The sequence below is a fragment of the Amphiprion ocellaris genome, chromosome 10, assembly GCF_022539595.1.
Source record: "Amphiprion ocellaris isolate individual 3 ecotype Okinawa chromosome 10, ASM2253959v1, whole genome shotgun sequence".
Classification (NCBI taxonomy): Eukaryota; Metazoa; Chordata; class Actinopteri; family Pomacentridae; genus Amphiprion; species Amphiprion ocellaris.
The window spans coordinates 24,820,333-24,955,439 of NC_072775.1; the positions used below are offsets into that span (position 1 = coordinate 24,820,333).

General features: G+C 38.8%; 2 protein-coding genes across 7 annotated transcripts in view; both read right to left on the reverse strand.

The window, feature by feature from the left end:
- LOC111574173 (noelin-3-like) overlaps window positions 1-1,540 on the reverse strand; it is a 12,961-nt gene extending 11,421 nt beyond the window's left edge. The window contains exon 1 of the mRNA XM_023278606.3: window positions 1,023-1,540. Coding sequence (XP_023134374.1) covers window positions 1,023-1,277 — 255 coding nt within the window. The 5' untranslated portion in view covers window positions 1,278-1,540. The remainder of the gene's footprint in view (window positions 1-1,022) is intronic.
- Window positions 1,541-12,735: 11,195 nt separating this feature from the next.
- Window positions 12,736-107,546, reverse strand: LOC111574170 (collagen alpha-1(XI) chain-like). 6 transcript variants are annotated; one of them, XM_023278603.3, is made up of 68 exons: window positions 107,193-107,546; window positions 100,575-100,739; window positions 96,685-96,898; window positions 94,983-95,145; window positions 85,258-85,386; window positions 78,621-78,710; window positions 77,997-78,095; window positions 75,386-75,691; window positions 73,276-73,341; window positions 72,270-72,311; window positions 71,786-71,848; window positions 67,860-67,934; window positions 67,497-67,580; window positions 66,065-66,121; window positions 64,841-64,894; window positions 64,664-64,717; window positions 64,209-64,262; window positions 64,020-64,073; window positions 62,615-62,668; window positions 62,468-62,512; window positions 61,645-61,698; window positions 61,507-61,551; window positions 60,414-60,467; window positions 59,343-59,387; window positions 58,781-58,834; window positions 58,635-58,679; window positions 57,776-57,829; window positions 57,637-57,681; window positions 56,647-56,700; window positions 56,440-56,547; window positions 55,217-55,270; window positions 52,276-52,329; window positions 51,231-51,275; window positions 50,983-51,036; window positions 50,523-50,567; window positions 50,101-50,154; window positions 49,911-49,964; window positions 49,084-49,137; window positions 48,542-48,649; window positions 47,292-47,381; window positions 44,645-44,698; window positions 40,892-40,999; window positions 40,687-40,794; window positions 39,591-39,644; window positions 38,762-38,815; window positions 34,495-34,602; window positions 31,603-31,656; window positions 30,026-30,079; window positions 29,839-29,892; window positions 29,540-29,593; window positions 28,228-28,335; window positions 27,989-28,042; window positions 27,689-27,742; window positions 27,178-27,231; window positions 23,625-23,678; window positions 20,910-21,017; window positions 20,705-20,758; window positions 20,368-20,421; window positions 19,663-19,770; window positions 19,353-19,406; window positions 19,225-19,260; window positions 19,066-19,119; window positions 18,366-18,627; window positions 17,326-17,438; window positions 16,995-17,063; window positions 16,468-16,701; window positions 14,259-14,443; window positions 12,736-14,166 (listed from the first exon to the last, which is right to left on the reverse strand). In XM_023278603.3, exons 1-67 carry the CDS (start codon window positions 107,305-107,307, stop codon window positions 14,297-14,299), a joined length of 5,472 nt encoding a protein of 1,823 aa, XP_023134371.2. In that variant the 5' UTR covers window positions 107,308-107,546; the 3' UTR covers window positions 12,736-14,166; window positions 14,259-14,296. The 6 variants fall into 6 exon arrangements, with proteins under 6 accessions (XP_023134371.2, XP_035807981.2, XP_054870078.1 ...); XM_035952088.2 differs by having other exon boundaries at window positions 12,736-14,169; XM_055014103.1 differs by having other exon boundaries at window positions 12,736-14,443.
- Between the last annotated feature and the right edge of the window lie 27,561 nt (window positions 107,547-135,107).

Here is a 135,107-nt window from a genome sequence, read left to right on the forward strand (position 1 = left end):
TTCCTCATATTAAAATGATTCTGTCGCTCAGCCAAGCCAGATGCACTCTCCAATTAGTCTTTTTTTTTTGTGAGGAACTCTGTACAAATAGTTTTTCTCTCATTAAATAATCCAGACAGCTGGTTCCTCTTTTGTTCTGAGCATTCATTTGGACTTTTTTATGAATCTGAAGACAGTTTTAAGTATTTTCTCAGCCTGCAAACATTTCCTGTTATTTATTTTTTCTGAACATTAATTCTGCACACCACTTTCAGTCATGGCAAGGTGATACTATATGAGGACATTGCTTTGCAATCAAGACACTGGCACAGGAACCGTGCTCTGCATGGGTGGAATGAACCTAATCGTCCGTTGTTCTTGTCCAAATGGCTTGCTGATCTGCAAGCTGCTCCTCTTAATTTGTGATCATGCTCCCATTCCCACCTCAGAACCCCAAAGGTACATGTCTTCCATGTATACCATTAAATTTCAAAAACATGGAAAAAATTATCAAGAAAAGGAAGACCACATGGATAAATTAATGAATAAATTAACTTTAAGTCAGATTTTTACATAACATTTGCTAGTATTAAAATGTTTAGTGCTGTTTCTTTTGTTTGGAGTTATTGCTTTTCATACAAAGACTGAACTCTGCCTAAAAAGTGAGCTACATGCCTGGCATTGCTCCAGGATCAATATCAATGCTATATGGTTGATGTAAGCAATAAACAAAGTGCAGTGAGGGTGCCTCTTCCTCCCACCATTACTTAAATTCTGTACGTGGATTTCAAGTTATTTTTTGCACACATTTTTGAATATTAATGTCTACCAGTGCTGGAGTATGTACAGGCAACGGCAACAACAGCAAAGAATCAGCCAAACATGCAACAATGGCAGGCAATGAGTCATTTCTGTGTGATGGAGCATTCACCAGGCGTTAAGAAACAAATGAAAGGCATCCCCAGTCAGCAACATGACATGACAGACCAAGTTTATTCTGTTCTTTCTGACAGAAATGTGAAGCAGCTTTCTGGGAAACTCACCACTGAAGGGCAGTATCCGAACAGCAGCAGGAACAGCAGTGGGTTCAGCACCACGGACAGAGACCACATCCTGCCTCCTCCACGACCAACAAATAAAATCAAATAAATAAAAAAAAATCTAGCAAGTTTTGGTCCTTGGGATCGCGGCACCTCGTCCACTACGCGCTGGTAAAAACCGTGTCTTCCTGAGGAGGAGAAGGAGGAGGAGGAAGAGGAGGAGGGGGGCACATCCAGCCACTCGTCCCCGTTAAGCATGCCATATGGTCAGCGGGGAGAAACCGGCGCTGGCAAGGAGGAAAAAGTTTGTGTGCATGCATGCGGCGAAAATCCGAGCTGCGTTTTTAGACAACACGGACCCTTGTTCGCGGATGTGACATCATCCAGCTGCCTCTCTTGAGTCTGGATGAATGGAGCTGGTGTGAGGAGGAACCAGGCAGCAGCGCCGCGACAAAAGTTGCAGCTGGCAGTATTCACGGGGAAATAACGAGGAGGAGGCGCGGGCTCCCGCTGCCGCTGCCGCTGCTGTGAGCGCGCAGAGCGAAAGAGCGCGAGAGGACACGGTGAGAGCAGCACGAGCAGCAGAACCCGGTTACTGCCGTCACGAAGTAAAACCGTTAAGAAGCGGGAGGTACGTGGATGTTCGTGGCTTTCGCTCAAAATCGTCGACAGAACATTTCCCCCCCTCTATTGGTGTGTATTAAAGTCCATTTAGGTTAACTAAAAGTTTGGAGATAAAAAATTTAAAGTACTGTGAAAAAAATCATGTACAAAATAAAATAAATATTCATAAATCGTAATATTCACTTATTAACATATTTTAGCTCTTTATCACTGATCATACAAGAGGTGATGAAGTACACAAACCTGGAGGGATGGAGAGCAGCAACAGCTAGAGGAAAAGTGTGAAAAAATGTCTACAAAATGGATGTAAACGTGCTTCTATTGCTGTTCTGTGTAATATTCATCTTTGTCAATTATCAAAATACTCAAAATCTGTTATAAAGTGAAAAATAAACATATTTCAAACATGAACTCATTCTTGTGTGGACAAAGATATAATACAAACAATAATACTAGTGATTATTCTTAACCAAAATGACAAAAATTGCATAAAACACATTTATTCTTATACATGTAATTTATGATCCACTTATGGAAGAGTGTAGAGTCCAATCACTCGTGCATCTATGGGTTAAACCAAGAGACGAATGCTCAGATGGAATATAAATGAATATTAAATATTGAGTGAAAGCTACTCTAGGGTTTAGAGTAATCAGTTGCCTTCAATAACCAAATCAGTTAAAATATTGTAGCGATCACAGCTGGTAGCTAGGACTGAACTGTTGCTGTTGCTGCAATGCACCATGGGAGTTCGGGATGTTGGGGTTATAAATGTTGCCGTGATTCATATTAGTGTAACAGTGTTATTAGTGTTTGCGCTTTATTGTGTTTTTGTGGTTTAGTTGGTCGAGACAGTTTAGTTCAGTGTTATGTTGTCAGTACTGTGAGTTAGAAATGCAGTGTATTAGATGTCTTCCAGTTACTGTGCATTGAGCACATCCAAACTAAAGGGCTCACTTCAGATAGTGTTTATAGATTACAGATGATATTATTGAAGTGCCAGTTTTCAACACAGGGTTGCTTCATATATTTATTAATGAGACAGACCTTGAGGCTGACTTCAGACAGTGGTGAAATGTTGTTGTATACTGTTACGTCCTCTGCCACTTATGTGGTTGGAACTGGACTTGCACAGCCTGTGTGTGTCGTGGGGGCTTTGGAGACTGTATTTATTGCAGCTGGAAGAAGACTGGGCTCCAGGTCTCACCTGGCAGTCATCAGGAGTGATTGGCCTGGAGCTCCAGACGTACTCTGAGCTCTGGTTCTCCACACCTCCCTGACCCATCTAATTGGTCCACCACCACAAATCCCCCTCCCACGAGACCCCAGCCATCACCACACCTGTGTATGAATCTGCAACCAAACTCTCTGTCAGGGCAGCTCCCGCTGCTAACCTTGCTCACACTATTAGTGCTGCTAACATTCAGGAGCAGCAGGACTGTGATTACATGCTTCCAAAAACATTCCGACTAAAGTGATGAAGTGTCTCTGCAATGAGTATAAATCCATTTTAGACGGAGCAGTCAATACAGACAGATCTCCTGGACTGATAAAGTTTGTGGACATGTGTTCCAGCTGAGCAGCTGTTTCCAAAAACTAGAGTAACATCAACTACGGGGAACAAGACGCTCCAACATGTAGATCAGCTTTGAAGATTATACTGACATTCAGAGATTGATAACGTTACACATTATTTACTGTGGAAGACTGAAGCTCATTTGACATGTAATTTTTAAGTGTCAGTTGGTTTTATTACTTTGCCAAGGAACGCGGTGGAGGTTATGTGATGATCAGCGTTGGTCTGTCTGTCTGTCTGTTAGCAACATTACTCAAAAATGGATTGAAATTTTCATGGAAGGTCACAAATGAGACAAGGACCAAGTGATTAGATTTTGGCAGTTATGCGGATTATAGTCTGGATCCACGGATCTGTTAAAGAGTTCTGTATCATTGCCAGATAGCAACACGGTTTAACTGTACATAACTATGACTACAAGTGAGCACTACGTGAGCTGCCTGCTGACAATCACATGATTGTGATCCTACTACAAATCGACCGCTGCGGACCACAAATTTTTTAAAGATTTCATCTGTCAGAAATTATACAATGCCTGAGCAGCCTTGGCGGAGTACTGAGCTGTCTGAGTGCTTTTCTTGTTCGAATATGGAAAAAGGTTCACTGTATTTCTTTAATTTTGACGATTAATTAATTATTTTTTGTTAACATGAGTGAATATCGATTAAGGAAATTGTTTAGTAATTGCATTTCTAATAGGGCTCAGCGATTTAGGTAGGTTAAGGTTAATTAACTACTGGACTAAGGTTCATAAATTTTGACTCATGATTAAAGGTTAAAACATTGAATCTCTGACCACATTCTTTTTCAGTCAAGGAAATATAATTAGAATTTTCTGGCCATTCAAAAACCTTGCTGAAACCAAGCAGCGACGTCTGCAATCCAGAGTAAGGGTATTGTGTCTGGAAAGAGAGGAATTATTATGAGTAAATTTTTTAATTTGTTGACCACCACAAACAAAATCCCATACTCCCCTGCTGCATGCTAAGATGCCAAAATGTGTTGTTTTTTTTTTTGTAATGTGAGAGAACTGACCCTTTAAACAGGGAAACGTTCTTGATTACCCAGATCTCATTATCAGAGAGAAATTTAAAATCTGTCAACTTACTGAAATAAATGACACAAAGCTTTTTGTGCTGCAGTGCTGTTATAATGTTCCTTTCTGGCCAGAGCCATTTGTCACATACTCTCATATGACACATTGTTTTCAAATAACTGAGGTGAGCTACTAAATAATGTGTGGAGTGCTCATTGTGCATACAGATAGAGTGTGTGGAGTTCAGGACTAACACACACAGCTGTTTTACTTCAGCTCAGATGAATAAGAGACCAGTGGTTGTAGTCTGAATATGTCATAAAGTTTCAGACATATGTTGTGTTGAAGCAACACTGGAAGTGTGTTTTGTATTTCCTTACCAGTTTTTCCACAGCTGCTAAGAATGGTTTTCAGTATACAGCCATTCAGGAAAACATTCAGGAATGCATGTACAGTAGGAGAAAAACATTAATATCCTAAGTTTATGTTTCAAGACATTCTCTCAGCTAAGGATTAAGAGTCTTAGAAACATTCCTCAATAAAAATGTGCTATAAAGTGTTAGTAATAGAAATACATATCTCTTTTCCCAACAAAATTCTTGAGAGAGAGTTTAGGATCGTGGGATTTCAGAGTCTGACTGTGGGCTCTACTCAAACAAACTGTGACAACTGCTCCTCCTCAACACCTTCCCTTTGGAAGCGCTGCTTGCATGATGCTTTGGTTGATGTAAAGAAGAAGTATAATTTTGTCACAGGCTCATTTAGCTGTGGGCTGCAACTTAATCCTTTTTTTAAGCCTATATCTGTTCACATGAATGCAAATGGCACCATCAAACGTGGGCAGAATTATGTACTCAACAACAAGTGATGCTGACACCGAAGAAAACTTGCAAATGTGATGATTCTAAGGCAACTTCAGGATTCTGAAGTAGTGTCTTCAAATCTAAGTAGTGTCTTTTCCCCCAGTGCCCACATATCCTCTTCCAAATGGACGTATAGGTATTTCTACACTCTGGACACTGAATACAGGAAAAAGCTCTTTACAGTAAGTCACACTTAATTTTAAAACATGTCTATCATTCCTGTGTATAGGATTTGATGAGTTAAGACTCTGAAAATGGGGTGTGAACTTTGACACAAATTACAGATATGAACTCATAAAGGCTTTTCATTTCCTTGATTGTCTCCAAAAGCTGTGTGTCACATTCTGTGCTGCAGGTCCAACTGCTGACCCTGTTGCCACTTAGTAGGAACGATGATAACCCTCTATGGGAATACACCTTCCTCCTCATATAGTGTCTTTTCCTTTTGTATCACTTCATGCTTCCCCTACAATGCTTCCACAATCTGAGTTGCCGCACCTCACAATTTGAAAACCTCTAGATAGATAGTAATGCTTATCTTTTGTACAAAATGTGCTGTGAACATTCTTTCCTGTATTTCATTTCATGATTGCCACTCAAGCCTTCCCTGAAAGGTTATTCACAGGCTGCAACGAGAGCATGTCCATGACAGCAAGACTCACCTTCACCCTTGTAGGAGGCTAATTCATGTTTTCCCTTTTCAAGGGAAAATGTAAGAGACAAAGCTCTATCAGCATAGGTGGGTTGGGGCATATGTTACTGGTTTGAGAAATGGGCGGGGTGGGAGTGTCTTTTTTCCTGGGTACTCCAAGCAATGCCGATGTAAAAACGGTTAGTATTTACTATAGATCTGAGGAGAATATGTACCTTCTGGCCCTTTTCAGGTCACCAGTCAGCAGCAGGTTGGGATGAGTTGATTGGTTCGGCAATGAAGCGCAGCACTGTTGGAGTGTTTCCCAATGAAACAGTTAGAACAGGGAATACTTGAGTGTCTTTGACAGGAGGAGACAGAAGTTTCTTGGTACACTTGAACAAAGATTTTTTTTGTCAGCATGAGCTGCATTCCTGATGCGTTTCACTCCAGAATTAACAGAGGCTGCTGCTTGCTGTTTGGCTCAATCCTGTTCACAATGCTTTTGACATTTGATATCTTTTGCGGTTCAAATACACTTTTGAAATTGCTACAAAGATTATATTTACAAAAGCAGCACAACCAATTTGCTGAAAAATGCTAATGCTGTGAACAGTCAGATGTATTGTCTGTATTTTGGACTTTTGAGAAAATATCAACAGAGAGAACAAGCAATTATCTTGCTACAAAAGAGACACCCGTCAAAACACGCCGATTCTAGTGTTCTTCTCCAAATAGCTGAAAATTACAGTGTTGCCTATTTTAGCAAGTCGTCTTTATCTTCCGTTTTCCAGTAAAGTCTACACTTGTTATTTTTACTGTTTTGATTGAGTTATAAACTTTTACAGCCAGCATTTTTCCAGTACAACAGACGTTTTCTACTCTTGGTCAATACGCAGTTTTGCTAGAGCAGCTGGAAGGTAAATGCTTTGGTTAACAGCAGCAGCAGTTGCAGCTTGATGCCAGTTTGCTGCCCAGATTTCGCCCCCATCTGTCCGGGGGTCTAAGCCAGCACCACACAGTAAGACTGGCAGTGTGGAAATGAACTAAGAGGGGTCCAACGCAAAGGATATTGTATGCTGGGGGCCATGTTATATTAAATAGTGCTGCTGCAACTGCGCTAATTCACTGCGCTGACTACGTCTTGTAGTTCAGTCAGCAGAACTGCACATGGGCCATGTGTTGCCTACACAAGAGGATAATCTCATTCCTCTGTTTTGTGTCTCCTTGTTTCCTCCGTCCTCCATCGCATCTCCTCTGTCTTACTGCCCATAACCAGGAAATGAGTCTCAGTGCATCAGTTTGAAGGATATCTCAATTCCTAAAATTCATCTGAAGGAGAAACAAGGAGTACAGATGTATCCTCAGTGTATTCTTTGTTTGTGAAGTCTTTACAGCAGCCATGACACAGCTGGACTGTACAAACCATATCATGAGCAGAAATGATAAATGTGTTTTACCCTTTATTTGTATAGTATGCTTTGTTGTGGCTCACTGCATGTGTGTATTAAACTAAAACAATAAAAATGCACTACATCTGTACATTGTTGTCACATTATACAACACCGTGTAGCCTATGAATTAACTGTAAATATGTACTTTAAATTGTCATGTACAATCTGCTCATCTGACAGAGATTATTAAATACAGTGGTACGCTTAAACAAAGCAATCAACAGATGATGCAGCTGCACCACATGTTGCTTTAAAACAACTGAAAAGCAAATATGTCTTATGTTGTTTAATTCCTGCTGCCTCAGCTCCTCTCTATTTTTGTCTCTGCTCTCTGTCCTCCACTTACAGGGGGAGGGACAAACATGCAAGGAGAGGAGGTGAGGAAAGCAATTGAGGATATTGAGAACTGAGAAGGGGTAAAATCTGTAATCCCTGTAACATTTACAACAGTAGTTTCATATTGTTTCACTGTTTTGAGCCTCTGTGTCTCCTCTGTCCTATGTATTCCTGCCTGATACCTGGAGAAAGGATTTCTCACTTCCAAAAATGTATCTCAAGGAGAGAAGGGTGCTGGAGTTGCTATGAGCGAGTATGTTTTGGTGTATGCTTTGTTTGGGAAGTTTTTTTTGGCAGCATTACAGTGTAACAGGGACGTGATGCAGCTGAATATATAAATTGGAGCAGACCTGACAAATGTGTGTAGCCTGTATAATATATACCACTTAATCATAATACATGTCACTATCCATTTGTTTAGTCATGTTGTTTGTTACACCTCTTTTATACCTAATGACACATACACTACCATTCAAAAGTTTGGGGTCACTTAGAAATGTTCCCATTTTGGAAAGAAAAGCAATGATGTTCAATGAAGATAACATTAAATTAATCAGAAATCCAGTCTAGACATCGCTAATGTGGTAAATGACTATTCTTGCTGGAAACAGCTGACTCCTTTGTAGATATTATGAATATCTACAAAGGGATACAGAGGCCCATTTCCAGCAGCCATCACTCCTGCATTCTAATGGTACATTGTGTTAGCTAATCATGTTGAAAGGCTAATTGATGATCAGAAAACCTTCCTGCAATTATGTTAGCACCTGAATGAAAGTGTGAGTTTTCATTGAAAACATGAAATTGCCTGGGTGACCCCAAACTTTTGAAGAGTAGTGTATGTCAATCCATCCATTATCTACACACTGCTTAATCCTCATTAGGGTCAGAGTCTATCCCAGCTGACTTAGGGTGAAGGCAGGGTGCAGCCTGGACAGGTCATCAGTCTGTCTCAGGGATACATATACAGACAAACAATCACACTCACATTCACACATACACACAATTTAGAATCACCAATTAATCTTAGCATGTTTTTGGACTGTGGGAGGAAGCCGGAGTATCCAGAGAAAATCCACGCATATACAGGGAGAACATGCAAACTCCATGCAGAAAGATCTCGTGAAGACCAGGACTGTGCAGCCCTTGGCACATATGTGTGTGTGCTAAATTAAAAGTATGAACATGTACTACATTCATACATTGTTGTCACAATAGGCCACATTTTGAATTGAATTATCAGTAAATATATACACTTGGTTGTCATGAACACTGCTATGCTCATCTAACAGAGATCATAAAATTCAGCCATAGGCTGTAACTATACAGTTTAGGGCTGTAACAAAACAATGGACATCTGTGCCCCACATACAATTTAACTGCTGCCGCTTTGAAATGTCATCTCTGAAGCAAGGATGTCTCGTTTTGTTGAATGCCTGCTGCCTTGACATGCGTCTCGTCTCCTTGTGACTCTACTTTACCTCCTTCACCTACATGTTTAGTGGTTCAATATTTTTAGAAACAGAAGCATCCAAGGTGTAGGGCAAAGACAAAATACTTACACTAGAATGTTTAATGTATGGTAAGGAGAAACCTGACAGTAGAATGTGAAGATAACATTGCAGTGTACTCTGAAGATAGTATAGAAAGTCTCAGAAGTAAAACACCATGTATGCTAATGAAGGTGTTGTGGTGGCTCATGCTGCCTTCTGTTTGTTTGTTCTGTGTGTGGGTTCTGTAATTTAAAATCGTCCTACTAAAAATCAGAGATTCTGAATTGTGAGTTAATTTAAATGTGCGTCTCACTATGCTCAGACAGAATGGAAACTTTCTTGTCCTCTGGCTTAATGCATGCTGTGATAGGCTCCAGCTGTTCATGACCCTGGAAAGGATTAAATGGGTAGAGAGAATGTGTAAGAACACTGAATAGACAATTTAAAACTTCCTGAGTGTAGACCAGAAAAAATCTCCTGCCCTGTTCTCTTTGAAAATGCCTGTCATCAGATGTGGATGTAGCCCACGGCAGCCTTGGATTTCTGACAGGATTTTTCAGGCATGTTGACCAAAGTGAGCATCCCAACAGATTGGCTGTGATTAGCTGGGTATAGGCAGATTTGTGAGTTGGATAAGTTTAGAGTGAGCAGCCCTTTACCCCAGCAACAGCCTAGAGTGCTCTGATTGGCTTGAAGCTTTATTACCAAGAAACACTGTGGAGTTATGCAATGATCAGCGTTGGTTTGTTTCCTGCTTCCATTCAAGCCGTAGCACAACTCAGAAGTTGTCAGCTCTCACATAATGCCTAAAACAAAATAATTATGTAGAGCCACGAAGACAGCCATCTTGATACTGCTGGAAATTGGCATGAGTGACAGACAGGTAGCGAAAAAACTGAAGATCTCCAACACAGCTGTTCATTACACCAAGAAAAAAACAAGCCAAAAATGGTACTACCACATTGCTAGCTGATTGCAGCAGGAAATGTCTTTCTACCCCGCGTGATGACCGTGCACTCATCCGTTCCTATGTCAGGAATTGTCGTCAGACCTCCGGGGGCCTTAAAAATGAGTGGGCACTGTGGAGAAACTTGTTCAGCAAGGACAGTTCAAAACCGACTGCTTGAAGCTGGTCTGAAGTCACACGGGATGAAAGAAGCCCTTCACCAACAAAAGGCAGAGGAAAGCCTAGTTACTCTTTGCTGGGGATCACAAGAATTGGACTGTTGATGATTGGGCTGAGGTTCTCTTCAGTGATGAATCCAACTTTCAGTTGATGCCCACTCCAGCCAATTTACTGGTTAGGCGGAAGCCTGGAGAAGCCTACAAACCAGACTGTCTTCCCCTATGATAAAACATGGGGTGGATCAGTGATGATCTGGGGTTGTTTCAGTGTGGGTGGAACAGGGCAAATGCAATTGTGTGAAGGGCGAATGAACCAGGTCATGTACAGGGCTACTCTTGGAAACAGTCTTCTTCCATCAGCTGGAAAACTCTTTCCTGCCTTGAATGACTGGATTTTCCAACAAGACAATGCCTCTTGCCACACAGCAAGGTCAGTTAAAGCCTGGATGGAGAACCACAACATTTGAACCATGCCTTGGCCTGCTCAATCACCAGATCTAAATCCAATTGAAAACCTGTGGAAAATCATCAAACGCAAAATGGAGAACCACAAGCCCGAAAACAAAGCAAATTTGTTTGAATTTGTGCAACAGCAGAACAATGTCAGAAGCTGGTGGTGGAGACCATGTCAGGACACATGGCTGCAGTCATCAATAACAATGGTTATGCAATCAAGTATGAACTCCTGTGTGTATCATGTGACTAAAATAGACAGAAAAGAAAACATGGAATGCCTAAAAGCACTGTATTATGGCAGGACAATACCATAGCTATTGTTGTAAGAACTTAAGTGATTTTGGTTATTATCAAGGAAATCATGGAAAATGGCTAGATATCGGCTCTTAAATTAAACTCTTATGAGCAATTTTTGTTATCATTATATTTGTCCAAACAAATATACCTTTAATTGTACCAGGCATTAAAATTAACAAGAAATTGAAGAAAACAATGGTGGTCTAATAATTTTTTTCATGCCTCTACTTCTTCTGACCAAAACAACATTACCTCATTTAGTTTTGAGAAATACACACAGGGTTCAATCAACAGATGGAATGAATCATACAGCACAGCGCAAACTGTTTTGGAAGAGGCAGTCAAACTTAACAGACTTTACAGAAGTCTGACAGATTTTTTTTGTATGTTGTAGGCTACAAAGAAGTCTTAGGCATGTGAGATGATGAAGCTGTGAGGGAGAGGTTTAAATTTGTATTTAGCTGACAAATGAAAACAGACAATATTCCAAATATACATTGTAAATGTATGGTTAACTTGAGAAATTCTATCCTTCTAAGAGATTGTTTTTTAAAAGCCCGTGGAAAAGGGTTACATAATATTGCATAAAATATCATGAACATATATCTTTATGACAAAATATTTACAGTCTGCTGTAAGGATCTATCTGGCCAACCTGACATGAGCTGAGGGAATTTCAACACAAATGCAGGTAACGATATGTTGCTGGGTTTGACACGGTAATAACACTTGATTACAGCATACAAAGCTAGCCGTGACATTTTTAGCTAGTTTTCATGACATAGACATCAAGAGGAGTTTCAGTGACAGTGCCAAGAGAGCAGTGGTCCAAAACACTGAGAAACACTTTAAATGCAGATGCACTATCATGGCATGGTTGTTGCAAATGTGTCGCCGCAAAAAAAAAAAAGAAAAAGAAATAAAAGCTAAAGATAAAATCGCTGATTGATTTGTCAAACAAGGACGCATGTAGTGTTTGCTTCTTTAACATGATGTGCCTCCATAACCTAAACCTTTATCCCATTTAAAAATGCACCCTTTACTTAATGTATCATATTTTTATGTTTTTGTTTTTTGCACGATGGTAAGTCCTGTTTGTTTTTGTCACATTTACTTTGTAAAATGCATCTGGTGGCTTACATGCTTTGTTATCAAAAATGACAAACTCCCTGGGATAGAAAACATAATTACTGCCAATTTACATTTGCTGTAGACACTTGAGCAGCACAGTAGCTTTGAGCTACTATTATCTCAAAATACTGTGCTATAAATTGCACTTCATGTGATCTTTGCAAGCCTTTCCTTTCACAGTAGAGAATGGGAATCACAATATATCGCACAAAATATAAGAAACAAGCTCTTTCTACTGCAGGTCTTCTCTCTGATCTGAACTCTGTGAAATGACACAACATGTTTAATATACAATCTGATTGATGCAGTCGCAAAAAAGTGGACATTTTGGCAGTGGCTGTGCTTTGAATTGGACTGAATGTTGACAAGTCATACTCACAGGTAGCACAGGGTTTTTTTTTTTTGACTGCAGGCACTTAAAACCTGTAACAGAATATTAATGTATGATAATGACCTCAGGGGAAAGTTTTTTAGAGGCAAATACTGGAAAGATTCTTTGTTTAATATTTGGTCCGACTGTATTTTCAACAGGAAAGTCAGGGGTACAATTAGGAAGCATTATTAACACTTTATGAAGCGTTCAGGGTTGGTAAAATCTCAGGTTGCCTTCTCTATGTGACAATACTTAAGTTCTATTGATTGCTTTTGCTATAAATACAGACTAATCTGCAAGTGAATGCAAACGATCGCAATGTGCATTTGGCAAAGCACCAAACATTTATTTCATTTGCACACATTGTAAACATGCTGTAATTACACAGGTTTGAAAGCGGGTCTGAAGTTATTGCGATCATAGCTTTAAGCTGAAGAGGTGGGGATGCAAACAGATCTTGATCAAAGTCAAATCTGAGTCAGAGGAATAAAGCTGGAAAAGATCTCAGTGCTTTGGGCTCAGCAGAATCAATCACATGAACCCAAACACTCGGAAACACTAATCTTCCTAATCTTAAATTATTGTGGTAAAGGAAGGTGATATGGATAAGGCAGCGCAGAATCACAAAGAGAGGACTACTTATTTCTGCACTTAAACAGCCAACAATACAGACATTCAACCCCACGTTTTTCAGAATCCAGTTTTAATATTTTTAAATGAACAATTCAAGGCACATGAAAACATGTTGTTCATTGTTACAAAGAAAATATCAACAGGGCTTTTCTGTGTATTCAAAAAGAACAATTGGAAAAACTTAACCACACAAAAATTATTTTTCTTTCTAAACGAGAAACCACAAATAATGTTCAAACTTGATTGTCTTCCAAAGATATAAACATGGTTGAAGAGTTAAATATGTCCATCATTTTTAATAGAAACTGAGGTATAATATCTGACTGAAAGTGTGTCTGGAAGAATAAGCCCTTTCTCAGAATATTTATATTACTATCTCATTTTACTATGGCTTAATTTCCTAATGGGCATAACAACTTGGTTTGTCATGAAAAAAATACAAATGCTTTTTGAGTTAGAGTTGTGTTGTAGTTTTTCTGTTGTTTTTTTTATCCCCTGAAAGATCAAATTGTGGATGTTATATTATTTACAAAAGGATTCTTTCATACTTACAAATTGGAGCTTCTGTCAAATGCATGTCATGAATGTTTTGAAAAGACAAAATATTTCAGATCAAATTTGTTCTTAAAAGACATTAAATATATTTATAGGACTTATTCTAATATAGTTTACCAAATATTTATTTCAACTTTAAGAGCTGGGGCACATGCAATTTTTTAGAGTGGATTCGGAAAGAAACCATATTGTACAAAATAATAATAATAATAATTACAGTTTTATCAAAAAGCACTTTTTGTAGCACCTTGAGTGTTTTGTGATTCTGCACAAAAGCACCTGTGTGGTTGTATTCAGAGCAGCACCTGGAGCATCCAGAGAGGGAGGCATGGTGGGAAGAAAAGGACAAGGGAGGATGGGGCTTAGGGTGAGCGGATCCTCTCTCTGTTGCTGAAAGTGCGCCACTGTCCGCCACGGCATCAAATGTCCTTTTCCTGATGTCACTCCCATTATTTAGTCAAAGTCATGTGATTCAGGCCCTACAAGGGCGAGGAGTAGTTTCCCCTGGTCAACGCTTTCATGACAGGGCCTGGGGGCATTCTTCTTCTCCGGGCTTGAGTGGATCTTCTTGGCAACAAAAGAAAACACAGGTTTTTGCTTCGCGGGGAGAGAAGGTAAATGTTGACAAATCTCAGCATGTGGGTGTTAATATATACCCTTTGACCCTGTCCTTCAGCGGGGAGTAGGGGCGTGTCTAGCCGAGGAAGCACACGGGGCCGACCTCGAACCCAAACCTCTGGTTGGAGTCCCCAAAGTCATTCAGCATGACGTCAATGATGGGCAACTGGTCAATGCGGGGAGTATTGATTTCCATCACTGTCTTTGAATAGCCCTGCTTCAGCTGCAAACAGAAAGAGCACATGAAAACAGACAGACAGGTTGTTCATAAGGCTGGCCAAGTACAGTTCCAGTAATGCTTTACAGGAGATAGTGAATAAAAATTACACCAATCAGACATTTGTTTTTTCATATTAGTAGCCAAAAATACCAGGAGAATAACATCCAGCACTTTCAGCAAGAGAAGGATGAATGGGCAGACACACAGGCAGTTGTATTCAATATCTTGCCTGTCTTCAGGGCTTTATTGTTGGCACACATTAAGGCTGAACCAATTAGTAGATTAGTAGACTGACAGAAAAATAGTAAGTTATGATATGATAACCACTCAAAGTCATTTCAGGCAGGACACTTTGTCAGATTTTAACCATTTATTTCAGACTAACATGCATTTGTTTTTGGTGATGACTGCTCTGGAACAATCTGCGCAAGAATGACACAGACAGTCTGTGAGATTAGAAAACCACCAGCAGAGCCTGATATTGACAGTGTTTTAAAAGACTACAGTCTGAATAGGAAGCAAATCTATACATGCACAGATCTTTCTAATAACAAGGAGGAGACTGGGAAGGAGGAGAAGGTTGATAATTGGTGAAGGCTGAAGCAGCAGCAATGTGGCAGCACAGAGCGGGAGGAATGGACGAACGGTGCCTCAGTTATAATGCGTTCTAATGGAGAGGAGTGAACTGACTACAAGAATGACTGGACAGAACAGAACCTTGTGTCTGGCCTGACTGTGTGCCAATATGAACTAGCGCAAAGCTGCATTTATCAACCAACATCTTGAAGATCTTGCCTCAAGACCACAGAATGTGGAATTTTCATTTGTCATGTTTTGTTTACATTTTTAAAAAATGATTTATGACATTTTACTGGTGAACCAATTCTTAAAAATACCAGTCAATAATGAAAATAATCTGTAGCTGCAGCACTAGATATCATATTTGAATATTTAGCATATTCAAACTAATCTGTGTCGCTACATGTTTATATTCAAGTGTAAGGAAAACAATCAGCCAAAGTGAGACATTCTGTAGGCTCCATCATAATAATATTCAATTACCTTAATACAGGAATTTAAATCTGATGAGGAAATGTAAAATTCTGATATCTATTTCTGCACTCCTTATCTTCAAACTTAGCCTTGTTGTGATTTAGGCAAATATTAACTGGGCATGAATGCATTAATACATTAAAAAGAAGTTGAACTACACAAACTGGTTCTGGTTAAAAAAAAAAAAAAAAAAAAAGTGGATGTGTTTTTTTTTCAAAATTTCACTTTACCACACTGCCAACCAAACAACCAGCTGTCTAGCTGCCAGCTAACCCTGGTTAAACTAACTGAGAAAACTTCTATTAGACCAGACCAATTTTAATGGCTGACTTATCAAACCAATGACCTAACCTGACATTGACAAGTTGTTTAAAAGTGATGTTAAGTGGGAAAACTTTAACATATGTTTTACAAAAACAACAGGATACATATCTGATTACAGAATTTACATCCTGACACAAAGTCACATCTAGACAAGAGCATTAGGATATTTACATGAGCATTAGCATTACATTTATTTGGGAAAATATATAACAGCTTGTAGTATTGCATGGACTCCATGTATGCATAACTATTTGCTTTTGATGATGTGACAAATATTTTCCAGCAACCAATTTACACATCACCAAATTCATGAAAGCATAGAACAGTCCTTCAGTTCTGAAGATGCAGCCAGATTTTGCAGATTACTATTCTGGCATGTGCTACCTGAGAACTTAGCAAGGACCTCTGAAAGAAATATATGACTTATAAATAGCTGATGCTGCAGCCTAGTCATGGTCTGTAAACTTTAAAATGCTTCCATACTAACAATTGACCTGACACTTGATTGTACTGATGCTATTCTGTCTGGTATAACCATTATTTGATGACATTTCTCTACAACAGTCTGCATATTTGTGAGGATTAATGGGATTTTATGGGATTCAGAGAAAGTTTAATTGCAAACTGAAAGTTAGAAAATGAGTGTTTACCGAACAGCCGTCCATCAGCGGCTTGACGAAGGGATTATTGTCGTAAGACATTTCCTCATCGTTGGAGCCCAGGAAGCGCAGTGCCTTGTCATAGTTGTCAGCCTTGGCGTCATACCAGGCCACAGACTGATGGCAAATGTAGGTGAAGTTCTGTCGTGCCGAAGAGCTCAGCAGCTTCAGGAAGGTCATCTGCACTGTATTGATGGTGTTTTCTGCCACATCAACATAGTTCAACTGGGGACAGATAAAGAAAAATAGAAAATGAACGGGGGAGCAGATGGAGTGGTTGGGGAAAGAGAAGAGGAGGAAAGAAAAGAAATTGAGAAAAGGGAGGATGTAAAGGGTATGGGAGAGAGATACATGACAGAGGAAAGCAGGGTAGGAAAAAGAGAGATTGGTGGGAATGAGTTACTGTAAATGAGACAAAGTGATAAGGGAGCAAAATTGAAAAACTTATCTAAAAAGGATGTGAGCGTCTACTGGGAGGTAATAGAAAAGAAAATAAGCAGCTGTGTGGGTTGACTCACGATTTTGCCACGTTTGAACTCACTGAACCATGAACCTGGAGACTCCTTGGGCCAGTTGGATATTCTAACCTATAAAAAATAACAAGAAATAATTAAATCATTGACAGGTACAAATATGCCATTAATGCAAATGCTTTAGAGATGTTTGTTAAATAGCTGCAGATGCTCTTACATGTGCATTTTAACCTCAGTGATAAACCTAATAAGAAGAATTTACCAATCAAAACAGATCATTTGTGATTTTGTCAAAATGGTGCAATATGTTGGCTTAAAATGACCTTAATGGTCTAATACTGTATATAACCAGGTGATAATACTGCTGATTACTTACTCCTGTGGATTTTTTATCTGGGTAGATACATGTTTCTCCACCTGCTGTGAAGTTACAGAACACTTTGATAGAGTCTCCAATGCAGCCCTGGTTTGGATCAATCCAGTATTCACCTAAGAGAGAAACAGAGCCATAAGACACAGCTAAGGCAGTGGGATGAAGAACTGCTTTGACTCCTGGAAGGTTTCTGATACTGCTGTGTCTCACTTGTTCATGCCATCCTGAGAAAAACACTACTATCGCCAGCTATTTCCAAACACACTTATTTACAATCTATTTACAAGGTATTCTACTGTTGATGGATTCTGCCTAAATGTTAATACTGCATTTTTGGAAAAAAGAAACATGCAACTTATTTTTGGCTAATATAATGGGATTATTGATCAATTTAGAAAGCAGAAAAAAAAATGTTATCATTATGCCTCAGTGACTCTGTTGCTACAATAAAGACTAAATCATGGGTTCAGTGAGCTATAAAAGCTAAACAATGATGAGGCAACTGACCATTCCCCTAAATGGCATCAAAAAACCCACAAAAACAGTGTGAACAAGAAAAGCACTCAGAGAGCGCAAACTCCGCCAAGGCTGCTCAGTCGTTGATTTCCAACGGATGAAATCTTCAAAAAAATTGTGGTCCACAGTGGTGGATTTGTAGTTGGATCGCAATCATTTGATCGTCAGCAGGCAGCTGACATAGCATTCACTTGTTGTCATAGTTACAGTATGTCAGCTGCCTGCTGACGATCACGTGATTGCGATGCAACTACAAATTGACCGCTGCGGACTTATCAGGACTTGTCCGTTGGAAATGATACAAGCAATAATTGATTAACTTGTGGGGGTGTTTCTGAGTCCCATCAATTCCTGCCACCCACTACATATTTAGGTCACGCGATTCAGTATCTGTACATAACGTACACATGGACTTATTATTAATAAACATATCTTTTATATAATTATAATATAAAATAGTAATAAAATATTGAACCAGAAACTAGTGGTCCATTTCCTTTTTACACGAGTGTCTGTCTCAATCGTACCATCTGGGTAGTCAGGCTGGCTGAGGTGCAGGTCATTGCAGGTCCTGGCAGGGTTGTCCTGGGTGCCCATTGGGAACTTCATGCGCTCAATGTCCTGTTTGAGGTTGTTGAGAGATCCAAAAACATCCTCCATTCCTTCCATGCCCATGCCATCAATGCCGTAGTCGGCCATGGCCTCATCTCCCTGCATCTCAGCCTGCCGTCTGGTCTTTCTGGCAGACTGCTGGATGGGCAGTGGCTGGATAACGTCACCAGGTGGACCCTGTAGCACAACAGTTAAGGGTCAGGCAGATTATTTGTATTATTTCCACACCTTTGACTATGTAGATTTGTCTGTCAAAGGGTAGAATTACAGGGTCAGTCATTAGTTTGCAACCAGATTTTATTGTTGTTATTAATTCTTTTGGCAATTGTTTAATTAATCAATAAATTCATTAACAGTTCTTCAAAAATTGTCAAAATTCCAAGGTAAGAATTTCATATTGACTGTTTTGTCTGACCAACTGGTCGAAACCAAAAGACAGTGAATTGACTATGATAAAAACAAACAAACAAAAAAGATCAAACTTGAGTGAATATTTTATCACAACAGTTGCTACTTACTCAGTTACTGTTATTGCAAATTTGGAGCATTCATAGAGTGTTATGTGTGGAACTATAATGGTGAGCTCTATTTAAATGTCATGGCAGATAAACTTACAGGTGGTCCTGGTGGTCCAATCAGTCCAGGATCTCCCTTCTGACCAGCTGAACCCTGACAGAAAACAATACCATTTTTAAAAGGGAGTCTATTCTTATCAAACACAGAATGCTCAGTGAATGAGATCAAAACATCTAAAATTAAGAAAAAAAAACTTACAGCTGATCCCTTAGATCCCTTCTGTCCTTGAGCGCCCTGAGGATAAATAATGTAATATTAAAAGATGAACAACAGCTGTGTACGAGAAGGTGAAAAGACATGTTTGTTTTACAAAGAGTGCAACTTACAGAAATTCCAGGAGGTCCAGGTGGGCCGAGAGGACCTTGTGAACCACCAGCACCCTTATAACACACAACAGATGAAATAATCTGCACGGAGTACTGTAGTCTAAAATAAGATGTATTTTATCTTCATATCTGCCCAAAATGTGTTGCAGTTAGAATTGGGAAGTACAAATGAAATAGTAAAGTATTTTTTCATCATTGATTATTTGTCCTAATATGGCAAATGCATGTATATAAAACGCACAAAACAATTAACAAGGCTCCACACATGTAAAAGACAATATTTTCTCTGATGATTATGCATAATACTTACAGCATCACCCTTGCCACCTGCAGCACCCTGTGGACCAGGCAGACCTCTGTCTCCTTTCTCTCCAGGTTCACCAGGAGGTCCAATCAGACCAATTAGACCTGGATGACCCTGGAGCAGGCGGCAAGGAAAAAGTGAGGGCCGAAAGCACCAAAATAAATTCATAGAACAGTTATCTATTTGACAAACAGTAATTTTTATATCTATAAAAGTTTAATTCTATTCATCTATCTATTTATCACCTGCGGGAAATGAGCACCATGTTTCAAAATGAAACAAATATTCACTGGCAAATTTATGCACAGTGTCTGCCGACGTCACTTAAGCACGGTCTTATTTCTGCCTATAAATAATTAATTGTTTATTGTGGTCGTTATATTTAACAATGGTGGTCTGTCTCGGCACCTGCCGCTTGGCAGAATTATGACCATCTGCTTCTGACTACTGCATGCTGGCATTAAACCAATAACCATTACGACGATGACATTATGGGACTTACACATATTCATTCACTGTATTAAATCATTGTGTGAAAAACTCCTCACAGAGCAAACCCTTTCTTGATCTCGCTAGGAGAGAGTGAACAAAGAGATAGAGGGAACGGACCTAGATGTTTGCTTACTTCCTAAGCTTCAGATAAGGTATATAAGCAGATATGAGAAATACACAATAAAGCAATTTGAGATTAGCATCATAATAATGTCTTGCCTTCTCTCCCTTGGATCCAGAGTCACCTTTCATACCAGGAAGTCCAGGGGGTCCCTATGGTGAGAAAATCAACTTGTCAAGCAGAACTAACAGTGAAATTATTCACAATATTTTACAGTGACAGTGACATTGTACCTTAAACCTCTGTCTCTTAAATGGCCAATTCATGTCATTTTATGGTTAAAAAGCATGCATCATCACACTTTTATAACAAGATTTGGGCCAACAATACAATATTTACATTGAGATTAACAGAGTTTTGGATGTATAAAATCCGTGCTGTGAGTTTATGCTGCAGATTTGCATTTAAACCTGAAGGTGGAGGAAAATGCCTTACTATAGGTCCAGGAGGTCCATCTTGACCAGAAGCACCAGGGAGCCCTTGCTCACCCTGAAATAAGATAAAACAAATACAGTATTTGATTAAGAATATTTTATAATCGTGTAGTTACTAAATAAACAATGTGTTAATCATTTAAACTTCTGAGACACTATCACTGACATGTGGCATAAAAAATTAAAGATTTTGATTTTCTATTCACCACAGCGCCAGGGATTCCACGCAGACCCTCAGCTCCAGATTTTCCAGGGGGACCCTGAGGTCCCACTGGTCCAGTTTTCCCAACAGGCCCTTCTGCTCCAGCTTCTCCCTGTAAAAGAAAGGAACATTAGCAAAGGAAATCACAATTACTCCTTTTACATGGTCCATGTGAGGTATTTAAAGGTACCATGTGAAGTTCTGTTTATATTCTATCTCACATCAAGATGCCATGTGTGTCACTGAGGATGTATGTTGATTTTTGAATATCTAGATGAGTGACAAAGATGAAACCTGAATCCTTAAGCCCTACAGTGAGGGGATCGGCTGGCTTTGTTATGCTGTTGAAATTGCTGTTATGCCGTAGAGGGCATTTTGCTGGCATATTTGGGGCCACTTGTGCAAATGAATAGAAAGTTGTTATGAGTGATCGCTTTCATCTTATGGTGAAACATTCCCCTCTAGAATGACAATGCCTCCATCCATAGGGTGTGACAGGTCACAGGATGGTTTGATGAGTATGAAAATCATGTGCTAGAGACTTCACAGTCACCAGTTGAATATCTATAGGAGATTTTAGAAGTGCTCTTCATAACTCTTAGAAAATGGTAAAATGGTGTTAAGAGTTCCAGAGACTTGAAGAATCAGTGCAAGATGCTCTGAAGCCGTTCTGTTGACAGGTGGTGCCCCATCACCTACTAAGGCATTTCAAGTAGTTTGTTCTTTAATTTGTCCCCCATCTGCATGTTCACCCATGCACGGTAGCTGCAAACAAAATGAGGAGGTGGTCTTAAAAGCATAACTCCTAGTGCTTTAAACCGTCAAAACTCCACAGGATACAGGATTTTGTCGTATGGTTCCTGCACTATATGTCAGTCCATCCATTGTCTATACACCGCTTAATCCTCATTAGGGTAGCGGGGGTTTGGAGTCTACAGAACAATCGCACTCACATTCACACCTACGGACAATTTAGAATCACCAATTAACCTCAGCATGTTTTTGGATTGTGGGGGGAAGCCGGAGAACCTGGAAAAAACCCACGCATGCACAGGGAGAACATGCAAACTCCATGCAGAATGATGGCCGGGACGCCAACTGGGGGTCTTCTAACTGTGAAGCCATGGTGCTAACCAAGGCACTGTGCAGCCCTGCACTATATGTGTTCTGATTAAAGTCCAATATGTCTTTGCTCTTCCGACAATACTTTCATTTAACTTGATAATTAAACTAAATTTGTATCCAAATGTCACTTTGTTACCCGTCAATGTTTTCTATGGCAAAAGCTGAGAGTGGAAGGATTCGAGGATTTGCATTATCTAAACAGATCAAATGTTACCAGGTCTCATCTATTGTCTCTGAGCAGGAACAGCAAGTTTTTGTCTACTGAAGTTTCAGAGATGTCATTTTGACTAGGATGATAGGAGGAGGGGATTAAATTGTTCTGACAACCAATTAGGCCTGGATTTGACACTCCAGGATCACCATGCAGGCTTTGTCTTGTCTCCTTCAAATTAACTCTAATCCTTTACCTCAATGTGGATGGAATGCGCACTTTGTATATGTGCCTGTCTGACAGTGTGTGGAAGAGAAATGAGAGATGGCAAACAACAAAAGAAATAGTGAGGCGTAGTCTGAGATTTCTCAAGTCTTCTGTGTGTGCATTCCTTTGAACTATCTGATTTGGAGACAAACAATTTCTTTAAGGCTTACAAACACCGTTTCCCACTTTGATGCTCTTTGATTGTGCAAACACTAGCATGTTATGGATTTTAACAAAGCAATCAAATCTGTTAAAGGCCTCAAGAAACTTCATAGCTTCTACTGAGATTTAATTTGTCTACTTTTTTTAGCACACAGGACACAAGAGCAAGACGTTGATTTGGCCTTCAGATTGCCGAATGGATATCTACGTACCTTTTCAGACATTATATTCATTTTTGTTTGAATGCTTTTTTTGGAATGCCAATATTTCATTTAAAAATATTTCACTTGAAGTTAGTGGAAACAATTTGATAACACAACAATGACATCATTGTAAATCTCTTTGGTTTACCTTATGCTCACTTTCAAATGTGCTGACTGAACAGCTAAAAAAGTTAGCTGAAAGTTACTGTACAGCTCAATAAAGCCATGGGGAATAATTCTCTGGATATTCATCAGTATGAGAAACTCTGTTCACACTGCACACCATCATTACTCCGCCAAGTAGCGCAGTGGAGTTATGTGACGATCAGCGTTGGTTTCTCTGTCTGTCTGTCTGTTAGCAACGTTTTTCAAAAAGGGATCAACAGATTTGGATGAAATTTCCAAGGAAGGTCAGAAATGACACCAGGACCAAGTGATTAGATCTTGACAGTGATGCAGCTTATAGTCTAAATGCATGGATTTGTTAAATATTTCTGTATCATTGCGAGATAGCGGCACGGCATCACTGTAACTATGACAACAAGTGAAGACTATGTCAGCTGTCTGCTGACAATCACATGATTGAGATCCTATTACACATTGACTGCTGTGAACCACGAATTAAAGATTTCATGCGTCGGAAATCATACAACGACTTAACATTTTCTTGCTTGATATGTAGTTATAAAGATATGGACTATAGCTGCTTTAAAGCCTTTCTCTGTTTCCATGTAATCATACAAACTAAGCAAGAACCTCAATCATTTCAAAAGTTGCTAGTGATTGATAAAATCCAGTGATTTCCACTTACCTTGGATCCCTTTTCACCTTGTCTGCCCTCCTGACCTGCAGGTCCAGCAGGTCCCTAAAAAGAACAAACACTATTAGAATTTTGAATGTCAACTCTTAAAATATTCTTACCACTTATTAATTAACTGTGACAACGATAAACTCCATCATGTCAAAATTTGGCAGAAACATATTCAAGAAACACAGAACAGGTAATGAAATTATCCAGCATTTGCTGACAGGCAGCGGTTTCATGTACATACTAATTATTCAGCTGAAGTATGCTCTGGCCTTAAAAGAAAGAGGGTTATGCAGGGTCAGAAGACATCAATGGAAGCAAATTGTCCTACATTTCAAACATACTGAGATAAAAAATAAAAGCCTATCAGCATATTCACCAAACAATTTCTGCTCATAACCTTGTGGGCTGACATTTGCCATTAAAAACATAATCAAATAGACTAAACAAAAGCCACTAGTCTGCAATGTAGGTTATGAGCCCTGGCAACTGTGTATATGCAATAATGAATGTGTATGTGTGCAGGGCTGTGTGCATGCACGCATGCGTGCTAATGTAGTCAAGCAGCCACATGCATCAATGAACACCAAACCTGAGTCCATTTCAAGGAGATATTGGGAAAGAGACTAACCCAGAATTACTTTGGTGAAGGATGAAAAATCATATCGCAAAGTCCATTAATATGGACATGGAACTGGGGTCTAATTTGTTCTGTAGCCTCTGTCACCTGCATACTAACCCTTGGAAAACCAAATCTGGGATAAAAGCTGCATACCATGCCGACATTTAAAAATGGATGATCAACCATCTGAACCTCTATTTTAGTTCAAGCCACAGAACTGCATTGAAAACACGGAGACTAATGCCTTTTCTGGCAGTGATGCACACTACAAGTTGATATTTTTGGATCTGTCTCAGATAATGCTACAGTATCTATACAAACACAGAAATGCTATCAGCCAAACATATTTAAAGTATCAAAAGTAAAAGATGGGAAGAAAATAGTCCCTGTGTCTGATATTTTACTATATATGACAATAGATCACTGATTCATAAGCTATAATCTACTGTTTTAATTGTTCAGTTTAATTGTTCAGGTCAGTTCAGGTGTATCTATTTCATATACAGTAAAGCAGTTCAGATCAGTGTTTCCCAACCTAGGGTGTGGGCCACTACAAAGTGCCGCAGTCTAAATTGGAGGGGTGGTAAGGAAATAAAATCAATTCTACTTGATTTTTTTTTCTTTCTCACTTTCCTCTTAACTTTGCTTTTCCCTGAAATCTTGAATAACTTTATAGCTTTGACCCTCAAACATTTATATAAATTAACCCGTTTAATCCCAAATTTTTCCCTGCAAAATAAGTGCATGTATTTCACTTCTTAGACCTCCCTAACACATAATATGAATACATTTTTTCATTTCATGTTGGTTTTGTTAGTGCAAATGTAGGTTTTACACTCGGCAACAATTGTTGCCGGTGGGAAACCGCATAGTCTAAATTTACACAAAATCTCTCAGTTTGACCTATTTACACATTTTTTTTTAAAGTAAGAATAACACTAATAAGTGTAATATATTATAACTAGGCATGGTTATAAGTGTGTTCACAACTTTATAAAATACATAAAGATACCATGGCAATGCATACTGAAGAGAACTAAAATTGACAACATTGCAATTACTGCATTTCACAGTATCATAAAACAGTTAAATAATTGTAGAGCTAAGAGTGTTTGATCTTACAAAATAAGAACTGACCATAGTTTACAAAATAAAATAAATTAACATTGTGGCAGTAGCTTAGATTGACTATTTACTGACCACTAACATCATGGCCAGAGGATGAGTGTACATAATGCTTTCATGCAATTGATAGCTGCTTTGTGTATGGAATCATCTTGTGAGCACCTTTAGAGTTAGAGGATACATCAGCAGGAACAAATCAACAGGGTCTGCTTTAGTTTGTTTCATGCAGTCTGCTGCAGTTCCTCTATAGGTCACAAAACCTGGTTTATTGGATGGACTATGTATTAACTATGTATGTATGTATTGGACTATGTATTATGCTAGCGGCAACAAATGTTGCCATGCTTACGTTTACTCTTCTTATGATCAAAAGATGCATGCAGGCATAAAATCATTATATATCAGTAGTAGACCCTTTTAAAAATGTATGTACAAAATATCTCAGTTATATCTGTTAATTAAGATATTTAAATAAATTCTTCTTGTACAAGTTTGAGGCAGACATCTCCTTCTATTATCTATCATCTATCTATCAGGAAGTAAAGAGGTCTAGTCATGTGACCATTCACACTAGTTACATGACACTGATGCAATTTACAGGAGACAACCTATTCTTTGATTTTAAAACTTGCATTAGCTGTCCAAAGCCAAAACAACACTTTGAGAGAGTAAAATTAAAAGAAAAATGAGCGGCAACGATTGTTGCCAGTGGGATTAAACAGGTTAAGTCATCTATGAAGTTTAGAGAAAAGGTCTTTTCTTTTGTATTTACTGTCAACAACCTATACATACATTATGTAAGGGGTAAAAAGTCCTAAAGGTTTGGAAACACTGGTTTACTTTTTAGTATTCAAAGTGTTATATTTCAAAAGTATGTAATGTTGAACAATAAGTGGGCCGATAAAATAAAAAAGAGTGTAATATTTCTTTCTCAGATGTAGTGAAGTAAAAGGATAAAGTAGCATAACAGACATACTGAAGTAATGAATAAAAAAAAAAAATAAAATATGTTCTTAAATACTTTAGTAAATGTACTTAGGCTATTTTGCTCAGATGTTTATCTATAATCCCAAGCACAAACTCAGTATTTGGCATCTCTACATTATGAGGAAATGTAAGAGTTGTATATATGCTACACTGTCTGCATTAATATACAGAGACAGCAGCAGAGCTGGTTGATACTGAAGCTCTGGAGGATAAGTTACACTTTCCTGAGCAACATCTCTGCTGAAGTAATAAAAGATGAAACCGAAGTGACATCAAATATGAAAGTCTCCTCTCTCTCTTCCCATTCTGTAGAAGCCTTTAATATGATACATTAATGGCATGCTTTATGGTTAATTGTAAAATATTATGACTGTAATTGGAAGGCATCATAAAATACTATGCTAGTGAAATGAAATAATCTGAGTTTAAGTCTGTTGTGACAGAAAGAGCAGAGTGCCAGAAATTTAAGTGAAAACTTTTCCCGACATTAGCAGCCACCACAGTCTGACAACTTTCATATTACTGCCAGTAAAACTGACAATATGTCAATATTCTCTTAGAGGATGATACCTATCTGCAATTAGTGATTACTCTAGACATCGGTTTAACTAACTGAAATAATGTCCTGTTAAACACATGGAGATCAATTCAACACCTAAGCATACGATCATAAATAAATCACAAATCATAAATATGCATCACACTACATTGGGTAATAAAGTAGCTTAGAGCATGTAAGAGCGCTGTGAATCTAAAAATAAGGAATGCCTGGAGAGCCTAACAGAAGCATCATCTCATGCATCATTCTGGAAATGTACTCACCCTTTTGCCAGGAGGTCCTGGTACTCCAGCTTCACCAGATGGACCTGGAGGGCCCTAAAGCAGAGCAGACAGAACATTTAACTCCACTTCATAAAAATTGAGAGTGTTGTTACATATCTCTATATTTCTAAAAAGTGATATCTATTTTTTACAGGTTACAACCTGTGGTCCTTTCAGACCCCTGTCACCAAATTATCTCTATATATACTTCACTGTCAGCATTCTACATTTTGGCAAGACTAAATTTAAAAGTTGTTTGAAAATGGCATTGCTGGAAATCTAATCTCTCTTTGTTTCTCTCCTTCTGCTACTTTTTCTAGATTGAAAATTATTGGAAAAATGCCAGAACTAAAGGACTGCTTAAACAAAATGCTGCTGATTCTAAATATTCAGCATTCTCTAGTTGTTATACACATTTATGCACAAATCCTGCTCTATTCCTTAGCAGCAGAATTTGACCAGCTGGCTTTTGGTTTGTATATCTGCTAAGGTAAGATCATGTTAGACTTACAGGTTGTCCAGCTTCTCCATCATCTCCTTTGTCACCAGGTAAACCATCAAGACCCTAAACAAAATACACGTGAGTCAAATGCAACATTAATAAACTGTTATCATATTGTGACATAGCATAGAAAACATTATAGCACATTAAAAGTTTCTCTCTGACACAAAAAAAATATGTAAATTAAATGCGTGTAAGATAATTTGGACTCTTCTGTTATTATTATATAACTATTTACTTACACTCACAAATATAATTACTGATGCATATTTATTAAATGGCAAAAAAGGGAAGAAATTCAGCACTTACACCAGCACCAGGCTCACCAGGAGGACCAGGGTCTCCTGGGAAACCGACAGGACCCTACAGACAGATGGAGGGTTAGAGGGACTGAGAAGACTGAGCTGGACTCATACATTTGACATTGTGTCAACAACACTTTTGACAGGAGACGGGTTGACAGAAAAATGTGAAACAGTTATGCTATCGATGACAGCTCTAATAATGCTTCAGTCATGGCGGTGTGTGTTGCGGTCCAGCTGACATACAGGGTTACCCTTGGGGCCATCATCTCCAGGTGGTCCACGGCCTCCAGAGGGTCCAGCAGCTCCTGGGGGGCCCGTTTCTCCCTTCTCACCAGTCTCTCCTCTAGGGCCCTGAGGGAAAATACATACCAGTCTTGTCACCGTCCAGAGCACATTAAGGGACACTGACACCACTTTGACAATAGGACACTAAATGTGGAACAAGACAAAAGTGTTAACAAATCCGTCACTCCAACAGGCATCAAACTGACATGAAATTTAAGATCATCTATTGCAAAGTTTCCCATGAAAATCAGATTTTCAGCTGATGAATGGTAAGTTCTGTATTCTTTTTTTCAGTCTAGTAAAAGCACAAATAGTGTCTTAAGGCAATGGCTAGGACTGAGGGCAGCAGCTAAACCAGAATTACAAGCCCAGAATCATTAACTGGCCCAGTAGAGTTGAGAGCTTCTCTAGTCAATGTCAGCTTGGCACCTTTGAAATTGACCTCAATGTGACGTGGAGCTCTATGGTCTATCTGTCACTGTAAACAGATACAGACAGCAGATGGATGCGTCAATACAACCTGATGGACTGAAACTCAGTGAGGGTGAGCAGCTCACACCCAGAACTAAGGAGAGGCATCCTTGGTCTTACGCAAGCGATGGCTACTGATAGCCTGTACTGATGGCACTCCTCTAATTGCAGATATGAAATCTATTAAGACTTCTACAGGCAAACACCCAATGCTACATTATGAAATAGATTTTATGTGTATAATGTGGATTGATGCAGGTGATGAATATGTAACTTAACCACCAAACAAATGCTGTATTAAAAAAACAACAAAAATCTGCATGCTGTTGTGATGCTTTTGTCACATAAACTAACTCCTGAGATATTCTGAGTTTTGCTGTAATACCAGCTTGGTAGAGGATGTTAGATTAATGACACCACCAACAGTGGAGGAGTCCAAATGTGACTGAGCTAATTATCTGCTGCAAAGTCTTCCGCTTGCTAGCATTTCTGTGCATCTACCTAAAGTTATCTGAGGTAAAATGCTCAGAGGTAGAATAACTCCCACAGCAGAAGTGTCAAAAAATAAATGAAAGTTAATTAGCTACAGTCAAGAATATTCCCAGACAGACTGCTTAAACAGCTACAATTATATACGGGAAGAATTCGATGTTAAGGCTGTCATTGTGGGTCATTCTCCTTGCCATGCATTTAAAGTATTGTTGACACATAGATAAATGATCAATTCGCTTGTTTTTGAAAATAAAAACATGCTATCTGAAGTGAGACAAGGAGGACCTTAGTATGATATTGTACTTACCCCAATACCAGGCTCTCCAGGTGGTCCAGGGTTGCCAGCCTCACCAGTTTCTCCCTGTGATGCCACAGTGAAAATATGCATTCATGTGTCAAATGTCTATTATTGCAATGACATAAACAAACAAAATCAGCTGACACTTCAGTGTTTTTGGTTTGTGTCTACACGGCATGGCAGTGTCACTGAAAGGTGGATAAAAAATTCAAATAATAGATACCAAAGGAAATGAAAGAAATGTATTTCCAGTAAAGGAAAAATACCTTAAAGTGTGTCAACGGTCACCAGACATATATGGTTCCTACCTTCTCACCAACACCTCCCATTGCTCCAATACCTCCAGGAGGACCTTGAGCGCCCTGTGGATAAATCAGAGACACTTATAAAAATATGTAAGAAACTGTATTAAAGAGATGTATTCTTGACAAACACTTTTATTTAATACTAAGTACAGCAAGAGCCTAACAGAGAAGAAGGCAAATAAAAACTCACGTTGGCTCCACTGGGACCCTGGGGACCTCTGGGACCAGGAGGACCAGGTGGACCCTGTCCGAAAGAGTAGAAACTATGTTTAGGATAGTGCAGTGTTACGTGATTTTTTGCAAATTTGTGCTCTGCTAACAATGAAAAATAAGTAAATACAAAATAATCACTGGGTGCAAAAATATATCTTTTACTTTTAGATAACACAATGTTCCATAGTTAGCTTGCCCTGAAAGCTATTCTCCTTCACTGCTTCTTTTGCACTTCTGCTTAAACCACATTTTTGTCTCAGAGCTTGTGATCTGAGCAGTGACAATAAAGATGGATCTAATCTAAATCTAATCTGCAGTAACCACCACAGTTGGTTGTAATGTGAACAGCGGACATGTCAGAACCACTACTTTCATTAACCATAAATTCAATAGTGTCTTTCTTTTGGAATAATGTCATCAAAACACAATAGACACATGCAGGTTTGATCTTGTTCAGAAACATTTCTCTGAGGACTCCTGGAAACTGGACACTGAAGCGATGTGTTACTAGCTGCTTCTTGGCAGTGACTCTAGCAGCGTGCCTGCACATTGCAACCAGCTGAATACTCTTTGCCTCCACTTGCCCTTCATGTGTCTAAAATGTGAAAAGGCCCTCTCTACAGCTAGCATTTGAAATAAACAAAACATCAGTCCATACATTATTTATGCTAATAATAATAATAATAATAATCCTCAGTCTCTGGAGTCTCTCCCAGGTGACTTAGGGCGATGGCAGGGGACACTCTGGACAGATCACCAGTCTATCACAGGGCTACATATAGAGACAAACTATCACACTCACATTCACACCTACGGACAATTTAGAGTTACCAATTAACCTCAGCATGTTTTTGGACTCTGGGAGGAAGTCGGAGAACCTGGAGAAAACCCATGTATGCACAGGGAGAACATGCAAACTCCATGGCGGATCCGATCATTCTAAGGTAACGGAAACACAATTTTTACTTTCAGGTGATTATACATTAATGAAAACATACTTGCTGCCTTTCTGACAATAAATCCCTCCTAATCCAACACAGTGGATCTTTCAGACCTCAGCCAAGCGTGCGACATTCAGATATGGCTGAGTTCATTGCAATGTCCTAAACCAAAATATAACAATGTGAACACTGTCAGGCACAGATAGAATAAATAAATAAATACAAGCTGCACTGTCTGTTTGTTGTGATTGAGCACTATGTGAACTTAAGTCAGCAAATCAAAAACGTCCATGCCATATCTAGACATACAGTACTTTCTTATTCTGACTACTCAACTCATGCTTGTACTACATTGAGAGTGAAAAATAATAAGTAGACAAAACCAACACACTGCCCAGACACAAAACATACACATTTTTCACCACATGGAGTGTTTATGTCAATGCATCTTCCACAAACAAGAAGATCTGCCATGTTGATGGAGGAGTTACCAAAGTCAGCCACCAGCCAAAACCTCAGAACAATCAGCACAATTTCCCTCTTCATAGGGTTGTACGTGAAAACAATGTGAATCTCTGTAACACAGAAAAGTCACAGAAAGAGCTGCACTTACCATTGGTCCAACGTCTCCATTCTCTCCCTTCTCACCAGGAGGGCCAGGCAAACCCTGTGAAGAAGACAAATGTTCTTCAGAGCACAGAAAAAAAGGTTATGTGAGGCAGCACCTGAGACAAAACTGCACATTAGAAAATCCACTGACGGGAGCATAAATACATTTTTGCTGCTCATTAACGGGTACTTTCAGGGGATGTGTATTGAATAGTTAGCTTTAGGATGCAATGTGATGGAGAATACATTAATACAAGCAGAACTCCTAGGTGTAAACACACAATTAGTCAAGAGGAAAACTATTGTAATTAAAGGGTATGGGAGGCTTGGGTATAATCAGCCTGTGTAAATTGCAGGCTGGAAACTCCATCAATCTATGTCCACGGGAGAGTGAAAACAATGGGGACAGCACAGGTTGACTGAAACCGTCTGAATACACATTGGGAAGGTTTATCTGTGACAAAAAAATGAATCGGCTCTCACATGCCATTGTAACTCATTGTCTGACTGCATAATTGCAGTTACTATGTGTTGTGTTAGTTTAACTCCAATGATGGAGCAAGCATAATCAATAGGTGGGTGGAAAGCAGCGGTAATGATGAGTTACTGTAAAACTAAACTGACATGGATATCAATCACTGCAATACAACGCGTACTTTCAGTCCACTTTTCATGATTTACTGTATCTTTGCAATGACGGAGAAGGCTAATTTATAACTGATTCTGACTGGGACTTTAGTCACAGTAATAAAGCATGAGGCTTGTAAGAATGGGGAAATAAATTGAGCGTCAACTCATTTCCTGTATATTGTTAAGAAGAGATGGACTGTTGATCAGTATTGGACTTGTTATGCTTGCTTGTAAATATATGTTGTAATTAATGGAAAATTAAGGAAATATAGGTGCATTAGGAGTTAAATTAATAAATGCTGTATACAAACATAAATACACACAGAACTACTGTTTAGCACACAGCAGAGGAAATCAATAAATGTTTTGCTACATTTCCTTCTAATTTCCACACTGGCCTTGAACAATAGGAACATTTTGTTGCAATCAAATCTGATATTTATTCTCCTGTATGTCCCCATTTTAACCTCTTAATCTGAAGAATTCATCCACTCGACAATAAATGCAATATTTCACACCAAACACTGCCCCAAACGATGGAAGGCTCTCACACTGAAGCCATTCATTCCCCATAGTCAAAAATCATTAATGCTACAGATAATTGCATTGAAGTGCTGAGCTCGCAGCGGCTGCTGCCATCTATTGAAGGGCAGCTTAGCCAACATAATTTAAAGAGTGGAGATGGAGTGCATTATGCCCAATTAAAAGCCAATTGCACCTAATAACGTTATCTGGCCCTATTGACCAGCAGGATTTCGCTCGAATTTCATCCTCAGTGAGTCCTTGGATAATTGACTTTGAGATATTCTTAAGTGTGGCATTTCTTCATTCTTTGCCACCAAAGCAAGTTTCGTCAACTTCTGCTCATCAGCTTAAATGAGCCGATGTGCTGTCCTTTTGCCCATTTCATTCTGTTGCAGTTTTAGAGGAAAGCAGAGCTTATCAGAGCAAAGTAGAGTAAAGCAACACTAATATAGTGCTTCCTCTTCATCTGAGTAGCACACAGGGGTTTCAACAGTTAACATATGGTAAAAGCACACTGAAAATATACATATTTAATATCTCTAAGTAGAGCTACACATCTTTTGCTGAACAACAGCAACTGTGGAAACCAGCGACAACAGTCAGATGCTAAAATATAATGCAGCACAGGAAAAGCAATCGATATGACCCCATACCAGCCAGTAAATGCAATAGGCCCAAAGATGTTGGTAACCTTATCAAACAGTAGGTGCCAAAATTTTATCATCTTACCTGAGTGGACTAAATTGAAGAAGGGTACACATAGTTGGTTATTGTTTCAACTCTTCTTTTGCAATTTGAAGAATGTGTTATTACTAAATACCAAAAATGAGTGCTATACTTTGTGTGTGATTCCAAGAAAAATCATTAAACTGTTGCCATTAAAAATAAAACAAATACCCATACATCAGTGTGTGTATTGAAGTAGAAATACAACTGCAGGCCAAGTATTGATAAATCAATTAAATAGTACTCTCCTCCATAACCTTTGACATTCAAAGCTTGTGTTTTTGTTTATAGGGAGTCCTGGTGACTAACAACAGTATAGTTAAGGTCATGGGTTTCACACTCAGCAAAGCAACTATATCCATCCTATTAACAAAGTCTCGACTTCCTACCTGCTTCAGAGTTACTTCCCCTTTTCTCTAAACTCTCTAGGAAATGCATGTGTATTGTAATATGTCTATTATGAGACATATTTACAAAAAATGAATGGACTTATACTATGCATTGATTAAAAGACCCGATCAAAAGCAGGCTACCACAGCAGCTGGTCTCTTATTTGGAGCTGCAGGGGAGTGGTTTACTGCATGATAATGATGCAGTGTGAGTGGAAAAACCAACAGCAGTCCCCCCTTCTACCATTAACGCCACGGCAAAATGCCAAATGCAAAATGTTTGCAATGGTGATAGATTTTTAGCATTGTCAATGCTAAGGAAAGTCCTTGAGGGGGAAATAAGCATTATTTGCCCAGGAGCAATACAAAGTGCCATTAAGAGTCGAGGCTGCATTAATAAATTATGCTTTGTTTTGATGTAATGTAAATGATGTAAGGAAAGATGAAATGTTGTCGGTTTAAGGGGTGTGGAGGAAGTCATTTTGCTCTTGATGATTTTGACAGAAGAAAACTAATGTCTATATTTATGAGGCGATGTTCAACGTGACCTGGTTGTGGTGTGCTTAGAGAATGAGATACAGAGAATCAATATGTGTTTCAAAGATGCATAGGTGCTGTAGACTTACCTGCAGTCCAATAGGTCCTGGTAGACCTGGGAATCCTCTGGGACCTTCATCTCCTTTCTGGCCAAACATACCCTGCTGTCCTCTAGGACCAGCCTCACCATCACTGCCCTGTGGGAGTTTAAAGTTCACAAAATCCAAACACCTTTATTCTGATCCCCATTAGTTAGAGCTTCAGCAAGAGCAACTCCATAGACTTTTTTTTTCTTTAATGGGATTTTTCCTGGCTCTTCTTTTTTACTGTTAATCCTTTTCAAGGTTATAGAGTATATCTAAGCTCACGTGGTAGAAGGTGGGTGTCAATGCACACATTCCAATACAGATCAGGATGGACAGTTAGAATATTTGAATGCCTATTCTGAAGGTCATTTTTATAACAGTTTCATCTATCCATCAGAATTCCACACCCACATATTCCAGCTCAGATTTGTGATGCTGGAGGGTTTCTAAACAAGCACCCTGGACAGATCAACAGTATACGTCAGGGTCTACTTGTAAGTAGACAATCAGCAGACATTTGCCACTCAAAGGCCATTAAAGTCAATCTAAATTTGCAAGCCTATTTTATCACTTGAAGGAAAAGGGACTGCGGAACTTTAAAGAAAAATGGACAAGCGTGAGGCAACTGTTCTAGCCACTGACAAACTGTGCTGCTGGGCTACCTGGGGAAACAGCAACCATCCTACCACAGCTTGTCATAAGGAAACACTGGATACAGTACAGTAGAGCCACAGGGTTATGGTAAACGGTGTATGTGGAAGATGCTGACTTTATCTGTGAAGGCAGAGGTGCACGGGGCAACAGAGGATAGAAAGGGGAGACTGTGGGGAACGAGTGAAGTGCTGACAGATGAGGAGTTTTCAGTTCAAACGCATGTCAGCACTTGAAAGTGCTTGAGGAACTCTCGCTGAGCCCTGGGACATGTAGGCCGCCTTAGGCACTGGTACTGAATGCAGAGCAGTTTAGAAGGAAATGTTAGGTGATTACAGGTAGCGTGAGTGCAGCTTTGAGACAAAGACTCAGAGACAAGGTGGACTAAAGTTTGGAGAGACTTTAACCAACAACAGAAACTAAGTCTGAATAGTCTTGAACTCAATTGGTGGGTAATTTGTTATTCAATGTAACACTGCATGCAAAACTTGCATCGCTATTGTTGCTCATCTTGATGCATGAAACAGTGCAATGGAGCCCTTGGCTTGAAGGATCTGGATGGATGTGCACTAACATGGAAGAAAGCCTATGAAAGCTATGGTCGCCAAAATGCCAAGCCCTAATTGCGCGGTTTCATGATTAGCTAAATAGTTTGACACTGCTTAATGTTATATATTCAAGGGATCAGAAATGGACCAGAAATTTATATGATAGCCTTTATTAACATTACAATTATAAACTTCTACTGTGAACGTAATTGTTCACTGTGGAAAAGTTGAAATTGTTGCTGTGCTTTGTTAAAAAATATACTTTCATTGTCTATTTCCTGTTTGAGGTTGTATAGACAATCTAGTTTTGATGGCATGTGAGCACTGTAAATCAGTAAATATGTAAAATTGAGTAAGCACAATCAGTCATAAGGAAACCATTTATGTACAAAGCTAATATGTTTTTGTATTTTATTTTATCTTTATTTTATTTCTGAACTAAAGATCTAAGAGAGAAGCAACTTGAGAAGTTGATTTGAAAAATGCTTTGTTTGGGGCTTTAATCACTGTAAGTAAGTGTGTATAATTTCATGGACTTACACTTGCTAACTATGAACATGTGTTTTTAACCACTCCATAGTAACCTTTGTATGGATCTATTTAAAATTTGAATTAAAATTTGTGTAACTGCAAAAATCCCACACATGCTCACTGAGATGTAATTTCAGTGGAGGTTCCTGCAGAACCTCCACTGGCTCCCCATTTCACACCGCATCCAGTACAAACTGCTTCTCCTCACCTTCAAGTCCATCCATAATCTTGCCCCCTCTTACCTTACCGATCTGCTCCTCCCCTACACCCCCCCCAGGAATCTCCGTTCCTCCCACACAAACCTCCTCTCCATCCCGCACAGGACCAGCCGGCGACATTGGGGGGACAGAGCCTTCGCCATCGCCGCCCCCACACTCTGGAACTCCCTCCCCCATGCCCTCCGTGACTGCACCAACCTCACCACATTTAAATCCCTTTTAAAGACTCACCTTTTTAGATCTGCTTTCCTTAAGTGATTCTGTATTTTATCTTGAACTTGTTTTACTATCTATTGATTTTAATTAACAATTTTGTTTTATCTTATTGTATTTTATGTACAGCGTCTTTGAGTTTTTGGAAAAGCGCTTTATAAATAAAATTTATTATTATTATTATTATTATTATTATAACTCATCTTACTGAGCATATATTTAGACTGTCCATTCAATAAATTAAAGTGGCAATCGTGGGCTTTTTGTTTGTCTCACACTTTGTAATAACTAATTTTAAATAATAAAAATGTGTTTTCTCCTGAAAAGTGACATTTCAAAGACTATTTTATGAAACATTCATGTCTTGTTATTAGATAGTGCTACATAAAAACGCATTTGATTTGCAGGTAAGGGCGTTTATCACATCCTGATGAAGATCAGTACTTCTCTGCCATTCACTGTTCCATTACAAATGCTTGACCCTAGTTGCCTCTTGAAGACAACAAGCTGAAAAAGAAATTGGATCTTTCATTTTCCCTAGAAAAAGCAGTATTTTCCACAGTTTGGGGGGGGGGATAGATACTAAAATCGAAAGCGCTAATAACAGTAAGAGAAAAAAGATTTAATGTTGAAACTACACAGCACGAGTCAGGACTCAGTCATGAAGATATGAATACACATGAGCCGACTGACTCACCAAGACAAACAACTGTTAAATAATTTGTTATTCAGCTCGGGTGCACTACATGCTCACAGAAATCTGTCTCACCAGGTCTATTCTAGCCCCCACAGAGCACTGCAAATGCAGAATCTTTGCTAGAATGGTTGGTAAGGCCTGATAATTTACAGCAATGAGCTGTTAGTTGCCCTCAGGCCATGAGCTATTGTAGAAACAGGACTTTCCCTGTTGTATTAATGAGATGGACGAGTGGAGGATGTTCTGCTGCATACAAGGCAGTATTTTCAGCTTGTCCTGGTGCCATATGAGGTAATAAATGGAAATGACTAGCGATAAGGCATACCGCTGTGGGTTGTGAGACTATTTTGTAAATGGAAGGTCTCAAGTCTAATTCCATGAGTGAATTCCAAAGCAAAACTAATTCCAAATTTCTAATTGCGGGGTAATTAAGTGCAGAGTGCGAAAAATGTTCTTCTGAAGGACATGTTGCTAACAAATTTGATGATAAAGTCTTTGTGGGGTACCCTGAAAGTAAAAGTTACGATTAAAATGAAATTTGTTTAAAATTGCTACGATAAAAAGATGCAGATTTTAAAATGAACAGGAGCTGCTGCCAAAGGTTTTTGGAATGCACAGCTAACAGTAAAAGGCAATACTGCTTGCATACTGTGTCACTGACCAGGCAGGAACAGTACTTAATTTCTGTCCATCTGGGGAAGAAAACATTTTTTATTTAAATCTGGCTACCTTGTTGGAACAGGGGTCTCCAACCAAGCACTATTATGAGCCAACTGTCCAGTTTTCCAATCTATCTAAACACTTGAACAGCACAATTAACTTATCGTCAGGCAGGAATGGTTAGGTAAAATAAAAACCTACATACAGAACATGTTGCTGTTTTTGGACAATAGCTGAAAACAAACAGAAAATAGGGTAAAGCCCTGCAGAAACAGACTTGATTCTGTCACATTGCTATTAGGCTGCAGGACTGTAGATGACTAGTTCAAAATCTCTGCCAGCAGGCATTTGGGATAATTCCAATTCTTGATTAGAATGATTAGCTTTGCTGCCTTCATGAGGCCTTGAATTAAAATAAATACTTCAAACTTGATTTCTCATTTCATTGTTCTTACCCAAAAGCCACTATGATAATCAGGGGCTGACAGGAGAACAGTATGTGCATTTTGAAGGCATCAGAAATGTTGGACAAAAAGATTTTTTAAAAATTCAGTATCTACCAAATCAAGGTTGGAAAATAATATCTGCACTGAATGTTTGTGTGGAAGGGTTATCAAGTGGGCGTTTGCAGCTCTCTCTTCATTTCATGTTTTATTCCTGAATATGACATCCTTGATGGTAAAAAGTAACTCTGACTGCATAATAATATTTGACAGGGTTGACATCAAACACCAAGACAAAGTGATACTCACGGCTGGACCAGGAGCTCCAACAACGCCCTGTAGACCGCTTGGGCCTGGTGGACCCTACAAACAGAAGTGACAGTAACGTTTTATGGTCTGACTATTAGCATAAACATGGCATCCTTACAAATAGTCTCCTTGAAGGCATGCCATTTCTATTAGAAAGAAAAACTGAATTCAATTTTATGTAGTTATTTTTTAAGTGATGTTTGTGATGACTAAAACCTTCGAATGAAAAATATTTCAGATGTGGAAGGAGCACTGGTGTCGTTATTGGAACCGAAGTAATCATTTAGGTAAGCATTTAAGAACCTCAGTTTGTATTTTGTATGCTACAGATTATTGATTCATTTCATTCGAAACATCAGCAGCTGAGATTAGTGTTCTTTGCTCAATTAGCATAGATCATACACTACCGTTCAAAAGTTTGGGGTCACCCAGGCACTTTCACGTTTTCCATGAAAACTCACATTTTTTTTCATGTGCTAACATAATTGCAGTAGGGTTTTCTAATCATCAATTAGCCTTTCAACATGACTAGCTAACACAATGTAGCATTAGAACACAGGAGTGATGGTTGCTGGAAATGTTCCTCTGTACCCCTATGGAGATATTCCATTAAAAATTTGCCGTTTCCAGCTGGAATAGTCATTTACCATATTAACAATGTCTAGACTGTATTTCTGATTAATTTAATGTTATCTTCATTGAAAAAAACTACTTTTGTCTTTCAAAAATAAGGACATTTCTAAGTGCACCAAAACTTTAGAACAGACTCATTGCTTTACATGAAACTGTTTGATAAAACTGAATAGAAAGAGAAGAATAACAGACTTACAAGTTCACCCTTGTCTCCTTTACTTCCCTTCTGTCCAGGCCCGCCGACTTCGCCCTGCAGTGCAATACAAACACAGCAGAGTTCACATCTCTCCTCCCTATCTTAAAAAAGATCTTGCCTCCCGCCGTAAGTCAAAGTCCAATATCTTAAAGTGTCACCTTTACCATGATTAGGCAGTAAATATTTCTCCAGAGATTCTAATTTGATTGGCCCACAAAGACCTTGGGCGAGTGTTTGCAATTAATTGATTGGCTCCCTGTCTAACCCCATTGGCACAATGATTGACAAAATGGTGTGGTGGAAGACGTGACCAGGATCGGAGAGGTGTGATGGTTACAAATGTAAAAATGCAGATCTGTGGTTCAGTGTATCAGCTGTGGATGTGAGATTTGCTGGCCTGTGGGTAAACAGGCTGTGTAAACAATTGGCTATTTTTGTACAAGTATGTGTTTCTCTATTTGCATTTAGAAATATTTTAATGCTTTGAGAGCATGCTTATTTTGTTTACTGAATGCAAAAGAATAAATGGTCCCTGACAGAACAGTCTATTCTATCAGGGATATGATTTTCTGCAATAACGAGCTTGAGGATAAGCAGAGTAACTGAAAAAAAACATATCTGTTCAGGTGTGGTATGGGGGGCATTTTCTATATATGTACTGTATATTAGGATATGCGTGTTTGTATGACATTGGAATATGTGTTTATTGTGACAACAGTGCAACAGTCTGAAAATAGTCATGGTGTGTCTTAAGTAATCATGATGAGAGAAGTTTTTTTTTTAAATGCCAAAGAAACAAAGTCAGAAGATACAAAGTACATCTGACATTCCATACATTTCTAAAGACATTTTTAGATATGGCAGGTGCTGTACTCTTGATGTTATCAGAATCATATGTTTGTGTTAAAGAAGACCTTGTACTAGTTCTGATCTCATTAGGAAGGAAGCTGATACAGATATTGAAGCAGAACTCTGAAGACATCTCAATCTGCTATTACTTTTTACCAAAGGTTTTATGTGCTTTTATGTTGAACCATATCTCAGTCTGACGTGGATATTTACATAAAGGATTACTAGTATTACAACTATACTCCACCTTGTCACCGTCCTCGCCAGGGGGACCCTGTGGACCAGCTGGACCAGGAAGACCGACAGGACCTTGAATGCCATCACGGCCAGCAGGACCCATAGGACCTTTCTCTCCCTATAAAGAATATTGTTTATACTCATTAGAAAGTACTGCAAAAACTTGGAACTTTAAAAAGCATTTCACTGTGTGAATGTTCAACAGAAAAACTCACAGGAGCTCCTTTTTCTCCAGCAGGACCGGGTGGTCCTTGTGGACCATTACGTCCTGTCAGACCAATGGGACCTCCAGGGCCAGCAGCACCTCTCTCTCCAGGAGAACCCTGTCACCAAACACCCATCAGTCACTAGTTCATTATGTGGAAGATAAATAGAAAAGTCACTTTCCTCCAGGAGAGGTAAAAACAGCAGAAAGCCACCGAGAGTGTGATTTGTCTAATTTGAAGCATGAAAAGACTGATTTCATTCGAAGAGCTGTCTAAAAAGACATTTTTAACAAATACCACTTCCACTGAGTATGGCCACAACAATGTGAAGAGTGCTAATTATAGCTGAATGAACAGGCTTCTTTATAGACATAAAAAGTTGGCTGTAAAATGTTACCTTCTGCACAAGGACACAAAACTTTAGAGAATTTGTGTTACTTTGTAAGCACACATTTGTAGATATAGAATATACACAAAAGTTTGGACACATCTTCTCATTCAATGCTTTTTATTTATTTGTATTATTTTCTACACTGTAGATTAATAATGAAGATTAACAATTTTTGGTTTACAACATAATTACTCCACCAAGGAACGCGGCGGAATTATGTGATGACCGGTGTACGTTTGTCTGTCTGTGTGCAACATTACTCAAAAACAGAATGGAAGATTTGGATGGAATTTTCAGGGAAGCTCAGAAATGACACAAGAACCAAGTGATTAGATTTTGACAGTGATGCGGCTTATAGTCTGGATCCACGATTTGCTAAAGATTTCTGTATCATTGCCAGATAGTGGCATCATTGTAACTAAGACTACAAGTGAACACTATGTCAGCTGCCTGCTGACGATCACGTGATTGTGATCCTACTACATATCGACCATTGTGGACTTACTGGGACTTATCCATCAGAAATGCTACAAGCAACAATTGATTAAATTGTGGGGGCGTTTCTGAGTTCCATCAATTCCCGCTGCCCGCAACATACTTAGGTCACGCGATTTGGTATCTGTACATAATGTACACTTGCAAAACGAACACCTGTGCTCAGCGCAAGGTTATTTTGTTTGTGGGTACCTCTATATTAACGCTTTGATGGCAGCATGGGTCAGGAGATACCCATTTTCTATTGTATTTGGGTCAGTTTTTACCCATTTTGCGCATCAAAGGGTTAAATGGCCACATTCTATGTTGCTGTGATTTCTGCCTTTTTTCAAGATTTCAGCTGCTGGAAATGATACAATGACTGAGCAGCCTTGGAGGCGTATTGCGATCTTTGAGTGCTTTTCTTGTTCCATATGTATTCTTTTATACTTTTGATGTCTTCAGTATTAATGTACAATATAGAAAATGATTACATAAAAACCTTTGGATGAGAAGGTGTGTCCAAATTTTTGACTAGTTAGTGTAACCTTTTTATTTAATTAGTTTTCTTTGTTTTTTTAAGCAACAATAGTATAGCAAGCTATGATTAACAACAATAATCAAATCCAAGCCTACTGCAGTTGACCTTGCTGACAGCCTCAAACTCTCACCACTATGAGAACTCTGAGCTGCTTTCTTCTGACATATAGAAGGTCTCTCCATTCTTTCTCACATCAGCGTGTCTCATTGCCCTGTTCTTCACTATTCACAGGTGTGTGCTCATCACTCCGTAGGTGGTCCAAATCACGTAAACTGTGACTGCATCTTTGATCAGTTGGTCATTATGGCCTCTTCCTACACGGGCAAAGTCTTATGCTGCTTTCATACAAAATGAAATGCGAAAATGTGTACAGACCAAAGCTTCACAGGCACACACACTGATTCAGCTGCTGATGTGAGATGCCACCTGGCACTCATATGCCTGGCCCATTTTATGACAGACATTGCTGGTGACACACACACACAGCTCCAAACTGTCATCCACAGCCTGCCAACTGACCCACCAGGAGACACACACACACACACACACACACACACACACACACACACACACACACACACACACACACACACACACACACACACACACACACACACACACACACACACACACACACACACACACACACACACACACACACACACACACACACACACACACACACACACACACACACACACACACACACACACACACACACACACACACACACACACACACACACACACACACGGTTTCTTTGATTGAAATAAGTTCTCTCTGTTTCGCTTCCTCTCATTTTACCCACGTTTTTCTTTTTACCCCACATGTGCGATTTTCTGGCCAGAAATCAAAAGTGCAACACAAAAACATGCACATACACAAAATCTGCGATTTGTCACATTCATCCTTCTTGTCATTCTTTTATGCTTTTCTTTCTTTGTCTCTTTCAAACACACATAACACTCTAAAAAGACTATGAAAAAGCAACACACACACACACACACACACATACACACACACAGCACTCTCAGACTTTCCTAAAGCACAACAGCAGCTCAATCTCTGGCAGAAAATCGATGGAAGAAAATATCAGATCTCTTGTGTGCGTGGGCATTGCACACCGGCCTCTTTTTTGAGGAGTTTTTCAAACACTACCAAAACAGTTTATCACATGTTTTCAGCCAATGGCTCACTTTCAAGCCCATTTAAGAAAACTATCTCATTTCGGAGTGGAAATGGTTTCACTCATTCAGAGGATGCCCCATCTTCTCACTTTCATCATCTTTTCATCCATGCTCTGCATATCCGCTGACATCTAATCTGGTGTTGCTCTGTCGCTGGTGAGCTGGGGCAATTATCGGGAGCCTGCGTTTAACGCTTGAACAAAATGTCAGACAGTTCAAAGCTGCCTGTCAGTCAGCTTTCTGTACAGAATCACTGCCGGAGCTCCTGAGGCTTTTCATTGCATATATAGCTAACTGAGGGGCTCAGAGACAAAGAGAGAAAAAAAGCGGATTGCACTGCCACTCCTGCTTCTTTTCAGGGTCGCAAACTATGTAGGAGCAAGTCTGATACGATGCAGTATATATGGCAGCAATCGTATGTAAGCGAATATCCTTTATTGTGATTTAAGGATAAGAAGACTTAATCCCAGAGAAAAAACAAATGTATTGCATGTGTTACCATTTGAGTGAAAAGGTTCTCTAAAAGTATTGGTCATACTCAAATTAAACAGGGTAAATAAAAGTTTCCTTCATCTGTGACACGAGAGTTGCTATGGTAGCTACAAAATGGGAGGAAAACATAATCAAGATACAGGGATGGAACTTGTTCAATTTGACTATTCAGGAGTGATTGGGACATTCTTGAAAGCAATGTCAGTCATTTCATCCATTATCTCTACACCACTTTATCCTCTGTGGGGTCATGGGGGGGCTGGAGCCTATCCCAGCTGATTTAGGGTGAAGGACCTTCGAGCTGTGATGTGACGATGCCACCCCTCAAAGCAATGTTGTTAGGAAAAAACGCGACAACTACAGCAGGATATTGCTTTTATGAAACTGTTGTAGATTCGTTTGTAAGCCTGTGTGGCCCCTGCTCGACAATGTAATAATGAAATAAAACCACCACCAAAATGACTGTTGATTTACAGTTAGAAAAATTAACACTCGCTTGATGATATTTATGTATGTTCTGCAGATACATCCAGCAGCACATTACATGTGCAGCTGAATGACCGGAGAATGAAGCTGTGCACAGCATGTGCAACTCCATTCTCCAAAAGCACACGTCACTTTTCACTGCAATCTCTGTGGTAAGAGAGATGAGGTAACCATAGTAACAGGCTACTTACAATGGGGCCAGGGGGACCCTGAGGCCCTTCTCCTCCCTTTAAGCCAGCTGGACCCTGAAAGAAGAAGACAGGAGAGGGTTAGATCTCACTCACTGTGGGCCACCACTCAAAACTATTCAAAGAGCAGTAATCACAGCTGTCAAGTGGGACTTTAAATGTTATTGTATGTGTGCATGCATGTGTGTATGGATCTATGTGCATATGTGGGTATGAGCAGGACTATATAGAGGACTTGGACCCAAACAGATACGCAGGAACCAGCAACTTGGGCAAAACAGACCAAACATACAGTCTCACTACCCTCTAATTGAATCTACACATGCAGCCAGTTTTGGTTGTTTGCCTAGTCTGTGGGATTTCTGCAACCTCAGTAACATGGAAATGAAAGGAAATTAGTTTGTGGTGCTAAAAATACTAAAAAAATAAGTCAAACATAATTTCTATTGAAGAAATAGTCCCGATGAAAAGTGCTCACTGTGAGGTTCCTGGATAATACTAAGCAAAAAGACACTGAGAATATAATTCTATTTGTCTTCTTCAGCTACCAGACATCTCAGTGGAAGACTCTGAAACACGGGCAGATAAAATAAAACCTTTCTTGATTGGTGGAAATCAAGAGGTGCCCAAGGAAATACTGTAGGTAATTATTAAATGGAAAGAAATTTAGTTGTATCAACTATTTCAAGAGCAAGCCATGAAAGGCACCAAAGCATTACTTTTCAGCCTGGTGTTAAGTTGTTCTTTAAACAACTAGGCAATCCCAGTTACATTCTGTTTATGATCTCAGTGAGCAGGGTTTCAGAGACGAGACTTGTCTGAATTCACGAATTTCAGAAATACAATGTCACTGCATAGAAATACTCATTAATGAAATAGAAAGCTTTTAAAACATATATTTAGGCTGCAGTTCAGTTCTCCACCAGAAAAAAAAAAGTCTGTTACTTCATAAATGATGATATAGTCTAATTTGTAGGCATATCCATCCATCCATCCATCCATTATCTATGGACTCACTAGGGTCACGGGGGGGGGGGGGGGGGGGGGGGGGGGGGCTGGAGTCTATCCCAGCTGACTCAGGTGAAGGCAGGGGACACCCTAGACAGGTCACCAGTCTGTCACAGGGCTACATACAAAGACAAACAATCACTTCGCGAAAGTGCTAACCACTACACCACTGTGCAGCCCAATTTGTAGGCATATTTATATTATTAATGCAATATGAGTCATTACACAAGCTTCAAAGGAAATGAAAAAAAGGAAAGAGACGACAAAGTCCTGAAGCCCTCGGTGGGCAGCAAGTTTAGGTTTAGTCCATCTATCTCTGGGCCCCTTGTCATCTCTTTAAGATCTCGGCCCTTGAATAGCGATGCTTGTGCTGAATCATAGCAGCAGGAAGCTGAGACTGCATATGGAAAACACAGTTCACCAGAGGCAGTAAAGACTTTCATTATAATAACTAATTTACAGGCTCCTACAGAGCCAGGGGGTGCAGAGGCTGCCAAGCAAGCGCTCCACCTCCCTGGCATTCACATTTCACCATGGTGCATTAGAAGACTGGATAAATCTTTCTTTGCTGGACACACAAAAAGTTATTTATTGGCCCCTGTATCACCACTATGCCTTACTTCAAACTTGAGCAATGGAATGAAATGTGTGTGTATGTGTGATGTGTGTGGTGTGTGTGTCTATGTGCGCATCTTTCTTTGCTTATCGAAAAGAGAAAAATAAACTGTATGCGTGCTTACTGGCGCAACTCGTGCATGTGTTTACTTGCACCCTCTCAGCAAACAGAGTAAGGTGTAGGTTTTGCTCATGTAACAGGTATATACACTCATGAGTGTCTGTGTGTTACTATATGAGGTCAGTTTGAGAGAGAGTGGGTGGATGTCTGTGTTTGCTCACGGTGTATGTGTGCTGCCTTTATAAAAGGAAAGCCATCCTTCTGTACACATGGGACAAACATAACGGTTGTAATAAGTCTAGGCAGTGCTGTCATGTGCTCTCTTAATGGTCAGCCTTGAAATGAGCTTCAGCCACAGTCCCTCAGGCTGATCCTTAGTCAGCCTATAACACCGAACTGCCCTCACCTTGAACTTTTTCTGATTCACACCTACTCCTTTTGAGAATTAATTTGGGTCACTCAGCAGGGTAAGGCACAGGTGATGTTGCAACTAAGTTGTGGGTTTGAATCAAAATCCAAAGGCTCTGACTGATTCTTTGATTGAAAACAAAACTAGAATTCCTTCAAGGAAAAGATCTTGTACTAGTGTACCTCCAAGAAATACATGCTTATAAAATGCAGACTATAACTCATGAGGGAGACATTTTATGAGTTAAATGTTTTGCCAAAGCCACATTAGCAATAACCAACAGCTTTAAAATTGCTGATATTGATGATGATAAAATATGTCAATATTGTGTTTGGCTTAGTCGTCTCTATTAATTCTATGTAAGCCAGTTCTGTACTTTTTAGTCTGGTCCACAGCCAAGCCTGACATTTGGTTTCACAGCAGGTTGTTAGCCTGGTAATTGGGTTTTGGAGCTAAATTCAGCTGGGTGCATGCTCAGGATGTGGGATGACACGCTTCTATGTGGACATGTGAATGTGTTTGCATGAGTGTGTAAATCTGTGGATAAACAGTGTTACCATGGCCCCTGGAAGACCTCTAGCCCCTTGGAAGCCCCTCAGGCCTGCAGGTCCTGACTTGCCACCAGGACCCTGAGGACCTGGATCACCCTACAGAAGGAGACACAACAATTCACAAAACTGACATTATCGTCAGGTCATTATTAAACACAGGATTGCTTTCGGTGAAAAACAATGAGGAGAGCTGAATCTGTGAGAATGGTAGAGAAAAACAATTATAGTGAATGATCTGTTTGTAACAGCTAAAATTATAACTGACTGTTGGAATGGCAAGTGATTAAGAGGTAAAGAGAAAAGAAAGAACAGAGTTTCCAATTTTTTACAAAACTATTTAGAATAACAGAATAAAATAGGGTAACAAACACCAAACAAAAGCAACAGTGTTTGTTTTTTATTGCTGTTGTACCAATGTATTTCAATTTTCCTAAACACTATGGGACCAATATACACATCTGCCATACTAGGAAATCGTGTTCACTTCTGCAAAAAAGTAATCTTTTCAAACCAGCCATTTTTAACAATAAAAGTGTTTTGTTACAACAGAAATAGAAAAATAAAGTCTTAAAGAGCTCCTAGAACCATTTTAAAAAGTACAAGTATGTACTTTGATGTAGGCTGTTTAAAGGACAATGTAAAAAATTACATTTCAATAAATATCCATATCTGTTTAATCGATCAATATAATACACAGTAGTTGCTGGCAACAACTGTATATGTCTTGCTTGTTTTCAACCTGTTAATAATATTACAAACCAAACCTGCTCCAGATCACTTGGCTGATATTTTCAGTTGATATGACCTGTCACATATATTTTGTATTAGCATATATATTGTCTGAGATGCATGACTATGGAATCCTTCTTTCTTCTTTAAAAGTACATAATGCAGAATAACATCCCTGCAAAACTCCCATGTGGTTTGTCTAGCAGAGTATACATTGGCCTCAATCTTTAAAACACTCTCAGCACTGTCAGCAGTACATGTAGCAGAGCACATATCACAGCTGCATAGATGGTGCAAAGTCAAGCGAACAACATGGTAAGTTAGCCTACTAATTATTAGTTTGAGAAATGCACTACTGGAAAGTTAAGAGTTAATGACCTCATCTATTTCCCTTGGCAATATCACTCCAATGTGGTTCTCTAACATAGGAGAAATGAGAGATGAGCCAAAATAAACCGTGTTATAATAAATGTAAATACTCATGACTGGTGACATTTGAAAAGCATCTAAAATGCATGCTCATTCACCTTTCCACCCTCTTTTCCAGCAGCTCCAGGTAGACCTTGCTCACCAGGTGGACCAGGGGAGCCTGGGTGTCCTCGTTCTCCACTTGGCCCTGTCTCTCCAGTTGGTCCCTATCAAGGACAAGGATATATATATAGATACATATATGGACTTTCCACGTTGACCTGTCTTTATATTGACTATGTCTGACGAACGGCAACATTATATCTTTATGTTTTACATTGAAGCTGCATATGCACCTCACATGTGATAGTGAGTCATACTTTTTCACCCACTTAGGACTACATGAGTGGCAATCATCTAAAGTATTTTGTACAAATAAAAGATCTCACTAAAGACAAATAGGATTCTAAAGATTTTCAGGAGAATGTAATGCATCTTGATTATAGTTTGTGCATACATGTATTGTCTTTTAGGATCAGCTGTTGTTACAGGTTCTTAGTTAAGTTTCAGTGTTTCATTATTACCAACAATAAACACAGAACTTGTGCACTAATGAGGAGGTGGAACCTAAACATAATCATGTAGTTTACTGTATGCGTACCTGTGGTCCAACCACTCCTCCAGGGCCTGGAGGTCCTGTCTTTCCTTGGAAGCCCTGCAGAGGAAAACATGGACATTAATGATTGTACACAGGTAGAGTGTCACAGACGTGTTATGTCCTCTTGCTCCTGTGCAGTATGTAAATGGTCTGTATTAAATGGCCACGTTCTATGTTGCAGTAATTTCTGATCATCAATAACTAATAAACAAATGCTGCATTTCTAAAACAAAAAAATGCTGCATTTCTGACAATGCCATATGGGGGAATGAACTGCCTTGGCGGAGTGCTTTTCTTGTTTAGCTTTTGTAGCAACAAGTGCTCCACAAAATTATAAAGCTAACAAGATAGATGTTTGAACAGGTGCTTATCAAAGCGTAACAAACAATAACATGACTAATATGAGTTTCTGGGCCATAGGTCAGGGTAAAAACAAAGAGGGACAGTATTTTAGCTTTCTTTTTTGGCCCCCATACTAAAAAAGATGAGCCCCTAGACTGTCAGAAGAGCCCAGTGACTTCCTCAGTTGAAAACAGATTTGCATTTTAAATACACTGTATTCCATCTCTGATGCTCTATTATTGCCCTTTTTAAGGCTACACTATCTTACTTATTTAGTCTTTGTAGCAAACAGGCAATTACAAAAAAAATTATGGCAGACAAGTCCTTATAAAAAATACACAAAGGATGGAATGCACAACTGAGCTTAGTGAAATTCACTTGTACTTTACCATTGCTCAATTAAACCACAATACCTATTTGAGTGGCCGAAAGATGCCTAGGGTATAATGGCAGGGCATTAGCATTAATGTGCAAAACGACCCACTCACCGTCTCTCCCCTCTGTCCAGGATGACCGGGCAACCCATCTTTCCCTGCTGGGCCCTGTAGGTGAAAAGGTGTACAGTTCATCAAAATCTAGACATCAAGTGTGTATTAATATTTGAAAAGCTTATGTGAGAAGTGTCAACATAGTTGTGGATGGTGCCAGCTCACAGACAGTTTGACAGCAGCTACTTACATTAGGGCCTTTGGGGCCGGGAAAACCGACTGGTCCCTGTGGTCCTTGAGGTCCCTTAGATGAAAAGAAAGCAAATGTAGTTACCACAAAGAAGAGTGGAAAAGAAACTCCACATGGCATATGTAACTGGAATTTAATTGGATTTTAGTTGGCAAATCCACCCAACTAAATGTCTCACTACCTTAATGTCACTGTCAATACCCTTTTTATTAACAATGTGTAGGAGTTAAAGAAACAAAAGACAAATTATACTTTTGTGATTGTTCATTTGAAATTAATTAGCTGATGAAATTGGCAGCTGCAGCACTGCAGTTTTACATGTCACAAATAACTGCAATTCACAATGCACCTGAGATACGGCTGCTGTCACTAGCTCTGTGCACAAAACATGGGGGACTGATAAAACGAAATCAAATACTAACTCGCTCTCCTGGCGGGCCGGGAGGTCCATCATTGCCTGAGGTGCCCTGAGGACAAAGAAAAGGCACAGAGAAACATTGTGAACTTTGTCAAAACTGTCAGAGTGTGGAAGGTGAAAAAAAATGCATGCAAGCCCTGATGCTGAATTTACATAGCAAGTATGTGCACATTTATCCACATGATCTAGCACACAAGAATTACCCTTAATGTGATTTATATATATTATTACACTTGCAAATGACACACACACAGACTTAGCTATGTGTAATATGTTGTGCAATATGTCAGCACGACCTGCCATTATCTTTTTTTTCACATGACAGGTAAATATTACATTCAGAGTACTGATTTTGTTTATGTTCTTTTCACTTCTTTGCAGATTCTGTATATAATCATAAAACTATAGATACATGAGTTATGAACAGCCCCACCATTATAATTTCAAATGGCCTTGGCATTTACCTTTGCACCGGGCTTTCCTGTTGGTCCTCTAGCACCACGCCCACCACGTGGACCCTATATTTATTGTATATGAAACAATACAGAAATCATAGAGTAAAGAAAACAGCATGTTAACTAATCTCAATATCTTTTTCAAAAGACAAAAAAAGCACAAAACGCATACACAACCACACAAAGGATGACATTTTCATTCACAGTCATTTATGTGGAGGGCTCAGGCTGAGTTGGCAGACAGATAAATTGCCTACCGTCGGGCCACGTTGCCCTCTAGGACCAGATTTGCCAGCAATTCCCTGGGAAACAAAAAACAAAAGCTTTGATTTAAGACAAAATCATACTTTGTACCATCAGCCAGTACTTTGCAAAATCTCTTTACAGAAGTTTAAGCAAAGCTATTCTCTTAATACCAAATAGATTTGAACATCTGAGCATTTTTGCACAAAAATAAATAATCAAATTGTTGCAGTAAGTGGTTACCCACAGGCGCTTGACAGCTTCAACTACCTGTCAGCTCTAGAATGCTGGGGCCAAGCGTGTCTGCTTCTCAATGTCTGTCTGACAGTGCAGACGAGCTTGTCTTGTCAGTAATAACCCCCATCATTCTTCAATCCTCCCTCTCTTCCTTTATTGTGTAACCCTTTACAACTGCACTACCGTTCACACAGCTGAATACAGTTGTCAGTCGTCCCTCAAAGGCTGAATCTTTATGGTGATCTTTAGTGGAAGGTCCACATGACAAAACAAGACACATAAAGAATTGGTGTTCAGAGTCTGATGCTGAAAATCTTCACCTACCTTAACCTCATCCAGGGCAATTAAGATGAAATGAAATGACAGACCTTATCAGTAGAACTCATTGATGATTATGTGACAACAAAATCAAATCACTAAAACTTTCTTATAAACTTTGTAAAAAGCCCTCACCCAGCAGTGCCAATGCCAATGGTTTTGGAGGGCCATAATGCAGTGTAGTTCAACTACAAACGGGGTTTTAAAACAGTGATATCCTCATTGTACAACCATTGGCATTTTTTGGGATTCATGAACAAACTTTAGCGCTTATTCAGTTGTGTACAAGCAAGGTCTGGTACATGGAATAAAGCTAATTGTGTACTTTGCAGTAGTTTATAAGTACAATGGTTATCCAAACTTGCTGTGCCACAAGTTCCACTGACTATGCTGTGTTTCAATATTTACACTCGCTATACTTTCCTCCCTGCACTCAGTTGGACAGCCCCCAGTGACTAAGTTTGTATGTCTTTCACAGGAGAGAAGATAATAAATTTTGTTCACCCTTGCTCCTTTCTCGCCATTTGCTCCAGGAAATCCAACGAAGCCATTGGAGCCCTGCAAAGCAAGTAGAGAATAATGTGAGAGACAAGGAACAACAGAAAGGAGAAATACATGGACAGTATGAAGAAGGACTAAAATTGTCTCTGACCAGTAACAATGTCACTGACTCTAAGGAGAAGTAGCAGAGTTCCTTTTGCACTTTAGTGACCAAGGCTAATAAAAAGAGAAACTGTGAAATCCTTTCACACAAAAGACTGAAATGCTAGCAAGCAAATGTCATCAGGCTACAGTTTATATTTTGTGGGTCCCTATAGAGACATGAGCACCTTCTTTTAAGGCTTCTCTGAAATCGCCTCATCACTTAGAGACTTTCTGACACATAGACAGACAAAGGTGTTGTTAGGTTGTTAGCACAGTGAGAAAGCAAAATAGGAAGATAAAAAAGGCAGTGGGAGCAAATAAAGACAAAGGAAGGGGAAACAGAGGATCCCCTTTGATACCCATCAGCAATTTAGTTATTGGGCTTTTGCCGGCTGTGCTTTCTGATAGTGGAGATGGTGCCAGTCAAACAAATACTAGGAGGGAAATCACTGTTGGATGAATAACAGGAGCACCAAGCAGCTTACCAATACAGCTTCACTTTATGCAGAATTAAATTGCAATTTAAATTAAATATTTTATTGTCCCCACTGCACATCAAGGTCATGTGCACATCTTTGTGTTTTGAGTGTCAAATAATTTCAAATGCAACGCACATCTTTAGTGCTCATTACTGTTCACATGCATATGTATATGAGGCATAATACTGTGCAGTATAGGCAAGGGCACCACAACAAGGTGGCGTGGACAGAATTGCAAGAAGCAAACAACCCAACATTGTGGAGACAGCAGGAAAGGCAGATCTATGCCACTTAATTTGCTTTTCACAGAGGTGCAGTTATGGCAAACTGAAAGGAGAGCTGGTACTGGACAAGCCTGACTTGTGCCACAGAGATAAGACAGTCCACTGAAGCTATTGCAAACGGCTCCAGAATTAACGGTGTGGGAAAGCTGTTAACAGAGAGTGATGGGGTGCAGCAGCCAAAAACACAGCCAGTGGAGGGATTCATGCACAGGCTGATTGAGGGGCATAAAGGCTGCTAACGGGCCAACACTTTGACCCTGAATCTACTTGTAAGGACATTGTGACATTTTATAACACTGACTTAGTAAAATCTAACAAAAAATGATCTCTAATGTTATGAGCCCTGTTAGGAAACAACAGAAGCCAAAAAAGGTATCTTTAAAATGAGTAGGTTTATAAAAGCATCCAAGTTACCACTGCTTTAAGTTAGAGTGGGCGTAACAAATTTTGAATTGTGGATATCTCTTTCCTTTTTCTTGAGAAGGAAACTCTTCAAATGCACACTAAAGCAAGGGGCATAATTTATGCCATGCCAAAGTAAGGATGCCCTTATTATCTCTCCGAACAGAGTTTTTTGAAGCACATAGTGTCTAAAAAGAGGATCCTATACTCTATTGGGGACCTCTGTAGGCAGCCTTTGCTTATAATTATTTATGGACTTAAACAAACCAGTGTCCTTTGTGTTTTTGCTATAATTGTTATTACTTATCAAATCGATTCTGATAGTAAAACGGCTCTATTCGAAAGTAACAAATTATTGGACACATTGACCCCATTTTTTATTGTATTTCTTCTGTATCTCCTCCACTTAGTCTATTCGTCACAGTCTCTAATTAGCTTTGGGGCCATGCTTAGCTCAGATTTTGCTGACATTTGCAGTGACAGCAGGAGATTTGCCTATCTGGATGTTGTGAGAGTAGGTGTTTCTGACCCATCATATCAGTGCCAAGGTGTCAGTGCTGACAGCCACAGAGAGGAACCAGCTACAGCAGCACATCCTGATAGTGGTCAGCACCACGGTGCAAGGGATGCCAGAATGTTAGATAACATTTATAGCTTAAAGAGAGAGGACAGCTGATGACTACAGCAGGTGACCATGCCAGTTGCGCGTTGTGGAGGGTGTACAGTTGGGAGTCTGCTTGAGTTTGTGTTTGTGTAATGGTTAGTCAGCAGACCAGCATATTTTAAAAGACATGTGGCTTGATATTGGTGGATGTAGAATAGCCAAACCTAGATGAAGAGTTACAAAGTTACTGAGGAAATCAACACAGATAAAGATATATATTCACATACACTACCAGTCAAACGTTTGGACACACTTTCTCATTCAAATGAATGAGAACTTTTGTCTGGTAGGGTATGTAAACAGCCAATACTTAGGTAGATTATGTTCAAAGACAGACAGGAGAACAACCACAAATGCAGATACATCCATCCATCCATCTGTTATCTATACCCCGCTTAATCCTCATTATGGTCGTGGGTGAGCTGGAGTCTATCCCAGCTGACTTAGGGTGAAAGCAGGGGACACCCTGGACAGATCACCAGTCTATCACAGGGCTACACATAGAGACAACAAGCACACACACATTCACACCTACGGACAATTTAGAATCACCAATTAGCCTCAGCATGTTTTCGGATTGTGGGAGGAAGCCGGAGAAAACCCACGCATGCATCGGGAGAACATGCAAACTCCACACGGAAAGATCCCAGGCCCAGGCCTGGACACGAACTGAGGATCTTCTAGCTGCAAGGTGACAGTGCTAACCACTGAGCCACTGTGCAGCCCCAAATGCAGATACAGAATGGAAATATAACAGTTTGACACTGAAAAGAGTGGAGTGAGTAAACAGTTCGAAATTCCTTCAACCAGCCACATTACTGCATTGTCAACAATCTCCAGTCGGAAAACTGACCCTGACCAAGACATTCAACATGGCCCAAATCATTACCCTCCCACTGGATTCGGGGTTTGTATAATACAACTTTCACTGGATTGATCAAGATATCATGTTATTTACTCTCATCACCCACCTTGGGGCCTTGTCTTCCAGGATACCCAGGCAATCCAGGGACTCCAAGTTTTCCCTAAAATGTAGTAAAAAACCTGTTAAATTTTCATTGTGCCACCAGACACTGTTAGAAACTGCAGTAAAATTCACAGAAGCATTGCAAAAAGCAATAAACTTATAATCATAAAGTTTTTCCTCTGGTGTGGGGAAAATTTAATACCATATTTATGAATATGACATCATCTGTACATCGACTTTTCTGCTTTTCACCTACGTGTGAGTTTCCTTTAGTCCATTTTTTCAGATGGTGTAGGGTCAATAGGAATTACATAAGATCTGATGTAACTCTTTCCAGTGCTTTTCCAATTAAGTCAAGTCATATATTTTTATGTACTGATTTGTGTAAGAAGCCAACAGTTTTGACATTGGTGCTAACAATATGAATTTTTACTGTGCTGGTAAACAAATGCTGAGCAAGTCAGGTTGAAGATGTCACCAAAATGTGATATGTGTTGTCAATACGCAGTAGCAAAAGGTGCATTGAAAAAGGAATCAATTTAGTCTGTTTCAGCATGATTTAACATTAGCCCATCTGCATACCTAGTGAAATTTTTATTAAAATGAATGAAGTTACTTGTATCCAAATTTCTCTTGCCCATGATTATTACTTTGCTTTCAATGGTGTCACTTAGCTGCAAAATAGGTTGCACAGGGCCTTCAGCTGTGGGAAAACAATACATCAGTCACAACTATAATGCAGGAAAAACTATCATCTATCTTCGAAGACATCACTTTCATTTATTCTTGAAAAAGAATTGTGAAAATTTTTAAAACCAGTTTATTAGAGGATTAATATTACAGCACTAAGAAGTAAGATCGAACCTCTACGGAGAAAGTTAGCAACACAGGTCACTTAAACTGGAAATAGTCTGCTGTAGAATTAAGGGGAGGTGGCAAAAATCTAACCTCCAAGAGGATCAGGACAGCTGCAAAAGTATAGCAAACTTCTGTAGTCTTTTCAGTTCTTTAGAAACTGTTCTTAGAACATTACTACTTTAAAAATAACATATACAGTGATTGCATACCTATGTTTTAACCTTGAATTGCTCGACAAAACATTTTAATTGCATTCGTATAAAATTATCACATGCAATTAAGCGCTCAAACTTTAGCCCAAATAAAGGCATTTCTTAACATAAAAATCCAATGCTTTACATTTCAGACCTTGCAGAAATGATAATTTACCTTCTCTCCAGCTGATCCCATGGGACCAGCTTCTCCGTTGGGTCCTGACTTGCCTTTGGGACCTTCAGGGCCATCTTCCCCTCTGGGTCCTTGTAAACCGCCCTCACCCTGAATGTAGAGAGAACAAATGTAATGAATGTTTGTAAACCCACCTATCACTCTCTGCAACTGCAAGCATCCATTTTCTCTTTAGAGATGATGATTTACCTTGTCACCCTTGAGGCCCATGTCACCTTTAAAGCCAGGAAATCCATCTTCTCCCTGGAGATTTAAGACAAAAATGCATAATTGTTTACAGTTGAGGGTATGAATGAGACACGATGGATAAACTCTAGTAAAATATTCCACATCTTAATTGTCTAAATATCAAAACGGAGCACCTGAGTGACTATAAAAGTGCAAAACCCTTGTGATGGTTTACCATGGAAGTCTTGGAGTACTACTGAAAGATTAGGACTTCTTTAGCCCCAATAGTCCTAAAGAATAATACTGACATCTAGTGGTTATTCTAATGAAGCATTCGCATAAGAGTTGAAATGTTGTTTCCCTGTCTTTTTTTTTCCCTGTGTTATTCTGCTGACACCTGGTGGTTCAAACCAAGAATGCAGTTTTTTTTCTTCCAGTCATTGTTTCATGAAAGCTGCATTTTCTACATATTGTGAAATGATGCCAAAGTTCTGACATATTGTGAGGCATAAAACCTCGAAACCGGATAATAAATAACATAACACAGTAAAATAGCATAATCTTCTGCCTTTTGTGTAACTTTGAAATGGTAAAATACTTGCTTAACTGCATTTTACATAAGACAGAAGTATCAAATGAAAGAGGTCTTTAACAAAACACTCAGTAGTGAAGAGATTAAATTCCCTAATAACTGAGTTGGAAAATCTACACAACGCTAGCAACAGGCTAAGTTCGACCAATGCAATCCAGAGAAACAATGGTAACAGATCAATCTTCAGAGAAACTGCCTAACAAAACAAGCTCATTCTAGTTTAATGTTCCACAGTCCATTACAGCTCAGTGGCATGAGGACTTAACTGCCAGCCTGATGGGTCTTTAAGAGTTTTTCCACTTGCTGGGTTGAAAGGAAGCCTCATTTGAGAGGGAAATTACAAGGCTGATGGGTCCATTTTTAGAGGAGTGACATCTGTCATCTGTTGCAGAAAAAGAAGAGGCTGAAGAAGTGTTTACCTTTTCTCCTTTGCCACCTTTAAGGCCTCTAATTCCCTCAGCGCCCTGATAAGAGTGGAAAATATAGTCAGAGCGAAATTCAGGGAAAGTAGAAATTTATTGTGGCAGACTTGCACTGTATTACTTAAATAGCACTTACTTTCACACCACGAGGCCCAGGGTAACCAATGGACCCCATAGGACCAGGATGACCCTAAAAATTGACAAGGAAAAAAAGAGAAAAAATGGCATATAAAGTGTTGGTGGAGTCACTGATAAAAACATAAAAAAACAAAATCAAAGTCAATGAGAAATGCCTTCTATGCTCAGTGGCTGGGATCAAAAACTGGACAAATGTGACACAGTAAAGAGCTAGTATTTGACCGTCATCTTGCAGTATCTTTTACTTTCATTACTATAATAGGGCCTGTCCTGAGCTGAGACAAAGCAAACAAACAAACAAAAAACACATGGACTTGGAAACTAAAAGTCAATCTTTTACAGATACATAGCACAGTCATGCTGTCTCTGACAAGCTAAACTGCTAAGTGAAAAAACTGTTGAGTTCAATAACTACACTCATGTAGTGCATCTACCATTGAAAAAGAATATTCGTTGTTCTTAATTAGATGAAGTAATAACTAAAAATCTCTTCACTAAATCCATAAAAGCTCTATAAATACATGATATAATTTGCATTAGTACCAGATCTTTGCATTTTACCACACAAGACAAAAGACTAGTCACAAGTCAAGATGTGTATGTCAATTTTGTGCATTTATATTGTGATACTATTTATCTGATTGTATCCTAATTGTGCATTTACATCAAACCTCACCCTTCTGGCACATTATGTTGGCGAAACAAAAATTAAACTGAATAATCTGTCAAAACTGCCAGACCGACTGTTTTTCCTTAGTGGTAACACTTTTGATGAAGCTTTGAGAGAAATTGTAATTAGATACTTCACCATAGAATCCATAGAATCTAAATTACCAACAAAATGACATTATACTTACAGCTGCTCCTTTCTCGCCTGCAGGACCCTCTTTGCCTGGGTGACCCTATAAAAGCATTTAGAGACATTTAACAGTTGATCATGTTATCCATCGGGAGTTTGTCTGGATGACAGAAAAATGAAAAAGACATCAGATGTGTTGCTCACCGGAGGGCCGTCAGCACCAGCGAGGCCAGCCAAGCCTTGTTTCCCTTGAGGTCCCTACAAAGAGCAAGCAATAAATAAATACAGGTGATAGATAGATAGATAGATAGATAGATAGATAGATAGATAGATAGATAGATAGATGGATAGATGGATAGATGGATAGATGGATAGATGGATGGATGGATGGATGGATGGATGGATGGATGGATGGATGGATGGATGGATGGATGGATGGATGGATGGATGGATGGATGGATGGATGGATGGATAGATAGATAGATAGATAGATAGATAGATAGATGGATAGATGGATAGATGGATAGATAGATAGAACCACTGACATGTTTTAAGTCAAAGTAAGGGCTTGAGCTTATAAAGTGTGTGTGAGTCCATGTGTCCATCTTTCTGTATGTTTCTGTCTTCAGTGAAGTGAGTAAAGGTCTATAGCTCAGCAGCAAATCTGCAGAATTACTTATGAGGTCTTGACTGAAACATTCCCTTATTGAAGCAGCAGAGCAGTGGTGGAGGACTAAAGGGGTGACTGCATTCCCTCTGTACTTACTTTTTCACCAGGAGGCCCAATTGGACCTTGAGGACCAATAAGACCCTGAAAGACAATGGAAACAGATCTGTAATGAGAACAGTCAGCCATATACAAGTAGACCTACATGGTATTAAAAATGATGTGGTAGATTTTGGGTAAAAGAATATCGCTTGTGTCAATATGGGGATTTCCATACCTATTTTTATGGCGTACTATATTTTTAATTTGCTTGTCTGTAATGTAATCACCCTCTCTTCTAGCCATTCTCTCCAGAATTGTACATTCAGCTGTGCATTACTTTCTACAGTCATTTTAAATCTTGAAGATTTCTTGATGATTCAATCCATGAATAATTACAAAAAAAAGAATAACAGTTAAAATAAGCAAGCTATGTTATTTTCCAGTGGGCCAATGCTTTCACTGGAAAGCATCAACCTGCCTCTGGCCAGGTGTAACTGTAATGAACTAGTAATAATGCAGCCTGTATACCATCAGCATAGGTTCCTGCTAATACTTTCCACAAGAATGACGGCATCCTGTTCAGGCTGTGAGCGTCAGCACAACTGAAATTCTTACCTGGCAATGGTCATTTGTCCCTGGCTAAAATATTGAAGGTAGTGTTTTCTATTAAAGATGACTCAAAAATGGAGTATTTGTCACTGCGCCACTAAATGGATCATGGAATTAGGTTAAATGCTATCAAATGAGCACAATACGTCAAATCTCAGCAGGACAGAAAGGACACACTTCTTATTTGTAGAGATACAATGGAAATTAAATCGTGTCAACTGCAGCACCTTAAGAAATGAAAGCTGGACAATGTGGATAGAGCAAAAGAAGAGCAAAAGAAAAATCTTGACTTTTGATTAAGAAAACAGGAGAGCAGATGATCATTTGAGGTTGTAGTGCTCTGTGTTGCACAGTGTATGAGGCAAAGAGGATGGAGCAGGAGAAGGACAGACAGGCAGGGAGCACAAAGAGGAAGGGAGAGATCAAGAAACTGAGCAAGAAAGGAAACAGCGGGCGACACTGATCAGAAACAGTTTGAATAAAGAGATAGATACAGAGGAAAAAAGAAAAAAAACTTACATGTGGACCAGGTAGACCCTGTTGCCCAGGAGGCCCTGGCTCTCCTTGTGGACCCTTGCACATTAAGAAAAAAAGTCATCAATATTTCCAGTCGCTGATGCTGATTTCATTGTATGTCTTCTATTGGGTGCTTTAATATGCTGCACCAACTAGTGAAAAAATGTTACAGGATAATTCAGACAATTTAGATTAATACAATCAAATACTCCTATGATTTATATAAGGGCACCAAGGAGCAAACCTTCTGAAGTCGTAAGGCACATGACTAACTCAATAGTTAGTTGTTTGGCATCCCTACTCAGATTGAGTGCTCCACAAACCAAACACATACAAACAACAGATGTGACCTTTGCAGAGAAGTCTACTCCAGCTGTTAAAACAAACACTAGATAAATGATCCATTCAGCGAATTTTAAATCACCTGACAGTGGATCCAAATGGAGTTAGTTCACATGTTCTTATCAGGTAAAGGATGCCTTAAAAACACATATATAATAGACTGTGTACATAACATATAGGTTTATTAACCATCTAGGAATCTCTACTATAATGGATATTTTCAAGTTTCTTCAGATTTTTCGTTATCTGAGATCACTACCAACTTTCAAGGTATTAATGAGTAACACACTGCATTTCTATTGTTATGTGCTTCTTCTCTTTCTTTGGGTCAGAGCCTCAGTGAGCACAGACAACATGTGGGCTTGTCTAACCGTCTTGACCAATAACCTGTTAACCTCATATAGCCACCCCACTAAGAACTTCCAGAAATATGAATGCATGGGGTAATTGACACATAGGCTTTTTGGTTTCATCCTTTACACAAGCTCAAGACCACTCAGTCAGCAGAATTTGTAATCCATGGTAGAACATTTGAGAGGTAATATTTCTATAGTCCTTGCTATCATCTGCAGTCTTTAACCAACAAATGAGTTATGACCTTCATTCTTGTCATGCTACAGGGGTGAAAGGTCACTGACCCACTGCAAGGCAGGCCCAGTGACAAAGTGGCTGCTTAGGTGGTCCTGACAAATGTGTCCTCACGGTCTGATTTTCTGCTTCGCTTTTCAAAGAACAAAACATAAATATTTCTCACCATGTTTCCTTTGGGACCAGCTTGCCCATCAAGTCCAGGAAGACCCTAAAGAGATCAAGATTTGACAGCGAACGTCGGTGTTGAGCAAGAGCTATCCGATGAGCAGTATGAGGCTAAAGTACAAGGAGCCATACTTACACGCTGCCCTGCAGGACCTGGAGACCCTCTAGGTCCAAGCAAACCTCTAGGACCCTATATATCGCAAATTAAAGTTAGCTCTGTAAAACAATACCTAAACACAGATTAATGACAATTTTGTGTAAAACTGTGTATTATCTGAATAAAATGTGACACTAGTAAACTGTAAATAAGTTGCAGTGTAAGTTCTGTGTAGTGAATTCTCAATAACTGCCCCTAATAAGGAAAAAAAACTGACCTCATGTGGTCACATTTAAAAACTGCAGATGCAGAGTCCACAAAAGTTTTCTTTTCTTAAAATCTTAATTTTAACTCCTAAAATCAGTGCACATACTTTGCTCTTTCATCTTATTTAGTGTGTGACGAAATACCATGAAAGCATTTTGTTAAAATGATGGTGGCATATGGAGAATGACAGGGAGCAAAGCATTTCTCATGTAGCTCTATGGTTCACTTGAACAGCACAAAGCAGACTATGGCAGTTTCTCATGGGTAATGACAGAACAACTCCTTTCTTAGGTCTACTTTCTGATCTGTTATGCAAAGCCATTCTGTCCTGGCAAGGTCAACATTACAAAGGCTTTACAGACAGGAGTGTCGCTACAATTGCAGAAAAGAGAGGATGGCAAGGTCGTGTGTTTTAATAATTTATAAAATTCTTTTTGAGGAATGCATGGGGTATAAGGCTCATGGTAGCAAGTAAAACAAGTGACATGTTTTCCTCATATTCAAATCTTTGCCTGGATGTTTTTTAGGCTTCAGTTTAACAACCTTGTCTTCCTGTAATGACTGACTGTTATCAGATGAAAATAGATGTACTTACACTCTCTCCAGCAACACCTCTCTGTCCAACCTGGCCGTCTTCACCCTTTAGTTAGAAACAAAACTAGTGGGTCATTAAGGAATGCAGAGTAATCGTGAAGACAGCTGTAAACAGGGTACTACAGATGGTGACTGAAGTGTTACTTACTCTTGGACCATCCTCTCCTGGAGGTCCTGGAGGACCTGACGAGCCTTGTTCTCCCTGGAGACAAAATATCAGAGAAGAAGAATATCAATAAAGACTGGGAGTGGTAGGGTCACAACAGAGTTCACGAGATTGATGTCTGCAGCTAAGAAAAAAAAAAGAATCCTAATTTTCCATTTTTGAAAAAATATAAAAAATTCAGAAAACACACACACAACATGCTTTAAAACGAGCAACAAAAATGGGCAACAAAGTGCCTTTAATTTACCATAAGCATGGTCACCACAACTGGCATGGACCTATATGGTTTCCACTATTTATAGTGCTCAATAGGGATTGGCCTACCTCTGTTGGTCCCTGTAATTACTTAGTATAGGATAAGGCATGAAAGCCTGGCTAGAAATACCACTCTGTGATCTCTGTCCTCTCTTTTTCTGGCTCTCCGTCCAAATTTCACAAACACTAAACCCAGCACTCCTCATTTGCCTCCAGGCCTGGTTAAAGGCAGCCCAAGTGATTCTGGAATTGGCCACACCTCTCTTTACTGGGTCAAATGCCCTAATGAGTTCCACTGGTTCAGAACTCACTTCTGTCAGCACTAGAGAATACTTAAGATGGGTGGAAGGTGGTCTCTTAACTACCCGTCAGCATCTATTGTGGGCAGCTGTGGTTCAGGGGTTGCAGTGGGCTCTCTACTAATTGCAAGGTTGCCGCATGCCAAAGTGCTCTTGGCAAGATGCTCCAAGTTACCCTCAATGGCAGGCAAGCACCTTGCAAGGCAGCTCTGTCACTGATGTGTGAATGATAGATATTATTAAGCACTTTGAGTACCACTAAGGTAGAAAAACACTGTCTATACTACCATTCAAAAGTTCAAGGTCACTTAGAAATGCCTTTTCTTTTGAAAAAAATAGCATTTTTTTCTATGAAAATAACTTAACTAATCAGAAATACAGTCTAGACATTGTTAATGTGGTAAATGACTATTCTAGCTGGAAACGGCTGATTTTGAATGGAATATCTACATAGAGGTACAGAGGAACATTTCCAGCAACCATCACTCCTGTGTTCTAATGGTACACTGTGTTAATTAATGGTGTTGAAAGGCTAATTGATGATTAGAAAACCCTTGTGCATTTATGTTAGCACATGAATAAATGTGCGAGTTTTCATGAAAAACACTAAATTGCCTGGGTGACCCCAAACTTTTGAACGGTAGTGTAAGCGCAGACTATTTACCATGGATACTGCTGTGAGGACAGGATAGAGAGCAGCAGTGACTGTGATCAATGAGTATTCAGAAATAGAACTAGAAATAACAGACTGTAGAATCTTATTTTTGGAGACAGATAAAAGTCTTTAGCGATGTCTGTTGCCTGACTCAACAAACTCTTTGCTTCATACTTACTCTATGTCCCTTCTCTCCAGGAAGACCAGGAAGGCCATCAAAACCTCGGTCACCCTGAAAAAGCATGGCATCAAACATTCAGCTTTATCCATCACAATGGTAGGTGTCACTTTTTCAAACGACAATCTCTGCCAGGGAACGTATCAAAAGCAGGCAGTTTTTTTCTGGAAAACTCGGTCTACGCTTTACCTTAGCCCCTGCCTCTCCTGGCATTCCTCGTGCACCATCAGCTCCGTTACGACCCTGGAGGACATGCAGATATCATGTCAAGTAACTTAGAAATCCCATGAGAAAATAATCAATCACTTTGAATGCTTGTGGAGAAAAAACACAGGGAACATGCTCTAATTATTCTAAGTAGTTTTTGGATAAGTAAACTTTTAAATTATTATTATTTAAACAGCACACAGAGACAATTATTTGGTGCAGCTGACTGATTTGAAACACTGCCATGCTAGAAACCAGGCAGACACTTCTGTTTGGGTACTGGAACATTGATCTATGTGTCCTTGTGATCCTGGAATATTAGAAAATCACCCAATTTATACTTGTTCTTCTGTTGCTTTAGAGAAGATTAATCAATAAAGGTTGAAAAAAAAAAAAGGAAAAGTGTCTTAGTTGAGCTTGGTAGAAAGTACTCTTACTCTTTTTCCTGCTTTCCCTGGTGGACCAGTTGCACCTTGAAGACCTCTAGGTCCCTATGGAGAGGATATATAAATGCTTCAATATAAAGAGACATCTTATTTCACTAGTTGCTTATGTTGGGATGTACAGAAATTTAAAAAAAAAAAAAAAAAACTTATTGCACATATTCTTTTTACCTGTGGGCCAGATTCGCCACTGTCACCTTTCAGTCCAGGAGCACCGGGACCTCCCTATTAACAAATACAAACACACACACACACATTTAGTGAAAGATGAGTTCGCAAATGACGCCAAATATTTTGTCATCTCATCAGTTGGAAACCAATATAATCTAGGTTGGACAAAAACCTAATGCAAATCCAAACACACAGAATGTAACATTTGAAACTTGGATTGTGCAAATACAACAAAAAGACATCAACAAACATATTCCCATGTGCAGTCAATCTTTATGGTGTCCAACAATTACAGGATTGGTGTACCACTGGTGTGTTGTTTGAGAAAGGCACGGGCTTTCATGTGGAAGGCGCACCCGAGACAAAAAGAACCCATCCGCTCGGATCAGTTCATGAGAAAAAGTAGTAATATGTGAAAAAAAGTTTTGTGCATTTATTTATTAAGCATTCAAAATGTATGTTATCAGTTGATGGAATTAAATCACACTTGCTGAGTGGTGGGTCTATAAGTCAGCACCAAGTGTGTGCAAAGAAATGTGTAAGTTGATGATTGATGTCCATCCATCAATTATCAATATGCAGCTTAATCATCTGTAGGGTTGTAGGGGGGCTGGAGTCCATCCCAGCTGACTTCGGGTGAAGGCGGGAGACACCCAGCCTATCACAAGGCTACACCTAGTTACTTACCATTCATAACTCCACCCGTACTCTTTGTTCTAACAGTTTCATTAATCTCAACATTCCCAAAGTCTGTACCACTCTTGGTCGATCCTCATTCCAGTTTTCTGCTGCTAATGACTGGAATTCTCTGCAACAATCCCTAGAACTCCCCTCATACGTATTGCTCTCTTCGTTCAAAAAGTCAGTTAGAGTTACACTTCAGGACCACGGCAACTGTTTTTTAGCTTTTCTATTTTACAAGTGATAGCGTTTTTTGTTTTGTAATACTGTGTGAATTGCTGTAAATGTAATCTGTTTTGTTGTTGGCCAGGTCGTTATTGAAAATAATTATTAGTTCTCAATTAACTTACCGACTAACCTACTAACACCTACGAACAATTTAGAGTTACCAATTAACCTCAGCATGCTTTTGGACTGTTGGAGGAAGAAGGAGAACCCGGAAAAACACTGGGAGAACATGCAAAGTCGACTAGAAAGATCCCAGCAAGTCCCACCAATGGTGTGTTGGTGTTAATGTATAAATGGGTTTAAACAGCTACTTACAACAGGACCAGATCTTCCTGTCATGCCCGCTGGCCCTGGAGGACCTCTCATTGCCAGCTGTGGATCAGACAGAAAACAAAACAAAACAAAACATAAACAACAACTCACTAACTGCAAAGTTACTCTTACATACTGTATATCTGCATCAGTTAGATGTGCACTAAACAGACAATATGTCTTCTTCTAAGGCAAGATACCAGGATACTGTAAGCTTTACATTAGAAATGCAGCCATGTCTACAAAATAAGAGACCCTCTGCAATCAATCTTTTAATGTAAGGTGATGTGATCCTGACGTCTTCTCTTCTAGATCTGATGAGGCTACTTTTTATCAGTTCATATACATAGGTTGGCTTCATTTCAATGTCTTTTTATATAGATTTTCTCAGGATGAAAACTAGAACTTGAAATGCATTGCTAGTAATATTAATATTGCACAATGACTGCGGCCTGCATGTTGAAATGCTTCATGTAGTTCCTGCAATAAAGCAGGAATTTGTGGTATTGAACTGGACACCGCATTGTTCAACTAATTGGCTGAGATGTGCAATTAATCACGAAAACACCAATAAAAAGTTTCCCGTTTAGTCTCTGTAAGAAATGGAACCTTACAGTTGGCAAACTATACTTTGTTCTTGTTCAGTTTACATTCTCGTATTTGCTCCAGCTCATGGTTGACCACAGCGTTCCTCTGCCAAAACAGTTGTGTGAAACTTATTTGGAAGGTGATTGCTGAATGACAAAACTTGCTAATTCAAAGTGAACCAGTTCAGCGCATACTGAAGGCAACACTTCAGTTGCCTTCAGCAGGCATTGCTTCACAATGTTGTGCACCTACAATTCCCTTTCAGCACACTTTGTTCATTCCTTTCCTTGGGCTAAACCTTTGGCACAAAACATACATAGCAAGGTGACAAGTGCTTTCTAGACATTACTAAACACCAGTTTTGGCAACCCTCCAACTCCATAGAATGTTGTGAAAGTGTGAATTTTCAGTGTTTGTACAGCGCTTAATGACCTCCATGTGTCTGACTATAGATCACACCTTGCTGAAAGCCCCAAAATCCAACCTGTTCTTCAGCAGTGCTATGGTTGTCAGGACCCCTGAGTGGGTGTGAACATCTGTTGTGGCTTTATATACTGCCCAACCTGACACAGGTCCATATCTTTAGGAATGTAGACAATTTATAGGATGAGTGGGACTTGTGAATGGTGATCTGTCCTTTCATTATTTAGAAAAGTTTCTAGGTCATTAAAGTGACTTTGGTCACACAGAATATCATATAAACTAAAATTTAAACTTTGCAATCAAGTTGCATTCAGTTTCAGTTGAATCACAGGATTGGACAGTACATGAGACTCAGAAAATCATGGTAAAGTGTTCTCTAAACTGAGGCCGGTGCACTGAGGACATATTTACCACTGATACTTACTCTAGCCTGAGATAGGATGGCCTGAGCCTGAGCTTCCTGGGCTGTAACCACAGGTCCTTTGTGTGCCTCACCACCTGCACGGAACTGTCAGCCACACAGAACAAAAAAAAAAAACACAATAAAAATCAAATTTACTTATGTTGTTTTTACAGAGTGAGACTTTGAATACTCCAACCCGACTGAGTGTGAGTTCAAATCTTTGCAGTATTCTGATAAGCCTTTAAACCTTTGGCCTGCTGGTGATGAGGTAAACTTACTAAATGAAGTGAGTTCATGAGCTAGAGCCTTAGATGAAGGCTGCGCAGTATGTGAGAGAAACAAGACAGACAGTCCAGTAGGGATGTGGAAAGGAGAAGGACTTACTGGAAGCATCAGAATGGTACCTGGAGGCCCAGGGACACCATCGGAACCAGGAAGACCAGCGCGCCCTGGAGGACCCTGGAGATTCATGGGAAGGGGAAAGGGTTGTATAAAAACATCACATCTCAGGGTGATGGTAAAATACAACTTCATCTCATGTCAGCAACCAAACCAAATGAAATAAAATTGGCATTGACTACATTAATGCTATTCAAAACAACTTGCAGTGATACATAATTATTGTTAGCAAAGACATCTTTATTGTAATGAATTCTAATTATTAGCTATTGTTTTTTTTTTTTTTTTAATCGTGCACCAGTGCATAGCATTGCTAGGAACAATTAATTAGATGTGGTTAATAAGCTAGTCATATATTTTTCCATCAGAAAACAATGCAGGAACTGAACAACTAATCTCTTCACAGCAAACCCTTGTTTATCTATGACAATAATTTCAAAGTGAACATATTTTTGCGACAGTCTGCATTGTTGTTATTTATTCTAATCAGCCAACTGAGGGAATTCAATTACAGGCAAGCACGTATTTTTATTTAGCTGGCCTAAGGGTATTGCCTGCAGGAGAAACTGACTTTATTACAAGACTAAAAATCCACAATCATGGCCCTATGAGGCTATAATGTTCATTTAATTCAACAAAACTAAACTGTTCAGTGAATGAAAAATGAGGGCTTTTGCTATTCTTAAATTCTCACCATAAGTGAGGTTAGAAATGAGTGGCTTAATAGTGCCACCAGAGGAGTAATCACCATCTTACATAAATTAGGAATTCAAAATTATGCTTATGAGGACAATTTGAAAAAATCTCAGACACAGCTTGGTGGCTTTCATCAATCTGAGCTGTATTTATATTTATAACTTGAGGCTGTAATTTGACCGTCTACCGTTGTATCTCTCATCCTCAGTGCACTCTGTCTGCCTCGGCTGAGGCTCAGATGTGCTTTGAGCTTAATCCTGTCATTAGCATGCCGACATATTAAAAAAAAAAAAAAAAAATCAAGTATTGCTTTTTTACATGCCTACCACAACATGTTAACCTGCTAGCAACTTTAAGCAATAGTCTTAGTCTTATAATGAAGGTAATCCTGAAAGTATTTAGCAAATGGTTATTACTCCGCCAAGGAATGCGGCGGAGTTATGTGGCGATCAGTGTTGGTTGTTACTCTGTCCGTTTGTTTGTCCGTCTGTTAGCAACATTACTCAAAAACAGACTAAAAGATTTGCATGAAATTTTCAGGGAAGGTCAGTGTTACGAGGTTCAGGGGTGTGGCTCAGGTGCAGGAAAGCAACAGACGGTCTTTGAAAGCAACACTGATTTATTTACAAAAGGTTTCTTTGACTACAAGCGGAAATTAGGGTTTTAACAGGAACGGAAATAGAAAGCACAAGGCTCTGGATCTAACAGCGGTAACAACGGTAACAAGACAAAACTATATTTCTAACTCGTGGTAGGTAACACCTAGGCGAGAAAGGCCAATCTCAGGAATACTAAAACAAGACACGAGGCTATTTCTACGAGGATAGCGAGAGGTAACTACAAAAGACGTCTTCTCCAAAATACGGTGCTCTTAACGAGAGCTATAACTATAATTGGACTACAAACTCACGAAGTAAACTAGGAATGCTCAAAACTGGTTCACCACAGTTGCAGCCAGGGTTTGGGAGCAGTGTGCTTCAGGCCAGATGGTGGATGGCTTGCAGCAGCAACAGGTGAGTGGGAATGGACGCCAGAAGGAGGGAGTCGGCTCAGGTGAGTGTTTCCTTGTCTCTGAGATGATAACCAGGGTCCAGTGGTGACGGCAGGAACGGGTGGGTCCAGAAGGAACATGTCTTTTACGATCCGGCCCTGAGAGCTGGGTCGTGTCTGGTTATATTGTGGACTAGATCAAGCTTGATTGGTTGCACTCTACCTGTTAATGAGCTGGCTGATTATGGCCGATGGGGAACACCTGTTGCCTCCTCTACACTGCTGGGCTGCCCTCAAAGGAAAGAGGAAGGAGAGGGGAGGGCACTAACTAGGCCTGGCAGCAGCCAGCCTGACAGTCAGAAATGATACAAGGACCAAGTGATTACATTTTGGCAGTGATGCGGCTTTGGGTTCCACGGATTTGTTAAAGATTTCTATATCATTGCGAGATGACGGCATAGCATCATTGTAACTATGACTACAAGTGAACACTATGTGAGCTGCCTGCTGATGATCACATGATTGTGATCCTGCAACAAATCAACCGTTGTGGACTTATCGGGACTTATCCATCGAAAATGATACAAGGAACAATTATTTAAATTGCGGCGGTGTTTGTGAGTCCCACAATTCCCGCCACCCGCTACATATTTAGGTTACGTGATTCAGTATCTGTACGTAACGTACACATGCATTACACACTCCTGTGCTCAGCACATCATTTTGTTTGTGGGTACATCGATATTAAATGGCCACATTCTATTTTGCCGTGATTTCTGATCATCAATAACTAACAAACAAATGCCGCATTTCTGACAATGCCATACGAGGGAATGAACAGCCTTGGCAGAGTACTGCACTCTCTGAGTGCTTTTCTAGTTAGTATTGTCACAATGTGTTTGACAATTTTGAACCCTTGGAGTCAGGTAAAAAGTTGGAGCGGTTCATTGAATGCATTACAATTCATCTTTGAAAGACTGTTAATGTCTATGCCAAATTTAATGGCAAGGTTGGTGAGATATTTCAGACAGATCATGCAAAAAGCAAAATTTCAAAGCTACTCAAATACTAAATAACAACAGTTACATTATATTGTAGCTAGATTTTGAGAGAAAAACATCAAGCCTAAGCAGTACCTACTGCTTCCAAGGAAACCAGGATCTACTTAGCAGTCTTGTCATGGCCAGCAATCTCAGACTGGCTCAAATTGATGCCATGTGTTCCATTCTGCCTTTTTCTAGTGGTGGAGTATATTCCCCATCCATTGCTGAATCATTAGCACAGAAGTATCTAGTGTTAATGATGCTTCTACATGGTTGGGAAAGTGATGTTTGGGTGGAAAGGAGTGAGAGGGTGATCATGAGAGAAATGAGCAGATCAAATGCTGAGTGCAGGCAGATACTGCGCAACGGAAAACCACAAGTCACTTTTAATCCCCCTGTCAATCCTCAGCAAGACTGTCTCTCACGGGAGGAAATGAAGAGAGGGGGAGAGATTTTTGGACCAACAAAATATTTTTTGATCACTTTGACCCTGTGGAACAATAGGCCTTTTCTACTGGTGAGGGCTGTTGGTTATACTGGAGGAGGCGTGTTGGGGTATTTTTTTTGTTGGCAATTAAATGGTTAACTTCTAGAGACAGATGAGATGTGCTAAAAGGATGATGAAAGAGGTGCGAGGGCAATCACCACATTTCATTAAAACAAGCTGAGATCTAGCTCTCTGGAGGGGTCAGGCACCTATTCTCTGTCAACCAATCAATCAAGATAGATAATGGAGCTAATTTAGGCTTTAGCATCATTTACAGCAAACTCCTTGAACTTCTCAGCAATCCCAGAGCATACCAACGCAGCTGTTTCTCAGAACTTCTTTTAGTTGCTATACTGACAGTTCATGGGCATCTCCTTTTCCCGTGCCACTCCGCATTAATCCCTCCTACAGCCGCAGTAGCAAGCTGCATCCAATTGCAATGTTCATTCCATGGCAATGAAACGGTACTTCACAGTTTTCCAGTCAAGAAGACAGTAGGAAAACAAATGCAGGGGAATTTAAGGTTGAAGGTAGTATTTCAGTGAGTTTTATCATTTACAGTATGAAAAAAAGTGTTTTGGTTGGTAAGTAATATTTTGGTTGATAATTAACATTAACAATTATTAGAAAATGGGTGACAGAGCTCCTCAGACACATCTGTAGTCGACTGTGAAATGAGGCCCGACTTCACTCACCCTTTCACCAGGATCTCCTGGGGGACCTGGGGGACCTTGCAATCCTGGGGTACCAGGAACACCCTGAAACCAGACACAGAGACACACACACTTAGCATATAGTCACAAAGCTGCTGCTAACCAGCTTTCCCACCACAGTCAATCTATCCAAAACTTCACATGCATAGTCCAACAAATACAGAAGCAAAGACATGGGTTTAAAAGAAATAAGCCCCAAAATAAAATACCTCAAACGACCCCCCCCCCCCCCCCAAACCACACACACACACACACACACACACACACACATTTCTGTCAAGGACTCACACACGGAGACACAGACATACACAGATTCATGCACAAATACACATTTTGACTGTCTCTCAAAACTCAAGCTTCACTGGCGATCAGGGCTGACGCTCTTTCCATAAAGACATTTTTTCCCTCTTTAGCTGTTCTCCATCTGTGGAAGGCAGACAGGAGTGTGGGAGAATGTGATACTCACTGCTTGGCCGGGGGCTCCTTGGGGTCCTTCTATAAGCATCCCCTGAAAAAGGAAAAAAGTGGATACAGTAGCATTATAGGGTAGCCTGTAAATCCACAGACAACAGAGGACGGGGGAAAAATGAGAGACACTGGGCACTTTGGGTTTGAGGTTGAGAGGTTTACTTTTAACTAAATGCTCAAAGCGTTAACAATGCTGCTGCTATCTGATGTTGTATTCTATAATGTGCGTGTGGTCAAAGATTTGGATGAAAGCCTGTGGTGGTACAGACGCTATGGGAAGGGAAATCTTAACTGCTGGTTCTATTTCAGTCACTGTTCAGCCTGCAGTGGTAAATTGTATAGGACACTCTGTAAAGATTTCTGCGGCATTTTGTGTAGACAGTGGTTATTTAGTCTATGAGCCTTAGATAAAAGATGGATATTCAATCTCACCAGAATGGAAGAAAATCTTGGCTTTAAGAAAAAATAATGACCGACTATTCAGTTGCATTGCAAACTGTATTGCAATGCAAATGACTGCATATCCATATTTGTACATATTTGTTCAAGAGAATGGATAAAAGAAACCACATTCCTCAGAAAATATGCAGGGAATCTGATTCAGGACTTTTATAGACTTATAAATCACTGCATTCAACTGAAGTTAATATGAAAGCTAGTCAATACTAATTTGAAAAATACGCCACTTATCTGAACATGTTAGTTAAAATAACAGAAATGAAAGACACCAAATTTTTGATAGATGCCTTGTTAATACTGCCTAGCCAGATTGACAAATAGACACACCATTGTGGAGACACACAACAGTATTTCTTGCATCTTACAGCACATCTATCATGTATTCATTTAAGTTTGGAAGTCTTGGAAGTATTCCTGTCTAAAAACATGAACTTAGGTGGATTTGTAAATGTCTATGTACTAAAATGCATCAACTTAGGTAATCAATGAGAAATAGCTTGCACTGTGTCCACTTTATCGCTTTATCACAGAATTAAAACACTTACTGGCTCAATGACAGCAGGTTCACCCTTCTCTCCTTTTTCTCCCAGGTAGCTGTGACCTCCACCCATCTATGGACATAAAACAGAACAGGTGAGTTCCTCTGTACAATAATAAGCCAGACGTTTACATGTGAAGACACAGCATCAGTGGTTTGAAAGCCAAAAATGCAAAATGTGAGACCAATGAGCAGCAGGTGTTGTGCTTTGTTTCCCAGGTGTCATCTCTTTTATAGAGGTTGCTTTAAAACACAACAAAACCGCAAAGAAAAGCTCAGAAAAATACTGTCTATTGTTCTGCGGGCTTTAAATGATTTAGGTAGTTCTCAAGACAAAAGCAGCTTTTTCTCTGCCTGATGGAAAAATTAACCTCCAGAACCATTTTGCAAGAGGCTATAATTTAGAATTAGGGCCGACTTCTATTTATTAGGTGTCCTTAACCCTTTAATGTCCTCACTAAGAAAAAAGCAATGAAAAAAATATTTCTTTATATTTTTTATTTCCTCGGGGCACTAATAACAACAATTTTTTTTTTTTTTTTTTTTTTTAAATGAACAGACCCCCCGATTTTGGAAATATTGACCTCTACCAAACAGTAGAGCATGCTTTGACCCTTTTAGGTCTTTTTTTTATGTTTCAATTTACACAGTTATGTTCAGTAACTCCTTAGACATGACAATATGTCAAAAAATATTAGCTTATCTTTGAAAATCACAGCAAACAGAGGCCTCATGTCAGGAGTGATTTTGCTCTTGCTAACTTCCTGTGAGCACAGTCACTTCTTCTGCATGCTATTTCAAAACAAAGTGACATCTAGTATTCTTTTTTAGTATAATGTACCTCAACCGAGTGGCAGAGATGGCTAAAACAGGTGAAATTATCTAAAATATATTTTTCAATAAAATATAGTGAGTCAAAATTTGCTCTACCATTTGGTTGAGCAGAACGTTAAAGGGTTAAAGCCAGGAACTGCAAAAAAAAAAAGGATCCCAACAGTGCACCAATGCTGAGGTTGTTACCAGACACTATCCATACAATGACTTCACATGAAAGGAATTCAAAAACTAACTTCAGCAGTGAGTTCAAAACCCACTAGACTGTACAGTTTAGCATAAAGAGGAAACCGGTACTTAATGAGAAAGCCATAGAGAAGGGCTGTGATTGTAGAGTGGAGATCACTAATAGAGCTGTTGAGATTAATGCAAAGCAGACAGATCTCAAGCCAACATCCAGATAGAGACTGTCATTTCCTACCCCTGAGAATCTGGAATCCCTAGGCAAAGCAGAGGCCTGGAAACAAGCCATGACAGACACTGGCTCAGCTATTTCTGTCTGGTTGTAGATTTGGGTCAAGATGGATATGGGGAAAAGAAAAAAAACTTTTGCAAAGAGTTTGTCCCCATGTAAACCATTCAAAAGTTTAGGGTCACCGAGGCAATTTCATGTTTTCTATGAAAACTCACACTTTTGTTCATGTGCTAACATAATTGCACAAGGGTTTTCTAACCATCAGTTAGCCTTTCAACACCATTAGCTAACACAATGTAGCATTAGAACACAGGAGTGATGGTTGCTGAAAATAGGCCTCTGAACCCCATTGCAGATATTCCATTAAAAAGCAGCTGTTTCAAGCCAGAATAATCATTTACCACATTAACAACTTCTAGACTATATTTCTGATTAATTTAATGTTATCTTCATTGAAAAAAACTGCTTTTCTTTCAAAAATAAGAACATTACTAAATGACCCCAAATTTTTGAACGGTAGTGTAATCCAAACAGATCAGTGGTGAGATAAGCAGGGTGAGGCATGTCTTTAAAAAAGTGCAGAGGTCATTGGGAGCAGGAGGTTATAGAGGGAGTGCCTGTGCTGACAGCTGTGTCGACATCTGTTTATCCGTGGAGGATAAGATGTGTGTTTGTGCTGGCTTATGCATGTGTGTTTTGTGCTTGTATATGTAGAATTCTTCAAGCTAAAACCATTAGAAATAACAAACAGGCCGCTGCACACACCCCATCAAACAAATGTCACCAGCATCTTCACCATCTTTCCACATTCCTGAACACCACCTCCGTACTCTCCCCCACCAACAGTCCTGATCACTGCACCACTTACACTGCTCTCTCTGATGTCTGTCTCCGCTGGAACGCCAGGACCAAACTCTTCTTCATATGTTTCAGGTGTAGGCTTGGCGTCAGTGGGGTTGTAATCACCATAATCACCGTACTCATATGGTTTCTCTACAAACTCTTTGTTGTCATATTCCTTCAGGTCATATTCCTTAAACTCATACACATCAGTAGCAGGTTCCACCTTCTCCTTAGGGTCAACTGGGGCAGCAGTTTCCACGGCAACAGTGGGGTCCATCCCAACCTGTTCCACACCGGTGATGTAATCATCCACTATTTCCCCCTCGTAACTCTGGGATCAATCCAGGCATCGCAAAGAGCAGGCACAGGGTTTCAGATGGGAGGGAACATTGAGATTTGATTAGTGCAATGTTACCATGTGAACATCTTCAGTGATTCACATGATTTGTTATTTTTTGTGTTTTACAGTCAAAGCATTAGTATTTAGCATTTTGTTTAAGCAACATTACTGGACACCAACTAAGTAAAACTTCACTAAGTTTCAACTTAGTTGTGAACACATCCACGTGTCTTATTTGGGACAGTATTCAAAACTGCACATATGTGAGAATCAACATATGTTTTGTTAATATGTAACAAACATTAACATCTATAATTGCATTTTATATCAATATTTTCATTGACACACTGATGTTTTCTTCAAAGCAAATATATTAAGATTACAGTATGAAGGATGAGTTTAACTATATATACTTTCATTTCAGTCATAAAGCCAAATGCACATGTTTACACAAACACATTTGAAGAGCTGCTAAAGATCCAATGAAGTGAAAATCTTTAATGTTGAGAATGAAAAGAAAATTCTTATTTGTGCAAAATCTGCAGCACCTAGGAAAAAGTGACTGTACAGAAATAATTCCTCTTTGATTTCCAAGCATTGCTTGGTGGAAAATGTCAATCAGTGTCATGACAAGTTACGTACAATATCATTTTCTTTAGTAACTTTAAGTTGAGGACACTACAACAACACAGAAAATAAGTAAGATAAAATTCACTTCATGGGATCTTATTGTGATGCAAGGCATACTAGGAAGAATTATTAGAGGTTAAATATTCTGTGAAAGTGCTTCAGGCATAACTTCCCTATTTACCTACACAAGACTTGAATTCCCAACTATTAACTTTCTAGTGCGCTTCTTTTAGCCTACTGACCCAACACTTGCAAAAATCTCTAATCATACTTATTACACAGTGTATAATTTGGAATATCACAAATCTAATTACGTATTTACACAAATGGGCAGCAAACTATAAAACACTAACTAAGTCTAGGTGGCATAATAGTAATACTGCCAAGTCTGGGGATTCAGCCAACTACTGACAACACTAAAGAACAATGCACGTTTAGCAAGAGCATCAACCAATAGTATTTTGTAAATTGTCTGCGGGCTGTATCTCATTGCCTAAAATGTGGTCCAATGCATAAAAGACCTCAGGAGTCAGACATATGTTCCAGCATGGGACAGCAGATGTGTACTTTCCTTGGTTAGCCCCATCCTGTCATTTTGAAAGGATGCTGTGTCTCAAGCTAATTGAAGATGCATTATCCACCTCAAGATACATCACGATGCAATTAGCAGTCATTTGGCTGGCAGAGCACATCATCGTATTGTTTTAGTTAAATCTCCAAATGTTCCTTATTATCTCTAGCTTTATGCGATAGTTCAGTACAAATTAGAACAGGATCTGCCAAACTGAGAGTAAGGCAGAGACACAGGAGATGCGTCTGTCTACTGATTTTCCAATGATTCTATCAGTCATGGTTCGTTTATTATAAGTTTTCCTGCTTTAGTTTTTTCCAAACTCTGTTTGATGGAGGCGGTTTCTCATGGAAATCAAGGGGTGGCGTGAGATGTTTGATGTTAGTGGGGCCTTGCTGGATTTCAACCACCAAAGACGGTCATAAAAATATGTTTTGTTGCTGGTGATGCCATTTAATTTTAAACCATTAAACCGGTAATTTAAAAATAGAAATCCGAATGTTCATTTTTAAATGAGTTAAACAGAGAATTTTCCATGATAATAAAAAATGTACCCACAGGACAAAAGTAATCCACTATTTCTGTGGTCAACACTTCTTATTTCACAACAATCCTGAACACAAAAAAATGCTAAATGAAAGTACCTAATGAGGTTGTCAGGCAATTATTTGCAGCTGCAACTATGTTTTCCTAAAAATTGGTTTTAGTCTCCAGAATTTTTCAGCTACCACAATGTCTCATGATCGTTCCAAAGCTTCTTAAGAAAATCTGCTGAGTGTTCCTTGCTATGTATACAAGGGCACAGCACAATGAACCTTTTCCAGTCCTCGTCTTGTGACAGGACAATATGAATATTCCATATGTGGCATATGGGTAGCCAGAAACATTTAGTGTGTATGTGCGTTCACGGGCTGCTGCAGAAGTAATCAACCACAATTATACTATAAACTGCTTTGTAATTTTATGACTGTATTGCTCTAAGGACATTTTTCTGAAGCTTAATTATCAAACATGTTGTTACTGGGTTCATATCACATCTTGCAAACAAAAATACTAGGTGTAGCTCTTGATCTTCTTAAAAATATGCCTTAGTACCTGGCCTTGTCCTGCAGTCTCAGTGGGAGTTTCAGGCTGACTTCCGTCCACTGTGGTGTAGTCATACTCACCCGTGTAGTAGTCTCCACCTGCATTTGTCTGAAATCAGAGCAAGAACAACACAAAGACAGTTTGAGATTTGAGAAAATGCAGTTGTTTATTCTAGGGCGGGCCCAAATAGCAGTTTCTGGGCTCCGGATATTCGGGCCCTATTAATGACGAATATCCGAATATTTGGTCTGCTCCGTAACGTCCGACAGGGGGGTGGGGGTGGGGATATTCGGATCTCAAAATTAATATCCGGATACCACCGTCGGGACCGAATATTCGGATATTCGGGTCCAGCCCTAGTTTATTCTGCGTACAGCACATCCTTCCACAGCATCGGTATCACTTGGGAGATTAGGGAAATATCATTAACCCTAATACATCTGGGGAGACTTACTGTTTTAGAAGAAGATGTATTTAGGATATCAAACACAAGAGAAATGTCTGTAAAACAATAAGTCATTTAGTCATGACATAAGGTCAATGGTGAAAGAGGGGACAAGAAAGCGACAATGACAAACAATGTATATGTTATTCATGGCAACAGCCATGATAACTGTATTAGTGAAGTGTTACCTCAGTCTTGGCTCCTTCACTTGGGGGAGCATCAGTGGTTACCTCTCCTTCACTGTAGTCATAGAACTCACCATAGTCATAGTTAGTGTACTGCAACAAAAAAGCCACGGGGGGCAATCAATTAATTAGTGCATTCATGTAAATAAAGCAGCACAATGCCTAAAAGGCATACTGTACACTATTTACATGGCATATGAGAGCTTGTGTTTAAACCTCAGATTTAAACCAAATAATCAATAAAATAGTTTGTGTCATCATGCTGTTTTAGAAATAACATGGTCCAATGGTATATGGAAAAAATTCACATCCATATTAAAAAACCTTATCATTTTGCATATGGATGAATGCAACATTCCTTGATGCTTTCCCTTTTCTGAAACTCCCCAAGCTTCTCAAGGGAGACGTTCATGTGTGTAACCAAGCAAACAGCAAGAAAGACTCGTTTGCTTCTAACAGGATGTTAGAGGGTTAATGTGATGCCAGTGAAAACTTATCTGCCTCTGCTGCTTAATTTGTATCCCGCGGCTTTCATTAATGGTGCTTTAAAACAAAAATTCAAGCTGTCTTGAGTTACTACATGTTGGTAAATAATGTGGACCATACAGAATACAGTAGCAGGGAGTAGTGCTGGGCAATATGGAAAAAATCATATAACACGATATGGATTACTTTTAGTGGTGGGACGCGATTAAAAAAAATTAATCTAATTAATTACAGGCTTTGTAATTAATTAATCACAATTAGTTGCAGTTTTGTCAAATAGCAATATTTGACACAATAAGTGAAGTTTTTCAATTCAAATAAAATTGTGGTTGACAGTTGAACCAATGAATAGACATATACGTGTTTATAATTTAAAATTTATTTTTAAAAAAGAAAATGGGACATATAGAAAAAAAGTGATTTTGATGACTTAAAGCCTGAATTTAGTTGTTTTTTCCACTGTATGGCACATAAAATCAGCATAAGTAGTTCAAGGAGCTTCAGAAAGTTGAAAATCCAGAGATTCATTCTGTTTTCATCTTTTCTGGGTCTGATAAATGGTGTAATTTTGATGGTTCTTTTGATAGGAATATCAATTTTTATTTATGTAATTTTTTTATAAACAAAGTTTAGAATTAAGTTATTAAAAGAGATATTTTTTGTTGTTTAGGTTATTCCTCCTCCAAGGAGGCAGAGCCTCCTCGGAGTAAAAACTTAAACCACAAAAATGTTTCATTTCTATTTATCTGCATTTTTCATCTGTCTGCTACATTCACAGATTACTGCAAATCTAAGTGCAATTATAGCGATTTTATTCAACATTTTAAGGCTTTCTGTAAACTCAAGCACTGTCTAGACAAGTGGTCTATTATGGGATGGCTACATCGTTAGCCGTTAGCATGACTCGTAGCTAACGTTAGCTCTGGTGCTAACAGCAACATGTTTTACATTGAGGTGATGCCGTCAGCTTGAAGTGACGCAATGATCAGAAAACTCTTTGTTGTACAATTTGCACACAACCAGGCTTTTATCCAAGCTGCCATCAGGAAGATTTTTAAAAGGAAACTTTCTGCCCAACAAGCTCAATCTCACCTTCCTTCAGTGTTCACCAGTGCCTGACTTCACTCAGTACTTCCTGTGCTTCTTCTTCATGGCTACAAACAGACTTTAGGGTCATTACCGCCACCTACTGGGCTGGAGTGTTCATCAGCGTTACCGGTGTGCCAGAAATGAGGGAACTGAGGAGGGTGCAATTAATTGCGTTATTATTTCTAACGTGTTATTTTCGCTGCAATTAATTAATCTAAATTAACGCGTTAAAGTCCCAGCCCTAATTATTTTATATCACGATAACGATGTATATCACGATATACCACAATAATACGGTGGCCGAGAGGTGCAAACCAAATTTACATAATGCAAAACACTTTTACAACCTCCAAGACAAATTTACAAGCGACAAAACACTTTTACAAGTCCAAAAACACTTTTACAAATCTAAAAACACTTTTACATAATGCAAAACACTTTTACAACCTCCAAGACAAATTTACAAGCGACAAAACACTTTTACAAGTTCGAAAACACTTTTACAAGTCCGAAAACACTTTTACAAGTCCGAAAACACTTTTACAAAGCCAAATGTAACCGGAAAGGGAATGTTCCAACTCCGGGTTTGAACCGGAAGTGACAACGAGGAGCGGCTAATGCAACTTTTGGTTGTTGTTGATGGTGAACCAAGCGAGCGGGTGATGTTTTGCCCGTTTTGTGGGGAACATATGAACCGATTGACGCGGTTTTGTTTTTCGTGTGGACGGTCTTTAGAGTGTTTAAATGGCGCAGATCAGACCGACAGAGTGCATTAGCCGCTCCTCGTCGTCACTTCCGCTTCAGCCCCGGAGTTGGGATATTCCCTTTCCGGTTACATTTGGCTTTGTAAAAGTGTTTTCGTACTTGTAAAAGTGTTTTCGGACTTGTAAAAGTGTTTTCGAACTTGTAAAAGTGTTTTGTCGCTTGTAAATTTGTCTTGGAGGTTGTAAAAGTGTTTTGCATTATGTAAAAGTGTTTTTAGATTTGTAAAAGTGTTTTCGAACTTGTAAAAGTGTTTTGTCGCTTGTAAATTTGTCTTGGAGGTTGTAAAAGTGTTTTGCATTATGTAAATTTGGTTTGCACCTCTCGGCCACCGTACAATAAAGTATGTTGTCAGTTATTCTCTGAAAAGTTTGACAAAAATTGCATTCCTTACTTTTCTCCAACTTTATTTTGAAGTGACATTTAACTGAACCGTCACAAATGAGAAACATACATTTTAGTGCAGCAATATAAATGTATCAAATGAAAACAGCTGTGGCAGAGGTACAGTAGCCTTCACATTTTTTTCAAAATTGTACAGTTATTTAAACTGAATTGTCAAAATAAACTCTATTTTTAAATTTTTTTTTAAAAGTGCACAACAGTTTCAAGTTTCTGAGAAGAAAAACACATTTTTGCACAAAAGTTCAGCTATAAAAAATGAACACTATTTTTCAACTTTCTGAAATATGTAACCTTGTAGTGCAAAGTTTGCATATGGCCGTCTTCTGCTCCATGTCGGACCTCTTGAACCCAAAATGTAACCAAATCACAGACGTACCCCCTCTTTTTGGTAAAAGGGCTTCTTCTTGGGCTGCCTGCGTAGTTGTCTCTGTCTGTTGCGACTCCGGGCACGAAACTTCAACCTGTTGCGCGTTCATCGTTCAGCACTCATGAGTTAAGTAACGTAAAGCATGTCGCAAACCCGCGTGAGAATCAAAGAATGTAAAGCAGCGTCATGTCGCAAAACCACAAGACGGCGTTTCTTTGCGAATAATCTCTCTTTTATTCTTCTTTATTTTCACTTATATAAACTTAAAGTATGCATAGTGACAAAAAAAAACACAAATACAGTCGTAGTAGGCTATTTAATGATATATTTGCTGTAATAATTGATAAAATTAGGTTAGAAACGATAGAAGAGAAATTGCACGATAGACATTTTTCTATCGTTCCCACGATATGTATCGTCATATCGCCCAGCACTAGCAGGGGGTAAAACCACCCTTGTAATACACCGGCAAATGTGATTAAATAATCAAAACACTGTCTATGGAAAAACTATGTTTTTAAAAAAAGACCTCCAAGCATTCCACTAAGGTATAATTTGGCCTGCTATGTTGCTGTTCACACTTGCTATTTACAATTGGGATTTCATTCAACATGATCCACCAGATAGGAAACATCATATAAAACACCATGTGATGGCTGACTGTGCTGGTATGTTATTTGGGAAATGCAATTTATCATTTCCTTCACCAGAGTTAGATGAGAAAATGGATACTACTCTTGTATCTTGCCATTAAATATGAGGCTAAAGCCAGGAGGAAGTTAGCTTAGCGTAGCAGAAAGACTAAAAGCAGAGGGAAACAGTGACGCAGGCTACCTCCTAAGGTAAATAAATAAAACCGTCCACCAGTATCTCTAAAACTCTCAAATTAACACATTTCATGTTGCTTGTTTAAAGTGTAAAATGTTTATTAAAAAAAAATAAAAATAAAATATATATATATATATATATATATATATATATATATATATATATATATATATATATATATATATATATATATATATACACACAAAGTTAATTAAAAATTGTGTATTTGTAAAGCTAAATCATGCAAAGCTAAGCTACCCATCTTTTGGCTTCCGGTTCATCATTACAGTACAGACATAAAAGTTCTACTGATCTTCTCATCTAACTCTCAGCAAAAAATACAATGTGCATTATGTGTTAAACTACTCTTTTAACTGAATAATGTTGAGGGGCCTTTACTGGCAAACTTCCCAAAACCCACATGATATTATTCAATTTAGTCATTTCAGTCCTTTGTAAGAAAACTTTTAGTTTTCCTAACGCTGTCAAAACAGAGGCAAGGTAGATTAAGTTAACAGTCCAGCTCCTGATATGCAATACTCCATCAGCACAGGGATAAATATTAGTCCCTGGACAACTGCTAAGCTCATAAAAATAATACGAGCTCCACAGCTTGCTGCAATGCTGGCCTGGTCTCTGTTCAACAGCCCAGAGAGAGAGGTCACAGAAGAGAGCAGTCCTAGCCAGACCAACCAGACTGACGGAGTGATGGAGAGGGTCAGAGAAAAATACAGAGAGAGACGGAGAACGAAGCAAGATTTAGAAAGATTTATGGCGTTGAAGGGCTTGGCTGAGCTGAAGGCCTTCACCACAGACTTGGATGAAAGATGTAAATACTGAAGTGTACTCATGAGAAAAAGCTCCCTCTTCCTCCTTGAAACCAGCTGCAGACATGGGACTGGGTGACAGAAAAAGCAGCATGGTTCAGCTAAGGAGTATCTTCAGAGGCTATGGTCCCCCCACATTTGAGGAGTTGTGGAATTGTAAAGGTTGAGCTTATATATACAGAGGGACAGAAAAAAAAACTCTTTGCTTTGAGATTTAACCTTTGACAGCAGTCATTTGTCCTGTTTTTTAGCTGTGCAGGAGTAAATTACGTTAAATTACTGAGCTGGAATGTAGAAAGAACATTCCTGTTATAACCCAACAATGAATAAACCAGATTTACAGTGTTCTTGAAACAAAACTGCTCCCTGCTTTCCATTTAGAATTGACAAGCTTCTTGTGCTGTCACTGAAAAGTAACTGGATGATGAAACAATATTTTCCAGGACTGGTACCTACCGTACAGCCAATATTTTTGAATAGAGAACCAGCTCCTGATTTTTTTTCTAAAAACAGCAATCTAAACTCTGCTTTTCCAGGTACTGGAAACCTAGATGGGGAAGGAAAAGCTTATATTTCCCTGGGAGTCTGGGCAGAGCCTGCAGAACTCGTTAGTGATATAAATCACGGGGCCACTCCAAAGTGGGCTCAGACTTTGTGGCAGGGAAAAAAACAAAAGTTTCCAGTCTGAGCTCATCAGTTATTTGGTGAAATACTGACGGAAAATGTCAGCCAGCAGAAAGGCTTGAACTAGCAAAAATAACAAAAAATGAAGATGAAAAAAAGAAAAGTGTAGCCCTAACACAAAGCACTGTATTTCAATTAAGAGACTGGGCCATAGAAGCAACAAGTGATGTTTTGCAGCCAGTGGCAATAAAATTTGTATTGTGATATGTGAGCACGTTACAGCTAGGAAAACACAGAGCATAGAAAGAGACAGACTGAAGCTGGCATAGAAACCTACACAGATCTCTCTCTTTCTGAGTACTTCTGCCTGGAGGAATGTTTGTAAAGCTGTTAATGTAATTTGTCGAAAATATTTTGTGCTTGTTTATTTCTGGAAGAATGAAAAAGCCCTAGTTTAAAGTAAGACAAATATTCAAAATGGAATTTGGGAAACAGGAAAATGTGATGATATATTTCTGAAACAGAAAGGCTAAAAGAGCTGATTGGGAGGTTGTTCCTGTAAATGTATACAGTGCCTTGCAATTCCCTGAGTTCCTTGAGTTGAAAGTTGCCAGATAATGCAAGATGAACACAACAGCACTGACTGTGCAGGGCCTCATGATGACTCAGAATGTGCTGTATAGAATAGTAGGAATCTTTAACTATTCAAGTGGTATAACAAAGTAAAAGTCTTTCCAAATGAGCTATAAAAGGGGAAAACTTCTTGCAGCATTGTTTATAGACTAAACAGTGTAGCATTCTCCACTTTATTCAACAAATTTCCTGAGGAATTGTGAAATTTGACATTTCAGTTTGACTCTTATGCCTTATCTTTCATACTGATCCACTTTATTTTCATCTATTAAAACCTCCCATTTGATACTCTTACTTTTTATTTTGCTTCCTAGCTTTTTCTAAAAGCATCCACGTCTGAAGGCCTCTTTCCAAATTCCTGCAGTCATCCTCCCTAAATCTCAAACTCCCATATTGACTCCTTCCCTGTTTTCCCCTTTATTCTCTCACTACAAATACTCCTCACCCCTACCTCTCCCCAATCCAACCATGTGTAAAATCCTCCTTATTCCTTCCTCCTCTTTTCCTTTTTCCCTCCTTCCTGGCCCCCCAGCCACCCACCCCCATACACACACACACACACACACACACACACACACACACACACACACACACACACACACACGCCGCACAGACTGACCTCGTCCTCAGGTTCCTGGGCCTGGGGGGTGTCGTGATGGTTGGGGGTTTCACAGTCAGGGCTGTAGTGTTCACAGTAGTCATAGGCTGCCCTGGGGTCTGCCACTATCAGCAGCTGTTGGATGTCACCCTGGAAGTAGAGAGCCATGTGTCAGCAGAAGTCAAGTCAACAATTTTCACAGACTACAAAGTCACAAAACAGGAAGCATTTTTCTTGACTGCAAATTCCCATGTCTTTCCTAATTTACATTACCATAGGTCCACGATAGGGCCATCAGTGTTATTTATGTCAGCTTAGTTTCTGAGAAATTAGGTTCTTCCAGTTTGGTTTGGCAAATGTCTCCAATACCGGGGAGCTTCAGCCACTACTGCTACTGAGAAGAGGCTAGTCAGTGGCACAAAAAAGAGCTAATCAGACATCTTCCAGTTGCAGCTGGGAGTGAAACACTACGAGCAGCTTGATTCAAAATCAAGTCCATTGTTCGAAACTGTATTGTTGGGTGTCAAATCATCAGCTTAAAACCACTGATAGCAACACATGATTGGATATAATTGCAAATGTTCCAAAAGGATTGTAATTAGATTTTCTCCATATATTTTTTTTAATAGCTTTGACTTACAGGCTTTGACTTTTGACTGTTCAGTGACAGAAATTGATATTTGTGTGACATTTTTTGTACTTACAGTTTAACTGTCAATCACTTAAAACGTGACTTTTACTTCCAAATAATTTCGTAATGTTGTGCATTCTCCAGACATCACTCACTCACACTGTCCATTTCATGTTTCTTTCATTGCAAATACCCATGAAGTATGCACTTGCTCCTTCTTGCTTGATTGCCCCAGCTTTGCACTAGCATGGTGATAGTAAAATGTGACAATAAAACAACAAGGCAGATGCTGTACAGTACCAGAGGCAGTGGTCTCTTGACTATTAATTACATATAACTTTATGGGCTGAATCAAGGCTTTAGGGGAGTCTGTAAGCTTTTAAAAAGAACTATTGTACGGTTCCCCTCACTCAGCCATTAGGGACAGCAAGTCCCCTTACACAGCAGATAAATAAGCAAGGTCTGTACTTATCTGAGGCCGTCTGTTTTTCATGAGCCTTTGGAAAAGGAAATTAGATCCCCGCTCCCAACCCTTCCATCAGCCAAAGGCTCTTTTTCCATGATAGTCTCCTAAGGAATCTCTAAACCAGGAACTGCTATGCCACTGATCTGGAGAATGTCATCGACACTCATCAACCATACGAACACCTCAGCTGACCTTTTTGAGAATCCATCTGGACTAAGAAACAATAAGAACAAATAAACAGGAAAAATAGCCTAAGAGCTGTGCGAAGGTGAAGAGAGGTCACAATCAGGGTGGCCCCTAAAGAGGAAGCACAAACATGCAGGTTGCATTAAATTACAGGAGACGACATCTGTACAAGCTTAGATTTCTGGAAAACATTAGACCCTCACCGGCCTATGCTCCCACCATACATGACCAGTATATTTCAACAGTCTACTGAAAAATTCAAACAACGACCAGAAGATATGAAGACATTTGGCATATGGATTAATGCAGAGCTATTAGTAAGCTTCAGTTCACCTACTGTTGTGAGCAGTTGTACTATTTAATCTGTACTCAGCTTCCTGTAACTATAATTCACTTACAGATCCACCTTCCTGCAAGTTATAGCTGAAACTTCATAGTCTCAATGATCTAGTAGTGGTAGGAAATCTTTACAGTGTCGATTATCCTGATGTGAAATCCCTGGTGTAAAAACAGTGGTAGGTAAGTTCACCTAGCACCTGTTAACTGAACAAAAACTACAATGACAAACAGGTCTGACACTGACTGCACTGCAACTATTGCAGTCCTCTTTATAATTTAGAACATATGGACCAAAAGTCAAAGTACCAGATAGGGCATTTAAAAACAGACACAGATCTCTGTCTGCTTCCTTCTCTCTGTGTCATCCTGTGTGCAAAGACAGCAACTTTTCAGTCTTGTTCTTTCTCACTCTTTTATTTAAAGCCAAATTTGCATGTGTGTAAAGGAGAATAAAAGGTACTGCAGAAAGCAACAATAAATTCACCATAACAAGTAAATATGCATCCAAAAATGCCATACAAACCATGAAAAGACCACACACTGGGCCCACTTATAAAGCCAGGCACTGATTCAATCACTCCCACATTCCCTGATCGACTTCTCATTCCCTGTCCTTCCTCTACTTCGCATCTTTCTTGTCCGCATCTCTTTTGTTGATGTTATTGTCTATGTAGCATTGCACATCTCTCTGGCATTTGTTGAGGTTTCTCCTAAGAATTACAGGAATGATGTACAACAATGCCCTGGATTTGCTCAGAGTTGGCAGAGACATAATGGGATAAATTGTCTGTCTAGGCTGCATTACAATCAATTTATTAATGGGTCTTTGTGCATTGTGCATGTGTGTGTACATACAAGACGCCCCAACACATGTTAACCTTCATCTCACAACTGTAACAACAACCATTTGTCTGAGCACATAAAAGAACAAACTGAAAAAGATGAGACACTGATGAAAGAAAAGTAAAGTCTGGTCTACTGTATTTTACCCACAGGCAACGCATTTGCTTTTAAGAAAACAAAAAAAAAAAATAAACACAAGATTATTTCCAATATACATACCACTGTTTTTTCCTCATGTGTCCACATTTCACTTCTGATTTTTTGCTAAGAGGTTTAACAGTAATAAGACACTGCTGGATTTCTTTGGGCTATTGACCACATTGTCTACTGTGAGAAGTATCCGTCTTGACTCATAACTCTGACCCACAAGGAGCAGAAATCACTCAAGAAAAAGTACTGGCAGACTGATAAACAACTAATAATGGGCAGCACTACAAGTCCTCAACAGACCATAAAATTCCTCAAATACAAGCTTTTGATTGCCGCTCAGAGGTTTACAGGAATGGTGGGATTGTGATGAGGCGAGTACTTGCCATCTGATTACAAACATACATTACTTCATCTAAAAATATTAGGCACATGGCTGACCTCAAAACTTAAGATTTTGATTAGATGCATACAGCTCCTGATGGCGTCAGATCAGAGATGGTAGAAGACGTAGGGGTTTTCCAGTCCTGCCTTTACTGAACTAATTTAGATGCATAAACAAAAATGTAGTCTGTTTTGGACTCCCCAAAATTAAAACCATACTTGATTTAGACACTTTTATCAGCAATCAGAATATAGATATCTGGAGGACACAACCTTAATTTTTTTTTCTGTCTTTTCAAGCCTGATGAGCAGAAATTCGTCTCAGACTGCTTCTTTTGCTGGGGTTGGCAAGAATTAAAACCATCCATGCTTTTACTCTAAAAAATGGTTTTGAGATTGCTGTTTGTTTCCTGTCTACTGTGTGTACCCACCCTGAAGGGTTAACAAAGTTGTACTAAGCTGAACTGAATTATTTGGGGCTGTATACAGACAAGCGGAAATGCCACTTGGGAACTTTAAATTATGCAGCAGTAGTTTTACATTTGGGACAAATTCAAGGGACAAATCTGCAATTCTCTACAAAAATCCCCATATCTCTGACTGTACTTCAAGTAGACTTCAATGTAGCCATATGCATCCACACAAAAAGAAAGTATTGGTCAGCTGGCAGGTCAATTTACCAGTTAATCACAGAGAAATCAATTCATATAACTGACAAATCATTTCAATCATTTTCAAGGAAAAATACTCAACATTCTGTTGTTTTCTTTTATATCACTGTAGATTGAATATCTTTGGTTTATAGACTTTTGAATGGGCCACAAATTATTCCATCTTGCAGGCCTACCCAACAATATACATAAATGATGCATAGTTTCTACCTATGCCTGAAAACTAGCACGTAATTACGAAGTTGAAAGATTATTGTTTGTGGCCAGGTGTGGCGAGCGCTTTGCTTTTGGGAACAGCTGGGGGATATTAATACACCTGGAAAACACATTTAGAAATGTGTCTAAAGCATCTGCAGTTTGACCCAGTAAAACTCAAATGAACACATGCAGAGGATAGAGAAAAAAAGAGTGCCTTAATCATAAATTATATGTTTTTATAGAATATATTGACATCTTGTCATTCCTTAGACATTATTCGGGTTACTTGGGATAGTCCACAGGCCTTGCTTTAACCTTGTTTAATTCACTGGACTATTTTGAACTAAAGAAATAATTCTAATAAAGCCATTACCCTGACCTGTCTGTGTCACTGAACTTTCAGCAGCACCATCAAGGCAGATCATGCTTTCTAAAATCAACAGTTTCATAGCTGTTACTCTTGCAGATGTTTTAGAGTTTAAAATAGATACTCTGGAACATAAATCGCTTGTAGCCATAATTTACTCCAGTATGTTCTGTACTTTGCACACACCTCTGAACAATCTTGACACAACAAACCTACTTTTCCAGAGAGCACATCTTGAAAGATCCAAAAGACAGATGGAATTTCAAAACTGTACAAGGACAACAATTAACCAAGGAGCACAGAGGAAGAAAAATGTATAATGCTCTCCAGATTTCTCCCAGTGTTTTATCAAATGCAGCCTTTGTGGTCAGCACAGGGATAAAGTTTCTTTTCAAGCACTGGGGGCATACAAATATCTTGCACCCTTCAAATATTAAAACATTCCGCCTGCCAGTAGCTCACAAAGCTGTTGAACTGTTTGAACCATCTGCTTGCTTGTCTGCCTGCCATTGTTCACTTCTCTTTCATTGTATCTTTTTCTTCAAGCTGTTCTTTTCCATCAGCAAAATTTATTTTTTTTAAAACAACCTTCGGTCCATTACTTCTTGGCTAAGCTGAGACCATTTAGTGAGGGTCAAAGAGCGAGGGGCAAAACATTCAGATAAACAAAGGCCAGATCATAGTGAGAAGTATTGCAGATCATATTTAAAAGGCTGTTGCAGAAACACAAAATATCACATAGGCACTGACTAATAGCATTCTCATGAACGCTAACGCTAAATCTGAATATTCCCATTTCACAACACAACTGAAGCATTTTGTGACGAGTACTGAAGGGTTGAAAGTGAGTGAAGCAGATGAGAAACAGCCATGGTGTTCCTCTTCCAGCCAACTCATCCATAAACACTGATTCACTTTAAGTCTGAGAGCCTTCAGACCCTTGTTAGATTCCTCTGCCAAAGACTGTCCTGCTTGAGGGACGGCATTTTGGAATGATCTTCTACACAGTTATGACAGACACATAAACAAACTATCTTCACCTCTCTTCCAAGCTGTCCCCCTCCCAGACACACACACGCATGCACACGCGCGCGCGCACACACACACACACACACACACACACACACACACACACACACACACACACAAACACAGAGCAAAGAATCCTACCCAATCCTTTAAAGTCTGAAAAATAGATATGCATTAAACTGAGAAGAGGAGATGATTTCACTTTAAATATATTGTGACTTTTATTTCAAAGAAGAAGAAAGAGCAAAAAAAAAAAGAAAAAGACATTTGGAGACCCGTTCAGGGAGCATATCTCCTAAACAGCTGTGCAATCCCAGCCAAGACTAAGCACACACTGCTCATATTTTCCCCTCGCCTTCACTCTTCCCTTTGCTTCCAGCTTTGACACCTGCTTATGCAATCTACTGCAGTAAGGTAGCCATGTGCTCACAGCTCAAAGAAGTTTTTACAGAAAAAGTTTATCCCCATGACGAGTAATTAAAACGAAGCTTGGCATGCAAAACAACCACAATGTCTACATCACTTAGGTCCAAGATAATTTCGAATAACCGTATAGTAACAAATTTGTTTACTCATTAGAAGATAAGCTAGAGAAAAAGTCTCCATGTTTCTACCAAGTTAGGTTTAGGCATCGGCCGACAGAAATATTTAGTTAAAAACTTAAAAAAAACTAAGCAAACAGAAGTTCAGTGATGACAGTAGGTAGGTAAGGTTTGCTGCAGGTGCATAAAGGCTGAGGCGACAAAAGACCTACACTACCATTCAAAAGTTTGGGGTCGCCCAGGCAATTTCATGTTTTTCATGAAAACTCACACTTTTATTCACATGCTAACATAATTGCACAAGGGTTTTCTAATCATCAATGAGCCTTTCAACACCATTAGCTAACACAATGTAGCATTAGAACACAGGAGTGATGGTTGCTGGAAATGTTCCTCTGTACCCCTATGGAGATATTCCATTAAAAATCTGCCATTTCCAGCTAGAATAGTCATTTACCACATTAACAACGTCTAGACTGTATTTCTGATTAGTTAAATGTTATCTTCACTGAAAAAAAATTGATTTTCTTTCAAAAATAAGGACATTTCTAAATGACCCCAAACTTTGGAATGGTAGTATATGTCTACTACCTAACAGTAGCCAAGCGCACCAAATCATTTGAATTTAATGAACTTGTTTATCATTTTAGGACATGTTGCTCATTGAGTACATTTACACCACTCTAATAGAGTTTAAACACTTTTAGAGTTTTATGGAACGGAGTGCTAAAGCTAGAACACGGTTGGCCTAGTATAACATAAGTGGAAACAGCAGAAACATATTTGTAGCACTTGCAAAGCTTTAAATTAAACAGCATTGTGAGATGTTTCAGGGGGAAACTTGGTCTGTTACTGGTTCTAAATGAACAGATTATTCATTTGCACTTAGGTCCAGTGACTTCAAGAAGTTACTATTATGTTTGCATTTCTGTTTATGTACAGATAAACCAACATTCTTCGAGAAATGAGTTTCAGGGGTTGTAGAAGGCTTATTTTTGCTCTTAGAGGGGGCTCAGGAAAATTGGTCTCCCCTACTTGCTGACTACTGAAACTAAGCTGACTGCCTCCTAGCTCCACACTTATGCACTTACATGAATGGAATCAATGTTCCAAGGCAACTCTCGGGTAAGAAGTATTTTTCACAAAAAAGCTTTTATTTTAATCTGGCAAGTAGCTGTCAATATGTCATCTCCACCAGCTACCAAGTAAAGCTGGGTGAAATAAAAATGAAATTAAAAAAAATTTAGATTTAAAAAAAAATTGATTGCATTTTCATCATATTTAGATATGAATGCACTTTTATTTTCATATAAAGCTTTGAAAGAAGTGGTCTCAGAAACTGCTATCACTGATGCTTTAAATGTCCACAATGCGTTTATTGAGATAATACTGCTAGCAGTGCTCCAAAAGTTTCCATAGCCTTCGAGGAAATCATATTGTTATATACCTACAACAGCTGTATATTTAGAATGGATGCCAAAGTATAATCTAACAAGCAAACCCTAAACCAAACATATGGCTCACATCTACTTGCAGAGCTGTTTTTTTGCTACAGGAATATACAGTAATTAACCAACACTTCTGCAGCCAGTAAGATCTTTTACCATTAACAGTGCAACTTGCCCACAAGTAGCAATTTTGCAATCAACAGATCTATGGTTATTCAACATGAAGTGGAAATAATTGCAGCCTATATTGCTGCAGCTCTAGCTGGGCCACAGCAACATTGCTATTGTGTGATACACTGATTAAAACCACCTTGCAATGTGCAAAGAGTCTAAACTCGTGGAACAAAAGGAATCACTTTCTCTGGATTCTAGAGCAGCAAAACAAATTACTCTGTAATTTAATACCATTTAGTGTAATGTATGTTCAAAGAAAGAGCACTCACAAAAGCCAAATGGCTGCTCTTAAAACAGGTTTAAAAATAGAAAAGGCTTGCAGAAAATGCTAAGTCTACTTTTATCCTTTTCAATCTAAATTACCTTAATTACAATACACTAATCACTGTGGCATTCATTCTAATGCTCCTAATGCTATAAAGCTAATCTAATTTACTATAGTAGATGTGATATGTGCAAAAAATAAAGTTGTAAATCATACTGTCTCAGCTCTAATTGTGCTCTATGCTTAACCTCCTTATCTGCTTGCCAAAAACAATAAAAAGAAGCGGCATCATATTTTCAAGTGGCTTCATTGTGGAAATTCATCTCTGACCTGGAGGCAAACATTTTGCATTCTGTTTTACTTAGTAAAATTCCATGTGCTGACATCAAAGAGAGGCTATTGTCTTCTCAGCTACCATTCAACTCACATTTTCCACTGAGCACAAAGCTACCTGTGCTAAAGTTGATAGCTGTGACCAACATCTAAAATCCACCAGATCAAGAGTGAATTCTGGTTTTACCTGATAGCTACAGTTATTGAATGAGTAATATGAAATCTTCTTACAAACAGTGAGGAAATGCATGCAATTTAAATAACTCACTGTCTTGTATTGGCACATGAAGACTAATAGAATTCTGTCCATCCTATTTCAGTTAAGTATTGTGAGAAACCCAAGCAGCATCAAGAGAAAAAGAGCTTGCTGAACAACGTACTGTACGAGGAGCCTTTTCACAGACGTTGCTTATGTCGCTTGCCAAGTACACAAAGCCAATATTGTTATTCTATTGCCAATAAAATTCACCCTTCACTATATGCCGAGTTAATAAAAGACAAAATGTCTGCCCTTAAAGCATTTGGACTTTAAGGATTACAAACAAACATTGTTCCTTTTTACAATGGTAAATGAGATTCATTGAGAGTAAGACTCTCTTTCAATTATATCCAAGCAAAACAACTATGGAGAAATCACTGGCATGTAGGTAAGTTTTCTGCAAATTCCTTATAACACAATCATTTCAATATAGTGGTGAATGTCTTCATTGTATTTATCAGAGTCACTTCAGTGTAAACAGTGGAGATATTTAAGATTTGAACACAGATGTCAGTGCTAGAGGTATATTGACTTGAATCTTTCTAAACTTTATGGACCCATACCCCAATACCTGTATCAAATTTAAAAAGCTGTTGAAGGTAATAATAGCGATAAAGTAGCCATTATAGCATTAATTGTACTTGCACTACTGTTCAAAAGTTTGGGGTCACCAAGACAATTTCATGTTTTCCATGAAAATTCACACTTTTATTCATGTGCTAGCATAATTGTTCAAGGGTTTTCTAATCATTAATCAGCCTTTCAGCACGATCAGCTAACACAATGTAGCATTAGAACACAGGAGTGATGGTTTCTGGAAATCGTCCTCTGTACCTCTGTGTAGATATTCCATTAAAAATAAGCCATTTCCAGCTAGAATAGTCATTTACCACATTAACAATGTCCAGACTGTATTTTTGATTAATTTAATTCTATCTTCATTGAAAAAATGCTTTTCTTTCAAAGAAAAGGACATTTCTAAATGACCCCAAACTTTGGAACGGTAGTGTACATTTTCCTCCTCATAAAAACCTACGAAAGCATTAAAGCAGCAGATCCACATTTTGAAATGTTCTTTAGACACTTTTTTCAAATGGGGATAAAACCATTACTCCTAGTTTAGGATGAAGACTGGCAGGACAATAGTGCCAGAGTAGCCCTCTCTAATGTTCACATCTACCAGCACCTGAAAAGCTCACTAATTAATATGATGTATCTTGTTAACCTAATCCAAACACAGGCAGAATTGTAAAACCAGTGCAATGATGACAGGCATCTCTGGTTCAGTATTAATCACACACTGACACAACAGACCACATTGGTTCATCTATCTCTTGACAAATAAAGAAAATAAGCACATTTTCCAAAATGTAATTTTCTGTCCTTTGAATTAGTTCACACCATAACCATCACAACACAGACAGCTTAAGTTAGATGTAAAAGGATTTCACATAGTCATCTTACCTCAAAGACCTCCTCATCCAGAATTCTAGTGCCGAACACAGTAATGCCATCTGTGCTGATGACGGCCTGGTCGCTTCTGGCAAGTGGCCTGGTCACCTTTTTCTTACAGTCCACAATGATAGTAACACTTTTCTTTTCCACGCTGATTGCTACACGATGCCATCTGTAGAGCAAAGAAAGAGGTCAGACATGTAACAAAAAGCCTTTTCCACTTCCTATTTAAGAGACCTGCTGTAGCTAAAGGAATTGTTTAATATTGTGGGAAATATGCTTATTCCTTTTCTTGTCTGGAGTTGGATGGGAAAACTGATCTCACTCTTGTATTTATAAAATTAAAGCTACAGGCAGCAGCTGGTTAACTTGGCATAGCTTCAAAGACCCGAGGCACAAATAAACAGCTAGTCTAACGCTGTCTGAAAGAAACCATAGAATGTATATAAAAGAGGCCTTGACTTTGGCATTTGCCATCTTGCTCTTTTGAACTGGATGTAATGAGCAAAGGATGGATCTGACTGAGAAATCAAGGACCCAACATCACCCTAAAACATATATTCCTTTAAATGGGACAATTGTTTATCAAACGAACATCATGCTCTATTCAAAAAGTCTTGAAACTAGGAGTTAAGATGATAAACCAATAGGAAATTGATTAGTGAAGTAGCAGTAGTAGAAAAGTAGTGTCATTCTCTTACAGACATCAATACAGGTACAGGTCAAAAAATTTAATATCGTGGAAATGTTATTTTCTTCTTTTGGTATTTAATTTAAAAAGGTAAACTTTCACATATTCTATATTCATTTTATGTAACATAAAATATTTCATGCCTTGTTTTAATTTTGAGAATTATGGTTCATAATAGCTCAAGAAATTCATTTGAATATTTCATTTTGAGTTTTGGTAAATTAAAGGTAAGCAGAACTTGCGTCAGTTCAGAGTTAGCTTCGGTTTATTCACAAGCTCATATATGTAGAAAGGGATGGGTAATTTAACTTGTGTCAAAGCTACAAATTTTGCAAAACTGTAATGGAAAGCTAGTATTTTACTGTACATTTACACTGTAATGTTTTTTTCCCCAAACATAATTTATTAGAGACAAAAAACAGTCCATGAAATAACTTCAAGGCCTTTCAGCTGGCATTCATGTGAATGATTGATGGCAACTTTTAACACTGATCTTTAACAGCTTCATTGGACAGCTATGTGTTCTATGAAGACTCTGCCCATTACTGCATATCACTATACCGCTGCAGTAAATAATTTAGAAACACAAACGCTGTCATAAATTGTTGCCAGTCATTTATTTGTCATTACTGTCTGACTTGTTCCAAATGATATTAATGACTGAACAAACATATGATGACAATAAATGGGCAGGACTGTGTGTCAGCTTACCAGGATAGATGGGTTAAGCATGTTTTGAGGGCTTGAGAAAATACTTTAAGCAGATTGGTTTTGTTAAGCATAAAATATGACCTATAAATCTTGATAAAATGATCAAGATGAGCCTCAAAATGTGCTGCTTTGTTTCTGAGCTGATCTCACAAGCTTCATAACAAACTCAAGAATTTCGATGCAACACTGAAAATCTGTGAATCAATTAAACTGCACAATAGGACATGAAAACGCAAAGATCCAGAGGACCAAAACATCAGACACCCACATCTGCCCTCCAGTGTATTAACGCTTTCTAGAGTCACTTACTTGCCATCAGCAAGGTTGATGGAGCGAAATAAAGGGTACTCCTCTGGGGCAGGCTTGCCATGCTGGTCCTCATACAGGAATACGGGGGCACGGCCCACCTCCACACCCAGCTGCTGAATGCCTTTCTGGTTGTACACGGACAACAGGAAGGACTGGAGGCCAGCTTTGGGCTTGATGGTAAACAGGATAGAGAAATCTTCTGGGAAACCTCCCCCTGAAGGTGAAACAACCAGCAGGCATGTAGGTTGGTATTACACTAAAGATCAGCAGATACGTACACTACCGTTCAAAAGTTTGGGGTCGCCCAGGCACTTTCATGCTTTCCATGAAAACTCACACTTTTAATCATGTCCTAACATAATTGCACAAGGGTTTTCTAATCATCAATAAGCCTTTCAACACCATTAGCTAACACAATGTAGCATTAGAACACAGGAGTGATGGTTGCTGGAAATGTTCCTCTGTACCCCTATGGAGATATTCCATTAAAAATCAGCCTTTCCAGCTAGAATAGTCATTTACCACATTAACAATGTCGAGACTGTATTTCTGATTCATTTAATGGAATCTTCATCGGAAAAAATGCCTTTCTTTCAAAAATAAGGACATTTCCAAGTGAGCCCAAACTTTTGAAAGGTAGTATAATTTAAACCAAATCATGGTAAATGAACAAGTTTTACAACAATGCACTGTTTCAGGGTACTACAATTACACAAGAGGAAACTGCAGTATAACCACAGTATTTTTAATTGAACTTAATGACATAATTCTGGCATGGTTTTTTTTGTATATATGTAACAAATGAAATCTAGAACATTGATTAAAAAGCTTTCTATGTGCTAGCAGATTTTTTTTGGCTAGCTATTTATCAAAGTGGTTGCTGGTGTTTCATATTTATGTACAGACACTAAAGTGTTATCAGTCTTCTCATACTTCTCATGACTCTCAGTAAGGACTGACAAAAGCATCTTCCTCAAAATGTTAAAGCTAGTGTTTTTAGTTATTTTATGTGTTTTATTTGTTTTACACTATGTTTTTAGTGTTTTTAGTTATTTTATGTGTTTTGTTTTTATTTATTACACTGTGTTTTTAAAGCGTGAGGGTGTTTTAAATGTTTGAGTGCAGTTTTTAATTGTTGTCTTACACCCGTGACAAAAGATTAATTTCTGTTTTTATTTGGAACAGACAATCAAGTTATTCTATTCTATTCTACTGCTTTGAAAACAGAGCCTCTTCACTTGTCTTTGATCAAAACTTGTATGAAAAGTATTCTAATGGGAAGCATTATGTGCTCATGCAGACTCCCCTTTATCTTGCACCCTGTCTTTTACACATCTTCTACCAATGTCATTACAATGGCAATTTTATTGTAATGACTAAAGGGAATAATGGTAAGTTTATTAGCTCTCTAACTTTCTTTTTTCACAATAAACCCCCAAGTCTAGACGACTGGGCCTGTAGCAGGGTTTATTAAGGAAGCTGAAAGAGACCTTGGCATATCCTGAAAGAGGTCAATAGTGGTGATGCAGCCACATTAATTTTACGAGGGATGTAAATACAGCAACGCAAATAAATGCCATATTTCTAAAACCATAACAGCTTGGTTCAATGAAAAAATGACTAATACTGATCAAATAAAAGTCCAATTATTCTGACTGAGGGCCTTTTGACACTTTACTTCACGGCACCTCCAACACCTCACCTCTCAAACCCAATTATATTCCTCAAATTTCCTTTAGAGAAAATGCAAGGTGTGCTGCCAGTTGAAGCCAAAAATTACACACACCTCCTGTCTAATACCTAAGACTACTGTTTCCGGCACTTTTTTGGTCTTTGAAATCCATCCAAATGCTGCACAGACTGGGACAATTTATTTTAAAACACTCAGTTCCTAATAAACCTCTCTACACTTTCTTGCCAAGTTACTTTAAGTAGGTGAGCAATTTGTGGGCTTTTTTTTTTTTTTTTGCATTTTTCTCCAGAAAGAAAGAACTGATTAATATGATTTGTATTTCATTATACATTCTATATATGATTATGGTAAAACAGCATGTTTTTTTTTCATATTTCATCAATAACACTGTAAATTGACAAACAGCAAATTTACATCTGTCAGTGCTTCATATGGCAAAGGTCTTATCCTCAGCAGTTAGTTGCTGAACATTTTGATTTGCTGATTTCTCTGATTACACTCCATCCTAATAAAATATGAATTGATTTCTTTCTCAAAAACAGTCAGGCAACAGACTTGGAGTCAGGCAATGCACCTATAATCTGAGAGCTCTTCTAGATTTCACTACTGCAACCACATATCGTGTACTTGAATCTGCTAACAATCAAATCTAGGACCAGACACATTAGCTGGACAAGATCAATCCACAGAACATAATTAGAAGGAATCCTCTCATCATTTTTCTGTAATAGGTAAGGGTTTCCCCAAAATATCGAATGACAGCTATCTGGTTTTGCCCTCATAACTTGGGCTTTGAATTTACATGATATTTCATACACCATACACCTCTAATGCCCAATGGTCTCTTGGAGCCCACCAGAACACTACAGAAACTCATGAGGACTCTTTAGAAATTATTGCAGAAAGCCTGCAGCGGATCCTAGAGGACAGGTATTTGTAGTTAAGGGTTTTGTTAAAATGATGCACAGTGGCTTGGTGGTTAGCGCTTTCGCCTTGCAGCTAGAAGATCCCCAGTTCCCGGGATCTTTCTGCATGAAGTTTCCATGTTCTCCCTGTGCATGTGTGGGTTTTCTCTGGGTTCTCCAGCTTCCTCCCACAGTCCAGAAACATGCTGAGGATAATTGGTAACTCTAAATTGTTCATAGTCAATGTGAGTGTGATTGTTTGTCTCTCTATGTAGCCCTGTGATAGACTGGTGACCTGTCCAGGGTGTCCTCAGCCTTCACCCCAAGTCAGCTGGGATCGACTCCAGCCCCTCTGTGACCCTAATTTTTAAGATTAAGTGGTGCATAAATAATGGATGGCAGGATGGATGTTTTATTTTGCCATGAATTTGTGTACAACAATCAAACAAAAGCATCAGACACGCACTTTCATTTAAACAATTACTTGTTTGAGGTGCTATGCAAACAGTGTGGCATCAGAGATGTCTGTCACTGTAGTACTTCGGTCTAGAATGAAATATCTCTGCCACTATTGGTTAATAAATGATACAATAATAAAATATTAAAATAAATAAATGTCATGGTATTTTAATAATTATACTGAGCTTGGTGATCCCCTGACTTTTCATCCACAGTTGTCTTTCAATATATCCTGAATAAACCCTGTAAAATGAATGACATTCCCATCAGCTTCACTTATAGTTTGCGTTTTACTCTAATCATCAAATAATAAAGTCACCATTATGTGTGCTTTATTTTAGCAATTGAACACTGCAGTTGTGAGCATGACAGCACGTCCACATTAGCTCTTTGTCCTGCATAAAGGCAGAACAGCTTCTTTTACAACGAGATTATGTGTCACACAAACTGCATTTATGAGATTTTCTGTACAAATATGGCAGCAACCTCCATCACTGAGATCCTTTAATTTCACAAAATTTGACTAAATTAAATTCAGTCACCCTCACAGTGTGACGCAGGTAATAATGTAAAATGCTATTTCCTGAAGAGCACAATGAGGAATCAACGAGACTCACAAGCATTACATCTTTCTGCTGTTTTCATATCTCTGGAGTTTTTCCATATAAAGCATAAGATACTAAGATGAGCTGGGAAATCCTGTGCACAGTTTAATTCCATGCACATTGATTACTGAGTTATTCTTCTGCTGTCTGGAAACACCAACTTAGACAGCTTCCTGACTCAGTTTTAGTATAAAATGCCCATAAACTGTGAGAGGAGAAGGAGTTTACCTGGGAAGAGCTGTTTGGTTGGAGCGCTGATCTGAACCTTTTTTCCCACTCGGTAAGCTATGTCAGGTTTGGATCCTCTCCGGACTGTGCAGAAGCCTGGTGTTTTCCGTACTCCTTCAGGAGAGCTCTGGAAGTCTAGCACCTTCAGTACATCCACTGGTTCTGCTGTGGGAGTAGAACAATGAAGGGATTATATTATCAAACAATACATGAGCAACAAAATGAAATAACATTTGCATAGTAATGAGCTGTTTGGATAATTCAGTTGTCACGCAAACAGCATTTTTGCCAAAGCAAAGAAATGGATTCTCTGCGGTGGTAGCTTTTGCAATCATTACGCAAAGGAATGTGGTGGAGTTATGTGACAGTTGGCATTGGTTTGTTTGTCTGTCTGTTCAAAACATTACTCAAAAATAGATTAACGGATTTGGATGAAATTTTCAGTGAAGGTCAGAAATGACACAAAGACCAAGTAACTAGATTTTGGCAGTGATGTGGCTTATAGTCTGGATCCATAGATTTGATAAAGATTTCTGTATCATTGTGAAATATAGCAGTACAGCACCACTGTAACTATGACAACAAGTAAACACTACGTCAGCTGCCTGCTGACGATCACATGATTAATATCCTGCTACAAATCAACCGTTGCAGACTTATCGGGACTTATCCTTTGGAAATGATACAAGGAACAATTGATTAAATTGTGGGGATGTTTCCAAGTCCCATCAATTCCCACCGCCAGCTAAATATTTAAATGATGCAATTCGGTATCCGTACATAACGTACACATGCATAACACACACCTGTGCTCAGCACAAGATCATTTTGCTTGTGGCTACATCTATATTAAATGGCCACATTCTATGTTGCTGTGATTTCTGATCATCAATAACTGACAAATAAATGCTGTATTTCTAAAAAAAAAAAAAAAAAAAAAAAAAAAAAGCTGCATTTTTGACAACGCCATATGGTTAAATGAACAACCTTGGCGGTGTACTGCACTCTCTGAGTGCTTTTCTAGTTATTAATTGTTATAAATAATAAAGTTATCTCAGTGCTGCCTATGTTATTTTTAATAGTGTATCTGGAAATACAGCTCAAAGTTAAGATTGTTTCAAATTTCTCTTTTGATGCTGCATTCACATGCTGTTAAAGAACATACAGTTAGTATAGTATGGCATTATTTCAAAGTCAACTCTTACAAGTCAAGTAATTCTCAGTCTGCTAGAAACACAGGCTTAGTGTATCATGTAAGCAGAGAATGAACTGATTGCTAATACCATGCTAGATGTATGTGCTACAAAAAGAAAGTTAATATTTCAATATAGATTAAACCAAATAAAGTAATGCATACATATATAATTAAAGACAAATTAAAATGATGCATGACATTTGTTTGACATTACTTTTTTTGTTGTATTAATAGTGTATATTTTGCATGTAATTGTATAGGACACTAGTGACTTGGTTCAGCAGTTAACAGAGAATGTAATCAGCCTGGCGTTTTGATAATAAATCAAACATTACAGCCATTACAGCCCGTGCCTGTTCAGGGACTGTTGGCCAAATTCATCAGTTCAACCAGTTGTTCCTTTATGAGCTGCCTTGGCAGAGAAGCAGTGAAAATGTTAGGAACCTTTCAGCAGACATAATTGCACCCTTCCACTCCTCCACCATTACCCCCACAGCCCAAAAGCCACAGCATCTATTGGGTGGTAAAACTCATTGCTACTGATCGCCGGGTCTGTTTCCCTGCTTCCTATTTCTTGTCTCTCCTGCTATTGTCCAACTCCTGCTGGATTTGAGTGCTTGAGTCTGTCTCCTAGTGTAACTGTTCTGCTTCTTAAAGCTCTTTCTCCAGTTCCTCGAGGCACAACCTCAGTTATAGTGTGATTATGGGAGGATTTAGGAAGCTTAATAGGGTATGTTTTAAGGCCGGTATATACACAGGAGTGTTGACGTACAGTACAACGTCATCTAAGATTTAATGCATGTCTGCCTGAGGCTGCACTAGTTTAAAAATACAGTAGGGAGAGGTCATTAATGTAAGACCGTTAAGAGTGTTGTTGTAGACAGAAATATTAAATGTACATATGGTAGTTAAATGTAGTGAAATGAGAACGAATGAGTTGTATTGCTTATGAAATCAAGTTTTCCTTTCTGAGAGGGAAAGCATGTTACATCCTCTTTTAAAAGATACATAGTTCAATAAATTGATCACTTAATATCCATGTTGGTAAGCACTGGAATTGGTACGTTCTGTCTTTAATGACATACACCACATCTAAAACATCTCTGGATTCTTGTAATGCAATGTACACTACTGTTCAAAAGTTTGGGGTCACCCAGACAATTTCATGTTTTCAATGAAAACTCACACTTTTATTCATGTGCTAACATAATTGCACAAGGGTTTTCTAATCATCAATTAGCCTTTCAACACCATTAGCTAACACAATTTACCATTTGAACACAGGACTAATGGTTGCTGGAAATGTTCCTCTGTACCCCTATGGAGATATTCCATTAAAAATCATCAGTTTCCAGTTAGAATAATCATTTACCACATTAACAGTATCTAGACTGTATTTCTGATTCATTTAATGCTATCTTCATTGAAAAAATGCCTTTCTTTCAAAAATAAGTACATTTCTAAATGACCACAAACTTTAGTATAGTGTATATACTGAAGTAAAAACAAAGACGTCGCCTCTGCACATCAATTCTGCAGAAAATAAAAGGACAAGCAAATAAATGTCCATTCCAACCCAAACTTAGTTCACCCAAAACATTAAAAGCTACTTGTTTCACTGTTGAAGAAAAAAACAGCATAACTGTGTCCAGACATCACATATTTGTCACTAATTTGTCTTTTTACTGAGTCAAAAGGCATGCAGTTTTTTCTTCAAAGGCCCTGCAATGCTAAACAATGTCTGAATGATCAGCTTCTAATACCAAAAATATCACAGGCTTCACAAAAAAATCTGTCTTCCTATATGAAAATGTAGACTCGTGTTTAATACCAGCAACAAAACTTGGTGGGAAAATGATTTAAAGAGATCAGACTAAAGCCTTCATTGAAGTCTACATCGGAGAAAATCTCCTCATTGGCCTTAAAATACTGCATTACACTCTATGAAGCAGGAGTAAAGTTTGTGTGACAGTTGTATACAAAAAAAAAAAAATTAAGGAAATAGTGTTATAACCTTTTTCCACTCAGTGGAAATCATATGTTCTTTCTTTAAGGCGAAATATATAACTTTAATCGTGTTTATGACACTCTACTGCAGGGCCTCTTCTCAAAATATTTCAACTTTAATCTACAGAAAATGCATTATTTTAACAATATTTCCCTTTGAGGAAGCGCTGATTGTACAGTTCCTGTTCGTTTTCAGTGACCAGGAGGGGGTGATGGGTGGAGCTAGAAGTCCACATGCTGAAACCATTATGGCACTGGCACCACTCCCTATACCCCCCTAACCAAAACATACATAAGTGAGAAGGCCTCATCCCTGTAGCTGCTTCTCCTGTGACCAAGAAAAATAACAGCTGAATCAAACACTCTTGATTTGAGCACATGCTCAGGGGTCCTGTCTCAAGTCTTAGATCATGTGAAGATGTCCAGAGCTGCTCTTTAAGTGATGAGAAGGAGTGGAGTCAGTTATACTGACCTGATGCCTCAGTTTATGAATTTGACTTGTTGAGAGTATAAGCACCAAATAAGTTGCACAACTGGAAAATCAAGCAAAGACACATTAATTTTCTTTTGATTTCTATTGAAGTTGGCCTCATAGTAATGATTATCATCTGGACAAGAGAGGGAGTGAAAAGTCCTTATGACTGACACTCCACCAACAGCAATTCAACAGACAGACTGCCAGTCTGACCTCTGACTTGAACACAGACAGAATATAATAGAAATGTGAGGGACCAAATGCCAAGTTTTAAACTTCACACAAAATGCCTCATAAAAAGCAAAATAGTCTGTGGCTCTTCTGAACATTGTCTCGAGCGCAGAGCTACTGGTTGTTGAAAAAAAGAAGCTTGGACTAAAGGTCTCTTTGTGAGTTTCAGAATGCCTTTCTGCATTACTGCATACCTCTAGGCCTCATATATTCCAGATGTGCTGAATTGGGCAGGAACACCCCCCCACCCCCACCCTCGACACACACACACACACACACGCACACACACACTCTCAGACCCACCCACCAGCACCCCACCCCCCCCACCCCGACTTTTCAGCCCATCTACTTCCACAACCATTCCTTCACAGAAGCCCTGAAAAACAGGCAATAGCCAAAAACCATTAAAGACCCCAAATGAGTAGGAATAGCTTTTGAAAACCTTTTCAGCCTTGTAGGAGGTCAAGCCAACACGCTATGCCCTCAAAACATCCTGACAAAAAGCCTCCCATCCTTCTACCGTAAAAAGAAATACACCATATTCTAATGATAAGGATGTAAAACCACAAGAGAGAGGAGACAGTTTTCTCGTGCCAAAGGTACCAAAGCAGTTTCAGACTCTCCACAGTCTTGTCTGAGGGGTAATTTGTCAGTCTCTCTGATTTTTAATGACACATCTTCCTGACTGCTGTCGGGGGACTTGTGATAAAGTATGTGCCATGCTAACAAGCTCCTAAGGAGAGTGATTTCTCCTGAGGCAGCGAAGCATGTAGTGACATGAGAAAACTCTATAAAATCATTAAAGCAATTTCACCAGTAGACCCTAACACATTTACAGTTCTATAGGCAAAATTTCCTGCACTCTTCATCTCATAACTCAACAGAGTCATATGGTTTGATGTTTCGGTTTAAATTTGTGATTAGCTTTTAAATCTATGACATTCTGACATTAATGTCTCTGTAGCTCCGTGGTCATGCAGCAGCATCTTGGGATGTCTTGTCGGTCTTTCTTGTGTCACTGCCATCTACTGAGAGTTGGCAACATAGTCGGCAATTAAAGTACATTGGAGAGCCTGTAAATGTTTGCTAGCACATCATGCAATTATGGTTAGTTTAAATATCTGTCAGAGTGAAGAAAGATTGGCAATGGGCTAACCATGCCACTGTGGTATTTGCTTTCATGTTCTTTTAATTTTGCATCTCTGCAATTTGCCGTCTGTTGAAGAAGTATCAAAAAATGCACAGTACTTAAAGACAAGGGATGATGTTGGTCTTAATCGGATGTCAAAACTGCAAATATTAAAAGCAAACTGTTCAAAATAGACACACAACTTTAACACACAATTTTATCCTGGCAAAAACAAAGTATGGATGTCCCTATGATTTTCCAGACAAAGGAAATAATAAAAGTATTCATCGTGACCCACATATGCTGTTAAAGCAAAGAAAATGCTCCGATTTTTTTCTATTTTTCCATCAACGCCCCTTCTTGGATGCAGTGGGAGCCTGGATAATGTGGAAAGATGGTGATCCTTCAGGTCTGAATAAGAATTTCACTCCCGGAATGCCACAGTCTTGAGCCCAGGTTTTATAGAAACTTCCATTATCCATCACCAAACCTATACGTTTAGATCAGCCTAGAATCTACAGAAGGGGAATTCTGTTGGCATCTGCCAAGTCATGATATCAATAGGGTAACCTATGGTTTATCAATTAAAATAACAAACTAATATGTTGACAATTTTATAGCTTTGGTGAATTTGATTTATCTATTGGGCTCTTAGTACCCTAACTTTTTTTTATTTAAAAAAAAAATGATTTTTTTTTATGTGTATCCTGCCGGTTATAATATCAAATACTGTGCGTAAATGTGCGTAAAATGATCTTTTCACACTGTTCATCTTAGCTTCATAAACGATGCAGCAGAGTGTACATTATACCAACATCGGCATCACTAATGAGCGTCATTGTTGCTCACTGATCATTTTACGTACACTTTTTACACAGAGTATTTGGGTCAATAAGATATCTACGCTGCCAGCCCCCTCCTCTCCTCTCCTCTCCTCTCCCCTCCCCTCCCCTCCCCTCCCCTCCCCTCCTCTCCTCTCCTCGCTGACCACACCTGGATGATAGATATTACCCACTTAGACACTTAGAGGAAAGACAAAAGAGGCATCTCCGTCTGTTTGTGCCAAGCTTAAATCACTTCTGATCCAAAAGGAATTTGGACAGATTACTCGCAGTGGAATAAAGTTCAAGTCTAATGCAAGTGTCTGTATAACTGCTATAAAGTCAATCACAAAGCTTAGAGAAACAACCCTGGTGACACAGCAGACCCATGTATTAAAGGGTTCTTAAATGTTGGCTGAGGTTGCAGTCGCATGATATCGTCTCATTTTGGTGCCAATCAATGGCACACTTGAAAGCTACAATTTGGAGCCATTCTCATAAAATGAAAACAGAAATGGAAAATTCTTTTGGATAGCGTGGAATGGAAAAAAAAAACACATAGAAAATGAAAGTGTGCTCAAACTGAGTTAAGGTGAGTGTAACTGATGTCGACAGGCATTAATTGGAGTAAAAGTTAAGAGCCAGTCGCTACGGCTGCTGCCATCTATGGGCTGTCTGCCAGCCTGCAGGACGCTCTCAGAGTCCGGGATGCCCTGGAGTTGGCAGAAAGACTGGTGTGAAGCAACATGCAGCTTCTTACCTGCTCGGACACTGGCAGCTTGTAGGATTAAAATTAATGTGGCCACGGCGATTAACGTTGAATCCCAGAGCCACCTTTTCGTTTTCCACCTGGTTGTCCATCTTTTCGTCTCCATGGTGAGCGCCCGCAGCTGTACAGAAAACGGGCGACTTTCTTGAAAATGAGGTCCCTTCCACAATCCACAGAAAATGTGCTTATACTACAGCGCCATGTGTGACAGTATAAGGATGCCTCTCTCAGCCAGACTGGGCCCTTCAGATCCGCTCCCCCTTAAACCCAGCTCTCTCACTGATGGTGAAGGGTTTTCATGAAAAACGCACCGTAAGGAGGCAGGACAACGCTGAACCTGAACCGACTGTAGGATACTGACACTGGAAAATCCTCCGTTCATCAAATCACCAGTCGGGAAAGTTGTCTCGGAGCCCGCCCCCAGTGCCATAGAAGAGGTCTGCACACAGTGAAGCAGAGCATCACCACATCCAGGACAAAAAAGAGATGGGATTTATGGCTCTTTGAAGGGAGCCGGATCTTGAGGAGCCGTTGCTTTCAAAGAGCCGTTCAAAAGACTGGCTCGTTGTTATATTCATTTATTTTCTTTAGAGGTCAACCAGGGGTAACTGTTTTTATCAAGGAAACAATCTCTGGTGGCAGTTATAATATACGATATGGATCAGAATAAGTCAAACTTACACATCCCACAACTATATACTCTATTGAGTTATATCTCTATTAATATATATATATATATATATATAAATATATATAAATATATATATATATATATATATATATATATATATATATATATATATATATATATATATATATATAAATAAAAAATTTTCTTATTTGTTTTTCCCCCCTAATTGTTAAAATGTTCTTGTGTGGTTTACATTGTTTTTGCACCAAGGAACTCGACAGAGTTATGGGGCAATCGACGTACGTTTGTCTGTCTGTGCCTAACATTACTCAAAAAGGGTAAAATGAATTTGGAGGAAATTTTTAGGGAAGGTCAGAAATGACAAAAGGATCACTTCATTAGATTTTGGTAGTGATGCGGCTTATAGTCTGGATCCACGGATTTGTTAAGGATTTATGTGTCAATGCGAGATAGTGGCACAACATCACTGTAGCTATGACAATAAGTGAACACTACATCAGTTGCCTGCTGATGATCACATGATTGTACATCCACAGCTGCAGGTTTATCGGGACTTAACCGTCAGAAATTATACAACCACTGAGCAGTCTTGTATATATATATATATATATATATATATATATATATATATATATATATATATATATATATATATATATATATATATATATATATATAAATAAAAAACTACCATTCAAAAGTTTGGGGTCATCCAGGCACTTTCATGTTTTCCATGAAAACTCACACTTTTATTCATGTTCTAACATAATTGCACAAGGGTTTTCTAATCATCAGTTTACCTTTCAACACCATTAGCTAACACAATGTAGCATTAGAACACAGGAGTGATGGTTGCTGGAAATGTTCCTCTGTATCCCTGTGTAGATATTCCATTAAAAATCAGGTGTTTCCAGTTAGAACAGTCATTTACCACATTAACAATGTCTAGACTGTATTTTTGATTCATTTAATGTTATCTTCATTGAACAGGAGGACATTTCTAAGTGATTCCAAATTGGCAGTGTAAGTTGTTTGTTGACCCGGACTTGAAAGAGATGTTTTTCAGACAAATATTGCACTGCGCTGCACCTTGTATGTCGTCCCCAGCAAAGTGCATCTAAATGCTGCTAGATTTCCTTTGACTCTGGCTCATTTTATGGGTTTTTTTTGTTGCTGCTATTATCTCCTCCTCCCTGATAAAGCGGTAAATGTGGCTTCTCTCCAGTCTCCAGTCAGTTGGACTCAGGCAGCACTCACACTCCTCTTCCTCTAAGTTAGCTGCATATACATCTGCGTTTACATGAATGGAGCATGCTGTGGACGACTCAGACTCAGAGATGTCGTTAGTCGTTCACGTGAAGGCAGCGTGAGCTCAGACTCATGGGGCACATAGGTGACACGTGAGGAAAGCGTGGGCCATTTGCACATATGAACGGCTCGCAACTGTGAACCGGTTCTCATTGTTCACTTAAAAGAACTGTTCAAACCACTGACTCGTTGGCAAACATCACATCTCTACAAAACAATTACCAGACCCAGTGCAGTATCCTACAGACACCGGAACCCTAGCAGCACCTTTAACCATGGCTTTAGCAAATTAAGGACAACAACACAGAACAAAATAACACTGCAAATACAGGGAATTGCCTGGTTTCCTAAATTTTAGCCAATGAGAAACCAACTTGTAAGAATAGGAAAGAAAAAAGAGATACATGAGGAGGGGCACTGAAATAAATTCAACACACCAAATGCAAATTAAGCGGCGGGGTGGAGCTGTTATTTTAGACATTTCCTGAGAGCATAAGAATGTGAAATGAGAGTCTGAATAACCCCGGTATGGGCCAGTTGCTAATATAAAAGCCTCAGTGGCCAAAATGAAATGTTTTCCAGACTGTAGGAGCTTCCTCCAGGAGAAAAGATTTAATTTTTTTCTGACAGCAGGGCTTCTGAGGGCTGATACAAATTAATGGTAAAAAGCTGACTGGAACAATGAATGGAACCACAGGTGGTAGCTATAGAGTTCCTCCCTTGATTTGTTTTTTCTTGTATACAATGAAAGAATGATTTAACAGTGCAACAGCCATTGTTACACAAAGCCAAACCACATTTCAGAAAATTTGTTAGTATTAATGTGTTTAAACAAGGCAGAAATTAGAACCATAGGCTGAGCGGATATTCAGTGTGTTGAGGTAGTGAAGAGTTTTGCACAGCATGGTGCAGGTGTGAGTGATTAAACAGTGATGGTTTGGATCAAGTACAGGGATGAAGAGTCCAAAAAATACCATTCAGTGGCAGCATGCCTAGACATCCTTTCAAAATAAAGTCAAGTGATTTTTAGCCAAAATGACTAATGTGAACCTAAGAACTGATAATGATAACAAGACTGTCTATAGCCATATTAGTGAATTTGTAAAGCTGTAAGTAGGTACCCAGGTGCTAATGTCAGCATGGTAATGGCACAGGGACAATGCTAACATTCTGATATTGAGCAGATAAAATATTTTCCATGTCTCTCATGTTAGCTGAGTGTGTTATTCAATTCAGTTCAATTTTATTTGTAGAGTGCTAATTACAATTCAAATTGTCTCAGGACGCTTTACAGAACTCATATGCCTGAACCCCCAGAGCAAGCCCTAAGGCAGTAGTGGCAAGAAAAAACCTCCATTGTAACAGGAAGAAACCTTGAGCCCATATTATCAGGCTGATATTTACTAATGTGCTTAAGTACAGCACATTTGTTTCTGATGTGAACATTTTGCTTGTCCTGAGACCAAATCTAAAAAAAAAAAAAAAATAGGAGAAAAAATGTTTGAAAATATTTTTTAAAATACCAAATAAATCTGGAGTTCCACCAAAACTGCCATTTTCCTCTTGTCACACCCCTCTGATGACCAAATTGAATCTCAAGTAAAACAGTTAAAATGAAATTTAAATCTCCTTTTTTTGATATTAGCTTTTTCACTGGTGACTCTTGTAATGTGGGAAACGTTTCTACAATCAAAATAATATTTTAAATAATAATTATTATGCATGGAACATGTGTCCCTCAACATTCACCCAACGCTGTTTGCATAACCCTTTCAGCTGGTAGAAGAAGAAGGAAACAGTGAATCACATGATACACTGGAATTATCATCAAACAGTTTTCCAAAAGAATGAGTAGAGCAAAGCTATGTCCTCTCTTCTATTTTTCATATTTTCATAACATTGTCAACCATGATTGAATGTTTCATTCTACCTCATACAACCCTGTTATACATATTATAGGATAAGACAAATTCTTTTGACTTTTTTCTTTACTTTTTTCCACCAGTACGTTTGTCCTCTTGGTCAGCAGTAACAGCTAGCTAAATATCTAGCTTCTATTTCTGAGAAAACGCTAACATTAGCATGGATTAGCAGTCCTGCTACTGTTATTAGAGTAGGGTTAGCAAACAACAAATAAACATGGAATAAAAATGGTACCATTGATGTGTAAGCTGAGCCAATCAAGCTTTTGATAGTTCATTACCTATTATTGATGAGTATGGAGCAGGAAATTGTAAAAGAGAAGGTTTTGTTAAATGTGAAGAATTTGTCATTCTGGAATGACCCATCTATCAGACAAATAAAAATGAAATAACTTGATCGTATTGATGCCACCAGATGTAACGTCAGAGCATAGTGCTACAAGTCATCTTGAGGAGGGAATGCATGTCTGCACCCAGTTCCATAGAAATCCTTCATTCAGAGCCACAGTTGTCAGCTTTATGGTTGCAGAACCAGAAGGTGTCCAGTGATCACAGCCTGACCATCCCATACAACCAATAGTGAAGGCTGTCAGAGGGCTGGGGACATGCACATAGAACTGGAGTTGCATACACTAACTATTTTTTTTCTGGCATCATTTTTTGGTAGAAAAATTAAAACTACAGCTGCTGTCTTGCCTTTATAGTCAAATAATGAGCGAGTGATGAAAAGCAAAAATTCTGGCCTATAGATTTGCTGAAAAAAATGATGGCTCTTGTGTCAGATTCTTTTTCAATCACGCTTCAGATACAATCTGAAAGGGTTACTTATTAAATGTTAAGTGTGGCTGAAGTAGCCATGTGGCTAATTTCATGATGGTAGACTGTCTCAATCGTTTGCAGTATCCATGTATGACAAAACTTGATGAACTTGTGCTTGCTCAGCAGTAGAAAACTTTCTTGAAAGCATGCTGGCTATTGGTTTCTGGCAGATGGTTGGTTTTTTTTTTGTTTTAGTTTTTTTGTTATTTGCTTCAAGCTGTTTGGCAGAGAATGTCAGAACCTCTTGTTCATGTCACTTCCTGGGGCTGTAGCCCAAAATGTTTGGTTTGATCTGAGTAGCCCCGCATTGGCAGAGAGGGCATGTGAACAACTGAAATGAAGTCTTCAGTTGTCCTTTTCAGCCTGGCTCAGTCAGCTGACAAAATGTAGTGACAGACATCCAGCATCTGCTTATAGGTGCTTGTTTCAGGAACAGTCTACAATTTTCAAAAAGGCTTGGCTTTAGAGCTGCCCTCTTTGCAGCTGGAAGCATATGATTACAACTGATGCATTTACTACCAATGTGTACCAAGATGACATTGTATAATTATTCTATAATAGGTTTCTACTCTATGCACGGTTCAGCCCAGACCAGCTATAAAAACAGAAAGGGCTTGAAAATGTTGCCCAGTAACTTTGTTTTTCTACTAGAAGCAGTTTTTAATCAGAGCACTTTCAAGTTTCAGACTAAAATAGTTTTTCTGCCAGAAACAGTAGACAAGTATAGATGTCAGCAGAATTACAGTCACTTGAGTTGCAGCATTTCAGTTCAAGAATGAAAGCTCTTTGAAGCCATACTGAGATATTGTTCTGTATATTTATGTGATTTGTAACCAATAATATATTAAGCGTGAGTGATTTTTATAAGAATGGGGAAATTGAAAGAAATCACAAACAGTTACAGCTATGAAAAAACTATCTCTGCAATGCTATCATAGCAACATCTTCACATTAATAGTAGCAGCTAGCAATGGAAGACATTCTGTAATGCGGGCAGTCATGAAATCAAGTCTAATCAAGTCTCCTTTTGCTCCAAACACATCTACAAGTGCTTCACAAAAGGCAGGGGAGACACAGGAGACAGGAGCCGCAAAAACAAATGTATTTGGACATGAGTAGTTTCCTTGGCTGAGATACAATATAGAGAAGAATGAGATGCACTGTATAAATTGTGCAGACTGGGATGGTGCCAGTGCTGGTAGCACAAAGTTTGCAACTGATTCCACAAACTAACTAAACACAACACTTAAATACTGCCCATTGAAAGCTTGCAGCACAAGCTATGCACAGCTAAGCTCCTCTTCCCGTGCTTTCACCGTTGATGGCAACATTAGCCTGGCAAGTGAGAAAGTCAAGCTGTGTGTTATAGAGGTGTTCATTTCAACACTGCAAATCACTATTACTGTGAAAGAATCTCTGCTTTACCAATGTAATACACCACAAATTAATTAAAATCAGATCTGACGTTTTTCTGCCAAAAACCCTTATGTTGGTCAACATGCACTGCAGTACCATATAATGTGTCATCATAATTTTATATACCTTTCTTAGTCTAAAAGCTTTTTTGCACAACAAACAGGTGAGGCTCATGAAAACAGTTTCACATTTGACAATTGTGTCTGGTTAGACTCAATATACGCTATCTAACTCTAATTTTATTTTGTGGAAAAGATCTGTCTGTTTTCTGAACATCATTTGAAGATTGTACCACAAAGTACATCGTTTTTGTTCCGAACAATCCTCATCCAGAGAACAAGTTTTACACAGTTTTCTTTCTACTAAAGAAATAGTCCCTAAAACTCATCCTCCTCCTCACACATCCTTATTTAACCTCTGTTTGTGCTAATGCTAAATATACTGATATTTCATGGTAGCACCGCTGAATATTGGTGGTACTATCTGAAAAACTTGTTGGCACTGCTGCCACTGCTGTAAAAAAAAAAAAAAAAAAAAAATCAGTGTGAGGCTCTGTGAAATTCTATACAGTGTAATGGAAACTTCTTCAGTCTAAATGTACAGCAGAATTTCCTCTAGTCACTTAGTATGCTTCCACTTGAGGACTGTGGAAAAATCTCTTTTCATTTGCTTCTGCCACATAGCAGTCAGCATGTAGAAGTTCAGTGTGTGCTCAAAGTTTCCTCAGCTGGATGAGAAGGAGACCTTGAACCCAGGTTTTCTACTTGAATGAGGATTCCCTTCATCTTTATGGCTACAAAACCTGCAGCACGAACAAATTTAGAACCAGACATGTTCCACCACACTCACATTACATCTCAAGTCTATGTAGCCTCAAGAGCTGCTCGTTACTATGAAATATCATACTAGAAAGCACCACATGACTGGAAGGGGGTGGAGAGGGATGCGTCCTAGACACTGTAGACCACATAACCGCTGAGTGGAATGTATGTTTGTCTGGGCATGTTTGTTAAAGGTACATGTGGTGCCCAGACAGTTTCACCTAGTGGGACTTTGTTAAGAATTGAGGAGGTGTATTTGCACTTTCCAACTTTGTAAAGTTACCTGTTTTCATACTGTAAAGTCATTACTCACTAGTGTAAAAGAGAGACAAGCAAGAGCAACCAACAAGTGAGATAGCAGTTTTGGAATAAACCTGTGATAGAATGGATAAAGTCATCCAAAAAAATCAGAACAATCTGTCTTCAGCATTAGGCAAAATTAAATACTAGTCCATTCAACGCAGTATGTTCATTTTGTTGGTAAAAATTTGTGTTTAGAAAGATATATCTACATTCTAATGCCAGTTTGCGAAAATGCTGATATTTAACAGGTATAACTTTTCCCATATTTTCATGCATACTGGCAAATGAGCTACTGAGATTAATGGAGCTGACAATTTTGCAGGTAACTGATTATGAACCAAAGCACTAGAAAAATTAGGCACTGTAGACCGAGGGCGTTTACTTGGGCAAGTGTTAGAAAAAAAGTACCCTCTCTCCCCTTGAGTTTGCTCACTTAGTTTTGCTCAATTCCTGGGTGCCTTCGGGGTTGTGATTATTATTTATTTTTTTGGTCCTATAGACACTGTAAAACTAAATCAAAAACAGCCTAATGTTGCTTCAGACCACACAAAATTAATAAAAAAAATAATAATAATCCACCGATGTACCGATCAGCAACAACACCAAAGCCCACCAAACAGCTCTGACCTGTCTAGGCATGGGGACCACTGAGGGTGTCCTGTGGTGGAACGAGGGCATTGGCAGCAGATCCTTTGGGCCCTGTAGGTTGCAGGTTGAAGCCTCCATGGATCGGACTTGTTCTAGTGCATCCCACGGATGTTTAATACGATTGGAATCTGTTGAAAGTGGAGGTCAGGCCAACGCCTTGGGCTCTTTATTGTTTTCCTCGAGCTGTACCTGTGCAGTTTTTGAGGTTTAGTGGAGTGCATTGTCCTGCTGTGGGAGGCTGCTGCTACCTGGACGTGCTGTTGCCATGAGTAGGTGTGTATGGACTGCCAGAATGTTTAGGTGGATAGAAAATGTAAAAGTAACATCCATATGAATGAGAACTGACAGTGTATACATTTCAAGCATACTGTATTCAAGTTATTGTCCTTTTGATAATGCCTATACACTGAACAAACGCAAATGTGCAAACAGTCTTCCTATGTTAAAAAAAGTTCAAAATCTAATTTCTCAATCCTATTGCTCTGGTTAGAAAACAGTTTAATTAAGCCAGCCATGCAGCACAGGTTTTTAAGCTATTTAAGTGGTGACAGACTCTTTAACATTGAGTCAATCCACATCCTATTCAGGTGTGGCTTTAAGGGACAATTATGTTTTAGTCACCAGTCCACTGACACCACCTTAATATGTTCATTCAAATAACACTATGCCACAGATGATAAGAGAAAGATGAGAACAGGCTGTTGGATGCTGGATGCAGGAAGAGGGGGGCAACACTCCACAAGCAGCATCAACAACCTCATCAACTCTTTGCATCTGAGATGTGTGACTTATTACTGACTTGTGATTTCTGGTCTATGACCTCACTCTTCATTTATGATCTCATTTCCGGTATAGATGTACTTGGTTGTTTCATGACATCCATTCTGCTGTGGAGATGCTTTGTGCTGGAACACCACATACCTATTCCCTTACACTAAAAAGAATGCAATTAAATTTAACTAAACATTAAATGCAGGAGGGCTGCACAGTGGCTTGGTGGTTAGTACTTTCGCCTTGCAGCTAGAAGATCAACCCATCAGCCAGGGTATACTCTACCTGGAGCCTGGAATGGCCTAGTCCAGAATATACCTCTCCAGGCCAAAATATACCACATGTAAAACAAGATTACATCACATATTTAGGAAAAAACACAAAGACACATTAAACTGATATAAGGATTGGCTTATGGAGCACAGATCAAAGATAATACAAAGAGATATTATACTGAAATCTGTTATACAGAAACAGTTGAAAGTAACACCACCCAGTTCTTTGATAATGCTTTGCTTACAGCTTTAATTTTTCTTGGATTTCAATTCAGTTTTTCCTTTGATTTTAACTTTTTCAATTGTAATTAGCTCAAGGACATACTAGTTATGTTCTTTCATAATGATTTGCTTGCTGAGCATACCTCTTTGTTAAAAAAAAATAAAAATAAAAAAGTAACAAATAATTGTTTAACATGCTTAATCTTTATGTGTCAAGAGCTAAAACATGGCCTAGGCCAGAGCATACCCTGGGGTTTATACCAATGTAAATCTTGGCCAGGGGCTTAATCTGGCCTGTTACACCGGCTTTCCCGGGATCTTTCTGCATGGAGTTTCCATGTTCTCCCTGTGCATATGTGGGTCTTCACCAGGTTATCCAGCTTCCTCCCACAGTCCAAAAACATGCTGAGGTTAATTGGTACCTCTAAATTGTCTGTAGGTATGAAGGTGAGTGTGGCTGTTTGTCTCTATATGTACTCCTGTGATAGACTGTTACCTGTCCAGGGTGTCCCATGTCTTCCCCCTAAGTCAGCTGGGATAGACTCCAGCCCCCACGCAACCTAATGAGGATTAAGCGGTGTATAGATAATGGATGGATGGATTAAATGGATTTACATTTTTGAATATAATGACTAATGTTAATTTATTTTTATTTTTTTACTCCCATTGACTGAGCCTCTCCCTCTTTAAAAACCCCTGATCTACAGTAAATGACCAGAACAAAACAGTATGACAAAAAGGGCAAATTCTGGACAGCAGAGATAAATAGGTCCATTTACTCAAACAGAGATCAAATATCGCAGAGCTCAACTTGTGAGTGTGTTGCAGGAGTGGCAAAGATGAAGTGAGGCCATCCTACTTTCATGTTTCTTGTGGAGTCTTTGTGATGAATGCCACTCCTCTCAGCAGTGAACACAGTGTTATGGTGAGTTAAGTGGAGAGGTCTGTTATAATCTAAACATGCCTCGAGCATCTCGTATTTCATGAGCAAAAGTCTCCCTCAGCCCTGTCTCCAGCTGTCAGCAGGAAAAACTGATAGTGAAGAGGGACTGGCTGATGCTGGATGTGGAGGATGACAAACATCGCTATGGAACTGACAAAACCTACTGCTAAGTCACATTTTGTTATCATACTTGGGGGTGGGGGGTACTGAGGAAAAGTTCAGTTTACTTAAGAACTACTGATTTTGGGTCTGTAAAGCTCTAAACCATATCAACAAATATCAGAGATAAAATCCAAAGACAGGATGAAGTAACAATGAAGCAGATGAAAGAAGATGAGACAAAATAAAGTAAAAGAAACAAAAAGAGTGAAAACAAAGACAGCAGGGATCTTGGCAGTTACAGATACATGACTTGTGCACTGAAGACGCTCAAACTCATGAATCTTATTGGGTTGAGAGCACCCTGGGAGTTGCTGTTTGCATAAACCATGAGTGTTCCTCATTACTCTTGTTTGTTGTGGTCAAACATAAAATCTCAGCATCATCTTTGATGTTCTGCGTAAGGACGTTTATTTAGAGAATTCAGTTTCACTCTGACATTTGTACAATGGTGATTGTTTTGAATGAGGCTATTCTCACAGTCTTGTGTGTTCAGTTGACGATCAATCATTAAATAAGGATGGAGTCTGGGGATTAGGCACAGTTTGAGGAGGTGAACAGTGAATCTGAAAATCTGTTAAATCATTACAGCTCAGCAACACTCAACATTTCTCCAAGTTGCATTAGTCAGTATTATTTTTGTTATTTCATTTCATTATACAATTAAATGTAAGATGAATTCTCATTATCTGTATGATTCAGCTCTTTCAGCTTATTACTCCGCCAAGGAATGTGGTGGAGTTATGTGATAACTAATTGAGACTTATCCATCGGAAATGATACAAGGAACAACTGATTAAATTGTGGGGGTGTTTCCGAGTCCCATCAATTCCTGTCGCCCGCTACATATTTAGGTCACACAATACGGTATCCGTACATAATGTACACATGCATAACACACGCCTGTGCTCAGCGCAAGGTCATTTTGTTTGTGGGTACATCTATATTAAATGGACACATTCTATGGCACTGTGATTTCTGCCACAATTTTTTTTTCAAGTTTCAGGCATTGGACATGATACAACTGAGCAGCCTTGGCAGAGTACTGTGCTCTCTGAATATTTTTCTTGTTTATTTATTTTGTGGTTTTTATGACTTGCAAATTTATTGTATGAATCCCTGTCATGGTTCTCAACATCAGAGAGAGGCATTGTGCAGTATTTGCTGACAGTGAACATCACACAGACAGCAAGGTTGTTATTCCAACACCTAACAAGGTAAGCCACCATGTTTTTTCAATTAAACATGGGACCTAAATTTTTCAGTGTCTAGTTGAGTCAAATGTGTGTGATCACTTCTGCTACCCAGAGCCTAAAATGTAGCAAGTGAGCGTCTAGTTGAAAATGTAGCTTGATAAAAAAAGATCCAGATATTGTTCTCTGTAACTGGAGGAGACCAAACCAGAGCTAAAAGGTGAGTGAACAGTGCAGCTTGGTGGCCAGAAATGTCTCCAGCTGAACGACAAAGGTGACCTGTGTCTGGCTGAGAAGGCAGTTGGAAGTGATAAAGTGATGCCAATGCTGTGTCTGTCAGTTTGTTTTGGACTTCTTTTGAAATCTTGTTGCTAAAAATTGAATAATGCTGCTTTTAAATGCAGAACCAAATTTAAAAAACAATTGCAGTACATTAATACTATATATGACAGGTGATAAATTGAAGAGGAAACCTGTGCTGTGATGGGTATTTTGCTAACCTGGTTTGGGTCCTGTTGTCCCACTGCCAGGCAACACAAAGCATTCTAAATGACTACTTTAATCCTATGAAAGAAAATCATACTTTTTCAATGAAGATAGCAGTAAATGAATCAGAAATGCAGCCTAGACATTGTTAATGTGGTAAATGACTATTCTAGCTGGAAACAGCTGATTTTTAATGGAATATCTCCATAGAGGTACAGAGGAACATTTCCAGCAACCATCATTCCTGCTTTCTAATGGTACATTGTGTTAGCTAATGGTGTTGAAAGGCTAACTGATGATTAGAAAATCCTTCTGCAATTATGTTAGCACACGAACAAAAGTGTGAGTTTTCATGGATAACATGAAATTGTCTGGGTGACCCCAAACTTTTGAATGGTGGTGTATATACAGCATTGCATTTGCAAAGCAGATTATTTAAGACTTTTGAAACCAGAGTTTTTTTCTTTTCCAGTTTTGTTTGTTAGCAGTTGCTTTCTTGTTTCCTGGTATGTTGCTACATTTCTGATGCATTATTGTCTCTCACTGTCAATCAGTGAAATAGCATAATACTAATCTCAGGAATTTGGATCACATCACTCCCAAACTAAACAAAGGTCATCATTGCACTACAGTTGGTCAAAAGCTCCTATCTCTCCTATCTTTGCTGAAGATAAACTTGACCAAAATTGAAGTTGTACTAAATGGTTGCTCAAGGTAACATACTCAAAAAGGAGTGAGAGTTTATGCTGGAGTAAATGCTCTCAGTTAGCAAATGTCTGCTGGCTAACTTTTTATTGCAACAGGTATATTCCCTCTGACATCTTAATGAGGGAGTATGTATGTGGGGTTTCCAGTCGTAAAAGCATTCACTGTGGCGACTCCTTTTCCAACCCGTCATCACCCTTTTAAGATAACACGCAAATACATATAGGCACATTTACTGAACCCAGCCGTGTGATGAGCTGAGATTGGTATTTGGCTAGTTTTAGTTTGTTTTAACACTCTTAAAAGCTGTTTGGACAGATACACTTAAGAGCTCTTAACAAGGCCTCTGACATTACTTGAGTCAACGCTGGGAATGAAACCAGTAACAATCTGAGTTTCAGGTGTCATCTCAAATCATGCTGAAATCCTGCCTTAACTTTTTATGCTTTTGTCATGAATGGATAGACATGCTTTTGATAGTGTGAATAAATAAGAGGAAAATATGATGCAGATGGATTACAGTACTCAGCTTTGTCTATAAAAAATCTACACCCAAATCACAAATTAAACTTGTAAGTGTAAGATATCTTGCCCAGTGCACTCTTGATTTAACCCACTGTTACTATGTGTTGAAAAAATGTTAAATAAGAGGAAAATAGAGTAGAAAAATGTAGGGCTAAGTAGAAGTCAAGGCTTGGACCTGGCATCCAAATAAGTATGAATAATTTAAATAATGACTTGGCTTCCAAATTACACACTGTGGAACTCATGTTTTTCTGCTTAGTCACATCTTGAAGGAGTTTCCAACTCTAACTGTGTAAGGAAAATATTGGACACCAAGGATCAGATTGCTGAAATAATACTTGCATTTTTTTACGACCTTGGCTCACAACTGTTCCACTAATCCCTCTGTTGTTGTAATCAGTTGATTGGTGTTCATTTAGTGTGTCATACATAGAGATGGCTAACAAAGACTATCAAATGTGGCAGGAAAATGATAAAAAGGCATGCTACCAAGACTGAAAGATTCTGATTTGCTGCACTGAAAGAGATTTGTGGCCAAAAGACAATGTCACCAGACATCGAAGCAAGAAGTGGCTAAAATGCAAACCACATTGGCTTAAATCCTTGATTACACCAGTGTGTGCTTCCACACATGACCAAAGATATAACTGTGGCTAGAGATGTGGAAAAACACATGAAGTAGATTATAGGAGTGCACTCATATCACCCACAACTCTGTGAATATGAATGGGGCAGTTTGTTCCCTTCACAAAGCAGCCCTCCTACATCTTCCACAGATGGCAGCGAAACAATACATTTCTGTAGTAAAGCACCACCAAAACTGGTCAAATACTAATATTGGAATCCAGCCTGTATTAAAATGATTCATCTTTGTGGTCAGCAGTTTTCATATAATCCTGCCATCCTGATTGTTCACAGTATTTTAATAGACAGTGACACTGGAAGAGGTAAAAGCAGTAGCTACAGTAGTTTGCTGTTTTCCATGTTCACCTCCCACAGTGTATGGATTGGGTGGTTTCCAACATGGTGGTTTTGGGTTACAGTAACCACCAGCTGGATGTAGCGTTGTTTCCACAGAGCGCCTGTAATCTGCGGTGCCTATGGGTCCCTTCACAAGCTTCTGCAACATCCAATCAAAGGCCTGCCCTCTTAGACAGGACTGGGGTAGAAGAGCAGAGAGCAGAGAGCATACAAATGATTAGTTTTCCATCATTGCATAGACAGTGTTTTTTTCTTCCTCTCAGCATGTCTCTATATCACTGGTAGAGACAGTATTTTATTATATACATTTACAATACAAACAGGCAGTAACTGATTTTATTGGCCTCTTGTGGTCAAAAGTAAATATGAATATACAGTACCAGTTAAAAGTTTGGAATCACCTTCTCATTCAATGGTTTTTATTTATGTGAGTAATTTTCTACATTTTACATTAATACTGAAGACATCAAAACTATGAAAGAACACATATGGAATTATGCAGTAAACAAAAAAAGTGTGTGTTTGATATTTAGATTCTTCAAAGTAGCCCCATTTTGCTTTGACTACTGCTTTTTACACTCTTGGCATTCTCCCCATGAACTTCATGAGGTAGTTACCTGGAATGGTTTTGAATTAACAGGTGCGCCTTGTCAAGAGCCAATTTGTGGAATTACTTGCCTTCTTAATATGCTTGAGACCATCAGTTGTGTTGTGCAGAGGTAAGGTTAGTACACAATGGATATTCCTATTTGACGACTGTTATAATCCATAATATGGCAAAATCCAATCAACTAAGTAAAGAGAAACAACAGTCCATCATTACTTTAAGAAGTGAAGGTCTGTCGATCCAGACAATTTCAATAACTTTGAATGTATCCTCAAGTGCAGTTGCAAAAACTGTCAAACGCTAGTTGACCGTTGGTCTTCCATTCCTGGAAGACCAAGAGTCACCTCTGCTGCTGAGGATAAGTTCATTAGAGTTATGAGCCTCAGAAACCGCTGTCATCAAAGCAAAAGGGAGGTACTTTAAAGAATCTAAAAGATAAAACATATTCTGGTTTGTATAACATAACTCCATATTTGTTCTTTCATAGTTCTGATGCCTTCAGTATTAATCTACAATGCAGAAAATAATTAAAATAACCATTGAATGAGAGGGTGTGTCGAAACTTTTGACTGGTACTGTGTATTGTATTGTATTAAGAAGTATAATGTGGCCATGTAGTCAGTTGTTATGGGCTGGAAATTGAGCTCTGTTGGAAAGCAGCCTTAACTAGAAGCCGAACCCACCGTTACCAGTCCCTGTTTACAGCGTACCAGTGTATGTACAGAAAGCTATCACTGGATTATTCTACTTAGTGAAGAAAAATGTTAAAATGGGATGATTCTCATACGATTTCTTATAAGGAGCCTGACTTCCATTATTTCTCAGTGGATAATCAGAGACATTGGTATCCTTGAAAAGTGTGTGCAAGTCACACTGAGTCTCATAATATGAATATAATTTAGTAACACAATCATTTTAGTGTGGAGATTAGACTGATTTATGACTTCAAACAAAAGGATGATAATTTTGACACATATTACAGCAACCATTCATGGTTGCTGTAATATGTGTCAAAATTATCAAGGATGTAACGTAGCTCCACTAGCTGCTGTGAGCTGCCACATCCCTCAGCTGCTACAGCTGCTGGCTGTCTCGATGTCCGGGTCGAATATCTGATTCTGTTCTAACACCATCAGTCCCTGTCTGTCACCTCACCTGTAGCCTCCAACGGGCCTCACTGTAGGTGTGTGGTCAGAGCACGTCATGGCTCTACCACCATATAGCTGACATGTGCGCTTCAATGGACATTCAGGAAGATTTGTAACAATACTGATGGAACTCTAATGTTACATCTGCAGGTAATACATTATTGGTACATGAAAACTCGTATACAGTATAGCAAGATGTTTATGTAACCCTCAATTGATTACAACATAGGATAGTTACACGTCAGAAACTTGTGTCAAAAGTGACCTTGTTCTGCTCAGGACACCTGCATAGCAAAGACATCACAATGAGACCATCCAGCCCTTTGCTCTGCATTCTGTTTCTTTTTGAGTGTAGGTTTTGGGTCAATAATTAGTTGTTCAGCAGTTTGTATGGCCCAGTGCCTAGAGTTCACAGCTTAAGCATACACACTTTCACTAATATAAACATGAAAAGATTCCTTATTTACAGTTTCATTTACAGAAGTACTTGGTTGTATGTGGTTTAATGTTTCTTTATAGGAAAACCAAGCATAGCGAAAATGGCTTTGCAAATAATTTCCAGAAAAATAGCAATTACTCTAAGTGTGTGCACAGCCCTCTAATGAGCGCCACTGCTGGTTGTACTGGCTCCACCGATGGCTCCATAACACTAACTGCAGAACTGGGAAATAATTCTCCATGGATTGATTACTACCAGCGACCCTTTTCACATACCCTATAATATAAAAATATTGATTGGCCTAGAGCCACTTTGCATAAAGTTTTTGACATCTTTATTTTACACTATATATTTTGCTCCCAGCAGAGGTTGGCAACACCCAAGTCTTTTTTCTGTATCCAACATCTGGCTGTCAAAGAGCGCCAAAACTTGGCTTTCAGGAAAGGAAGCTGCTGGGTGGACCTGCAATAACATAAAAGACCAATATGAACATTTTTCAGTGATGTTGATCCATTGCCTTTCCTATTGGTAGCACTTACACTGTGAAAAAGACTCAAACACAGAAGTGACAGAACAGCTGGGTTTACATTTGCAGCGTAACAACTAAGTTTTGGTCTCTGATGCATAATGCATTAACAGGTCACTGACAAGTGATGCTGAAGCAGAAACCTCTGCAGACCAGTGGTCAGAACTGCTAAAATATGAGAGGACTTCAAAAAGTCCTCTTCCTCATCAGAAAATGTCACAAATTGCTTTAAACATTTGAGTTTTTGCGGATTGTGATATAAGGCTTTATGGTATACAGTTATGGCTCCAGAGGGAAGTTGCAACCTTTGCTTCAGAGTAAGGCTAGAAACTTTTAAAGCACCCTCACAGTCCAGCACTACAGAATGCCTGACTATGTGTGTGTATGTGTAGTGAGTGGAAAAGGTTGGAGTGTATGGTGTGCATTTTTGAGCATATTCATGCACGAGCACCCACGTCAAACCCATAGGAAGAGCAGGGTCTGGAATCATTTAAAGAGTGAGAGCACATTCCCACATGTGGAATCATTCCTCCCAATAGGAGTGTCATTGCTTCCAAGACAGCTTTGCTTTCACTATGATTCAGGTAGCATTTTTTCCTATAGATTTCACTTTTTCCTATGCAGGTCTCCAAAAAATGCCAGAATATAATCAAGGAGGACTTTATAACAGTTAGATAAGGCTAAGAAAAAGATGGACTAGGTTGTTGATAGAAATTCTGATGACACCTTCTTCTGTTAAGAGCATGTAAAACAGACAACAAAAGAACATGAAAAATAGCTCTAATTAATCAGTGAAACAGTTAATATCGATCTTTTAACTGCTATTTGTTGATATTTTACAATTGTTTATTTTCAACAACACTGTGTTCCTTTGTCTCAGTAATTTCTGAATTCCTTATTCTGTCAGAATAGTTCCTGTTGGAGATGTAAAGGGTCTCTGTTTTTTAATTAATCAAACATTTGGCCACTTATTTTTTGCAAGCCTTGTCTAACTGTGTATTTAGTGATGTGTGTGTGTGAGTTTGACAGGGAAATAAGCTATAGGTGGCATTATGTTCACAGATAATGCAGGTTAGACGGATCACTGTCATGACTGATAGTTAAGTCTTTTAATGAACAATAAGGAAAATATAGTATACTGACAGAATTTTCTGTTATAGTAGATATTTTAATTAGTGTCCTTACAGGATATCAGGATAATATTTCATATTAATGTCATGTAAAATGTCAGGCAAAGCTCAGTAATGTGACCTAGAAAAAAAAATTAATCGTTCCTGTACTGTATGTCCCTCTCTCACACAGACACACACGCACGCACGCACGCACGCACACACACACACACACACACACACACACACACACACACACACACACACACAAACATACACTACCATTCAAAAGTTTGGATGACTATATTCACACCTTACATTTGGTCTGTTCATTAACATCATATTAACTTATTTATGTTTTTTTTAAATATATGAATCTAATTTAAAAACATCAGATAATTTCTCTTGATTCTTAAAAGTACTTTGAAGTCTTGATGCCCCTCTTGTGTCTGAGAGTTGTAGTAAACTCCCAGTGACTCATACCAGTCAAATGTATGGCTCTCTCTGTGGTGGCAAGGGCAGCCAGCCACATAGTTGCCTGTGGTAAAGGCCAGTGCACAGGCAGCACTGAAATAGAAGTTATTACTGGCCACCAAGTCAAGCCCTGCTTACCAAATTGATACCTTGGAACAAATATAACGTAGAAAATCACATATACGCGTAAACTGTGAAGCAAACGCACACCCATGCACAGCTACACTCACGGAGGGAGATGCATAGACACAGCACACATACAAAGTTGAAGGCTATACTTTTAAAGTTCCTGTTTAGGTGTAAGTGGGTGAGAAATGTGGTCACTTTGTGCAGTCTCTAAGAAAAGTTTCTATACTTTGGTGAGGAGAGAAATCTAAAATAACACTTGAGACTAAGGGCTTTCTGAGAGATTAAAAAGAATAGGGAAAAGGGTGTTTTGTACACACAACAAATGAGATGTGATACACCTGTGAAGGAATCTTCTACTTTTGTATTTTATTTGCGACATAATTCATCTGGAAGAAACTATTTTCTTTTTTTCTCTAAGAAAAATGTCCCAGGGTTTCAGAGAAAGCTCTTTGACAAATATGACAAGTGGCCCCGTCAACCCGTGATCATCTCAGTGTAAATGAAGACATGATGTCACATCAGTGTCTTATAGCTGCAGCTGTGCTACAGACACCATTGTCGCCCACATTTCCCAGTGCTGGGTGGTTTTGTCAAACAAGTTCCAGATATGGGCTACACACACTCTTAATAATGGTCTTGGGCTTAGGTTTGGCTCCAAACATTTGGCTAAGGCTCGATCACACTCAATAAAGAAGCAAATACAAATGACTGACACACCACTTTTATTGCAGCATTCAGCACTTCAGACAACATGGAAGTTATGACAAACTGAATTCTGATTTGTGAGAATGGTAGGATGCAACACATCCTTGTAAACAGCCTCAACTGCAAATGTTAGATAATTACCTGACATAAAAAAGTTACAGCTAAATTATTTTGTGTTTTGGCATGACCTGTTGTAATGTTGAGGAGGTTATAACAGTGCCAACACCGTTTGGTTTTTTTGCATCTTTGCTGTGAGGACTGCAGTGTTGCATGAAGCATTCAGATGCTAGATGTTGCAGCAACATAAAAAATTATTTAAAAATGCATTCAAAGAGATACATTTTTTTGCACTCCGGGGGCATCACTGTCAGCAACATATGAACACAACACTGACATATAGTATCATCACCTTTTAAGTTGACACAATAAACTTAAAAGCAGACAGTTTCTTCTTTTTATATACAGTAACTAGACAAGCACTTAGACAGCGCAGTACTCCGCCAACTCTGCTCATTCCTGCATATGTCATTGTCAGGAATACAGCATCTATCTTAGAAATGCAACATTTGTTTATTAGTTACTGATGATCAGAAATCACAGCAACATAGAATGTGGCCATTTAATATAGATGTACCCACAAACAAAATAACCTTGCGCTGAGCACAGATGTGTAATATGCATGTGTACGTTATGTATGAATACCGAATGTGACCTACATATGTAGCGGGTGGTGGGAATTGATGGAACTCGGAAACAACCCCACAATCTCATCAGTTGTTCCTCTTATCATTTCCGACGGAAAAGTCTTGATTAGTCCATAGCGGTCAATTTGTAGTAGGATCACAACCATGTGATCGTCAGAAGGCAGCTGACGTAGCGTTCACTTGTTGTGCTGCTATCTCGCAATGATACAGAAATCTTTTACAAATCCGTGGATCTATACTATAAACTGCATCACTGCCAAAATCAAATCACTTGGTCCTTGTGTCATTTCTGACCTTCCCTGAAAATGTTATCCAAATCTGTTAGTCTGTTTTGAGTAATGTTGCTAACAGACAAACAGACAAATCAACGGCGATCGTCACATAACTCCACCGTGTTCCTTGGCGGAGTAATTACAGATCAAAGTTATGATATTCTAGTCAATGAATACTGACTTTTGTGACCAGCAGATGTTTCCTCTGCTGTAGCATCACAGCATTTGTGGCCTTGAATGAAATGTCATGATAAATATTGGATTGATTACCATGGAATTTGGTATAAATATTCATGTCCTCGTCAGGTTGATTTGCAATGGCATTTTTAACCATCATCTTTCAATTCCCTCTATGTCTGATTCTGCGCTTTGGTTTTTGAGGTGTTTAAATGTGCCATTTAAATAAAGTGACTTGATCCACTGACTTTTCCTATACATCCCATATGTCCAATAATTACGTTATGTGACGGTCGGCGTACATTTGTCTGTGCGCAACATTACTCAAAAACAGACTAGTGGATTTGGGTGAATTTTTCTAGAGAAGGTCAGAAATTACACAAGAACCACCTGACTGGATTTTGGCAGAGATGCTGCTTATAGTCTTATAGTCAAATTTGTTAAAGATTTCTGAATCAGTGCGAGATAGCAGCACGCCATCACTAACTATGACTACAAGTGAACACTGAAGATTGCAATTTTACTACAAATTGACTGCTGTGGAATTATCAGGACTTATCCATCGGAAATCATACAAAGACTGAGCAGCCTTGGCAGAGTACTGCGCTCTCTGAATGCTTTCCTTGTTTTCTATATGACCAAATATGAAGAAAGCTTATTCTATCAGCAGCAGCTGCAGTGCTTAGTGTAAATCAGCAATTGCTTAGATGCTGAACACAAATTGTGAAAATGGTCGACATACCTGCTTAACATCAGCATTTTGGCATTGTGTTTGCAAACATGTTTGTATGCTAGTGTCAGCTCAGAGCACCACTGTGCCTTAAGTATAGCATCACACCCTGTCTTCAGATTTTTAGTGTTAGAGAAAAAATAGAAACCTAAAATAAAACTGATAAAGTAGTGTATTTCTCACCCCAGAGTTAAATCTTGGCATAATGATTCAGGCTTACAGCATAAGGAGGTGCTCTACACAAATGTATCAAGTTTTTTTGTATCAAAAAAGACAAAAACAAAAAAAAAAACAAAAGTGAAAATTAGTAAGTTTGTAATGTTGCATATGTTTGAATGAGTGATAACAGTAGAGGGCCCTTCTCAGCTCCACCCATGTGTGTCCTACAGAAACCCCTCATAGGAAGGTCATTACTATACACTACCATTCAGAAGATTGAGGTCATTTAGAAATGTCCTTATTTTTGAAGGAAAAGCATTTTTTTCTATGAAGATAACATTAAATGAATCAGAAATACAGTCTAGACATTGTTAATGCGGTAAATGATTATTCTAGCTGGAAACGGCTGATTTTTAATAGAATATCTACATAGGGAAGTTTTCGTGGAAAACATGAAATTGTCTGCGTGACGCCAAACATTTGAATGGTAGTGTATATTAAATATGATTGAACTTCAAAGTAATTCACGAAGGGCCTGCACATGTTATAAACAGTATGTCTAATATATTATAGTTCGTATTAACATATGAATATGTAAAATAAACATAGCTCAATGTTTCCATCTGTAATGTAGACAAGGAGAAGAGTAGCCAGACAACGTGTCTAGCTACCTTCCAAAAGTTGAGGATTGCGTGTATGGAAACCAAGAGATGGAAATTATAAAAGCCATCACTCAAAAGATAGAAACTGTGACATACACTAAAAAGAATAACAAAGAAATAGTGTTGTAATCATTTTTAGGTTTTTATGTTGTATTACCCACTACATTTCTTTACTATGCATGTTGGCAACACATGTCAGATTCAAGCCAGCAAAGTGACACATCAAAACATCCCTTTAGTTAGTTTAAATAGTCAGCAAAATTGCCTTCCACTGTCAGGCTGCACTGATGGAGTCATGCACACAAGAGGCCTCCCAGCCCTTGCCTAGAAGCAGTGAATTTAGTTGGATACAAAGCAGTTTTCTAATTGTCATGTTGTTTGCTGAGCAGTTTGACTCTCATTCAGCAAATTCTTAGAGAGATCCTTAGATGTTTCAAACATGTAAGTGCATTCACAGGCCCAGGTGATGGTATTCTGTCACTGTGATGCGTTTTGAGATGAGAAGAAAAGAGACACCAATGGACAAGGTGAACAGGGTGAATGTCATTCAGCTGCAAACTCTCACAGCTCTGGAGGTTCTAATTTGATTTGGCTGTCAGTGGATCTTTCCAGAGTGCCTCATGGAAGTCCTCCAAAATTAACTTCCTGGATATTCTACAGGGCCTCTATGTCTACATCCATTCCCATACAGAATGGTACATGGGCTAATTGTATGATGCTGTTGTGTGTGGTATTCATCAGGGTCTTACAGAAATACAATAACTGACATACAAAAAGGGTGGCGGTGGCCGTGGTGTGTATGACGGGAGGAAACATTATATACTCACATTACCATTCAAAAGTTTGGGGTCACCCAGGAAATGTCATGTTTTCCATGAAGACTCACATTTTTTATGTACTAACATAACTGCACAAGGGTTTTCTAATCATCAGTTAGCATTTCAACACTATTAGCCAACACAATGTAGCATTAGAACACAGGAGTGATGGTTGCTGGAAATGTTCCTCTGTACCCCTATGTAGATATTCCATTAAAAATCAGCCATTTTCAGCTAGAATAGTCATTTACCACATTAACAATGTCTAGACTGTATTTCAGATTAATTTAATGTTATCTTCATTAAAAGAAAACTGATTTTCTGTCAAAAATAAGGACATTTCTAAGTGACACCAAACTTTTGAACGGTAGTGTATGTTTACAGAGATTTCACTAAACTATACTTATATTTTGTAAATTGTTGGTAATTTTACTTCTTTGGACACTGAAATTACAATCAGATGAAACAAGAAAAATATATTTTGAACCTCTGAACCAGCCACAGCAGGTTGTAATATGCAAATTGTGATGAGGGCTTTCAAACAGAAGCTTCTTGTTTATAGGGGATCACAAGCCAAAAAAAGCTTGGCAACAAGTGCAACTTATTATACAGGAACATATGCATCTCCAAACTGTCAAGTTTTCATGAACAAACAACCTTCTTTTTTGCTTTGCAGTAATAGATTTTTTTAATAGTTCAATGGCTTTTTAAAAACTTTTTGAAACATAAGAAAGCTTCAGTTTTCCTGAAATTCAATTCAATTCAATTCAGTTTTATTTATATAGCGCCAATTACAGTCAAATTGTCTCGAGACGCTTTACAGAACCCATATGCCTGACCCCCAGAGCAAGCCCAAAGGTGATAGTGGCAAGGAAAACACCCTTTTAACAGGGAAACAAACCTCGAGCAAAACCCGGCTCTTTATGTGGGGGGACCCATCTACCTGCTGGCCGGGCGGGTTAAAAGAATAAATGTTCCCCAAATTTGGAGAAACATAGTTAAATTACTGTATATGTAGGGTTCAAGAGTGGGGAATTTAAGATACAAATGATTTAAAAGCCCTTTCACTGCTTTTCTGTGACTGAAATGCAGCCCACAGGCATCAAATACTTGTCCTATAATTACCTGCTTCAACTGCAAGAAATCCCCTAAAACATATCAGAGAAAATCAAAGGATCCCACTTAACAGTATAGACAGGTTGTCAGTTTAAAGGAAAAAAACTTACATGAATTAATATGAAGAGAAAACAGAATAAAACATCTTAAAAAGGTGCTACACCAGCATGAGTCATCACAGTGGCTCCAGTTTTGTTACTCCGCCAAGGAACACGACGGAGTTATGCAACAATTAGCGTATGTTTGTCTGTTTATCTGTTTATCTGTTAGCAACATTTCTCAAAAACGGACAAACAGATTTGGATGAAATTTTCAGGGAAGGTCAGAAATAATACAAGAACCACATGATTAGATTTTGGCAGTGATGCAGCTTATAGTCTGGATCCACAGATTTGTTAAAGATTTCTGTATCAGTGCAAGATAGCGGCACGGCGTCACTGTAACTATGACAACAAGTGAACACTACGTCAGCTGCCTGCTGACGATCACATGATTGCGATCCTATTACAAATTGACTGCTGCAGACAAATCAGTCGGAAATCATACAAGGAACAATTGATTAAATTATGGGGTGTTTCTGAGTCCCATCAATCCCTGCCGCCCACTACATATTTAGGTCACGCGATTTGGTACATGACATACACATGCATAATAAATGCCTGTGCTCAGTGCAAGGTCATTTTTTATTAAAGATTTCATCCGTCGAAAATCATACAACGACTGAGCAGCCTTGACAGAGTAGTGCGCTCTCCGAGTGCTTTTCTTGTTATGAATGTTCTACACCACTGGAAGTCCACACTATTCTTCCAAAGGGTATTCCCTCATTTAGGGTTTTGATGATGGTTGTGTAGACAGCTGTCATCATTCTAAAATCTCCCAGTGGTGTTGAGGTTTGGTAACTGCCAAGGCTATAACATGATGTTCATTACATTGTCACACTCATCAAATCAATTATGTGCAGTGTTCTCAGTAGGATTCTATATTTATTATTAATGCACTCATTTAGTTTAGATTTTCAGTTGCTTATTAATTCTAATATTTCTTGCTGTACACCGTTGGCTCCTTCCAGTTTGAAAACAGCACACACTACCATTCAAAAATTTGGGGTCACACATGCAATTGCATGTTTTCCATGAAAACTCACACTTTTATTCATGTGTGAACATAATTGCACAATTGGTTTTCTAATCATCAGTTGGCATTTCAACACCATTAGCTAACACAATGCAGCATTAGAACACAGGAGTGATGGTTGCTGGAAATGTTCCTCTGTACCCTGACGTAGATATTCCATTAAATATCAGCCATTTCCAGCTAGAATAGTCATTTACCACATTAACAATGTCTAGACTGTATTTTTGATCAATTTAATGTTGTTTTCATTAGAAACTGCTTTTCTTTCAAAAATAAGGACATTTCTAAGTGATCCCAAACTTCTGCACTGTAGTGTACATTCAGAGTACAATGTTTCCTTATTTTCTTGAGATAACTGGGTTAAGTATTTTACAATATTGAGCAAGTATGTTCTGTATTCTGCTACTAAGTCCACTCCCTTGTGTCTCCTTCCCTCTATCTCCTCTCTGCATGTCTGTCTGTCTGAGAAGGAGGACACTGTTTCTAAATTGCACACCATGTGTTTGGAGCACACAGTGCTAAAGGAGGTGCAATGTAGGAAAGATTGATAGCTGACCATATCCCCCACATACGCCATCAATTAAGAGTTACAAGTGTTCAAATTTTAAAAATGTCCTGTGGTGTTCTGTGTGAAGTCGACTCTGAATCAATTTTAAGTCACTTTTGAAGCTAAATTCTCAGTAAGACATGGGCTGAAGGCGATTTAAGAGCTAAAATAATGAAAGAGCTTTCTGTTTCTCTGGTTGGAGTACTCTTGTCTGATATCAGACTGTCCAGACTAACTTGATCTGTTTATCCACCATCTCCCACTCCACAGCATATGTGAGTCGATCCATGCCAGTGGCTCACACAGAGGCAGTGCTTGGCTACTGTTATGGCAGTGAGTACAAAGAGCTGTCAGTTGAAGGCAGGAACTTGGACAGATCTTGCAAACCTGTGACTACAAAGTTTACGACCGAAACAAATAAAGTCTGCACAGAACAAATGACTAGTGCATGGTGTGTTTATGCAAAAGCTCATTAGTGTGAGATCAGGTCGAGCTTTACAGCCAGCCGCTGCCCTCTCTGTGCCAACTATAAAGCCTGTGATTATTCCTGTTTAAGTATAAGCCTGAGACCTACAGCGCAGCGTCTTCGTCTTTAAAGACTTGTTGCTATTTTCTCTTGAGGGAGAGGATAGGATTGTTTTAAGAGATGATTTCAGCGCTGTAATCCTGCCTCCTGTCCCACAGACACACATCTGTCCCACACATTGCTGCAGTTTTGTGAGGGTGTTTATCATCTGGTGAGCATTTTGAGGTGCTTCCTGGTTGCCAGTTAAATGCCCTATATTTCCGTTCACCTAAATATTTGATAGTATTACAGTAGTGTTGTCTAGATCTCACTTTGTTCTCAGTGAACTCTGGAGTCTGTTGAAATCAACTATCAAAGAAAAACTAAAGATAAGCAACAGTGAAAGACTGAGGTGACACTGCAGGGCATGTTTGGGCTTATGTGACCTGTGAGGCGAAGCTGAACTCCAGCATGTGTTTGATAAAATAAGACTGATATTGAGTTATTTGATAGATGCCTGCCTTCTCTGTCTTCCTCCCTCCTACTCCGATACAGCAGGTTACTGCAAAACAAAGGAATCTCTCTGTATCTCACAGCCATCAGTGATGTCATGGAAAAGGCTCAAAGTCAGTCAGTGGAAGAGACTCAGAGGAATTACTGCAGCACTCTCAAAATTCACAGATTTTTGAGCAAAACTTGCTATCTTTAGCTTGCATTCATGTGGAATTCATTGTGTGCTTTCCCCTCTTAAAGTTTATCTGAATTTAATAATGTGGTAATAATAATGCTCTCCCAGCTATTGCATTTCTTAGAAAATATAACAAAATACTTGCTGAAAAAATGTAAGAAAACATTATAAAAGGAGATTTGAGTCGCTTCCAATGGCTGTACAGCTGAATTCTGCAAGATCCAATGATCTGTTATTGTAGCATGAAAGGTAACAAATGTGTAAGGAGGAGAAACTACAAACATTTCAGAAGCAGTCACAGTCAGTCCAGGGGAGCTCAGGAATTTTCTTCACAGTAAAACTGTTGCTCAGCCTATGACCATGAAAGCAAAGCTCCCATTTCCCGCTGACTACTGTGAAAGAGGATCATAAAATTGACTCCATCTGTAATTTTATGGTGAACTTTCCAGTCACCAGCAGCTCAACAGCATTAAGTTCTATTAAAATTCACTCATAGGCGGGTATTGCACAGCATGCCATTGGGAGACACTGTCTTTTCCATAAATAGCTCCATGTCTTGCACCATGTATAACTTTAAATCAGTGACTTTGGCCTTACAGTATTGGGCAAAGGGAGTGGTATGCAAAATCACAACTTGACAACACATCATCATGTATATTTGACTTGACCCCATCTTGCAGAGATATGTTCATTAACAGTCAGTTTCACTAATTCACTAATAAACAGTTGTGGAATGTTGTCTAACCCTAATGATGTCATTAGAGTTACTGCTTAGCATGGACACAACACATGTTTAACAAGAATATCTGTGGTAAACAGTTTGGAAAACTTGGGCATATCAACAAGTCTTTTGAACTAAACAACCATTTTATTCATGTGTATCCACCACTTGATACAACCCATACAAAAACCATGACTGGAGCTGTTATTTTAGATATATATACTACCAGTCAAAAGTTTTAGAACACCCCATTTTTTCCCTGCTTTTTTATTGAAATTATGTTACAAAAAAAAGGAAAGGTTACCCAAAACTGAAAAATAATGTACATTTCAGGATTGTACAAAAAGGCCTTTTTCAGGAAACAAGAAAAGGTTTAACAGCTTAAAG

Excerpts from the sequence above, each read along its gene's own strand:
- LOC111574170 (XM_023278603.3), bottom strand. The coding sequence starts at position 107,307 with ATGGAGACGAAAAGATGGACAACCAGGTGGAAAACGAAAAGGTGGCTC. Across the intron at positions 66,122-67,496 it reads CCATCCTATCTCAGGCTAGA|CTGGCAATGAGAGGTCCTCC; the intron begins GTAAGTATCAGT and ends TCTGATCCACAG. Across the intron at positions 31,657-34,494 it reads CAGGACCTATTGGACTGCAG|GGTTTGCCTGGCCCTCCTGG; the intron begins GTAAGTCTACAG and ends TCTTCTTCACAG.